Here is a 144,179-nt window from a genome sequence, read left to right as displayed (position 1 = left end):
CACCAGCTGCAAGTTTTAGCGTGAGACTTTTTCGTGTCTCTGTTACGTTGCAAACTTTAAAAACTTTGCCCCACCACGAAAAGTATAACGTTTCTCATTGGATAGACAGAATTTTTGTAGGCGGAGCTTAAGGTTAACATTAAAACCCTGATTGGTCAGATGAAAACACATCCAGATAGTTTTTTTAAACGAACTTCGGTAAATTGCAGTAAGGAGAAGTTAGGAGGGGAGTTGCTTCCGAGATAGCGAGGTGAGCGGAGCTGTGCTGCCCGCTGCCGCCCTGACGCTGCCTAAGCACCGACAAGGTAATGAACGCACGCGATGCCGCATTTTTGAGCGCATAAGGCTTCACTCAAAACTGCAGAAGTCTCATCTATTACACCCCTTTTTGCGTAATACTAGTGTCGATCGTTAATCAAAACTCATGGTGTTCACATTTGCCACTTGAAGTAAAAATCTGAAACGCAATGATTTTTCTCTTATATAGTTATTGAGAAGCCACATCTGCCACTGTAATTTACGACAAGTTAGATAAGTAATTAAAGATAATTGAGGGTCACTGTAGACCATTTTAATAGTTTTTTCTATTGTGAAACTTAATTTAAACCTAGATTATAGATGTGATATGGCATAGGTCATCCTTCGATCCATTGTAGAACTTGGAAACCCATTCAGGGAATATTCGTTCACATTTTTGTTGAACGCAGTTGGTTTTTACCATCCTGTATTAAAACACTTCCTTTTATCAATAGCGCAATTTATAAACAATGTTTTGTGAGTAGAATAAAATTTCCAATGGTAAAGTTAACTGCTTTTTCGATGTTATTTTACCAGCTAACTAAAAATAGGAAAGCCTTGAACCCCTTCCACTAAATTTAGTTAGTATTAAGATTCTCTTGCAGGGAGTGCAGTGGAGCTGACATCATTTAGTATTTGGTTATATCATCGCTAGTCTCACTTAACTCTTCTGAATTCTACATGTCGTGCGTGGTCTGGCGTCTCCTTACCAGCAACAGGTCCCAGGTTCAAGCTAGTCAATTCCCTAAAAAACACGCTCAGAGCGTCGTTGCGCGAAAGTGGTAGGGAAACACTATATAGAACAAACAGACACCACCATGAATTTTAGATGCTCATGATCCTAGGTTTGGCTACCTACACTGAGCTGACAAAACTCATGGCATAGCGATGTGCACATATACAGATGGCTGTAGTATCATGTAAACGAGTTATAAAAGGGCAATACGTTGGGGGAGCTGCCATTTTTACTCAAGTGACTCATGGGAAAAGGTTTCTGACATGATGATGGCAGCACAGTGGGACGTAACGGACTGTGGGCGCAGAACGGTAGTTGGAGCTAGATGGATGAGATGTCCCATTTCCGAAATCGTAAGAAAATTCAGTATTCCAAGATCCACAAAGTCAAAAGTGTGGCGAGAATACGAAATTTCAGGCGCTACCTCTCACCATGGTCAATGCAATGGCATACGGCCTTCATTTAACGACCGAAAGCAGCAGCTTTCGCGTAGAGCTGTCAGTGCTAACAGACAAGCAACGTTGCGTGAAATAACCACAGAAATCAGTGTGAGACGTACGATGAACGTGTCCGTTAGGACAGTGCGGCGAAATGTGGCGTTAAAGAGTTGTGGCAGCAAACGAGCTAACAGCGCGACATCGCCTGCAGTGCTTCTCCTGAGCTCGTGAGCATATTGGTTGGTCCCTAGATGACTGGGAAACCGTGGCCTTGTCAGCTGAGTCCCGATATCAGTTCGTAAGAGCTGAGGTTGGGTTCGAGTGCGCTGCAGACCCAGCTGAGGGCGCAAGTTGTCAACAAAGCAACGTGCAAGCTGGTAGTGGCTCCACAATGGAGTGGGCTGTGTGTACATGGAATGGACTAGGTTCAGGTGAGCCTCTTGGAGACTATTTGCAGCCATTCATGGACTTCATGTTGCCAAACAGTGATGGAATTTCTATGGATGGCAATGCTCCTTGTCACCGTGCCACAATTGTTCGTCATTGGTTTGAAGAACAAGTCGAGTGAATAATTTGTCTACCCATAACACCCGACATGAATCCCATTGAACATTTATGGCATATAATGACGAGGTCAGTTTGTGCACAAAATCCTGCACCAGCAATTATGGACGACTACACACGATGTTACAAAAAGGTACGGCCAAACTTTCAGGAAACATTCCCCACACACAAATAAAGAAAAGATGTTATGTGGACATACGTCCCGAAACGCCTAATTTCCATGTTAGAGCTCATTTTAGTTTCGTCAGTATGTACTGTACTTCCTCGATTCACCGCCAGTTGGCCCAATTGAAGGAAGGTAATGTTGACTTCGGTGCTTGTGTTGACATGCGACTCATTGTTCTACAGTACTAGCATCAAGCACATCAGTACGTAGCATCAACAGGTTAGTGTTCATCACGAACGTGGTTTTGCAGTCAGTGCAATGTTTACAAATGCGGAGTTGACAGATGCCCATTTGATATATGGATTAGCACGGGGCAATAGCCGTGGCGCTGTACGTTTGTATCGAGACAGATGTCCAGAACGAAGGTGTCCCGACAGGAAGACGTTCGAAGCAATTGATCGGCGTCTTAGGGAGCACTGAACATTCCAGCCTATGACTCGCGACTGGGGAAGACCTATAACGACGAGGACACCTGCAATGGACGAGGCAATTCTTCGTGCAGTTGACGATAACCCTAATGTCAGTGTCAGAGACGCTGCTGCTGTACAAGGTAACGTTGACCTCGTCACTGTATGGAGAGTGCTACGGGAGAACCAGTTGTTTCCGTACTATGTACAGCGTGTGCAGGCACTAACAGCAGCTGATTGGCCTCCACGGGTACACTTCTGCGAATGGTTCATCCAACAATGTGTCAATCCTCATTCAGTGCAAATGTTCTCTTTACGGATGAGCCTTCATTCCAACGTGATCAAATTGTAAATTTTCACAATCAACATGTGTGGGCTGACGTGAATCCGCACGCAATTGTGCAATCACGTCATCAACACAGATTTTCTGTGAACGTTTGGTCAGGCATTGTTGGTGATATCTTGATTGGGCCCCATGTTCTTCCACCTACGCTAAATGTAGCACGTTATCTTGATTTCATACGTGATACTCTACTTGTGCTGCTAGAACATGTGCCTTTACAAGTACGACACAACATGTGGTTCATGCACGATGGAGCTCCTGCACATTTCAGTCGAAGTGTTCGTACGCTTCTCAACAACAGATTCGGTGACCGATGGATTGGTAGAGGCGGACCAATTCCATGGCCTCCACGCTCTCCTGACATCAACCCTCTTGACTTTCATTTATGGGGGCATTTGAAAGCTCTTGTCTACGCATTCCCGGTGCCAATGTAGAGACTCTTCGTGCTCGTATTGTGGACGGCTGTGATACAATACGCCATTCTCCAGGGCTGCATCAGCGCATCAGGGATTCCATGCGTCGGAGGGTGGATGCATGTATCCTCGCTAGCGGAGGACATTTTGAAAATTTCCTGTAACAAAGTGTTTGAAGTCACGCTGGTACGTTCTGTTGCTGTGTGTTTCCATTCCATGATTAATGTGATTTGAAGAGAAGTAATAAAATGAGCTCTGACATGGAAAGTAAGCGTTTCCGGACACATGTCCACCTAACATATTTTCTTTCTTTGTGGGTGAGGAATGTTTCCTGAAAGTTTGGCCGTATCTTTTTGTAACACCCTGTAGAGGCAGCATGTTTCAATATTTCTGCACTTCCAAAAAATTATCGAGTCCATCCCACATCGAATTGCTCCACTATGCTGGGCAAAAGGAGGTCCGACACGATATTAGGAGGTATCCCATAACCTTTGTCACCTCTGTGTATACTGTTTTCTATATGTGCCCTATGACAATATAGTTTGATGTAATTATACTTGGGTGCTATGTATGATAGATGTCTTGCACTTGTAATGTAGATGGCTGCAGATGTGTAATTGATTGCATGTTACCTGGGTGCCAGTAGTGTCCTTCTCTTGTGTGGTAAGATGCAGATGCAGGTCTTGATCTGGAAGCAGTTTTATTCTTAGCTAGACATGGCATGTGGGTGTCTGAAATGGTCACTTGTGACGAATGGCATCAAAATATCTTATATGGATAAGTTTCTTTTCTCAGGCGTCTGTATGTTCGTTATCTTCCCATGTGCTGTGCACTTAAGTTGATTGAGCTAGTGTTCATACAGCAGCTCGTGCTTTTCATTTTGTGACGTTGATTATTAGTATCACCTCCAGCGGCGTGTAAAAGACACCAGAGCTAGTTTTTATTTTCGTGTTTATTGATTAAAGACGGGTAGGGACTGCACCTATTTTGTACGGACACATGGAGAATGGCTACTGACCATTAACAGCTGGATGCCGTGTTGGCCACTGCCGACTGGCTAAGGGCTGCTGCCTTGTGTTGCGGTGGCGTTGCAGCACCTCTGGAGAATGCTTGGGCGCCTCTGCACCTATAGCGTCGTCTGGGTTCCCTCATGCCGCTGCACATCTCGATTCACACGTTCTGGCCAGTCGACAGTCACCTGACAGTGACTGGTGAATAGTGACAGAATCGCGAATCTCTGGGTGGAAGGCTGAAGTGGGATCGGCCACAAGGCTGTCCCCCTAAATCTCGGAAACAGATCTGAGGCCCGCTGCTGAAAGAACATCCAATCCAGCACGGGATGCCTCTTCCATTGGGTGAGGCACCGACAAGTGCAGAGTGTGGTATCTGGGAGCTCCATTGTTGCTCGTGTGGTAGAGTACCTAAGGGAAATGGCGACCATGTCGGGAAAGAAGGCCAGTGTCCTCTCTGTTTGCCAGAGGAGTCTCGTCTGAGACATGTAGGACGTTCTGCTGGTAGCGATTGAGCACTCTGAGTGCACACGGCTGCAAATTGTGGCTCACGTAGGCACAAATGACGCCTGCTGCCTAGGTTCAGTGGCCGTCATCGTTTCCTACAAGCAGCAGGCTGGCCTGGTGAAGCGAGCTAATCTCATCAACAGGCTGGAAGCAGAGCTACCACGTTGTAGCAGTTGCCTGATTCGGAGTCAAATGGAGGGCTTAAACCAAATGCTCATACAATTCTGTGATGATCTTGGGTGCGACTTTCAGCTGTGGGGTGGACAAATGTAAGACCTCCCTCAATAGGTCAGACTTGCACTACATGCAGGAAGTAGCTAATACGGTAGCGAAGTACGTGTGACATGCACTTGTTGGGCGTTTCTAGGACATAGAAATCCCTCCGCAGGGCTAATAAGATGCCTTCTGAGTCCAAACAGAGTAGTATTCGTCAAAGAAAGTCTGAGAAACATAATGTTAATATAGTATCAGTGAACTTTAGGAGCGTCTGTGGATAGGTCCTGGAACTAATCTCGTTTGTAAATGGTAACAATGCCCATATAATACTAGGGACAGAAAGATGGCTGAAATCAAAGGTTGTTGTTGTTGTTGTGGTGTTCAGTCCAGAGACTGGTTTGATGCAGCTCTCCATGCTACTCTATCCTGTGCAAGCTTCATCATCTCCCAGTACCTACTGCAACAAACATCCCTCTGAATCTGTTTAGTGTATTCATCTCTTGGTCTCCCTCTACGATTTTTACCCTCCGTGCTGCCCTCCAATACTAAATTGGTGATCCCTTTATGTCTCAGAATATGGCCTACCAACCGTTCCCTTCTTCTAGTCAAGTTGTAGGTTAACAGCAATGAAATTCTAATCTTCGACTGGAAATAATTATGGCAAATATAGGTTGAACTCTCATAGTGTAGGGAAATTTGTAGCAGTAAGAAATACGATAATATCTAACGAGACTAGTACATATTCAGGATGTTAAATAACGCGGGTGAAGATAAGTGTTAAAGGTTGATCAAACATGTTCATAGGATGCTTTTATAGACCCCTTGCCACAGTAGCAGTAGCGGCGGAACGCCTTAGGGGAAAGTCGGCGAATATTTCGCGTAAATATCTTGGCCATGTTATAGTTCTAGGTGGAGATTTTAACTTACTAGCTATAGACTGGGAGACTCAAGCGATTATGACGAGTAGTAGGGACAGAGAATCATGTGAACTGTGCCTAATCCGAAAATTACCTTGAGCAGTTAATCAGAGCCGACTCGTGAAGATAATATTTAAGTCTACTGATGACAAGCAGACCCAAATTTTTCGATTCAGCATATAACAGAGAATCAATGGTGGTAACATCACAGAATCACTGAACGCAGCATCACTGAGTACAGCTGTAAATAGAAAAAAATACAAAAAAGGCAGAAAGGTCTGTCTGTAGAATTTTTGAACACGTTTTATGCTCGCGTATTATAACATTTCTGGAGAGCGAAAATCTCTGTGCCAGCCAACATGGGTGTGAAAACCAGCTCACTCTGTTATACAGGCATCCAGGCAGATGCTGCGCTCGTTGACTTCCGGAAGGCATTGGATACAATGCCGCACTGTCGCCTAATGAACAAAATACGAGCATACGGAATATCATACCAACTGTGTGACTGGACTGTAGAATTTCTAGCATTTATTCTGAACAGAGAGGAGACTTCAGAGGTAAAAGCAACTTAGGGAGTGCCCCAAGGGAGTTTTATAGACCATTACTTTTCGCCACACACACACACACACACACACACACACACACACACACACGCACATACACACACACGTGCACACACGCTGATAACACATTATGACCACTGCCCACCATGATGGTGGGCTCATGACGTGGTAACAAAACTATGTAAGCGGAGTAGACACGGACGGGGGATCGCCCTACGGAAGGTATGGCATGTAAATGGGAAACGCTGTTGAGATAAGCGACCTTGTTAAAGGACAGGCTATTACTAAGCGGAGGCTATGAACGAGTATTCCGAAACCGACGAAGCTGGTCGAATGTTCACGTGCTCCGGTTGTGAGCAACTACGGAAAGGGTTAGGACAGTGGACCACCCACTAGGCGCTAAATGGTTGGACGTCTACGACTATTCAAAGAACGTGGCGTTCAGAGGCTTGTCTTCTCTGAAAATTCGGATAGATGGTGATCTGTGGCGTCTCTGCCGAAAGGGGACAATGCTGGTGCATGCACAAGTGTTTCGGAGCACACCGTTCATCGTACTTTGTTGAACATGGAGCTCAGAAGCAGACCTCCCGTACGTGTTCACATGCTGGCCAACGACATCGTCTTTCACCAGTATAACTGTCCATGTCTCGGATCCACCAGAATCGTACAAGTGTGTTTTGAGGAGCATTATGGTGAACTCGCATTGATCTCCCAGAGATCAAATTTTCTTGACGTAAATCCTATGGAACCCATTTGGGTCGTTATAGGGCGCCATAATAGCTTACGAAAATCAGAGGCCCGTTATTTACGCGAATTACATGACTTGTGCGTAGATATCTAATGTCACATGCCTCCACAAACCTACCAACCAACTGTCAGATCCTGCTACGCAGAATCGGTGGTCTATTTCGTTCCAAGGATGGACAAACAAGCTGCTAAGCAGGTGATCATAATGCTGTGGTTCATCAGTATAAATAGCTTGGTGGGTAATGTCGGAGGTTCATGAGCCTTTTCGCGGACGATGCTGTTGTATGCAAAGAAATTGCGACTTTGGAAAATTATAGCGAAATGAAGGAAGGCATACAGAGAATCGACGCTTTGTGCAAGGAACGGTAATTGACTCTCAACAGCCGCGCGGGATTAGCCGAGCGGTCTGGGGCGCTGCAGTCATGGACTGTGCGGCTGGTCCCGGCGGAGGTTCGAGTCCTCCCTCGGGCATGGGTGTGTGTGTTTGTCCTTAAGATAATTTAGGTTAAATAGTGTGTAAGCTTAGGGACTGATGACCTTAGCAGTTAAGTCCCATAAGATTTCACACACATTTGAACATTTGATTTGACTTTCAACATAAACAAATGTAACATATTGCTAATACATGGGCAGAAGTCACTTTATTGTATAGATGAAATGTATTCGCATTTGCGAATACGGACAACCCTCGGCTGTATAATGGAATGACGACAATGAAAACTTGTACCCGACTGGGGCTCGAACCCAAATTTCCCACTAAGTCGCGAGCGGAGACTTACCATAAGAATATCTGAACACGACTCAAGGCCAGATCCAAACTTCCATACGTCGTCAACCATGTGTCTGCAATCTGTACATCCCTTATGCATATCCCCGTACGGGGGGGGGGGGGGGACATTTTACTTGAAACTCGCTTCCTCGGTGTCGGCGGATAAATACGATCTTGCAGTGCCTGTGTTGTACCGTAATACGATGCGATATTTTTTCAGACACGTATGCAAGTGCTAAACAACCATTGGAAGCTGTTACTTTCGTAAAATATATAGGAGGATGGGTACGGAGCGATCTGAAGTGGAACGACAATATAAAATTAATTGCTAGTAAGGCAAATGTGAGACTGAGATTCATTGGAAGATTCCTCAGAAAATCTAGTCCACTAACAAAGGAATACCTTACAAAACACTCGTTTGACCAATTCTTGGATATTGCTGTGTTGGATCTGTGCAACATCGGACCTACAGAAGAGTAGAGAGGACTCAAAGAAGAGCAGCAGGTTTCGTTTCAGGTTTATTTAGTAAGTGCAAATGCGGCAAAGAGATACTCTGCTAACTCCCGTGGTAGACGCTGCAAGAGAGGCGTTGAAGGTTAGGGAGTCTACATACCTAGAAGAGTCAACAAATTTATTGCTTCCTCCTATATATATCTATATCTATATATATATATATATATATATATATATATATATATATATATATATATAAGTCGCGAAAAGACCATCAAGATAAAATTAGAGAGAGTAAGCAAGCCTACACGGAGGCCTACATTAATGGTTCTTACCGCGAACCATACATGACTGCAACAGCAAAAGGGGGAAGTGACAGTGGTGTACAAAGCATCCTCAGCCACACACCTAAAGGTGGCATGTGGAGAATGTAGGGTGTTCGTAAATTCCCGTTACAGACATCTAGGACTTGTCGAGCTGCGTGAGTACATAATATTTTCAATAGGAATCCATATCCAGAAACATACCGCTTCTGTTCTAAGACGGTTTCAGTTCAAATGTTTAACTCATCCACTTCTGCTTGAGGAATTAAATTAGGCCTGACACAGTACGACTATTATGTAACAGTTCGAAAGGAAATATAATGAAACATCCATTTATCACTTAAACACATTTGTTTGTATTAACACTTGAACGTCACGTGTTAATACAAACTTTTATGTCTGCCTGGAGTGGCAAACATAAGTTGGAATTGGTAGCAGGGTGTGACCGGGGTGTGACGCAAGATCTGATGGCCGAGAAAACATTAGTTTCAAAGTAAGGCGCCAGCGATCAGGAAGATTACTTATCTTTATTCTCCACACTGAAGCAGGCACCGTCTATTGCTCTCATAGCAAGTAGCTACGTAACTAAGTTCACAATACAAGTCACACATCAACAGTGCAATCCAAATCGTAACTAAGTTCTAAGCCCAAGGTTGTCATATAAGATACATACAATAACACTTCGATGGTAACAGAGCTAGCGAGCAAGAGCTAGTGGCTCTGGCGTCAGGTCTGTGCTCCCATTATATCTTGTGGCCATAGAGGGAGCTGCAGGCAAGAACTATTGAATGGCGCGACGTCTTCAGCCGGAGATAACGCAGTGAACCTCCGGCGGCCGCGACGTGAAGCTGAGACAGACCACCGCGCATGTGCGGCCAGGCTGAGCGACGACAGGGCACGCGTGATTCGGTTAGGTCCGCGGACATAACACAAACATAGGTGCATAGGGGATGTTTCATTATGTTTCCTTTAGAATTTTTAGCTAATAATTGTTCTGCGTCAAGTCTAATTCAATTCCGCAAGCAGAAGTGAATGTGATAAACATCTGAATTGAAACAGTCGTAGAGCGGAGAGCATGCGTTCCCGGACATGGGTTCCTATTCAAAATATTATGTACTCACTACCCTCTACAAGTCCTACAAGTTTGTAACGGGAATTTCCGAAACGCACTGTAGATGCAAATGTAAATGTAGGTTTTATGTTGATTGCATATTCTCTCCTTATACACTACTGGCCATTAAAATTACTACGCCAAGAACAAATGGAGATGATAACAGGTATCCATTGCACAAACATATTATACTAGAACTGACATGTGATTACATTTTCACGCAATTTGGGTGCATAGATCCTGAGAAATCAGTACCCAGAACAACCACCTCTGGCCGTAATAACGGCCTTGATAAACCTGGGCAATGAGTCAAACACAGCTTGGACGGCGTGTACAGGTACAGCTGCCCATGCAGCTTCAACATGATACCACAGTTCATCAAGAGTAGTGACTGCCGTATTGTGACGAGCCAGTTGCTCGGCCACCATTGACCAGAAATTTTCAATTGTGTAAGAGATCTGGAGAATATGCTGGCCAGGGCAGCATTCAAACAATTTCTGTATTCAGCAAGACCCTACAGGACCTGCAACATGCGGTCGTGCATTATCCTGCTGAAATGTAGGGTTTCGCAGGGATCGAATGAAGGGTAGAGCCACGGGTCGTAACACATCTGAAATGTAACGTCCACTATTCAAAGTGCCGTCAGTGCGAACAAGTGGTGACCGAGACGTGTAACCAATGACACCCCACACTACCACGCCGGGTGATACGCCAGTATGGCGATCACGAATACACGCTTCCAATGTGCGTTCACTGCGATGTCGCCAAACACGGATTCGACCATCGTGATGCTGTAAAAAGAACCTGGATTCATCCCAAAAAAATGACGTTTTGCCATTCGTGCACCCAGGTTCGTCGTTGAGTACACCATCGCAGGCGCGCCTGTCTGTGATGCAGCGTCAAGGGTAACCGCGGCCATGGTCTCCGAGCTGATAGTCCATGCTGCTGCAAACGTCGTCGAACTCTTCGTGCAGATGGTTGTTGTCTTGCAAACGTCCCCATCTGTTGACTCAGGGATCGAGACGTGGCTGCACGATCCGTTACACCCATGTGGATAAGATGCCTGTCATCTCGACTGCCAGTGATACGAGGTCGTTGGGATCCAGCACGGCGTTCCGTATTACCCTCCTGAACCCACCTATTCCATGTTCTGCTAACAGTCATTGGAGCTCGACCAACCCGAGCAGCAATGTCACGATACGATAAACCGCAATCGCGATAGGCTACAATCCGACCTTAATCAAATTCGCAAACGTGTTGGTACGGATTTCTCCTCCTTACACGAGGCATCAAAACAACATTTGATCAGGCAACGCCAGTCAACTGCTGTTTGTGTATGAGAAATCGGATCGGTTGGAAACTTTCCTCATGTCAACACGTTGTAGGTGTCGACACCGGCGCCAAGCTTGGGTGAATGCTCTGAAAAGCTAATTATTTGCATATCACAACATATTCTTCCTGTCGGCTGAATTTCGCGTCTGTAACACGTCATCTTCATGGTGTAGCAATTTTAATGGCCAGTAGTGTACGTGATGTCTTATTTGTTTCTGTTTTTTTGTCTTTTATACGACCACAGCATGCTCTGAGATTATTTGTGTTTTCGTTATAAGCTGAAGGCACTCGTTTAAGTTGTTTTATGGTACCCTGTTACTACTGGTGTCACAGTTTAACATGTTATTGTGCGGATGTAATTCTTCACCCAGTTCACATTTTTTTCCTTTACTGGACGAAATGGGTGGAACGTCGTAGGGAATCAGATGCACGGCGGGCACTCAATAAGTAATGCAACATTTTTTTCTGAAAGCAGGGTAGTTTTATTCAGCAGTCCAGAACATCTTATTATTCCCCATTCTTTTGTCTACAAAACCCTATTTTTCAACAAAATCTCCGTTCAGTGCGACGGCCTTACCCCATCTTACTGTGAGGTTGCTAGGTCCCCTCGCTTCTAAACTGATATTACTCAGTTGCGAGACCGTTGACGGTGGTATATGTGATGTACAGTATAACTGGTCAGCATTTCCACTCGGAATTTGCGAGTGTAAGTCGGACCTTCCTTGATCCGCCTTGGTGGGTCGTGTCGTCGGATTTCCTCCTACCTGTGCGCGGTGCAGCTCTCGTAAATGTCGTCCCGTGCAGATTCTTCATTTGCGCATTGGATGTCTTTGTCTGTGGAAGCTAATTATCTGAAATTGCTGTCGATCAACTTTGGGGTATCTATTTACACGAAATTAACATTCAGAATGCCGTAATGTCACTTTTATTTCTATTAGATCAATAATGAAACACTCGTGTCACAAACTACTCGTAACCGAGAGCATGGCTACCATCGAACAAGACAGGAAGAGCTCTTAACGCCGACTGACTTTGGCGCGCAGTCCGTATCTCTTACTAGTTTCGTCACAGTTCGTGGATTTCCGATCAAGTTCGTACTTACTAAGATATGCATTTGTTAATGCATACATACAGGACCTTACAAGGTCCTATATGCCCGCATGGTACCATGCTACTAACCGACGTCGGGGCGACGTCTTGCTGCGTCAATGACCTCCTCATCATCCACGTACTGCTTCGCAAGGCGTACATCCTTCCTCAAGCCAAACAGATGCAAGTTGGAAGGTACGAGATACGAGCTGTTAGGGTGGATGAGAAAGAACAACCCAGTGGTTTTTTTTGAGCTTCTCTCGGGTGCACAGACTTGGGTGACGTCTTGCGTTTTCGTGGAGAAGGAGAAGTTCGTTTGCATTTTTTGTGGCGACGAACACAAATCAGAGTTCATTGTTGCACCACGGCGGAGGACATCAAACAGAATAAACCCTTCTGCGTGCCAGAAGATCGTCGCCATGGCTTTATCGGCTGAAGGTGCGGCATTGAACTTTTGTTTCGGAGGAGACGTTGTGCGGAGTCACACCACAGGCCGCCGTTTTGTTTTCGGTTCGAAGTGAGGAAGCCGCTGCCTGTGACGATGTTCGACAAAAAAAATGCCACGGTCAGCCTCCTAACGCGAGAGCAATTTCGCACAGATGGTTCTTGGTTGCTCTTTATGGTCTTTCGTTAGGCGGCATGGAACCCAGCGGACACACATTTGAGTACACCAAGTGGTGGAGGGGTGTGTCAAGACTTCCAAATGAGACGTCCCGATGCGCAGCGTGGTGTTTGATTGTGATAGTCGATCACCTCGAATGAGAGTATCCAGCCTTTCAAACTCTCCATGAGACACAGCTCTGTGCGGCCGGTTGCCACGCAGGAGATCCTACAGGTTTGCGCGACCCTGTTGCGATGATGACAAACGTCTCCCCTAATGATTCACCGTGCTTTTGTTCGCTGACAAGTCTCCGTAAACATTCTGCATCCGCCTACGAAATCTGCGATGATCTGATTTTCTGCAAGAGAAACTCAATGACCGCTCCCTGCTTGGAGCGCAGTTCTGTTACAGACGCCATTTTGAAGGCTATGTATACCGCCGCCACTTATCGGAACTTCGTGAAACTAGATGGGCTGAAGCACGAATATTCCACGATGTCCCACAAAAAAATCCCGCATTTTTCAACGTAATTGGCCGAGGAAAAAATTGTGTTGAACTACTTATTCGTGATCGCAATACTGGCGTATCACCCGGTGTGATGGTATGGGGTGCCATTGGTTACACATCTCGGTCACCTCTTGTTCGCATTGACGGCACTTTGAACAGTAGACATTACATTTCAGATGTGTTACGAGCCTTGGCTCTATCCTTCATTCGATCCCTGTGAAACCCTACATTTCAGCAGGATAATGCACGACTGCATGTTGCAGGTCCTGTACAGGCCTTTCTGGATACAGAAAATGTTCGACTGCTGCACTGGCCAGTTCATTCTCCAGATCTGTCACCAATTGAAAACGTCTGGTCAATGGAGGCCGAGCAACTGGCTCGTCACAATACGCCAGTCACTACTGTTGATGAACTGTGGTATCTTGTTGAAGCTGCATGGGCAGCTGTACCTGTACACGCCATCCAAGCTCTGTTTGACTCAATGCCCAGGCGTATCAAGGCCGTTATTACAGCCAGAGCTGGTTGTTCTGGATACTGATTTCTCAGTATCTATGAACCCAAATTGCGTGAAAATGTAATCACATGTCAGTTCTAGTATAATATGTCTGAGCTGGCCGTTGTGGCCTAGCGGTACTAGGCGCTTCAGTCTGGAACCGCGCGACTGCTACTGTCGCAGGTTCGAATCCTGCCTCGGGTATGGACGTGTGTGATGTCTTTACGTTAGTTAGGTTTAAGTAGTTCTAAGTTCTAGGGGACTGATGACCTCAGATGTTAAGTCCCTTAGTGATCAGAGCCGTTTGAGCCATATAATATATTTGTCCAATGAATACCCGTTTACCATCTGCATTTATTCTTAGTGTAGCAATTTTAATGGCCAGTAGTGTATTATTGCTACCCTACTGAGGATGCTTCTGCAGTGTGAATCAGTTTGTGTTACTGAGCTGTACTTGTATTACACACTTGTACCTTACTCACTAAGTGGACTAGGCTGCTCTTGCCGAGCAATACATCTATTGTTTTAACAATAAATATGAATGTTACAATCAAATAGCATTTATAATTTCGGTTCTTATATGATTTTAAGCATTTTTCTGCTAACATATCAGATGTAATTTCATCTGGTTCATGATAGTATTAACTAGCTTGAGTTTGTTTCATTATAGTTGCTATTGATATTATAACCTTGTATTTTGGATAGTTGATGACGGTGTTATATTTCGACTAAGTAGTAAGGTAAAGCAGGCACCAGTGCATTTCATGCCAAATTGATATCAATTTAATTAATTAATTACCAATTAATTCCCCCCTCCCCTGATGCGCGCGCGCCAGTAGACGTTCGAAACCGCTGTCGGGGGCCGCCCCCAGAGACACGCCCTGGACCTTTGCAGACTGGAAGCCGCGCTAAACCTCTGAACAAAAGCTTCAGCCAGACTCATTTCCTGTTTTGTTCCCAAACACACACCATCCACACCAGGTCACTGGAAGCAGCTGCTCTATGTGTTCGCCCTGTTATGCAGCTCCTCACTGAACTAGTTCACAATACCACCAGCTGAGGCCGCTGGGAGAAGCAACAACCACTCCTTCCGCCAATCCCCTCTACCCCTCTCACCATCGCTCCTCCGGTAATACTTCCTGTCGCGCAAAGCATCAAGTGATGACAACTCTTTGCTACTGATACCTCGGGAATTCCTGTTGAAACTTGAAATATGTGTCCTCTCTCTCTCTCTCTCTCTCTCTCTCTCTCTCTCTCTCTTTCTCTCTCTCTCCCTTGCTTCCCCTCTCTCTGGCTCTCAAGTGCCAATTCCTGACCAGCGAGAATCTATCACGTGGCACTGGAAAGGACACGAACTGCTCTTTTGTCCTGAACAAAGCAGCAGATACCGGGTAAGACCTCAGCTGTGGATGTCTTTGAAATAGTTCTATCGATTGACTAATTAACTAAGTCGATACCCTCTGCGTGGGACACTTTTTCTTTGTTTCCTATTGGTGAATACTAGGACAGGCATATATGGCGGGAAATTCTAGGGCTATCTGGGATTCGGTCCCGCACCTGCCCACTTTCCATACCCTATTCTTCCCCCTTCTAGAGTTTCCTTTTCTCCTATTGGTTGATAATGGCTCAGTTAGATCGTTTGGTAGGAAATCCATTATGTTGGAGATATCAGAAAATGCAGTGAGAATTTCAAATTTCAGCTCAGCTGCACAGTTTGCAGGCGACAGGCAGTTGTTTCACTTTGGGGTACTAGGGATACTACTACTGGAAACAATAAATTGATCAGTCAGGAGTTTGCCATCGTGATTGGAAGCGGTGCTGTATAAATTTGTAGTTGAATTTCAAATTCCGGCGGTAATTGGTGCCGTCGTGTTTGTGTAATTACCGACCACCTACAGGTCAGCTGAGCGTATTTTTTAAAGCACTGTAGAATTCCGAAGATGGTTTTCTCTGCTATAGCAGGAAGAAGAAGGAGGGAAAAGGGTCTTACCAAATGGTAGGATAGTAACAACAACAAATCCATATTTATTTAAACAAATACCACTCCACTTTTCCGCTGCAAGACAGAGCCCACTGGGATGTTTCGAGAAGCACTCAGTGCCACACACAGCAGCCATCAGCAAATGGACAGGGCACTTTTTAAACATGTACACATAAACCACGATCCATTCCGTGGTAGTTGCCTCAATTAGATGTCGGAGATAATGGAAGCTTCTGTAGGCCACTGTTGCTGGTCTTCGTCGCATACCCGTCTCGTGGCATCCACACAGAAGCCCAGAGACCAGACAGACTGCCGCCCTGACTGCTAAAACGGCATTCGATCAATTTACAAAGGGGGGGGGGGGGCTAATCGTCCAGCACAAACATTTGCCATATTGAATCTTCTCAAATTTCACCATAAAAATCGGAGAATAATCACAACACAAATGATTGCAAAGGCTGCCCAACATGTACTGAGTATTAGTTTGCTATTCACAGAGGGCGACATGGTTAAGTTAACAGCACATTAATATTCCGGCTGTCCAGTTCAGGAGGCTCAGCGGCGGCTCGTGCCTTAAGCAGAGATTGGCCAATCATCCTGGCCACCGGCTATTTCTACCACTCGCCTGGACGTCAAGCAGTGGCGTTCTAGGAAACCAACCGCCCACACATTTATCATTGCAATTGCAATTAAATATTATGATCACAGCACCATTCTGGTGACATTCGACAATAAGCGAAGTATCAGAAATACCTTCTCCTGCTGACTGCGGCTCTGGAAAAATCAAATACCCACGTAAATCTAGATCCTCCTTATGACTGAACATAATTTTTTATATAAAATTTCCATATTCATGCAGGTGCCCATGTTAGATCTATATTTCCCTTACTAATGGACATAGTCCCACCCACATCACTTTCTTTACAGAGATCAGAGCACTCACCACAACAACTTTATATTCCAGCACATACACATTTCAGGCAAGCAGTGCAATTGTAGAGTGGAAATCAATAAAGGACTAAGTAACAAAAAACTGATTCTGAGTTATTCCATTTTTTGTTTTGACAATAATATTTTAATGAATCAATCTGAAAAATATTTTTTATTTGTTGTGTGCAGTAAGAGTCATACAATTATTGCAAAAATGCTTTAAGTTCCCTTCATTTTATCAATGAAAATAAATATATTATTCCGATGAATTCAGAAGGTGCTAAATGCCATACAGTTATCAGCAAAAACGAGGTATGTGGCAATGAAAGAAATCTCAAGCATTTATCAGTTTTTTTAATAATAAATATTTTTCAGCTACTCTATTCCATGTTTTAACTCTATTTAATTTTACAGCGTACAAAAGCAATTTCAATTGGTCAACTGTTCGCTACTTTTAGATATGGTAGCACCTGTTGCAGATCCTTTTTCTTTTCAGCTGACTAGTTTTTTTACATTGTTGTGACGGTAAAATGAAGTTCTGCGTGATCCGTTTCTTGAAAATATTGTAGGTGCTCCATTCTTGAAGTTCGTTGAACGTTCTTGTCTTCACGATGCCAGGAGCATTTTTTTTCACTTGAGTCCAACTACATTTGGAAATATTTATTTTAGCTATGTCAATATGTGTATTGACTGCTTTTTTAAAATAAAAAAAAAATCCCTTGTGGCTGTAGCATAGTAACCACAAATGGATTGTTACGTGTCGCATTCACCATAAGTTTTACAAGGTCCTTACTTATTTGAGAGCCTTAAAGTCTCTTACGTTTTTCAATGTAGGAAAAATGCCTGTCACACGACATATGTGAATGGCCAGAGATCAAAATTTTGTGATTTATCTCACCATACATTCATAAAACCATCAGATAACTCGAAATAAAAAGCATTATTTTATTCTAATTCTGGCCATTGCAGATATCGGACCAGATGGAAAGCTTCCGTTTCCCACAACACACAGGTGTATTAAATGCTTTACGGAGGCGTGAATTTGATTGCCACGTTGGCCACTCATAACCTCATGCCACAAAAACATTAGCCCCTTATTGTTGCTGCCAACATGAACACACAGATCGTGGCATGAAAGCTGATGTGACTATTCCATCTGATCGTGGATTAGAGAAGGCGAAGATAACACTTGTTCAAGATCACTATTAGGGAGCTGAGAAGATATGTCTTCTTTTATTGCTTCTCTTGCTTTCTCAGCGTTTTTGTGGTGTATTTCTAAAGCGGCTTTTGTTTTTCTGTTGCCATGTTTTGCTGACAGCTGGACTGATAGAAAGTCACATTTAGAGCAAGTATCAATACATGGTCGATGGAATGAAATTTGCGGGAAAAGTTTTTTAAAGGTATTATAATAAAACACGTAATTTCGAAGTCTGAATATATATCCTTAAAGGCACGGTAAAGCCTGCTGACATTCAAATCTTACCTCAAAAACTCCTTGTTACTATTTCTTCTTCCATAGTGACTCTCATTCCTTGGAAATGAGTTGACATGCTTCAAAATAAGCTTCTCATCTACTTCTGTGAACTTACTTCTCTGTGCTTTATTACCCCGTTTTTATGTTAACATTGTTTCGCCATTCTTCTTTGCTGACACAGGAGTTTCGATTCTGCATTTTGTTATTGCGAAAACATGCATAAAAGTGTTCTTACCGATCTGTAAGATGTCACCCTTTCCATCTGGCAACAAGCTCTAAACATTCATGGTGGTTTCTGATTTTTCTACATCGTGTCTCCCTACCACTTTCGCGCAACGACGCTCTGAGCGTGTTTTTTAGGGAATTAACTAGTTTGAACCTGGGACCTGTTGCTGGTAAGGAGACGCCAGACCACACATGACATGTAGAATTCAGAAGAGTTCAGTGAGACTAGCGATGATATAACCAAATACTAAATGATCTCAGCGTCAGCTCCACTGCACTCCCTGTAAAAGAATCTTAATACTAACTAAATTTAGTGGGAAGGGTTCAAAGCTTTCCTATTTTTAGTTAGCTGGTAAAATAACGTCGAAAAAGCAGTTAAGTTTACCACTGGAAATTTTATTCTACTCACAAAACATCGTTTATAAATTGCACTATTGATAAAAGGAAATGTTTTAATACAGGATGGTAAAAACCAACTGCGTTCAACAAAAATGTGAACGATTGTTCCCTAAATAGGTTTCCAAGTTCTACAATCGATCGAAGGATGACCTATGCCATATCACATCTATAATCTAGGTTTAATTTAAGTTTCACAAAAGAGAAAACTATCAAAATGGTCTACAGTGACCCTCAGTTATCTTTAATAACTTATCTAACTTGTCGTAAATTACAGTGGCTGATGTGGCTTCTCAATAACTATATATAAGAAAAATCATCGCGTTTCAGATCTGTTCTTCAAGTGGCAAATGTGAACACCTTGAGTTTTAATTAACGATCACCATTAGTATTACGCAAAAAGGGGGTGTAACAGATGAGTCTTCTGCAGTTCTGAGTGAAGCCTTATGCGCTCAAAAATGCGGCATCGCGTGCGTTCATTACCTTGTCGGTGTTTAGGCAGCGTCAGGGCGACAGCGGCCGGCGCACCAGCCGTCCAGCTCGCCGTCTCGGAACCAACTCTCTAACTTCTCCTTACTACAATTTACCGAAGTTAGTTTAAAAAAACTATCTGGCTGTGTTTTCATCTGACCAATCAGGGTCTCAATGTTAACCTTTAGCTCCGCCTACAAAAATTCTGTCCATCCAATGGGAAACGTTATACTTTTCGTGGTGGGGCAATGTTTTTAAAGTTTGCAACGTAACAGAGATGCTAAAAAGTCTCACGCTAAAACCTGCAGCTAGTGTGGTCCTTTTAGCGTTATCGTGAGATCTATACTGCTCTTCTGGAGGGCTCTATCTTTTAACATGGGCTGGGGAGTGATCCTAATGTAACAGACACGCGAAAAAGTCTCACGCTAAAACTTGCGGGTGGTAGTGGCCCTTTTTGTGTTATCGTAAGATCTATACTGCTTTTCTGGAGGGCTCTAGCTTTTAACATGGGCTGGGGGTTGTCCTTGACATACCTGAGACGCGAAAAAGCCTGACGCTAAAACGTGCGGTTTGTATAGTTGTACAGGTAGGCTCGCGGCGTGGGTGCCCAGCCCCTACCTTTTCTAGCTTAACACGGTTCTGCTCTCGGCTTCTGTCCTCGTTTCTCCCCTCGGAACTGCGTCTGCCTCACGGTGGGAAGGTACAACATGCATTTAGGCATTCTTGTGTTAGTCTGTGGTATTCCATTTGCTCACTCGTTACTCGTATTACTTTGGTTAATTTAATGTCACGATTTATTCGGAGCTATGTGACATACTACTGGATTTGCTTATCATGTCAGGTGTTGGATTTGCCTGACACCTTACATATCACCACCCTTCTAACTTAATTTTTGCACTGAATTTAGGCAATGATTGAATCGTTGTCTAAGTCAGTCAAAAATTTTCTAATTTATCTCAATTTTGTTGCGCACTGTTCAGCCACATTATTCAGTTCTATGCTAGTTTGTATTACTAATTTATATTTTTATATTCTTCCACACTATAATTAAAAATGACAAGAGAATATATTTTTATACTATTATTAATTTTTAATTATTTTCTTTCTTTATTTAAGTGTGAAGTTTATTGTTTAAGAAGTTTGTTATCGAAAGTGAGGAGTCTTTCACATCGATTTTCTTAGAAATATTGTTTTTATAAATATAGTAATTGAGTAAAATCTATTCCTAACACATTTTCTAAATATCATGTGCAAGTAAAATGTTTTTGTTTCGAGACACTCATTTCAACATTGTTACACTAACAAATAAGAATTATTTCCTGGAATTGCTTTGACAAAGAAATATACATACACAAGTATTGAGATATTATCCTAACAAATTTTACAAATGCTAAAAAAAATTGCTTTGACAAAGAAATATACATACACACGTATTGAGATATTATCGTAACAAATGGTACAAATGTTAAAGAAAGGGAAAACATCCAACAAGATATATTTTTATTCTTTGTTTTTATAAGGAGAAAATAAGTAAAATATAGTTATTCTTTTATTTTTATGAGGAGAAAATAAGTGGCGTATTGTTTCTTTATATACTGTCCATTTCAGAACTAATGACTTATTTTTATCGACAGTCTATTTTTTACTTAAGTCCATAGTCAATGAATGTTATTTTTTTTAGTTTATTAGCTGTCTGGTGTGCTTAACTTATTTAGTTTTTCATACGTTTCTTTTTCACAATTCCTACATCACATAATTTGATTTCACACGTTCACACAATCCTATGAATGTTCAAGCATGAGGTTGGCAAATGTTTTTGCACGAAGGTGATGGACTTGAGCGTGGTGGATGTGGGCAAGCATTTGATTTACAGCTTCGTTCGTCGTTCCTGGTTGGCTTTGCAAGTGTGTGTTGCTGTTGTGGCGGTCCCATAATGGAATGGAGCTGTGAGTGCAGAATCTCGTGGTTTACTGGCTTTGTATGCGTGAAAATCATCGTTATGTGTCGCTGAATGCGGTCGTTTTTCGTTGTAATACTTCGCAGACGACTAGTTTACAATAGGATAGGGATTTGGGAAGGTATGTCGTCTATTCTTCACCCATCTTCTTTCTTCGTCTCAATCTTACGAATCTTCAACTTCTGTTCTTCCCGCTTTTTCTCTGCTTCTTACTTGCTTCTTGGTTCTTCTCTGGGCGGGATATGGAAATATTTATTAATAACTAGTCGCTTTGAAGTTCTCCTCCTAGTAACTGTTTGATAAATTGTTTGGGTGCGTCATTTTTACTTTGTGCAAGTTCTTCTTCAGTTTCGTGCATCAGCGTGCTCTTTAATAGCAGTAGTGTGACTTTTACGCAAATTTTTTGCCAGTGGTGGCTTGCCCAAGCGGTCTTCTCGTCCGGCCGTTTTTTGCTCGCTCCGTTCATTCGGGGCTCGGAGACCCTTCCTGCGTTCGCCGTCCCGCCGCGTCTCAGCAGGGGTCTGTCACTGTGCGGCTCGGCGTTCCATCCCAGCAGGATTCCTCCTAGCGGGCATATTTATTGCCCACTTTCGCTACAAGGGCCTTCTGTTGGTTCGCTGTCCGTTCCCTTCTCTCGACGCTCCTGCTATGTAGGAATCGTGTCTTGCTAATTACGTCTTTTTCTTTCTTGATATATCTCGCGTTGCAACTTGTGGGGCGTTGCATCTGGTCTTTGCTGGAGTTTTTACAATAGTTCTTACAAAAAGTTTTACTTACAATCATCTAACATATATCTACTATCTACTTGTTTTGCGCCTACTTAAAAAGCTTTACAAATTTCGGCGCCCTTTCCATGTTACAATTCTAAGATATTCGGAGTCTTAACGTCTACTCAAGAATCCTCAAATTCGTTTTTTATTTTTGTGTAGTGTCGTGGTGTATAGTATTTTAGTATTTCATGCTGTTAGACTATCTACGCTGTATCCCTTCACCTTAATCTATGGTACTATTGATGTTATTATTGAAACTACTTTCTTTTTCCCACCTTCCTCTCTCTTCATTCTTCTTTCACCTGACGATCTTATCTGCAACATAATCTTGAAAGATTGTGCTGATTATTTACGAGTAATAAAATTAATCTTCAAACTTCTACTGAAAGTGTTTAATACTGCCAGTCTTAGGTAAAAATACCTCTGCTTTATCTCGTAAAATACCTTCTAATTCTCTTTTACTGTGTTCCGAAATACCTTGAACTTCTTGTAATTTTTCGTCGATTTCTTTATGGACTTCTAACATGAGTTGAGGCGATTCCTTCTTTTGTGCATACCATTCTAATGCTTCATCCTCTTTATCTCGCGTCATTCTTAATTGTTTGTTTATAACTGGTATTTCTTCTAATTTTAGCTTTTGCTCAAAGAGAAGTGTGACATTCCCGAATGTTACGCTTCCTTTCCCCATATCTATTATCGCTCGTCTCTCATTTAAAAAATCTGCACCTATAATCAAATCTACGGTTAGTTTAGGTATAATCACGAAGTTGGCTTCGATCTTTTGACCTTGGCACGAAAGAGTTAACCTTGTTTGTCTCGTAACTTCCGCAGCATTGTTTCTAATAGGACCTCTTACTTTAATCTTACGTGTTTTCAGAACTGGTAATTCCTCATTGGCATTACACTGCATGAATAAATTTTCTGAGATCGCAGTCGGTTCACTTCCGCTATCAATTACAATATTGACTGGGATATTCTTTACCATGGCCTTCACAATTGGTTGAATTTGAAAGGGTTGGTTCTGTTCTTCTTCTTCTCGCATCAACGAATCCTCCACTGAATCATAGATGAGTCTTTTTAGGAATTTCCCTTGTGAATTCGAATTTTCTGTAGGATAAGCTTCGACTGCTACTTCTCTCTCTTTTATTTCCTCTTCTCTATTTCTTCCTTCATTTACGCTTTCTTCTACATCCTCTACTTTTTCCTCATCCTCGTCTATTTTCTCCTTCTCCGTCGCTACTTCCACATAATCGCATCTAAATGCTCTAATTATCGCTTCATAACTTCCTTCATTATATACGCTGGGTTGTGTGCCCACTCATAACTTATTTTCAACTTCTGTCGACTGCGCATTATCCTCATTGAATTCGCTTTCCCTGGTTTTCATCTCAAATAGCTCTGCAATACTCGTTACTTCGTCCTTTCCTCCTACATTCGTTGTGCATGCCTCTGGTAATTCATCTTCCTCGTCAGTATTCTCCCAATTAATTTCGTCCCAACACGATATTGTTATTTCACTGAAAAAATACGGCAACCAGCCACTTTTTAATGCGTTTTTTTTTTATTTACGCCAATATGCATTTCGGGTTTGCACCCATCTTCAGCTGGCAAATTACATGGATCTTCAGTTACTACAGTAGTACAATCTCGACAGCAGTTTGGATGCTGCAGCAGGCCTGTGCAAAAGCAACGACTCCAATCATTTACTTCAATTTCGCGAGTTTTAAGTCACACACTATCAGCTGTTCATTTTACTTACAACAGCTGATAGTGTGTGACTTAAAACTCGCGAAATTGAAGTAAATGATTGGAGTCGTTGCTTTTGCACAGGCCTGCTGCAGCATCCAAACTGCTGTCGAGATTGTACTACTGTAGTAACTGAAGATCCATGTAATTTGCCAGCTGAAGATGGGTGCAAACCCGAAATGCATATTGGCGTAAATAAAAAAAAACGCATTAAAAAGTGGCTGGTTGCCGTATTTTTTCAGTGAAATATCATTATCCACGGCCACGGAGCTCAACAGTCCAAATAAAATGGACAAATTGTTACGATATTGTTATTTTCTCTTCTTCGTTTTCATCTGGTCCCTGCGGATTTGTTTCTTCCTTCTTTTCTTCTCGTGGTAAGATTTTTACTTCTCTGTTCAAGGTGCTGCAATTGTCCTGGGTCGGTGCGTCATTCTCTTTGGCATGGGCGCTTAGCTGTCAATTCGAACGTTTATCGGGCTTTGGTGATCTTACCTCCACGTCTTCTGTCTGTGTTCGCTTTTCTTGTTCAGCTTGTTGATAGTGGTTTCTTTGTTGATAATTTGTCGGTCTATTGGTTCTCCAGTACCCGTTCGGGTTGTCGTTATTCCCTCTGTAATAGTTGTTGCCGTTCCTGGGTGAATTAGAGATATTGCCATATTCTCTTCTAAATCCATAACCGGTTCTTTGCTGAAATCTATTGTCGTTTCTTAGTGCGAAGTTATCACGTGGTTCGTAATTATTGTTTCTTCGTACTGTGTCTTGTGGATTCCACTGCTTTTTGCTTTCGTTTTCACGTGCGCTTCGTCTTTTTCTTGCGTCATCTTCCGAAAATATGAACTCCAGTTCCCTTAGAATACCTTTAAATGCTTCGACGTCATTGCGTCCGCGACCTACTAATGATTGCTGGTATTTCAATGGTAGCTTCATCGCGCATAATTTAATCAACTCTCCGTCACTGTATGGTACATCTAAGCATTGATTTTTGTTTGCCATTACTTCGAAAAATTTCACGGGACTCTTCTCTCCTGAATTTTCAAAATATGGTTTCTGTAATAATCCGTACTTCACTCTGTTCTGTGCTTCGCTGGACCAATACCGTGAGAGAAACTTCTCTCTGAAATCTTCGTACGATCGGCATGTCGCTGCAACATTTTGCATGATTTCTGTGACTGTTCCTGACATGTGTGCACATATTAAGTCTAATTTGTGTGCTAGCGGCCAGTGTTCTGGTAATCCTACTCGGAATTGATCAATAAAAGTTCGTGGATGTAATGAGTTTCCTTCTCGAAAGTGTTGAAATTTTCTGACTGTGAGGAAATGATCGTTGTCGTACTTCGTCATAGTTCCATATGAAATTCGCGATTCTTCGCCACTTTTGTTTCTGATCATTTCTCCCGTCGTTCTTTCCGGTTGTGGTAGACCCATTGGATATTGTCCACTGTAACTTTCGCGTACCCACGGTGCTGTCTGTCTGATTTCACGTATGTTACTTTCCGCCTGTGATTGGAATCGCAAATACATAATATCTTCGTTAATTGCTTGTTTTTCCGGAGCTGTTACAGATACGGATGTGGTTGCAGACTCTGTGCTTGTTCGATCCTGTTCACTACGCTCTTCAATGGTTTGCAACAACTCTGTTCGCAATTTCTGAAATTGTCGCTTCGTTTGCGCTTCTATTTTGACTATGTGGTTATCATATCTTTTCAGCGCAGCTTTTGTGCTACGTTTGTGTAAAACATCGTTTTCAGCAATTTCACGCGCTGTACCTGCTGCTTGTCTAGTAATTACGTTTATCTGTTTCTTTAGTTTTTTGACTTCTCCCTGGGTGTTGTTACGTAATGTTTTGATCTCGTCCTGAATGTCATTACGCAATGTTTGTACGTCCGCTTGTACCTTGTCAATGTCTGTTCTCAATTGATTGTGACCTATTATTAAGTTTCCTATCACTTCTCGAGATTCTTTTGCCTCGTCTTCAATACGACTTAGGTGTAACTGAATTTTTTTGTTTTGTTCTTTAATCTCACGCATTTGTCTCGTGGTTTCTGCATTCTGAATTTGAATTTGGTTCGCAATTTCTTTATTTTGCCTTGTCATGGTCTCCGTAATTTGTTGTAATAATTCTGCCAGATTGGTGGGTCCTATTGCCTTTTCTTCCGACATCCTACGCTCTGTGTTTTCGCCCAAGTGTTGTTTTGCAACCGATTGCATTGAACTGTGCTGTGACACGTTTCTGCTCGCATTCCTTGTACTCTTTGCTGAGGGAGCTGTCATTACTTGCATTATAGGTTCTACGTATTCAAGACGCAAGTTAGAATCCTCATCGACTGTCTCTCTCCTGCTCCTCTGTCGTATGCTGACCTAGGTTTTCTATGCCTCGACGTACATTATCCTCGTTACGCTGCGTTATCTGTTCTATTTCTCGCGATACTGCATCGTCTGTTGTTCTGTCCTCTATTCTCTGTCCATTCTCATGTTGGGTCTCTACCTCAATTCGGTCAAGGTCTCGATCTGCCATTGCTAATCTTTCCGAATCCCTTATTTTCTGTTTTAAAAGCAATTCACACGCCCTACTTCGCGACAACTTGCACTCATACGATCTCACACGTTTCATAAACTTTTTGTTCACACAATTTGACACTACCAAGACTGACAATCCATTCACTTACTTGTTGGGACAGAACCAACTTGTCAACGATGTATCCGCCACCTGCGCGCTTGCATTGGAGAGAAAACTTAATTCTAACAATTTTCAAAATTCATAACTTAATTATGCTATTGTATCTGATACACTAATTTCTGTTTAATACTTTTACTATCTATCGATGCAGCTACTGTTTTTGACTATGTATAATTAGAGAGAAAAAAAAAATTTTTTTCAACGAATTTATTATATTTTTTTTTAGCATGATATTTTTCTGACCTAATTAGGCATGTGGTCGACCTTCAATTATGGTATTTTACCATCCTGGCAGGGTCGCCATTTTCTAAACACTCATGGTGGTTTCTGATTGTTCTACATCGTGTCTCCCTACCACTTTCGCGCAACGACGCTCTGAGCGTATTTTTTAGGGAATTAACTAGTTTGAACCTGGGACCTGTTGCTGGTAAGGATACGCCAGACCACACATGACATGTAGAATTCAGAAGAGTTCAGTGAGACTAGCGATGATATAACCAAATACTAAATGATCTCAGCGTCAGCTCCACTGCACTCCCTGTAAAAGAATCTTAATACTAACTAAATTTAGTGGGAAGGGTTCAAAGCTTTCCTATTTTTAGTTAGCTGGTAAAATAACGTCGAAAAAGCAGTTAAGTTTACCACTGGAAATTTTATTCTACTCACAAAACATCGTTTATAAATTGCACTATTGATAAAAGGAAATGTTTTAATACAGGATGGTAAAAACCAACTGCGTTCAACAAAAATGTGAACGATTATTCCCTAAATAGGTTTCCAAGTTCTACAATCGATCGAAGGATGACCTATGCCATATCACATCTATAATCTAGGTTTAATTTAAGTTTCACAAAAGAGAAAACTATCAAAATGGTCTACAGTGACCCTCAATTATCTTTAATAACTTATCTAACTTGTCGTAAATTACAGTGGCTGATGTGGCTTCTCAATAACTATATAAAAGAAAAATCATCGCGTTTCAGATATGTTCTTCAAGTGGCAAATGTGAACACCTTGAGTTTTAATTAACGATCACCATTAGTATTACGCAAAAAGGGGGTGTAACAGATGAGTCTTCTGCAGTTCTGAGTGAAGCCTTATGCGCTCAAAAATGCGGCATCGCGTGCGTTCATTACCTTGTCGGTGTTTAGGCAGCGTCAGGGCGACAGCGGCCGGCGCACCAGCCGTCCAGCTCGCCGTCTCGGAACCAACCCTCTAACTTCTCCTTACTACAATTTATCGAAGTTAGTTTAAAAAAACTATCTGACTGTGTTTTCATCTGACCAATCAGGGTCTCAATGTTAACCTTTAGCTCCGCCTACAAAAATTCTGTCCATCCAATGGGAAACGTTATACTTTTCGTGGTGGGGCAATGTTTTTAAAGTTTGCAACGTAACAGAGATGCTAAAAAGTCTCACGCTAAAACCTGCAGCTAGTGTGGTCCTTTTAGCGTTATCGTGAGATCTATACTGCTCTTCTGGAGGGCTCTATCTTTTAACATGGGCTGGGGAGTGATCCTAATGTAACAGACACGCGAAAAAGTCTCACGCTAAAACTTGCGGGTGGTAGTGGCCCTTTTTGTGTTATCGTAAGATCTATACTGCTTTTCTGGAGGGCTCTAGCTTTTAACATGGGCTGGGGGTTGTCCTTGACATACCTGAGACGCGAAAAAGCCTGACGCTAAAACGTGCGGTTTGTATAGTTGTACAGGTAGGCTCGCGGCGTGGGTGCCCAGCCCCTACCTTTTCTAGCTTAACACGGTTCTGCTCTCGGCTTCTGTCCTCGTTTCTCCCCTCGGAACTGCGTCTGCCTCACGGTGGGAAGGTACGACATGCATTTAGGCATTCTTGTGTTAGTCTGTGGTATTCCATTTGCTCACTCGTTACTCGTATTACTTTGGTTAATTTAATGTCACGATTTATTCGGAGCTATGTGACATACTACTGGATTTGCTTATCATGTCAGGGTTTTCATGTAAGGTGTTGGATTTGCCTGACACCTTACAAAGCAACAAACCGTAGGTTGCAGTCTCCTGTCATTGGGGTCGTCATACTGCTCATGACGCCTTCCTTTCACACTTTTAATGATCATCAACCCATCAGATACAAGTTTTGTTTCACATAATCTCTGAGGGCATTAAAAGTCTTAGAGCATAACTTTTCTTCATTTATATTAGACACGAGCACACGAATGCTTGCACTAGCAGCTGAACTGTAATAAGACAGGATACAGATTTATTTAATCATCATGCAAGCTAGTAACCTAACTGTAAGTCATTCCTTTGTAAGCCGGCCGCGGTGGGCGATCGGTTCTAGGCGCTTCAGTCCGGAACCGCGCGACTTCTACGGTCGCAGGTTCGAATCCTGCCTCGGTCATGGATGTGTGTGATGTTCTTAGGTTTAAGTAGTTCTAAGTTCTAGGGGACTGATGATCTCGGATGTCAAGTCCTATAGCGCTCAGAGCCATTTGAACAATTTTTTTCATTCCTTTGTAAAAATTCCACATAAACAACCAAATGTTACGTAATAACATTACATATTAGTAATGAATATATAATACACACCTCTTCTGTAGGCTCAGTTTTTGCTTCTACCAACGGGCTCTTACTGTTCAAGGAAGATTTTCCGTCACTTCTTAAAAGCTTTCTTTCACAGTGAGTTGATTCTCCCTTCTTCCTTTTTCTGCATGTATCACTGTGTAAATATATCGTTTTCACAAAGTACTTTCGTGACTTTAACAATCAAAACAAACTAACGGAGGGTGACTGCACAGCACTGTCGCAGACAATACTCGCAAACAATGGCAAACCTTTGTGGCACTTAGTCCACTTTAGCCTCTCATGTGAGTCGGCACGTACAGCTAATGCGAAGTGTCGGTCCTTAAACGCACTATTAGAAATGATCGTTGCGATTAGCCCGATTTCCAGGTAGTTGGCAATGCCTCTTAACACGTTTTCTTGGGTCTAACAGAAAAAAAGGCACTTAGCCCGTTATTGATTTCCACTCTACATTATCGTTTATATGTGAAGAGCGTCCGAAAAAATTACTCTCTTTTGGTAGCGATGAATTCTAGATGTTATACTTCTGAATTTCTTTGTGCAGTCCACATATACTCTATAAGGTTGTGAATTGCCTAATGTTGTTATTATGCTATTTGTCTAGTTGTAATAGCTCTCTACCCAGTCAGTGACAGATGGAGGACTAGACAGCCTTCTAACTATGGAACAGTGCTGTCGGAGTTGATGACATTTCGAGAGAATTAGGTGAGACGCAGCACTTCCTGGCAGTATTGACTGAAAATAACTGCAGTATTCTCGAATTTGATTGGCTGGAAGACTTAAATGTCAAATAATTTCCTGGAGTGGAGGAGAATCGAGACAGCTAGCCAGTGTGAGTGCAAGCATACCATCATTTTTATGGACGCTATATACATATAAACGATAATTGCACTGCTTGTCTGAAAGGTGTATGTGTTGGAGTTACTGTGGTCAGTGTTCTGACACGTGTAAAAAAATGATGTGGGTGGGGCTACGCCCTATTAATAAGGGAGGTATAGATCTGATATGGGAAACTGCAGTTTCAGTGCATCGTTAGTCATCAGTGGTATGGAAGATTTCATGTGGAAAATTATGTATGCTCATAAGGAGAATATAGATTTACCTGGGAATTTGTTATTTCCGGAGCCACAGTCGTCATGAGAAGGTATTTTCGATACTTCGTTCATTGTCAAATGTTACCAGATTGGTGCAGCGATCGTAATATTTAATAATATCTGCCCCATGAACCATTTGAAGATGGATGTACGGAAATTCCGTTATCTTGGATTCTACTGCACATGTGCCCCAAGGTCCTGTCTCTCCGCCACTTCTGAATGCAATGGCCTCTATTAGCTTGCAGAAACCACATCATACCGTACACATCTTCTCGTATGTCGATGACGTTGCCTTCCTAGCCCTACAACACTTTTGAATTTCTAATGATACCTTCAACTCTTTGTCGATCAGTTTATCTCTTGGTGGAATCCAGGTAATAATTACTGTGCACACTTCCTCCATCTTCCCCCTTCACTGCTTCTATATCATCTTTTACAACCATTCTGTCCATTTAACTGACACATTAAAATATAAGTTTCCTTTAATTTACGTCTATGGTCACAAACTTTTTGTTAACAGATTACCGGTTTCCATAACCATCATCAGATCTGTTTTATAAAAACAATGTCCTAATGTACTGCAGCAAAGATCTGATGATGGTCATTACAGACCGAAACCGCTAATCTGTTAACAGAAAGTTTATGACCATAGACGTAAATTAAAGGAAACTTATTGTTTATACGGGTGACTGTTTTATTCGCGACAATGTCGCAGCTTGTGACATTAAAATGTCTTGTACTAATCTCTGAACTAACGTCAAACACTAACAGCAGCTTAAAGACTTCATGTTATTTAACAATTGTTTAAAGGCTTTTCTTTTTATAAAATTGTAAATTTCTCTGTCTCAAAAACAGATGTTTACACTGAGGTGAAAAAAGTCATTCGATACCTCCTAATATCGTGTTGGACCTCCTTTTGCCTGACTTGCAGCAGGTCGACGTGGTATGTACTCAATAAGAGGTTGGAAGACCTCTGCAGAAACATTGAGCCATGCTGCCTCTAAAGCCGTGCACAGTTGCGAAAGTCTTCCCGGTGTAGGATTCTGTGCACGAATTGACCTCTCGATCACGCCCCATAAATTTTCGGTCGGATTCATTGCGGGCGAGCCGGTTGGCCAAATCATTTACTAGAATTGTCCAGAACGTTCTTCAAACCAATCGCGAACAAATGTAGCCTGGTGACATGTTGTAAGTAGGCTGTTTATGTTTTCTTATTGGTAACGTCACATAGCGCTCTGTATGAAAAATCAGTGGCTGTGCTGTGTGCAGTCTGTGGCTAGTTTGAATTGTTGTCTGCCATTGTAGTGTCGGGCAGCGGCAACTGGATGCTAACAGCGCGTAGCGTTGCGCAGTTGGAGGTGACCCGCCAGCAGTGGTGGACGTGGGGAGAGAGATGGAGGATTTTTGAAATTTGTAAGAATTGGTGTCATGAACTGATATATATATTATGACTATAAAGGTAAATACATTGTTTGTTCTCTATTAAAATCTTTCATTTGCTAACTGTGCCTATCAGTAGTTAGTGACTTCCGTAGTTTGAATCTTTTAGTTAGCTGGCCGTAGTGGCGCTCGCTGTATTGCAGTAGTTCGAGTAACGAAGATTTTTGTGAGGTAAGTGATATGTGAAAGGTATAGGTTAATGTTAGTCAGGGCCATTCCTTTGTAGGGAATTTTGAAAGTCAGATTGCGTTGCGCTAAAAATATTGTGTTTCAGTTTAAGCACAGTCTTGTACAATTTTTCTAAGGGGACGTTTCATAATGTTTGGAAACATTATGTCCATGATTGACTGCCATTGGACTCCAAGTAGCTGAACATAACCATTTGCAACCAGTTATTGGTTCAGTTGGACCAGAGGACTCAGTCCATTCCAAGTACACACAGCCCACACCATTATGGAGCCACCACCACGCTTCACAGGGCCTTGCTGACATCGTCGGTCCATGGCTTCGTCGGGTCTGCGCCACACTCGAATCCTACCATCAGCTCTTACTAGCTGAAATCGAGACTCATCTGATGAGGCCACAATTTTCCAGTCGTCGTAGGTCCAACCAATATGGCCACGAGTCCAGGAGAGACACAGCAGGCGGCGTCAAGCTGTTAGCAAAGACACTCGCGCCGGTCATCAGCTACAATATCCCATTAAGGCCAAATTTCGCCGCACTGCCTTAACGGGTACATTCCTTTTACTTCTCGCATTGATTTCTAAGGTTGTATCACCCATTGTTGCTTGCTGGTAGCAATGACAACTCTACGCAGACACCGCTGCTCTCTGTCGTTAAGTTACGACCGTATTTCGTCTATTACTGTGTTGATCGTGTTTCGGTTTCCGAAATTGAATGTCCTATGCGTCTAGCGCCAATTAACATTCCGCGTTCAGAGTCTGTTAATACCTGTCGCAAAGCCATAATCACGTCGGAAATCTTTTCACGTGAGTCACCTGAGTACAAATAACAGCTCCGCAAATGCGCTGCTCCATAAGGGCGGCAGGTAAACTACCAGCGTACACTGAGATGATAAAACTCATGGGACAGCGGTATGCTTATACAGGGTGTAAATTTTAAGTTAACAAACCAGAATAACTCGAAAAGTAAGCTTCACACGAAAAAATGTGTAGAATCCAAAGTTGATTATTTTCGAGGGGGACATCTACTGGTGCTAAAATTAGCTCCCCACCCCAGCCTCCTGGGGAGGGAGACAACTTTAAAATTTAAAATGGGAACCCACATTTTTTATTGCGGAATCAGATTCTACATAAGAAACTACATACATTTTGTCTTAAACATTTGGTTTGATTCTTGGTAGTCCGCGCTGTAATTTAAGAAAATCCATGTTCCCATTTTTTCTTGGAAAATGTTTAGAGATAAACAAAAACTATTTATTTACTTCGTAAATTTTGATTCTGTAAAACTAAAACCCTCCCCCTCCCCCCCGTAGGGTGGGGTCTGAGAGAGACGAATTAGAATTTTACAAATGTTGATCCAGATTCGGAAAAGTTTTGTTTGTTTCATGATCATGAGGCCACACAACTTTTAATTATCAAACAAATCGTCTGACTAGCTAACTAACTAAGCAAACATCCTACTTACTACGAGTGAACTCATTAAATCACAGAATAAACAAAGTAAAAGGTTAACTGAGGAAAAGACTAACCCACTCGCTAATTAAAGATGAACGTATTCTCCTTCAAGATTTGGTGGTTCTAAAAAGGAACGACTGGTTTCGTTTTATTGTTGATTATTTGAAATTACTTGCAAATAAATGAATTTCAGGGTGTTTGTTTCGAGTGAGTCCCCCCGCTCTCAATTTCGGCCTGCTTGTTTTCCGTAAATTCCTTGCATCTCACCGTTTTATGAAATCAAATGTTCAAAGTGATAACCTCCAACTTCGATGCATTTATTGACTCGTGCTGTAAATCCCTGCACACATCTTGATAACATGTCTGGTGAAATTGCAGCGTAAGCATCTCTAATCCTTTGCATCATGTTTTCGAGACTGGTAGGCGTTTCCTGATAAACGATATCTTTCAGATAACCCCATTTTAAAAAATCTCGTGAGGTAAGGTTAGGCACTCTAGCTGGCCAATTCACAGGACCTGCACTGCCGATCCAGCGACCACGGTAAAGTCGATCTACTACGTCGTGTGCTACTAATGAATAATGCGCTGGACAACCATCATGTTAAAATCACATATTTTGTCGAAGTTCGATGCTCAGGTCAGCAAGTAGATGGTTCAAATGGCTCTGAGCACTATGGGACTTAACATCTGAGGTCATCAGTCCCCTAGAACTTAGAACTACTTAAACCTAAGTAACCTAAGGACATCACACACATCCATGCCCGAGGCAGGATTCGAATCTGCGCCCGTAGCAGTCGCGCGGTTCCAGACTGAAGCGCCTAGAACCGCTCGCTAACACCGGCCGGCTTCAAGTAGATCTGGCAGTTCATTTTCAAGTAGGTTTCAATATTTGTTGTCATTCAAATTACCGTCGATAAAATATGGACCGATGGTTGACTTCTCGAATCCATTGTGGGTTCTGTTCACTCCAGTAATGCATGTTATGGAGATTAACTTCCCTATGGCTTGTGAATGTTGCCTCATCGGAGAAAAGTACTCTGGCAAAAAAGTTTTGGTTTGTTTGCATCCGCTGAATTGCCCAGTGACAAAACGTTAGACGATTTTGGAAGTCATCGCCATGTAGTTCCTGATGCATGGATACATGGTGTGGATGAAATTTGTGGAGCTTCAGAATTTTACAAACACTCGTGTGTGAAATTTCTGATTGCCTTCATATTTCTCTTGTGCTCGCATGAGGATTATGAGCCACAGCAGCTAGGACTGCCACTTGATTGTTTTCTCCACAAACAGCAGCTACACGGGTTCTTTTTTCTGGTTCACACTGCCTTCCGCAATAAAATGTTTAATAACTCGAACAAAAGAGGGCCGTGATCGTACTTGGCCAGGAAAACGCTGTGCATAAAGTGCGACTGCATCGTCAAAATTTTTCCCAGTTTCTCCATAAATGTACACCATCTCAATTTTTTCTTCCTCAGAATGATAATTCGTAATGATATATGCCACCTATTAATCTCAAGAGAGGAAAGATAAGTGGAATCGAGAAAGGCAGGGTTAGAATTTCTGTGAGCGAGAAGCGGCCCGCACGGCGTAATTCCGCCTAGCAATACAAACTCCGCGTCAAACGCGACAGGTAGCGAGAAAAGCGGCGAACGTCACAGTGTCACACAAGGTAATCAAACATAAGTCGCCAAAAGAAATCGTTATTAACGATGTATTGCTGTGTGAATGCTCAGATGGGTATAAGATACAGTGCATTTTTTTTCGTTATTGTTATTTTTATCACCTTATACAAGGCGGGCTGTCAGCAGCAGAGTACGCCGCTCTTCAGCCTTGAGTTTGACAAAAAGTAGTACGTATAGGAGGCACAGAGAAAAACAATCAAAACGGTGGGCAAAAATAGTAGACACTAAAAAACAAAAAACATGGAGCCGTTCATGCTGGACGAGAAATATCACTAATACTAGTTGACACGGGGCACATAACATGGATGACGGCGACGGCACACACACACGTGACACTGAAGGCGATGATCTCCGGCGCGCGAATGTTCACTGAGCGTGTGCGAGTCCGGGGACCTGCCAAGAGAGGAGGAGGAGGAAAGGGAACGGGAGATGGAGAGGGGGGCAGATGCCATGGGCAGGGGGGATAGGGGGAGGGGTGGAATGGGGTAGCCTGGGTGAAGAGGGGCGGAGGAAGGGGGATGGGGAAAAGGAAAGAAAAGGGAGGGAGGGTGCCGAAAGGAAGAGGACACAGGAAGTGGGGGCAGAAAGGATCAAAGTTGATAGGAGGGATAGATGGAGGGCAGGAGGACATCATCAGGGAGGGGAAGCTGGCAGAAGCCACCTTGGGAGAGGGTAAAGAGGGTGGAGATATGGAGACTGGGTGGGACGTGGGAATACAGGCGCGGCACCGGGCAGGGGTGGGAGAGGATGGGCGAGACAAGCGGGTGAGGAGGGTCAAGTTTGCAGGAGGTGTACAGGATCCGTATCCTTTCAAGGAAAAGGAGGAGGTGGGGGAAAGGAATGAGATCGTACAGGATCCACGTGGGGGAGGGGAGACGGATGCGATAGGCAAGGCGGAGAGCATGACGTTCAAGGATTTGAAGGGATTTATAAAAGGTAGCGGGGGGGGGGGGGGGGTGGAGATCCAGACCGGATGGGCGTAGCAAAGGATAGGGCGGATGAGGGATTTGTAGGTGTGGAGGATGGTGGAGGGGTCCAGACCCCACGTACGGCCCGAAAGGAGCTTGAGGAGACGGAGTCGGGAGTATGCCTTGGCTTGGATTGTCCGGAGATGGGGGGTCCAGGAGAGGTGACGGTCGAGGGTGACGCCAAGGTACTTGAGGGTGGGAGTGAGGGCGATAGGACGGCCATAGATGGTGAGATAGAAATCAAGGAGGCGGAAGGAAGGGTTGGTTTTCCCTACAATGATCTCCTGGGTTTTGGAGGGATTGACCTTGAGCAACCACTGGTTGCAACAGGCGGTGAACCAGTCAAGATGGGATTGGAGAAGTTGTTGGAAGCGTGCAGGGTGGGGGCAAGGGCAAGAAAGGCGGTGTCATCGGCAAACTGGAGAAGGTGGACAGGGGGTGACGGCGGCGGCATGTCTGCCGTATACAAAAGGTACAGAAGGGGGGAGAGGACGGAGCCTTGGGGCACACCGGCGGAGGGAAAAAAGGTGTAGGAATCTATGTTATGGATGGTGACGTAGGAAGGATGGTGGGAGAGAAAGGAGCCGATCAGATGGACGTAGTTAATTGGAAGGACGAAGGTTTGGAGCTTGAAGAGGAGACTGGAATGCCATATGCGGTCATAAGCTCGTTCGAGGTCCAGGGAGAGGAAGATAGTGGAGCGACAGGAATTAAGCTCGTCAGAAAGGAGATGAGTGAGGTGAAGGAGAAGGTCGTCGGAAGAGAAGGACTGCCGAAAGCCACACTGGGTAACGGGAAGGAGGCGTTGCTGGCAGAGATGCTGGTGAATGCGTCGGGTGAGGATAGATTCCAGGACCATGCTGAAGACCGAGGTAAGGCTGATGGGACGGTAGGAAGAGATGGGTAGTGTCTGACATCACAATGGAGGAGTCTGAATTCAGCTTCCATCATGACCTTTAAAGCAAATAAGCTCTCCGTATGAACACTTATCCAAACCGTGAGGCTACTATCTATATCTTTAGATACTTAATCTTATTAAATAATCGAAGCCAAAAAGAGGCGTATTACTGTTAATAATATAATTCTTCTACAATCACTGACGGAGTCCTGAATAAAAAAAAATGTACCTGAAGAGTCCCATAGAAACATACAACTGCAAACCACACCTAGCAGTAAATATCTGCTCCCTCTTCCTTGTAAAGCCAACCAGTTTGTAATAAACATCCAATAACAACTCTCTTTCTATGAATGACACTCATAACTTGCCTAATCCTGTTTCATCCTCAAAGTAACAATCACGCTTCCTACTAATTATTACACACTGAAGAGACAAAGAAGCTAGTATACCTGCCTAATATCTTGCAGGACACCCGCAAGCAAGCAGAGTTCCGCAACATGACGTAGCATGGTCTCGATTCATGTCTGAAGTAGTGGTGGAGCGAACTGATGCCATGAATCCTGCAAGGCTGACCGTAAATCCGTAAGAGTACGAGGGTGTGGAAATCCCTTCTGAACAGCACGTTGCAAGGAATCCCAGGTATGCTCAATAATGTTCGTGTCTGGGGAGTTTGGGGGCAAGTGGAACTACACTCCTGGAAATGGAAAAAAGAACACATTGACACCGGTGTGTCAGACCCACCATACTTGCTCCGGACACTGCGAGAGGGCTGTACAAGCAATGATCACACGCACGGCACAGCGGACACACCAGGATCCGTGGTGTTGGCCGTCGAATGGCGCTAGCTGCGCTGCATTTGTGCACCGCCGCCGTCAGTGTCAGCCAGTTTGCCGTGGCATACGGAGCTCCATCGCAGTCTTTAACACTGGTAGCATGCCAAGACAGCGTGGACGTGAAACGTATGTGCAGTTGACGGACTTTGAGCGATGGCGTATAGTGGGCATGCGGGAGGCCGGGTGGACGTACCGCCGAATTGCTCAACACGTGGGGCGTGAGGTCTCCACAGTACATCGATGTTGTCGCCAGTGGTCGGCGGAAGGTGCACGTGCCCGTCGACCTGGGACCGGACCGCAGCGACGCACGGATGCACGCCAAGACCGTAGGATCCTACGCAGTGCCGTAGGGGACCGCACCGCCACTTCCCAGCAAATTAGGGACACTGTTGCTCCTGGGGTATCGGCGAGTACCATTCGACACCGTCTCCATGAAGCTGGGCTACGGTCCCGCACACCGTTAGGCCGTCTTCCGCTCACGCCCCAACATCGTGCAGCCCGCCTCCAGTGGTGTCGCGACAGGCGTGAATGGAGGGACGAATGGAGACGTGTCGTCTTCAGCTATGAGAGTCGCTTCTGCCTTGGTGCCAATGATGGTCGTATGCGTGTTTGGCGCCGTGCAGGTGAGCGCCACAATCAGGACTGCATACGACCGAGGCACACAGGGCCAACACCCGGCATCATGAAGTGGGGAGCGATCTCCTACACTGGCCGTACACCTCTGGTGATCGTCGAGGGGACACTGAATAGTGCACGTTACATCCAAACCGTCATCGAACCCAGCGTTCTACCATTCCTAGACCGGCAAGGGAACTTGCTGTTCCAACAGGACAATGCACGTCCGCATGTGTCCCGTGCCACCCAACGTGCTCTAGAAAGTGTAAGTCAACTACCCTGGCCAGCAAGATCTCCGGATCTGTCCCCCATTGAGCATGTTTGGGACTGGATGAAACGTCGTCTCACACGGTCGGCACGTCCAGCACGAACGCTGGTCCAACTGAGGCGCCAGGTGGAAATGGCATGGCAAGCCGTTTCACAGGACTACATCCAGCATCTCTACGATCGTCTCCATGGGAGAATAGCAGCCTGCATTGCTGCGAAAGGTGGATATACACTGTACTAGTGCCGACATTGTGCATGCTCTGTTGCCTGTGTCTATGTGCCTGTGGTTCTGTCAGTGTGATCATGTGATGTATCAGACCCCAGGAATGTGTCAATAAAGTTTCCCCTTCCTGGGACAATGAATTCACGGTGTTCTTATTTCAATTTCCAGGAGTGTTGGTTCAAATGGCTCTGAGCACTATGGGACTCAACTGCTGTGGTCATCAGTCCCCTAGAACTTAGAACTACTTAAACCTAACTAACCTAAGGACATCACACACATCCATGCCCGAGGCAGGATTCGAACCTGCGACCGTAGCAGTCGCACGGTTCCGGACTGCGCGCCTAGAACCGCGAGACCACCGCGGCCGGCTTTCCAGGAGTGTATTTAAACTCAGAAGAGAGTTCCTGATGCCACTCTGCAGCAATTCTGGTCGTGTGAGATGTAGCATTGTCCTCCAGGAATGGTCGAAATCCGCCGGAAAGGACAACGGACATGAATGGATGCCGGTAATCAGACAGATGCTTACGTTCGTGTCACCTGTCAGAGCCGTATCTAGACGTATCGGGCGTCTGATGTTGTTATAACTGCAAACGTCCCTCACCATTACAGAACCTCCACGAGCTTGAACACTCCCGTGATGACATGCAGGGTCCATGTTCAAATGTGTGTGAAATCTTATGGGACTTAACTAATGGTTCAAATGGCTCTGAGCACTATGCGACTTAACTTCTGAGGTCATCAGTCTCCTAGAACTTAGAACTAATTAAACCTAACTAACCTAAGGACATCACACAATCCATGCCTGAGGCAGGATTCGAACCTGCTCGGCCCCAGACTGCAGCGCCTAGAACCACACGGCCACTCCGGCCGGCTGGGACTTAACTGCTAAGGTCATCAGTCCCTAAACTTTCACTCTACTTAACCTAAATTATCCTAAGGACAAACACACACACCCATGCCCGAGGGAGGACTCGAACCTCCACCGGGACCAGCCTCACAGTCCATGACTGCAGCGCCTAAGACCGCTCGGCTAATCCCGCGCGGCCAGGGCCCATGTATTCGTGAGGTTGTCTCAAACCCATACACGTCCATCCGCTCCATACAATTTGAAACAGGACTCGGTCGACTAGGCAACATTTTTCATGCATCAGCAGTCCAATGTCGGTGTTGACGGGCCCAGGTGAGGCGTACAGCTTTGTGTCATGTAGTTATCGAGGATACACGAGTGGGCTTCGGCTCAGAAAGCCCATATGATGTTTCGTTTCACTGTTTCGCACACTGACTTTTGTTGGTGTCCCAACATTGAGATCTGCAACAATTTACGGTACGGTTGCACTTCTGTCACGTTGAAGAATTCTCTTTCGTCGTCGATGGTCCCGTTCTTGCAGGATCTTTTCCCGGCCGCAGTGATGTCGGAGAATTGATGATTTATCAGATTCCGGATACTCACGGTACACTCGTGGGATGGTCGTACGTCCAATCCCCACTGACTGAGTCAGAAATGCTGTGTCCCATCGCTCGTCCGACTATAACACCACGTTCAGACTCACTTAAATCTTGATAACCTGGCATTGTAGCAGCTGTAACCGAGCTAACAACTGCACCAGACACTTATTGTGCTACATAGGCGTTTCCCACCGCAGCGCCATATTCTGCCTGTTTACATATCTCTGTTGTTGAATACGCATGTCTATACCAGTTTCTGTGGCGCTTGAGTGTATGATCTCTAATTTACATCTCTTTTGTTCTTAAAGTGTAACCACATTTCTTCCCTAGCATCTAGCATTCATTACTAAGACAGTTCATCACGGACTCCCCATACAGAACATGACTAATACGCAGCGTAGATGATCCAGGTTACATTTCCAGTTTCCCAGCGGCTTATGGTCCAACTTCTCTTCTGACAGCCTATTGCAACCAATCCGGTAACTTTAAATTGCCTGTCTAGGGGTCGCTTGACCTGAAGGGAAAAAAAAAACTGCAACCCTGTCTGGCATTCCAATCTCCAAAGTCGAGAACTACGAATTTACAAACTCTTGAGGATAACATTTGACTATAAATGCGTTTATTATATTCACTTCTGCACTGTCACCTTTTGAGCCATTTTCAACTGTAATAAATCGTGTAATACATCATGTCTCAACATGTCATCCTTCTTATTTAACTGGCCTCCAATCCAACTGCAGGGGTGCTCGAAAGCTCTGTGCCCTTTACCCTCCCACGTACCCACTACGCTGTCAAGATGCCTAAACGCACATCTCTTTTTACATTCTCAACTACACCAATGATTCTACATTCCTAGGACTGTGTCCTATCCTCTAGAAATGCCAACGTTCCCTCTATCTCCACCTCTTTGCGCAACCAAAGTCTTAGACACATTACCCATATGATATATAAAGATTTTTTAGTCATTAACGTTATTATGGTATTTTCTCACAGATCCTTCTAAACCAAAAGCATATTGGTGTCCATGTCACTGGTACTTACGTCCTACGCACCAAGGATTGTGGCCTAATGGTTATCACATTGAACTCGAATTTGGATGATCGGAGTTCAAATTCCTGTTCAGCAACGCAATTGGATATCGACTATGTTCGTGAATCGCATAACACAAGTTATGGTATGGTTCTGCTGGAAAAGACTTAGTTGCTCTCTTCCTCATCATTCTTCAGTCTGCACTTACTTTACGTCTCCAATGACTTCATCATTGATGGGGCTTTAAGCCCTAATCTTTCTTTCCTTCTCCGTCCTCCGAATTCACATCCGTCCCTTTCCTACTGCGAGATTCAAAATCCTCCTCCCTCCTAGACACTTCTCCACTTTAAATCTTCATCACCCATTTTTTTTCATCAGACCGACACCTACTCTACACCCCATCCTTAAACTCCATGAAATTCCACTTCTCTTTCATCCTTAATCCCTTAGAGTTTCAATCACCGCCAAAAACAATCTCTGTACAGGGCGATTCACGAAGATATGCAAACACCGTTAATATATTATTCAAGTAAAATTAAAAAAGTGTTCATATAAACATAGGTCCGCAAATGTTTAGTTACAGAGTTACGGCTAATAAAAGATTTTGTCTGAAGTTTAGCAACTTCGCTAATATTAGACCATCGCAAAACTGTACGAGGTTAAAGTAAAGCACGATTTCCATTTATTTTCTTGTTACTGGTCTGGTGAATCTAATAAAACATGCCCCAGACGCGTACCTGCAGTAGTTTTCCAGACCATCCAGAGACGCAAAGAAGTAATTTCGTAAAATTTTTAATTTATTAACTACTAGGCAAAATTTGTTTTTTAAATTTCAGACAATTGCACAAAGTTTGCAACAAAAGTTGTAGAGAATTTGGTTTTGGAAAAAACGACGGTAATAACGTTAACTGAAACTGTATGAACGTGTCAGATAATCTGTTTTTATTAATTCCATAGCACATGTGAATTCATGTTAAAACAGAAAAAAAACAAAGCTCAGTGTTAAGGAAGTTGCACAGTGCACACACAATTTCACAATACGTTCACAATAAATGTTCAAAAATGCATTTAGCTGCAAGTGTATGAACGGATTTTGTTGCTTGTTTCAGTTTCACAGTGGTTTCGCTTAAATACACTGTTGTTATTATGTTCTTTCACTGAACAATACAGAAAACTAACTCGTTTCAAGGTTAGAAAACGACTGAAACAAGTCACTAAGGTTGCCAACAATGACAAAAACGTTTCTGCATTCTTAATGGAAAGTAAACACATTTACTTCTATAATAATCTTTTGCTTCTCAGGATGTTCTGGAAAACTACTACAGATACACGTCTGGGACATGTTTTATTAGATTCACCAGATCAATAACAACAAAATTAATAGAAATCGTGCTTTACTTCAAGCTCGTACAGTTTTGCGATGGCTTGATATTACCGAAGTTGCTAAATTTCAGGCAAAATGTTTTATTAGCCGTAACTAAACATTTGCGGTCCTATGTTTATATGAAAATTTTCTTTAGTTTTACTTGTAGAATAACTTATTAAAATATTCGCATCGTGAATCACCCTATATGTAAAAGGCAGTGTCACGACTGACTGATTCATCACCGTCCAGCCCAAACCCCTAAGGATAGAAACTTGAAATTTGGAGAAAGAATGGATCTCATACTGTAGGCATCGTTGAAAAAGCGATTGTACGAAATTCCACTCCTAAGGGGGTGAAACAGGGGATTTCTAGAAATTCCAGCGTAAGGGGGTGAAATAGGGATGAAGGTATTTTTTTTAAATGTCACTATTAAGGCAATTTTGAAGCAAGACCTAAGAAAATTGGTATTTGGTTTCTCGGTTAGAAATAAAGAAATACGTGTTTCAGCATTTTCGAAAATTCAACTCTATGAGGGTGAAATAGAGCGAGAAAGTTTTTTTGGAAATATATCATTAGTAAAGAACTACTGAAGTATTTTTAAAGTTACGTCTGTGAACATTGGTATTCGACTTCTCGGTTACAAACAAAAAAATTTGTGCTTCGGTGTTTTTGGAAACTGAGTCCCTAAGAGGGTGAAATAGGGGCCGAGATTTTATATGAAAATATTTTATTATAAAAGCATTCTTAAAGCTCAGTCTATGAACATTTAAAATGGCTTCTAAGTTAGAACTAAAAAAATACATGTTTCACGTTTTTGGAAATTCAGCTTCTATGGGAGTGAAATGGGGATGAGAGTTAATATGGAAATATTTCATTGTGCAAGGCTTTTTGAAACAAAGTCTACGAAAGTTTGTATTTGGCTTTTCTGCTGGAAATGAGACATACACATGTCACCGTTTTTGGAAAATCAACCTCTATGGGGGTAAAACGTTTTATGAAAGTATTTCATTGCGAAAGCATTTTAGAGCTAAATCCTTAAAAATTGGTGTTTGGCTTCTCCGTTAGAGATTAAAAAACACGTGTTTCACTGTTTCTGGAAAGTCAGCTTCTAGTCAGACTGATTCACTCACTCATCGTCGTCCAGCCCAAACCGCTAAGGATAGAAACTTGAAATTTGGAGAGGGCGTGGATCTTAAACGCAGGCATCGTTTAATAAGGAATTGTCCGAAATTCCAATCCTAAGGGGTTGAAATGCGGATGAAAGAATTTTCTTTGAAAGTATGTCGCTGTTAAGGGAATTTTGAAGAATTACGAATACAATTGATATGTGACTTCCCGATCAGAAATAAAACAAAATATGTGTTTTAGTTTTTCTGGAAATCAACCCCTACGGGAACGCAACAGGATGAAAATTTAAAAAAAAAACATTTCGTTACATTTAAAAAAAATTAAAGCTAATTTAATGAAAACGGTATTCCACTTCTCGGTTAGATATAAAGAAATATTTGTTAGGGAATGATAGTTGCTATGGAAATATATCCACAAGAACGCAAAAGGCATGATTACAAAAACTTTGGGCTCCAGCTACCAGAAACGCGTTTTGGTCAGACGTACATTCGGAAAGGACCACGTTTATATGGACTTAAGTAGCCTGTAAAACTTAGGTGTTGCAATTTGTGAATAAGCTAGTGAATATATAGGGAATGACGAATTTTGTTACAGTTATACAGTGTGTTTGGAAATTCCCGTTACAAACTTCTAGGAATTGTAGAAGGGAGTAAGTAAATAACATTTTGAATAGGAACCCAAGTCCAGGAAAGCACCGTTTCCGTTCTACGACAGTTTCAATGTAGATGTTTAACTCATCCACTTCTGCTGAAGGTATTAAATTACGTGTAACACTGAATAATTATTAGATAACCATTAGAAAGGAAATATAACGAAACATCCACTTACCGCTTAACTCAATTGTCTTTTTGAAGAGACACCAGCTGGGCTGGAGCGTGTGTCGGAACATGCTTCGTAGATACAATGTGTGTAACAGCGCTGGTGATCACCACATCGAGCCGCTGTTGTAATGCATCAGTACTGTTCTGTACGAACAGTATGCAGTGTTCTTTTTTGTTTTGGAATAATGTAAACATGTAAATGTTTAAGTTTTAATACAGACAAATGTGCTTATGCGATAAGTGGTCGAATTGTTACCTAATGGTTGTACTGCGTCACGTCTAATTCAATTTCTCAAGCAGAAATGGATGAGTTAAACATCTGAACTGAATCCGTTGTTGAACGGAAATGGTACGTTTCCGGACATGGGTTCCTATTCAAAATATTATGTACTCATTCTCCTATACAAGCCCTAGAAGTTTTTTAATGGTAATTTCCGAACACCCTGTAGATTTCGTAAGGAATCCCCAAACTGGGTTTTTCATCAAACGCTCAAATGTACCAATTACTTATTACTTATAAAACACGTGTTCTAATGCCATATAAGAAATTTTACATGTCCCAGATTTCTTTGTTATTTCTCGTAGCGCACCCCAGTCTGTGTGGCGTGAAGAGCATAGAACAACAACAAAGGACAAAGAACCATAACCATGAATATGAAATATTAAAGACGTTCGAAAGGACCGCAGTGAACAGAAAGGAATGACTGATAACATTCAGAGAAACAAATAAACTAAAATAGCGGTCTTATGAGCAGTAAAATTAGAACTATTTTGATGATACTTCAATGAATAAGAATCCGGTCTCTGCTTACCCATGCACAGTCGAGTCCTGACTACGCTGTGTGGGTACTAACAGTCTTGTCAACGAAATCATTAACAACTAAGCCATGTGACGTAAAGAACGAATTTAGGGAGTAATGATATGAATCGTGACGAGGCAAATAAAAATTACTTTTTTTTCCCCTAAGGATACCTTTGAATCAACACAACAAGTATAAAATATAATTAATGAGAAATACATTTGTGCATCGAAAGATAGTACAACAATTCCACAAAAAACACTGAGGTAACAAAGGCCTTGGGACAGCGATATCCACATATGCAGATGGCGGTACTATCGCGTACGAAGGTAGAAAAGGGCGATAAGCTGTCGGAGCAGTCATTTGTACTTCAAGCGATTTCTCTAAAAAGTTTACCACTGTGATTATGGCCACACGACGGGAATGAAGAGACTTTGAACATGGAATAATTGCATTTTATTGTATGTTAACCGGTGACCTAGAAACGACGGGGAGGCTCAGCCCCCCCCCCCCCCTCCACCACACCCCCTCCCGGGGAACGTCTCACACCAGATGAGCGTAACCCCTATGTTTGCGTGGTAGCCCCCCCCCCCCCCCTCCACCACACCCCCTCCCGGGGAACGTCTCACACCAGATGAGCGTAACCCCTATGTTTGCGTGGTAGAGTAATCGTGGTGTACGCGTACGTGGAGAACTTGTTTGCGCAGCAATCGCCGACATAGTGTACCTGATGCGGAATAAGGGGAACCTGGCCACATTCGCTGAGGCAGATGGAAAACCGCCTAAAAACCATCCACAGTCTGGCCGTCTCAACGGACCTCGACACAAGTCCGCCGGGCGGATTCGTGCCGGGGACTAGGTGCTCCTTACCAATCGGGAAAGCCGTGCGTTAGACCGCACAGCTAACTGGACAAGTAACATGGAATGATAATCGCAGCATGAGCATTCCATTTCAGAAATCGTTAGGGAGTTCAATACTACAAGATCCACAGTGTCAAGAGGGTGCCGAGAATACTAAATTTCAGACATTAGCGCTAATCATGGACAACGCGGTGACCGACGGCCTTCACTTAACGACCGAGAGCAGTGGTTTTTTTAGTAGAGTTGTCACTGCCGACAGACAAGCAACACTGCCTGGAATAACGACAGAAATCAATGTCGGACTTACGACGAAAATATCCCTTAGGACGTTGCGACGAAAATTGGCTTTAATGGGCTATCGTAGCAGATCACTGACGCTAGTGCCTTTTTTAACAGCATGACATAGCCAGCAGCATCTCTACTGGGCTTGAGTCCATATCTATTGGACGCTAGATGACCGGAAAACCGTGGCCTGGTCAGATGAGTCATGATATCGGTTGATAAGAGCTGATGGTAGGGTTCGAATTTGGCGAACATCCCGCAAAGCCATGGAACCAATTTGTCAACAAGGCACTGTGCAAGCTGGTGGTGGCTCCATAATGGTATGGGCTGTGTTTACATGGAATGGGCTGGGTTTTCTGGTCCAACTGAATCGATCACTGACTGGAAATGATCCTGTGTGGCTACTTGGAGATCATTTGTAGTCATTCATGGAGTTCATGTCCTCAAACCACGATGGAATTTTTATGGATGGCAAAGAGCCAAGTCTCTGGGCCACAGCTGTTCGCGATTGGCTTGAAGAGCATTCTGCACAGCTGGAGCGAATTATCTGGCCACCCATCGAACAGTTATGGGGCGTAATCGAGAGGCCAGTTCGCACACAAAATTCTGCACTGGCAATGACGACTATAGATGCAGCATGGCTCAATATTTCTGCTGGGGACTTTCAGAGAGTTGTCGAGTCCATGCCACGTCGAGTTGCTGTCCTACGCCGGTCAAAAGAAGGTCCGACACGGTATTAGAAGGTTTCTTATGACATTTTTCACTTAGTATATCCACATACTCAGAACCTGGCAAAATAAACCAGGCAAGCAAACAGGGATCCACTAACTATTAATGTATTATTGCTTAAGTACATGAAAACGGAGCTACAAAAATCCAATAGCGTCATGTTGTTTTACTTTGATGCGTGTTATAGGTACGCCAAAAGTTGAGACTTAGGGGAGATTTAGTTCCATGAAATATATTTTGGCCAGTTTGCTCAATAATTTTGCTGCTAAAACTCGAAGTGTCACTAATCTTGTCGCCTTTCAGTCTAACTAGCTCTTGACACATCAGATTGTTTTTTTTGGAATTGTGTCAAGATTTTCGTTATTCATTACATTGTGAGAGTCCAGGCACATAAGATAAACTAACTGTACAAATAGTTAAATCAATGTTCTTTGCCTCTTTGTGTCTGAAATATCTAGATTTTTGGCTCCTGGACATCGGTATTACCGAGCGTGATCAAATGGGCGTTCCTGCCGCGTTTTTATGAAATAAAGTTATACCGCTGCTTAACTACAAGTGCGGTTATTTACTGTGAATGCCTTAGATGATGATCGTTCGTTATCCATAAATCAAGATTCCCGTTACGTGTTCTATTAGATGAAGTAGCAAAGATAACAACAAGTGGTAATCATTTCAGATAATCATTATATAAACAAGGTCAGCCGCTCACAAGTTATTGTAGTTGAGGCGTATATATTAACCACAGCAGGCTGCGCAGACCACAGCACGTCTTCTCGAGATGCTTAGACAGACACTTCTCGTTTTGGCCCTCGTTGCCTGTGTGCTGGGTGAGTACTCGCCGTTGAACGGCACATTGTATACTAACTTTATCAAGTCGGCCGGCCGCGGTGACCGTGCGGTTCTAGGCGCTTCAGTCTGGAACCGCGCGACTGCTACGGTCGCAGGTTCGAATCCTGCCTCGGTCATGGATGTGTGTGATGTCCTTAGGTTAGTTAGGTTTAAGTAGTTCTAAGTTCTAGGGGACTGATGACCTCAGATGTTAAGTCTCATAGTGCTCAGAGCCATTTGAACCATTTTTGTATTAAGTAGAGCACTAGCTGCGCTGAACTTTCGTGACAACTTGAAACGGACTGATTAATCTGGTACAGAGTATTGTAAGTTGCATTTTGCGAGTAGTGTTCTCATGATGAAATGTACAGTGTGTAAGCTTTTAGATGGCAGACCTCTCCCTAGTCCTGAATCGGTAGAAGTCGGTAAACGTCGGGAGGCTTCGGTAGGCACGTAGTTTCGACTGCTACCAACATTACGTAGCTGACTGTGTTGTACCAGGTAGCCATTGTTGTCTGCTTCGTTATCGTTTTGCGCTGTAATGTTCTGCGTGTTTTTATTGTGCAGTTGTGCTAAACATTATCAAAATGAGTGAAGAAGCAGTTGCTGGCCCATCTCGGGAGTCGCCAACAACCCCTACCGGTAGGCCTACGAAGGACAACTCACCAAAGTTTCTTTGCAATCGGATGAGTGGTTTGTGAGCGCATAGTAGACAAATATATTGTACATGACGATTTCAGTTTCGTTTACGAACAACATTTAAAGCGAGTTTTACTTCTAAGCCTTTCGTCTGCTTTCGTGTAAACATGACGCGTAATTTGTAGTGCCAGCACTGCAACTGATAGGCGTGCCTTGCCCCCCCCCCCCCCCCCCTCAACGGCTCATCATCCCTCGCCAGCCAATGCTTGCTTCCTCCTCTCCCCGCACTCCCTACACAACTCTGTCGTCTTGATTGACTGATCTGGCCTTGTAACAATAACCAAAACGGCCTTGCTGTGCTGGTACTGCGAGCGGCTGAAAGCAAGGGGAAACTACAGCCGTAATTTTTCCCGAGAGCATGCAGCTTTACTGTATGATTAAATGATGATGACGTCCTCTTGGGTAAAACATTCCGGAGGTAAAATAGTCCCCCATTCGGATCTCCGAGCGGGGACTACTCAAGAGGATGTCGTTATCAGGAGAAAGAAAACTGGCGTTCTACGAATCGGAGCGTGGAATGTCAGATCCCTTAATCGGGCAGGTAGGTTAGAAAATTTAAAAAGGGAAATGGATAGGTTAAAGTTAGATATAGTGGGAATTAGTGAAGTTCGGTGGCAGGAGGAACAAGACTTTTGGTCAGGTGACTACAGGGTTATAAACACTAAATCAAATAGGGGTAATGCAGGAATAGGTTTAATAATGAATAAAAAAATAAGAGTGTGGGAAAGCTACTACAAACAGCATAGTGAACGCATTATTGTGGCCAAGATAGATACGAAGCCCACACCTACTACAGTAGTACAAGTTTATATGACAACTAGCTCTGCAGATGACGAAGAAATTGAAGAAATGTATGATCAAATAAAAGAAATTATTAAGATAGTGAAGGGTGACGAAAATTTAATAGTCATGGGTGACTGGAATTCGAGTGTAGGAAAAGGGAGAGAAGTAAACGTAGTAGGCGGATATGGATTGGGGCTAAGAAATGAAAAAGGAAGCCGCCTGGTAGAATTTTGCACAGAGCACAACTTAATCATACCTAACACTTGGTTCAAGAATCATAAAAGAAGGCTGTATACATGGAAGAAGCCTGGAGATACTGACAGGTTTCAGATAGATTATATAATGGTAAGACAGAGATTTAGGAACCAGGTTTTAAATTGTAAGACATTTCCAGGGGCAGATGTGGACTCTGACCACAATCTATTGGTATGACCTGTAGATTAAAACTAAAGAAACTGCAAAAAGGTGGGAATTTAAGGAGATGGAACCTGGATAAACTAAAAAAAAACCAGAGGTTGTACAGAGTTTTAGGGAGTGCATAAGGGAGCAATTGACAGGAATGGGGGAAAGAAATACGGTAGAAGAAGAATGGGTAGCTTTGAGGGGTGAAGTAGTGAAGGCAGCAGAGGATCAAGTAGGTAAAAAGACGAGGGCTAATAGAAATCCTTGGGTAACAGAAGAAATATTGAATTTAATTGATGAAAGGAGAAAATATAAAAATGCAGTAAATGAAGCAGGCAAAAAGGAATACAAATGTCTCAAAAATGAGATCGACAGGAAGTGCAAAATGGCTAAGCAGGGATGGCCACAGGACAAATGTAAGGATGTAGAGGCACACCTCACTAGGGGTGAGATAGATACTGCCACAGGAAAATTAAAGAGACCTTTGGAGATAAGAGAACCACTTGTATAAACATCAAGAGCTCAGATGGAAACCCAATCCTAAGCAAAGAAGGGAAAGCAGAAAGGTGGAAGGAGCATATAGAGGGTCTATACAAGGGCGATGTACTTGAGGACAATATTATGGAAATGGAAGAGGATGTAGATTAAAATGAAATGGGAGATACGATAGTGCGTGAAGAGTTTGACAGAACACTGAAAGACCTGAGTCGAACAAGGCCCCCGGGGTAGACAACATTCCATTGGAACTACTGACGGCCTTGGGAGGGCCAGTCCTGACAAAACTCTACCATCTGGTGAGCAAGATGTATGAGACAGGCGAAATACTCTCACACTTCAAGAAGAATATAATAATTCCAATCCCAAAGAAAGCCGGTGCTGACAGATATGAAAATAATCGAACTATCAGTTTAATAAGTCACAGTTGCAAATACTAACGCGAATTCTTTAGAGACGAATGGAAAAACTGGTAGAAGCCGACCTCGGGAAAGATCAGTTTGCATTCCGTGGAAATGTTGGAACACCTGAGGCAATACTGACCTTATGACTTATCTTGGAAGCTAGATTAAGGAAAGGCAAACCTACGTTTCTAGCATTTGTAGACTCAGAGAAAGCTTTTGACAATGTTAACTGGAATACTCTCTTTCAAATTCTGAAGGTGGCAGGGGTAAAATACAGGGAGCGAAAGGTTATTTACAATTTGTACAGAAACCAGATGGCAGTTATAAGGGTCGAGGGGCATGAAAGGGAAGCAGTGGTCGGGAAGGGAGTGATACAGGGTTGTACCCTCTCCCCGATGTCATTCAATCTGTATATTGAGCAAGCAGTAAATGAAACAAAAGAAAAATTCGGAGTAACTATTAAAATCCATGGAGAAGAAACAAAAACTTTGAGGTTTGCCGATGACATTGTAATTCTGTCAAAGACAGCAAAGAACCTGGAAGAGCAGTTGAACGGAATGGACAGTGTCATGAAAGTAGGGTATAAGATGAACATCAACAAAAGCAAAACTAGGATAATGGAATGTAGTCGAGTTAAGTCGGGTGACGCTGAGGGAATTAGATTAGGAAATGAGACACTTAAAGTAGTAAAGGAGTTTTGCTATTCGGGGAGCAAAATAACTGACGATGGTCGAAGTAGAGAGGATATAAAATGTAGAGTGGCAATGGCAAGGAAAGCGTTTCTGAAGAAGAGAAATTTGTTAACATCGAGTATAGATTTAAGTGTCAGGAAGTCATTTCTAAAAGTATTTGTATGGAGTGTAGCCATGTATGGAAGTGAAACATGGACGATAAATAGTTTAGACAAGAAGAGAATAGAAGTTTTCGAAATGAGGTGCTACAGAAGAATGCTGAAGATTAGATGGGTAGATCAGATAACTAATGAAGAGGTATTGAATAGGATTGGGGAGAAGAGAAGTTTGTGGCACAACTTGACCAGAAGAAGGGATCGGTTGGTAGGACATGTTCTGAGGCATCAAGGGATCACCAATTTAGTATTGGAGGGCAGCGTGGAGGGTAAAAATCGTAGAGGGAGACCAAGAGATGACTACACTAAGCAGATTCAGAAGGATGTAGGTTACAGTAGGTACTGGGAGATGAAGAAGCTTGCATTAGATAGAGTAGCATGGAGAGCTGCATCCAACCAGTCTCAGGACTAAAGAACACAACAACAACAGATCTTTTCATTCTATCCTACGATACTGTTATCATGCCCCATGAGAGAACATCTGCACAGGTTAGGAGGTTAGGTGGCGATGCGAGAAATGAACGGCGAACTGATCTGTTTTCTTGATTTCTTAAAATGGGTATGGATAGTTAGGTTATGAGAACACTGCTTGCGATAGGAGGTTTCCAGGTCATGCTTCCAATTTATGACAAATACTCCGCCATGGTTGGCTGAACGTCTGGATGTTTCTTGTACAGGTTCGGCACTGCCAGTGCGTCGACTGCCGCACACCGGACCAGCTCGGCATTTGGCTCTGTCCAGGGGACGCATCGTCGGGGGACATGACGCCAGCAGAGGTAAGGCTCCATCTCTTAAGGTCAGTTTTTTTTATTATTTCGTTTGGCATCAAGGATACATTACTTGAATTGAACAGCAATGATATTACTGGTAACACAATATGCATATGCTACAAATAAAATAGAATACATTCATTTATGGTAATAAAAGTCTTAGATTAGATCGATAAATCAATAATATACATGTGGATAAAAACTAGGATGAGTTACATGTAAAAGAGAAAATGTGGTTTTTATAAACAGTAATATTGACAAACAGAGCTTCAAGTTGTAATAAAAACTATAGTTTAATATCTAAAGTATCCAGCCAGGAGATTGCTTCCTCAGAGACCTCATGTATGCTGGTCAGAGTTCCAGCATATTTCCGTAGGGGACACTCTATGATTATGTGGTGTATTGTTTGTCGTTGGTGTCCGCAGCGGTCACTTTCAGCGGTTCCCCACTTATGCTTCAAGTCCTGGCATCTTCCGTGCTTGGTGCGTATGCGATTCAGGGTGGTCCACGACCTCCTAGGTAAGTGGAATCCAGAAGGGACTCGTGTAGGATCAGCAATGAGACCTGCAGAATCGGGATTGGCTGCAAACCATTCTTCCCGCCATGCTGTTACTAGTTGGAATCCTTCAGAAGTAAGCCTTTTTCCAAGTCTCCAGGAGTGTTTCCTGGACTTAAGACGTTGCCTTTGAGTGGCATCACAGTCCTGGTGTAGCGGTAACTCGGGATTCTTGGAGCATTTCTCCCATTCCCTTTTCAACGCTGCTTGACGTCGTAACTTCGGTGGTGCAATATTAGACAGAACAGGTACCCATTCTGTGGGTGTGGATTTTATTGTCCCGGATACGCTTCTAATGGCTACATTCAGGTGCGTGTCTACCATGGCTGTATGAGCTCTGTTCAGCCATACTGGGCTACAATATTCCCCAACAGAGTACAAAAGTGAGAGGGCAGTTGTTTTGAGTACTGATGCCTTAGCTCCCCAGCTTGTTCCGGAGAGTTTGTGTAGTATATTGTTTCTGGTTCTCATTTTTAAAGCTGTTTCAGTTAGGTGTTTTCTATATGTTAGCAAACGATCCAAGGTCACGCCGAGATATTTTTGGAATAGGTTATATAACAGCAACTGATTTTTTAAGGAAATTTGCGGTTTATAGCGAGCGTGCCTATTACTCAGATGGAAGGTGGAGGATTCAGTTTTATTTCTGTATACTTTGAGTCGCCATCCATTAAAAAATTCATCTAGAATTCGCAGATCCTGAGTGAGAGTCATTTCTGAAGTTGTAAAATCGTTAGCCTGCGTCACCAAGGCTATGTCATCAGCGTAGATAAATGTTCTTGCTTTCGTTTCTGGCAAGGTAACGGTGTACCTGCCAAGTGAGATCCAAGTGTACCGATCTGTGTGAGCACCTTCTAACATGCTAAACGATCTCTGGATTAAAAAAAAAATGAATCAGTAGAATTTGACTTGTTGGTTAGCAGGCAGTATGCCAGTTTAATTGATTAAATGTCCGCCCCCGGTAGGTAAGTGGTCAGCGCGACAGACTGTCAATCCTAAGGGCCCGGCCGGCACGGTAGCTCAGCGTGTTCGGTCAGCGGGTTAGCTGCCCTCTGTAATAAAAAAAACTGAGTTACTCGATCAACAAAGAACTTAAAAAATGGATGTCTTAAGATGTCCACCCCGAGCAGATACAACGAACAAAATGAGATTAAAAAAAAAAAAAAAAGTGGTCAGCGCGACAGACTGTCAATCCTAAGGACCCGGGTTCGATTCCTGGCTCGGTCGGAGATTTTCCCCGCTCAGGGACCGGTCGTTGTGTTGTCCTACACATCATCATTTCATCCCCGTCGACGCGAAAGTCGCCGGAGTGGCGTCAAATCGAAAGACTTGCACCAGACGAGCGGTCTACCCGACTGGAGGCCCTCGTCACACGCCATTTTTATTTTAATTGATTAAATCCTAATTTCAAATATGTTCATTATTTCAACTAAATGCAATTTTACATATACACTGATGGAAAAAAATCACAACACGAAGAAAGAGTTGTACGACATAAAAGAAAGTTGATACGCGTGTTCCTACATCTGAAAAATGACTTTTGTTTGAATTTCGTGGCCAGTTGCATATGAAGATCAGCTTTGTTTTAAATGCACGCTGTAAAGGTCATTGACATTAGTTGCCTTTGACGTTGGGCATGGTGAGATGATGTTAGTCAAGTATGCCTTTAAGGCGACAAAGACGCCATTACCAACAGTTCACTGAGTTCGGAAGAGGTCGTGTAGTAGGGCTACGAAAAACTGTATGTTCCTTCGGCGGTACTTCAGGAAAACTTGGGAGGTATGTAGTCGCTGTACGTGACTGCTGGTAGCATTGGTCACGAGAATGCGGGGTCGCAGGAAGACTGGACTTCATCGGCCACTTGGTACTACAGAAAGGGAAGACCATCATGTTTGACTCATGGTTCTGGCGCATCGTACTGCATCTGCAACAGCAATTTAAGCAGTAGATTGCACCACAGTGATACAAATCAGTTACTTCAAGGAAAGCTCCGAGCCAAACGCCCTGTACCGTGTGTTCCACTGACACCAAACCAACGCCGTTTGGGACTTCAGTGGCGTCAAGCGAGAGCTTATTGGTGGTCGGGGTAGAGGTCTGTTATGTTTTATGATGAAAGCAGGATATGACGCGGTGACAGTGATGACCATGTGTTGGTTAGGAGGAGACCAGATGAGCGCCTGCAATAAAATCGTCTGCGACCTGTACACACTGAACCTACACTTGGGATTATGGCATGGGGTGCGATTTCGTATGAGAGCAGGAGCACTCTCGTTGTTATCCCATGCACCCTGGTTGCAAATCTGTACGTCAATGTGATGTGTCGACCTGTTCTGCTGCTATTAATGAACAGCTTTCCACGGGAGTTTTACACCAGGATAACGCTCGCCCACATACTACTGCTGTAGCCCAAAGTGCTCTGCAGTGTGTCGACGTGTTGCCTTGGCTTGCTGGATCACCAGATCCGTCTCCAATCGAGCACATATGGGACATCATCGCACGATAATTGCGGTATTATCCACAAAGGACATTAATCGTCTGTGTATTGACCACCAAGTGCAACAGGCATGGAACTCCATCTCTCAAACTTACATCCAGCACTTATACAACACAATGCATGCACATTTGCGTGCTTACATGCAATATTCTAGCGGTTACACCCGTTAGTAATCTACAATCATTTGACATTTGCCAATGGCTTATCTAGCGCTTACATTGACCTGTGGTCTTGCAATGTTAATCGTTTAAATATGTTACCTAGACAAATGTATTCCTGAAATTTCATTACTTTCCATTAATTATTGTTTTGGTATTGCGCTTTTTCCGTTCTAAACGTACTGTGTATTTTATTAGCCTAATTAACAATTTTTACGTAGATATCAGAACCTAACTCCTACAGTAATACAATTTTGTTGTCAACTTTTTATTTGAGGTATGCAAAAGACACGATAATTAGTGTCCACTGAAATTTATGGTTATGACAGTTTAGAAGAATTGCATTCGTCTCCCCTAACAGTCTTTCCAAAAGCTGGGTAGATAGACTAAAAAAAATTGTGAGTGCTTAACACTCTGAACTTAGCCATCCAAAACTGATGACACATGCCTGGTCTAAATGTGGGTAATCCTCTCCAGTGTGAACTTTGTCCACTCACCCAAAATTTCGCTCAGAGCTTCAGCACAAGCAGTGCGTGCTAGTGCATGCCCTCTATGGGAGAAGGAACGATGCCAAAAGACTTCAAAATCGTCTGTTGTTAGACACTTCTGTATTCACGTGCAAATCGATAAGCATTTGTCTTTCTCGAAGCCGGCCGTGGTGGTCGAGTGGTTCTAGGCTCTTCAGTCTGGAACCGCGCGACCGCTACGGTCGCAGGATCGAATCCTGCCTCGGGCATGGATGTGTGTGATGTCCTTATGTTAGTTAGGTTTAAGTAGTTCTAAGCTCTAGGGAACTGATGACCTCAGATGTTAAGGCCCATAGCGCTCAGAGCCATTTGAACCATTTCTTTCTCAAAGAACCTACACCCATTTATCTGTTTGCTAGGGTAGCTTATCACTGGGTGGAAACTGTAAGGCTTGTCTCAGCAATTTGACTAAACTTTGAGGTGAGCCAACCAATACTAAGACTTGGCGACAGGGTCGGTTTGCTGGCTCGGATGGTTAGTGGAGAATAGGGCTCTCTAGTCTACTCTGTACTTTCGCCTGGTGCCGTGAGGTTGTGCTGATCTGTTACAGCATAGACGCCTGGTTTTGTGGTAGTGAAATGATGAATTTGAAACGACTTCATTCTGAATTTTGGTGAGATTGCTGCCGGCTGGCTTGCTTGACTGCATTTGCGTAATTATATAAGGGACAGTCCCGGACTCTTCCGGATCTGAAGGACAGCCCACGAAGACATATCATTCCAATTTCGCTGGATATATTGTGAGCAACAGTCGACCATGCCGTTTTAAGGATGCAGCATATTGCGGAGTTGAGAGACCATATTTAACACACGTTGTAATTTATAACCATATCGTAATGATAGTTCCAGAACCACCATAATCACTTGTTCGGTCGTTCTTCCTCTTTTCCTGCATCCATATCACATTCTGACTTTTTGCGGTGCCGTATTTTCACCTGCTGATTGAAAGTACAACTATTACTTATTTTAAACATAATCCACGGCTGCACTGATGCACTGTTTCAGCGTCCTGCGTTGTATACAACCCGCACTGTACAATTCGGAACGTGTCACTTTGATTAAAACCACCCACATATTTATCCCACTGCGAGACAACACGGCCAGTGCGGGCAGGACCAGATATTACCAAGACTTCATACAGTCTCTTTCTCTCCCCATGTCATTTCCACATTTTTGGTGCTCTTAAGAAAGACATTAATGGCCATCGTTTTGCTTTGGACGAAGAGGTATAACCATGCTTCCCTAGAAAACCACAAACTTTTTCCATGGAGGCACTGACAGTTTCGTCTCACAGTGGGAAAAGTGTGCTTACAGTTAGAATTGTGTTAACAGTTACGGCAACTACTTTCGAAACAGTAAACTGTTTACTCACTTTTTTTTACATCTGACTCGTTTTCACTTGTGCTTTACGGAATATGATGTTAGTTTGCGTGAAATACTTAGAATCGTATTTTTAACTTGGCCAACGTTAGGTCTTTGTTCGAGTACACCACTTTGTTAGAACACGTGGTGATCAATATCCAATTTTTATTCAGTCATCTGAGTTTTTTCACTCATCTGATAGTATTATGAACGTTATTAGTAATATATAGGACGATTTTCTTTGTCTTTTGTACATGGATGGTCATCTGAAGACACGTAGTCCATTACATGGCATTAATATGTGAAACATGAGATTTCGTATTCAATATTTGAATAATAGATTAAGCATCCTTCAGTTTGGGATTCTCAAGAACTTATTTTACTCTCTTTCGTTCTTTAACCCATATCTCCACATGTGATCACACTAGAACAGCGTTCTCGAACGCAGCACTTAATATTTTCGCTTTAACTGTATTTAAAGCCGAGAAAGATCGAAGTGTCTCCAGCACTCACAAAATCTTTATTTTAAACGAAATTTTCAGCTCGCCAATTCGTACTTGTTTGGGACTTATACATCGTGCTCGAGGAGAAGGAGGCTTTAAAATTCTGCTATATTACTGGTTCAAAGCTTTCCAGTTTATTAGGTTAGGTTAGTTCAAAAAATATTTGCGTCACACGAATTACCCTAAGAGGTGTAATTCAAACACACATATATCTGGAGGAGAGTTAATGGACTTTCCTCCCGCCAGCAGCTGGAAGGTGCTACGCCATGGTTGGACCGTTAGGTTCTCCGACTGTTGTATATCTTCCCTAGTTTCCAGCTACTTATCCAAGTAACGATTTGCGTAATCCTACAAGGGAGTTTGCAGTAACTTGGGTGACTTTAAAAAGAGTTACTGTAATCCATGCACAGGACACCTTGTATCACCAAAATGAGTGCCTGATTTTCTTCAAGCTCTGGACACCAGCAGATTATCATCTACGAGGTGTGCGAGAAAATTAATGAGACTGATTTTTTATCTACCCAAGTTTTTATTATTTCAAACAACAATGTTGTCCCCTTCGGCAGCTATACACCGGAGGAGTCGTTATTCTGGGTCTTGGTAGCAGCGCTAAAAGGCTTCAACTGGTAGTGCCTTTAACATGTCGGTAACAATCTTTTGGGTATTCTCCAGAGCCCGAAAATGACGTCCTTTTGAGATATTTGTCAATTTCGGGAAAAGAAAAAAGACACAAGGACTCAGATCAGGTGAATAAGAGCCTGTGGAACGACAGGAATGCCTTTTGAGGTCAAAAATTCCGTGATGGAAGTAATCGTGTGACATGGGGCGTTGTCGTGATGCAGCATCCAGTTGTCTGCAGTCTCCAGCCTCACTCGATTCATCCTTTTCCTGAGCCTTTCAACGACTTCTTTGTAAAGCACTCGGTTGACAGTTTGTTCTGGTGGAACGAATTCTTTATGCACGATGCTCCTACTCTTAAAAACGCAAATCAACATTGTCTTGAGCTTTGATTTGCTCATTCGAGCTTTCTTTGGTCGAGGAGATGTCTCAATGTGCCACTCCTCACTTTGTCGCAGGATGGTACTTAAAAATCCAGAACTCGTCATCTGTGATCACACGGCTGAACCATTTGTGGTCATTGGCAGTCCTCTCAAGAAGATCAGTGGACACGTTTATTCGATTATTTTTCTGCTCAGTTGTGAGCTTTTTCTGCACCTTTTTGGCGCAAACCCATCGCGTGTTCAAATATTCGGTCAAAGTCTGATATACGGTGAAAATGTTTAACGGGTCACTCGTCATCCCTAGTGTTAAACGTCGGTGTGATGTCACAAGAGCGCGAACACGTTCGATGTTTTCGTTGGTTTTTGAACCTGAAGTTCTCCCTGAGCGAGATAAATCTTCAACGTATTCTCGGCCTTCCAAAAATGATTCGTGCTAGCGAAAAACGTGCTCTTGATAAGGAATACTCCCCATAGACGTGTTTCAACTTTTCGAAGGTCACTCGCTCGCAGTATTGTCAATATTCGGTCAAAGTCTGATGTACGGTGAAAATGTTTAACGGGCCACCCGTCATCCCTAGTGTTAAGCGTTGGTGTGATGTCACAAGAGCGCGAACACGTTCGATGTTTTCGTCGGTTTTTGAAGTTCTCCCTGAGTGAGATTCATCTTCAACGTATTCTCGGCCTTCCAGGAATGATTTTTGCCAGCGAAAAACGTGCTCTTGATAAGGAATACTCCCTATAGACGTGTTTCAACTTTTCGAAGGTCACTCGCTCGCGGTATTGTCAGTCTCATTACTTTTCTCACACTCCTCGAGTACCGCTACATGTCACAGCTCATCATTCACTCAGTTGACTGATTCAGTATGCGAGGAAATTTATCGCTATCACTGCAGTGGAGTTTTACATTTGTAATTACTGCAACAGAATGACAGGAGAGTGGAAGTGTTTGTCGATTAAGCAGGTTATTCTTAACAACTTTTATTAAAAGAAAAGCAGAACACAGTTAATCGCCGCCGCCCCCCCCCCCCTCCCAATCTTAAAACTGAATTTAACGAGAAGCAATTTCAATTCAACAGTGAGATGATGATTAGGTCCAATGGTCATCTTACCAAATATTTTAAAATCTTGGTTGAGATAATCTGGATGACTCCAGACTCGTGACGGCCGTTTTACCAGAAAAACTAAAATTTTTAAATTTGTATTTAACTAAGCAGGCACACCAGGCACAAAGAGATAAGTGGTATAATACCTAACACGGACAATCTGAATCCTCATAGGTTGAATTTTAGTTTATACAATTCCAAACACAGAGGTTTCCTTCAGCATCTGTTTGAAAGGAAAAAAAGTGTGGTCTTCTTCAGATTCCTTGTGGTTTGCTGACAGATGCTTTCCGAAGAGTTTGAAGTTTATAATATCAAGAGTTTTTGTTGTGTTTTCACCGTTTGTTGATAGTGTAATAGCGATGGTGAATTACTGTTGTTGCCACGGATACAAAGAAAAATATGTGAAAGGAGGGATAGTAACTTTTCATGGGTACTATGTTTAACAATTTCGAGACGCATTATAATTAAGGCTTGACTCTGTAAACCTATTTTTCTACGATTTTATGACTATATAATAGATATTACGGCTCGTACAAAAGCTTACAAACACTCACTTCCTCTCGTAAATTTGCTAGTGGAACAGGAAAGGGAATAGTTAGTTGTTTCAGCAAATACTATCCTCCATGCATTTATCAGTGACTTGTAGATTATGTATATAGATTTTAAAGACGAGAGACAGATATATTCAATAGAGTGGGAGACTGTAACTGTCTTCGTATAATATGTGTGTCCAAACCTTTTTGTTTACTATAAAGTTACAGTGGCAGACCATGTTAAGTGTGTCTAGGACATGGAGAAAGATTATGTGTGATTTATATTTTAGTTTCCGAAAGGATGAACAACGAGTAAAGATGTGGCTCCAGAAAATAGGAGGAGTAATTTTGTCCCCATAAAATACTCCAAAGAATGTTCAAAACACTTTGAAGAGGAATGTTTAGACAGAGAAAAATTTGGACGTGAGTGGCTGAAGATAGATGCTATACCAACTATTTTTAATTTTCCACAGCGCCTGCTACCAATTTCTACATTCACCTTAAATACATTTTCTGCACAAATCAAATAAAAAACACAATAGTGTAGCTAAACAAAGTACACATTCATCTTCTTTGGTGTATTTTGCCTTCAATTTTATTTTCTTCACAATTTTATTAAGAAGCCCAAAATATTAGAAACATGTCCCCAAACTCTTTCATTTGTATCACTTTCCACTTCCCTTAATCGTGTTATCCCATTGACTGTTACCATGTCCAACTGTATTTGCTATACAGTAGATTTATTCTCCGATCGCCTTTTCTCCCCTTCTTACTCAGTCTACTATTTATTTAATAAACTGGGAGCAAGTACTAAAATGCGTTAAATTAACACTTCAAAGTGTCACCAGTAAGAAAAATTGTGCTTTTGGTTGCAAAAAATGAGAAAATAAATACGCAGAAATAACAGAAAAAAAGGACGAATTAGCAGGGATATAATCGCTGATGTGTGGCAAATTCGGTGCTTTTCGGACACTTGCAAAAGTACCAGCGTACTGTCAAGCCGTTTTGCAAGACTGTCACTGCAAAAATATACGTCAGGCTCTGTAATATTATAAAGTGCCGTATCATACCGAAAACTACCAAAAATTGAGTGCATCTGACCTGTGACACCTATCGCAAAGAAGCAAAATGCAATATCAGTTGCCCTTAAAAGTTACGTAACTGGTTTATTCCCGGCATCAAATGGATACTTTTAAAATGTCTGCGCAACAAGTATAAATAATCCACGACACGTACAAAAAGAATCCGTCTGTACTAGGGGTGCAGTGACAAACACACGACGTCTCGAGAACACGTTACCAGGCCGGCAATGTATGTTGACAACACAAAGTCTGTTCTGCGCATGTGAATGCTCACTCCAGAGATATTTACTCTATGGTAGGACCCTGCCATACTCGGTAAGATTTCCAACTGTTAGCGGAGGTGAAGCCGTCGTTCTCTGCCAGCATCGATCGCGGTGGGCCGCCAACAGACGTTCTGCCCTCAAATACATCGCTGCGGAACATTGCGCGGCCGTTGCTCGCACTCTAGCGCCGAGACGGCAGAAAGGTGCTGTGCCCAGCACGGCACATGCAACGGTCCTTTCCCTTTTCTCGTCTCTGCTGTACTGCCCTATTGACTACCGACTCTACCGTTTACGTTTACTGCACAATTTTCTAAAGAACAATTTTCTAATGAGATCACTGTGCTGTTTAACTGCAAATCTCTCTAGTAAAGTTAACAAAGCGGTCGCCTTGTTAGTATTCATTTACACAGTCCACTATAGTATGTAGGATACAAAGGCTCTGAGCACCATGGGACTTAACTGCTGAGGTTAACTAACCCAAGGACATCACACACATCCATGCCCGAGGCAGGATTCGAACCTGCGACCGTAGTGGTCGCGCGGTTCCAGGCTGTAGCACCTAGAACCGCTCGGCCACCCCGGCCGGCGAAACGTTGTTGTTATGCCTCGTGTAAGGAGGAGAAATGCGTACCATCACGTTTCCAACTTTGATGAAGGTCTGATTGTAGCCTATCGCGATTGCGGTTTATCGTATCGCGATATTGCTGCTCGCGTTGTTCGAGATCCAATGGCTGTTAGCAGAATATGGAATCGGTGGGTTCAGGAGGGTAATACTGAACGCCGTGCTGGATCCCAACGACCTCGTATCAGTAGCAGTCGAGATGACAGACATCCGCATGGCTGTAATGGATCGTGCAGCCACGTCTCGATCCCTGACTCAACAGATGGGGACGTTTGCAAGACAACAATCATCTGCACGAACAGTTCGACGACGTCTGCAGCAGCATGGACTATCAGCTCGGAGACCGTGGTTGCGGTTACCCTTAACGCTGCATCACAGATAGGAGCGCCTGCGATAGTGTACTCAACAACGAACCTGGGTGCACGAATGGCAAAACGTCATTTTTCGGATGAATCCAGGTTCTGTTTACAGTATCATGATGGTCGCATCCGTGTTTGGCGACATCGCGGTGAAAGCAGATTGGAAGCGTGTATTCGTCATCGCCATACTCGCTTACCACCCAGCGTGATGGTATGGGGTGCCATTGGTTACACGTCTCGGTCGCCTCTTGTTCGCTTTGACAGCACTTTGAACAGCCGGCTACAAAAGAAAAGGCCCAGAAGTTTTGTTGTTTAGTCCCTGAATAATGACAATAATGAGATTTCATGTAAGAATACACGCAGTTGCTAATCAAGTAATAAATGAAGAACTAAAATGCGTCTTGATCGTGACCTGTCTAACAAAGAGGCCATGCACTGTGCACAACGACCTTTGTAATTTCACACTAATATCACTTTCTATATGCTCATTAATTCCTTCTTCAAAGCTCCACTTTACTGGGACAGTGTAACAACAGCTTACGCAGGAACTGTTACCATAAGTTTTTCCACCTAGAAACCTAAAACTCCTAGGCTTTCTAAATGTGGTTTTCAATCAGAAAGTTTTGCAGTATCTGAATCTACAATGAAGCGCCAAATAAACTAGTATAGGCATGCATGCTCAAATACAGAGATATGTAAATGGCAGAATACGGCGCTGCGGTCGGCAACCCTTATAAGGCAACAAATGTCTGGCGCAGTTGTTAGATCGGTTACTGCTGCTACAATGGCAGTTTATCAATATTTAAGTGAGTTTGAAGGTAGTGTTGTAGTCGGCACACGAGCCAAGGGGCCCAGAATCTCTCAGGTAGCGATGAAGTGACGATTTTCCCGTACGATCATTTCCGAGTGTACCGTGAATATCAGAAATCCCCTAAAACATCAAATATCCGACATCATTGCGGCCGGAAAAAGATTCAGCAAGAACGGGACGTACGACGACTGAAGAGAATCGTTCAACGTGACAGAAGTGCAATGCTTCCGCAAATTGCTGCGGATTTCAATGATGTGCCATCAACAAGTGTCAGCGTGCGAACCATTCAACGAAACACCATCGATATGGACTTTCGGAGCCGAAGGCCCATTCGTGTACTCATGAGAACTGCACGACACAAAGCTTTACGACTCGCCCGGTCCCGTCAAAAGCGTCATTTGACTGTTGATGACTGGAAACATGTTGCCTGGTCGGACGAGTCTCGTTTCAAATTGTATCGAGTAGATGGACGTTTACGGGTAAGGAGACAACCTCATGAATCCATGGACCCTGCATGTCAGCAGGAGACTGTTCAAACTGGTGGAGGCTCTGTCGTGGTGTGGGGCGTGTGCAGTTGGAGCGATATGGGACCCTTGATACGGCTAGATACGACTCTGACAGGTGACACGTACGTAAGCACACATGCACCCATTCATGTCCATTGCGCTTTCCGACGAACTTGGGCAGCTCCATCAGGACAATGCGACACCCCACACGGCCAGAATTGCTACAGGTTGACTCCAGGAACACTCGTCTGAATTTCAACTCTTGCGCTGGACACTTAACTCTCCAGACATACATATTATTGAGCATATCTGAGATGCCTTGTAACGTGCTGTTCAGAAGAGATCTCCACCGCCCCCGTCACCCCGCGCGTCTTACGGATTTATGGACAACCTTGCAGTATTCACGGTATCAGTTCCCTCCAGCACCACTTCAGACAGTGGTTGACTCCACACCACATCTTGTTGCGGCCCGTCTGCTTGGTCGCAGGGACTCTACACGATATTAGACAGGTGCACCAGTTTCTTTGGCTCTTCAGTGTAGCGTTACTGTTTAAGTTCTTTAACAGAAACAGTACATTGTTGTACAAAACAAGCATTAACTCAGAGGCTTAAGAGAAGTCTTACATGTACTAAAAAAATTCAGTCGTGAGATCAGGAAACTAACCTTCCTTTAATAATTTCTAACATATTTAACTATCACTTATTAACCGCAGCGAAACATGAGGAAAGTAAGGCTCATTAAATATGGCCATTAATTTATTACAACTAGGTGACCACAACTTATTTGACCCAATTTGTATAGTTCCAGCCACTATTAATGAAGTTAAAAATCTATTCAAAGCCCTAAAAAATAAAAATATTACAGAGATTGTTTCTTATCTTCATCAACGACCTCCCACTATGTACAAAGCCTGAGAGCAAATTTCCTGTTTTCGCTGATGACACTACTATTCTGCTTGAAAGCCTAACAACCAGTGAACTAGAAAATAGGTGTAATGGTGCACTCATATGTAATTTTTCCTCCTATCTATGTAGTTCTCAATCAGTTCAAGCAATCAATCATTCATTATAGGAAACACAGTCATAGCTCAGTCATTCAAAATTATTCAGAAATTTTACTTGTTAGAATGAAATCAGGCGATGATTCTTGTTCTCTGCAGGCTCGTGCTTTGCGGCAGTCTGCTAATCTGTACAAATAAAATGCCTCGTAATTTTGGGAGCGTTGTATAATCAGTCGGGAAACCTCAAATCAAGCGGATATTTGGCTTTGATTCAGTTTAACCTTCCAAAGAAGTAAAGGAGCTCTTGGATTATTAAATGCAGGTTTGTATCCAGTCTTTCGGAAGTTCCCTTCTGATTAACAACTACGCAATATATCGATGAATATAATTAATTATCAAATGTTAAATACACACCTTTTGTGTGAAGGAGCAATATATATATATATACATATATATATATATATATATATATATATATATATATATGTGTGTGTGTGTGTGTATATATATATTTCCCTTTGAATAGTACAATTTCGTATCAGTTATCTTCCGTCATAAATCTCAATAATCAGATTACAGTTCTTCAAACAAAGCTGAGGGTAATTGGCATGAAGACAATCTCGGAAGCTTTTTTCTTCTAACAACCCCCAGAAAGAGTACTACAAAGAATAATTATGCGCTCATGGCATAGCTATTGTATGAAACTATTTTGCTCATGGATTCTGCGAGTATGAAGATAGAAATTTTGTAAACGTCATTCAAGTGTAGAATTGTATCAGAATAATTCATCGAAAATAAAGAGATATTACAATTGCCCCTCTCAGCCATCAAAGTTAATGAAGATAAACTTTGCGAGCTAACAGAAAAAATTTGTTGGGTTGTTTATTCAAAAGAGGAATATTTTGAATTAATATAATTTTACTATAGAGAGTATGGGTATCATGTTAAGACAGTAAGTTACGAGAATACCTAAGCTGTAGCTTTTACATGTACCGGGGTATACCCGCATCCCGAGTAGATAACCAGGGAAGATGTAGATTGGTGTAATTAGGAAAAAGGTCTCCCCATTTGGGAACTGGCCTTCACAGGGAAACCCTGGAAAACCCGGAAGAATAGACCCCAGCTTAGGTATTAAAGAAGATAGGAAAGCCTAAATCCTGTAATTTTGAAATATATAGAAGCTCGATAGATTGAAGGAAAAGTGCCTCATAGCCAAAAAAATTTTTACAATAGTGCTCCAAAAAATTTTCAAAATTCTTCTTTCGACGATGTAGCCGGCGATCTCGTTGTGAAGTCGATGGAACAGGAACACTGGGTACGGACAGCGGATAGGCGACGTACAGCGTTTGGTGGAGGCATCACGGAGGACAGGCGATGGCTTAAGGTACATGACAGAAGCTGGTAACAGCAAGATGATCTCAGGAACAGATGGTCAGGGACGTGAACATGGAACAGGTTAAAAGTGGAATAAGAAAACTGAATAAATCCCTGGAAGAGAGTAGATTAAGGCAACGAAGTCCATATTTCATCGTTGAACTCAAAATCGGAGTGGATTCTTATATTCTTCCATCTGTTCTAGACTGGAACATCCATCAGTCCTGACAATCGCGATTTTTTTTTAGTACTCAATACCAAAGTTGTTTTGCATTACTACTGCTGATTGTCCACAACATGTCCAAATAGACTGTGGGCATTTAAATTTTGTTGTAGCTCATATCGAAAGTATTCCTCTCAATTTTTTTTCTTCGTTTTGTTATAGTGCATGTGGAAGTAGAGCATTGAATCTGTCCGAGGTTTGCTTTCAATTACGAAATTATGGATAAAATTTAAGTTTACACCTGATGAAAAATTTTGATCATAGGCATATGACACTGACTCCACTAAAGGGAATAATTTCTAGAAAATAAATTTCTGAAAAATTTTCATTATTCTTATATTTAATTGGTTTATAGATCCACCTGCAAATAAATATCATTAATGATGACATATGTTCATTTAACAAATCAGCCACTCGCAGAATCTTCTTCATTTTCTCATGAACATTTATGGAAATATATTTCAACAACTAAGTCCCTAATATGAAACACACAAACTGCTATTCTTAAAATTAAAATTCTTAAATTAATTTTTCTGGTAGAGAAGGCATAAAAAAATCTAAAAATTATTATAATTTTCTCTCGCGCAACCAGAGAGTTTATTCAATTGTTTGCAGCAGTGACATTATCGACTGTTGCTCCATTTCACAGTTCATTTGTTTTCTCGCGCGAACAGCGCAAATCATACACACCGTATTTACCTACATATCCTGCACTGTTCAAGTTTCACACACAATTCTCACATAAGTGCCGTGTCTTGAGGAAATGTAGATGCACTTTCATTGTATATCACTATGGTTTCTGCTCATAGTTCACACTTAAAACACTAGTATTTAACAATTTCTTTTATCTATCTTAATATTTTGTGCTAAACTATCACAGGAGTAATCTCACTGTCTCTTAACCTATCACAGGAGCAATCTCACTGTCTCTTACCCTCTAGACAACATAAACTTCTTGATATTTATATACACATTCGGCTCATAGTCAAATTCCACTCTAAATTCTTCACCATATTTGGTATCACAGATCTATGACCCTTCAAAAAATTTCTTAATATCATTATGCGGGAATAATCCCTTTATTCTTTTCGATTCGGGATATGCCAACAAGTATGATCCAGGATTTGGTATATTTACAATAACATATGGTCCGGTATAAATAAGATTCCATTTCTTTATGTTTTTCCTCAGTTTCGAGGAATAGATGTGTCGCCTCAATAAAACCTTTTCTCCAAGGTTAAACGTCTGAATCCGGTGAATCCGTTTATCAAATGTCAATTTAGGTTGTATTGCCTTTTTAGTTAAATTGACAAGTGCAAGTCGAATCTTTTCCTCCCTTTTTAAATTCTGGTCTTCATACTTTTCTTATGTTGCGTCCAGATTTGGAACGACTAAGAGCGGAGAACAATATGGACTACTTGATCGCTCAATCAAGTTCCATTCTAACATTCTATTTATCTCCCGTTGAACAGATTGTTTTAAATGCCAAGGGATCGGATAGTGCGTGTTACAGTAAGTCTGATGTGGCTTCACTTGTAGGTGACAAATATACCCTTTAATAATTCCTGGTTTCTCATCAAAAATCTCTTCATATGCCCCTAACAAATAATGCAGCTGCTGCCTTTGTTCTCCGGTAAGCTCATTTGATTCACTAGCTTTTATCATTGTTGTTTGGTTAAAGTCCTCCTGTTGTACCAAATCCTTTGAAAGCTCCTTCCAACGACCGTTTGTAGTGTCAATTGATTGAATTATGGCACCGCGACAATATTTCTCATGCACCGTTTCCTTTCTATTTAAATCCAGTGCTATTTCTTCTCCATTGAACCTAAATTTAACTATTCCTTCCAAAAAATCAATCTGACAATCGTACTCCAGCATACTCCCAATACCAAGAATACAGTCTACTAATAACTTCTCCACTAGCAGAAACGTGCATTTTATTGCTACATTTCCCATTTTCATCTCTAATTGTGTTTGTATTTTGACATTGGGAGAGCGTGCTCCAACAGCTCCGATGATTTTGCAGTTCTGTACTGGCAAAATTGGTACCTTATTCTTCCTAAAAATTCTCCTAAAAAGAGCGCCTGAGGTGACATTAGCGGAAGCGGCGGTGTGTAATATGACATTCGTTGGAACTTCCTCTATTTCAACAAATACTTTCGATACCGGAACACTCGATCTGTCATTATGACACATTATTAAATCCTTTGTTAACTCTTCAGTCAACAGCTCACCATCATTATATCTTAACAATTGTAATTTTACTGTTTCGCCCCTAACAGATCCACTGACTGCTCCTCCGGGGCACGATGCGGTCATGTTTAGTTTGACTGATTGTTGGTCCAATTGGTATTTGTCTCTTCAGCTACTTCAGTGATTATCGGTTGTTGTGGTGAATTCGGTCTATATTGTCTTGCTTGATTCGTGTAATTATTGTTGTTGTTCTGCTGGTGTTGGTAGAACTGTCCTGTGTTGCCATACATTGGATTATATCGATTAAAATTCCTATTGTTCCTAAAATAGCCCCTCGCTGCACCAATAGTAAAGTTTCCATTATGGTAACAATTATTGTTTGCATTTTGTCCATTTCTAAGTCTCCTCGGAGAGTGTAGTTGGTTATGATTATTGTTACTGCTACCATTCCTGCCATTCCCATTCGAGTTGCAGCTCGGATTCGCTTCTATTACCCTTCTTTGATATGACATTTCTCTTGCCCTTTTATTGTCCTCTTCAATTATATCAGTATGATCAAGCGTAGTCATAAATGAGTCTATATACTTATCATTTATATATAACAGCTGATTCCTTATACTGGTGGGTAGTCTGGACTTGAGTATCCTAAGTATATCCGGCAAAGGAATTGGTACATCCCAATACAAAGATTTATTAATGTACTTCTCAAAATATCTCTTTAGAGATCCTCTAGAAAATGAGAAAGGTTCAGGATAATACTTCCTGCCTAAGTCTTTCTTGTATTCCAGCAGACCCATTTTTTGCTAGAAAAGCCTGCTCAAATTCTTTGTAACATTTACAAGAAGATGTTTGCTCGGATGCCCACAATGCTCCTGATCCTTGTATATATCCAGATACAAAACTAATCTTTTGCCATTCTGTCCAAGATCGTGGAAATAGACCTCTGAAACTTCGAATAAAGACTACAGGATGAATATTCTATTTGTCAGGGTTAAAGATCTGAAATAGTCTCTGTTTAATCATCTTTTCCTCAACGGTACTACGATTCCAAAAATCATCCTGCTCGTACTTTTCCCTGTGGCTATCCTTTATATCGAATCTAACTTGTGACGTACCAGTTCTGTCTACATTGGACCTTGACGTGGACTGAATTTCACGCGCAGATTGAGAGTTTTGTTTCCTACTTCTCGCTGTTTCTAAATCCTCCTGTGAGAGATTTAATGATCTTTCGATATTTCCTTTCCAACTCGAGAATTCTTCGCCAAATTGTTCACGAACTTCCTTTAACCCTTTGTTGCAAAAGTTCTCCTCGGAACTCTCCGAAACTGTCTGTAAAGCTACTTTCACAGTTTCCGCTATCGTATTCGAAGGAAAATTTTGCCACTCTAATGTCATTTCTGAAAACTTTCCCGCAAGTACATTCATTCTACGTTCCACTGTCTCCTGTTTTTCCTTCACTTCGTCAAATTGCTTCTTTAGATTATCTTGGGATTCTATAATTTCTGGTATCGTAGCTACAGAACATTGTATGTCCTCTTGAGCTTGTATTACTTGAGGAAACAGCTCTACTTGTTTTTGTATCGTGTCAATTTTGATGGATACATATTCGGTTAATTCCGCTTTTAATTTACTATTGTTTTCTTGGCATTGTTGGTGGGCCTGCTCAATTTGAGCAATAAGATTCTGTTCGGTCCTTTCTGCCTGTTCTTTTATTTCCTGTGTCTGGATATTTAATCTCTGATCTAATTCGGTAAAGGTTGCTCTTAATTGGTTTTGTAATTCTGTTTGATTTTCGGCTAATTGATTTTGGAGTTCATTTTGTATAACGGATAAGTGTCGTTTTACCTCCGCTTGGCCTTCGGCTAATAGAGACAACTGTTGCATAATAGCAACTAATGTGTCAACAATCCTCTGATCAGCTGTTGTATGAATGTTTTCTGAACCAGCGGGATTATTTATATTGCTACCGCTAGCCACAACAGTCTCAGAATTTCTATCCGTGGCCACTGGTTCTATGCAAAAACAGCTGAAGGCTGTTGCACGTCTCGTTGCTGATTCAATGACATTTTAAATGCCGCTCTAGACAATAACATTAAAGAACTGTCAACATCAGGTTCTAGTCACTAAATACAGTTTCAAATTTACTGTCGTAGACACACTTAACTTTCAAATTACTTCATAGAAGGTATACAGTTCAATGTCCAGATACGAAAATCACACAATATACAGTTCTACAATCTAACTACTGTCTGGAAAAAAGTTCTTTCTAAATTGATTTCAAACTATTTTAACTACAGGATAAAAAAAAAAGATTTCTCTGGCCTTGTTCTGTAGTCTCGGTGTTGTCCAATAGTTGAAATCGTTTCTTGATATTCGCAATCTTTTCCTATGGGCACCGAACCTCTCTTCGGATTAGTTACCTCTCATTCTCGTTGGTTTTCATGAAACAAAAAAATACATATATTATATAACAATCCAAGAGAGTCCTGTCACTCTAGCGCCACTGTAATCTTTCCTCTTATATATGTAGTTCTCAATTCGTTCGAGCAATCAATCATTCATTATAGGAAACACAGTCATAGCTCAGTCATTCAAAATGATTCAGAAATTTTACTTGTTAGAATGAAATCAGGCAATGATTCTTGTTCTCTGCAGGCTCATGCTTTGCGGGAGTCTGCTAATCTGTACAAATAAAATGCCTCGTAATTTTGGAAGCGTTGTATAATCAGTCGGGAAACCTCAGATCAAACAGATATTTGGCTTTGATGCAGTTTAACCTTCCGAAGAAATAATGGAGCTCTTGGATTATTAAATGAAGGTTCGTATCCAGTCTTTCAGAAGTTCCCTTCTGATTAACAACTACGCAATATTTCGATGAATATCATTAATTATCAAATGTTAAATACACACCTTTTGTGTGAAGGAACAATATATATATATATATATATATATATATATATATATATATATATATATATATATTTCCCTTTTAATCGTACAATTTCGTATCAGTTATCTTCCGTCATAAATCTCAATAATCAGATTACAGTTCTTCAAACAAAGCTGAGGGTAATCAGCACAAAGACAATCTCGGAAGCTTTTTTCTTCTAACAACCCCCAGAGAGAGTACTACAAAGAATAATTATGCGCTCATGGCATAGCTATTGTATGAAACAATTTTGCTCATGGATTCTGCGAGTATGAAGATAGAAATTTTGTAAACGTCATTCAAGGGTAGAATTGTATCAGAGTAATTCATCGAAAATAAAGAGACATTACACATAGACATTTTGCACTGGTTTAAGTCGAACTGATGAACTCTAAATATTCATAAAACTAAATATATGCAATTTCATGCATTTTGTGATAACCGAAATATATTACTTTCTGAATCAACAAAGTTTGTAGGCATTGATTGCAAGTTAAATAGATTCGGGCATATTCTACACCTTCAAAAAAGGCTCAGTGCAGTGACTTATGCCCTACATACAATTAGCCCTGTCGGTGATATGAATGCTATCAAATCTGCTTATTTTGGTTATTTTCAGTCTATCATGTCATGTGGTATAATTTCTTGTGGTAATAAATCTTTAACAAAAAACATCTTTATTGTACAAAAGACAGCAATTAGAATCATGAGTGGTATTCATCCAAGATATTATTGCAGAAAGCTGTGCCATAAATTCCATATATTATAACCACTTCACAATACGTATTTTCTCTGATGGTTTTGGTCTGTAAAAACCATTCTCTCTTTACATTTAATGATGCATACCATGACCACTATACAAGGTTTTAAAACGGTTTACATAGGGATCTAAAACATCTAAGTCATGCAGAAAAAGGTGTTCCCTATTTTGCCAAAAAAGATTTCAATTTTCTTCCATCTGATATTAAAGTCCACATTAATGATCCACCTGCATTTAAATATAAATTAAGAAAATATCTTATGGATAAGTCATTTTACTCTCTTGATGAATACATGAAGATTAACCAGAGATATTTTTGTTAACTAATATTGTCATTTGTATTTATGTTTTGAGACTTTCAATTTCTAATGCACTAGCCACTATTTGTCTTCCAGGTATATGATGGTCAATGTATAAATACACTTTTCTTTTTATACCTTAAGATATTCTCTGTAATGTACATTATTTTATTATACACTGTTTACTGTTTCTGTATGATAATGGAAACCTGACTTATTCCACATCCTTGTGATTCAACACAACATTGATCTGTTGAATTCAAAATAATTAAGTAAATAAATATTTACTGCAGAATCTGCTTACTTTACTTCATAGTGACTAGATGTTAGCTACCTTGCTATTGGTTTATTTCTGCTGTTATGACTGCTAGATATAAACTATTCACAATATGCATTTAAGTAGTGCTATAGGTGCATACATTGACTTTATGAAATTCTGATACTAAATATTGAGCTGGTAGAAATGTATGTTATTTTAGCAATGTTCTGAGCAAACTGCAGTATGTTACTAAAGTTATGAACTAAAATCATATCATGGAAACCTTGAATTAATTGGTATAATTATTCATTTATTGACATGTCTGTTTCTTTCAAATGTAATAGATTTTTATCTGGCAAATCTAGAAGCTGCTATTTGCCTGCCATTCAGTAATAGCAGTTAACTGTGGGGTCAGAAATTAATGTAGTTTTACTCATGAAACATCTCCGTAAACAATCTGTGTGATTCACAGTACATTTTTATCGTCTGATGCACTATAGTCGACACAACTGGCTCGTTCTCCCTTATCCAAAGTTTATATTTCATTGCTTAAATATTTCAGCAGATAATAATGCTAATTTTGCCAAGAAACCTTTACATACTTAATAGTGATTCTAACTAAGGTAGCTACTAAATAACAAAAAATGTGACCTTTTACTTTATATTTTCCAAAGAACAACTATTATCAATAGAAAATACACCTTCATAGATAAATAAAAGTTAAAGTTCTTGCCTTCGTTGCTGACATGGTGTTTGACTTTTCATTTTTGCAGTGCTCATACACGGTTGTTTAGAGCTGCTAGATGTGAAAGCTGCAAATGTTTTGCTCATTTCCCTCTCAATGTACCAGCTTTACCATTTACATTTCTTTTGAAGTATTCTTATGCAAATATCCATTTGCAGCTGGCAGTTATTATTTATAAAGAAATGATGCTGATGCCTTCACCATTTCCTTGCCCTCTTGTTGCATAGTCTTCCATGTGTACTAAAACACGCTTTTACATAGCTACTCTTCATGCAACTTCTAGCACTAAATTTCATTTCACAGTTAAAACAATTTCTTTTATCACTGTTCAGATACATACTGAGTCTCTCCAAGCAGTTTTTAGCACTTTCAGACTGGTCTTACAACACTGTTCTGTATAAATTATGGACATACAGTGTAACGATATAAATTTAACCACAACATATTAGATTAGCAACATGTATATGTTCACCTTTCTTCTTGCTGTGGTAGTGCCCACTTCTCATCTTTCACATCTCCATGTCTGTGCTACGCTAATACCAACGCTATTATTACTACTAAGGGGATTTGTCGATTTGTATAATTTGTTTGTATATCATATATATTTTGCTGTAGGAGGGTAAGTCAATTATTATCTGCGAAGTAGTTATAAAATTTTATTTTAATCAAATAGGAAACTTACAAGAACGTCATTTTTCGACATAGTCACCTTGCGTTTCAATGCACTTGGTCCATCGTTGTACAAACTTTCTGATGTCCTCATAAAAGAAGGTTCTCAGTTGAGCTGTGAGTCAAGAAGGCACCGCTTCTTTCACTGCTTCGTCCGAGGCAGATCGACGGCCCCTTAATGCCTGCATGGACCTAATAAGTGACAGTCAGAAGGGGCAAGATCGGGACAATATGGAAGATGAACCAGTGTTTGAAATTTGAGTTTCTGGAGCGTTTTAGCAAAGTGGCCAGCAGTATGCGGACGGATATTGTCGTGCAACAACACAACACCTTTTGACAGCAATCCTCGGCGTTTGCTTCGAATTGCAAGCTTCAGGCTGGCAGTAAGCATCTCACTGTAACGTACACTGTTTATTGTTGTGTCCCTTTCTCTGTAATGTTCCAGTACTGGACCTTGTGCATAAAAAAAAACCGTAAGCATCAGTTTTGGATCTTGAACTTTTTCTTGCATGGCGAATTTGGATGTTTTCATTCCATACTGAGCTGCTTACTCTCTGGCTCGTAATGATGGATCCGTGTTTCGTCCCTAGTAATGATTCTTTCTAAGAAGTTGTCCCCTTCATTACCATAGTGATCCAAATGTTTTTTGCAGATGTCCAAGTGCATTTGCTTATGTAATTATGTAAGTTGTTTTGAGACCCACCTTGCATAAACATTATGAAACCCAAGTCTTTTGTGGATGATTTCATAGGCAGAACCATGACTAATTTGTAGAAGATGTGTCACTTCATCAATATTTAATCGTCTGTCTAAGAGAATCATTTCACATGAATGCTCAATGGTTTCTTAATTTGTGGTGGTAAAGGGTCGTTCGGCTCCTTCATCATGTGTAACACTTGTACAACCATTTCGAAATTTTTCAATCCATTCATAGACATTCCGTTGTGGCAAAACACTGTTCCTGTAGTGTAGCGAAAGTCTTCGTTGATATGCCTTCTGACCACAAAAAACAGATCACTGAATGTTGCTCTTCTTTGATGCAAATAGACAGCGGAGCAGCCATGACTAACAGCACGGCAGCGATAACAAAACTAACCTAGCAGGTTGACAAATGCAAAGATATAACAACAAATAAACAAAGCATGTGTCATCAACATAAAACGACAGTACTGCCAAAATAAACAATAATATAACTAAATTGCTGATATAATTGACTTACCCTCGTATACAGACACACACACACACGTTTGGTAGATATATTTACAGCAATGCACACACAAAATTACAATTATTGTAACTTCATAAAACTACATAAAACATTTTTGAAGAAACTGCTTGCCCTATTAGTTAAAAAAAGTACAAAACTTTGTTGGCATCTGATGTAGGAAAATTTCATATTACCATTACACACAAGTACAAGTAATCATCTTCGACTACTTCAGTTATGCTGTCACATCAGCCTAAATTACACAAAAAGTATATGTCAGGAGAATAATAATAAATACAAGAATATAACATATCATCACAGTATGCAGTTAAAAAGTCACAGCAGTTGATAACTTGTTATTCAGCTTCATCGCTGTGTCATATTTTCCACACAATTTTCTAAATTTTAAAATCCTTTCCATGATCAGCCTAATGGCGGAAGGGTATCTACATCTACACAACTATCCCATGTCTGACAGAGGGCTCTTCGAACCAAGTTCCACACTGTAGCAATGCATAGGATAATTGTTGTTGTTGTTGTTGTTGTTGTTGTCTTCGTTCCTGAGACTGGTTTGATGCAGCTCTCCCTGCTACTCTACCCTCTGCAAGCTTCTTCATCTCCCAGTACTTACTAAGACCTACCTCCTTCTGAATCTGCTTAGTGTATTCATCTCTTGATCTCCCTCTACGATTTTTACCCTCCACGCTGCCCTCCAATGCTAAATTTGTGATCCCTTGATGCCTCAGAAGATGTCCTATCAACCGGTCCCTTCTTCTTGTCAAGTTGTGCCACAAACTCCTCTTCTCCCCAATTCTATTCAATACCTCCTCATTAGTTATGTGATCTACCCACCTAATCTTCAGCATTATTCTGTAGCACCACATTTCGAAAGCTTCTATTCTCTTCTTGTCCAAACTATTTATCGTCCATGTTCCACTTCCATACATGGCTACACTCCATACAAATACTTTCAGAAACGGCTTCCTGACACTTAAATCTATACTCGATGTTAACAAATTTCTCTTCTTCAGAAACGCTTTCCTTGCCATTGCCACTCTACATTTTATATCCTCTCTACTTCGACCATTGTCAGTTATTTTGCTCCCCGAATAGCAAAACTCCTTTACTACTTTAAGCGTCTCATTTCCTAGTCTAATTCCCTCAGCATCACCCGACTTAATTCGACTACATTCCATTATCCTCGTTTTGCTTTTGTTGATGTTCATCTTATATCATCCTTTCAAGACACACTGTCCATTCCGTTCAACTGCTCTTCCAAGTCCTTTGCTGCCTCTGACAGAATTACAATGTCATTGGCGAACCTCAACGTTTTTATTTCTTCTCCATGGATTTAATACCTACTCCGAATTTTTCTTTTGTTTCCTTTACTGCTTGCTCAATATACAGATTGAATAACAAGGGGACACGCTACAAACCTGTCTCACTCCCTTCCCAACTGCAGCTTCCCCTTCATGACCCTCATAGGATAAATGAACACTAAATCTTTCCACAGTAGCTCTGATTTTTCTTATTTTATTATGATGGTCATTTCTCTTCACGACACTGCTGGTGGTAATCCGCTTGCTGAGTGGAGATTTAAATTTCAGCACCCACTGTGGTGCTATTCGAGAGAAGTAAGCTACTGTGAGACACTATCTCCTCTCTCATTTATATATTTTAGCATTATATGTAATAATAAAAAACATTGCTCACAGATTCACATTGACAAAATGAAATTTTCCAAACCCAGAGCTGAGCTGGCAACACATGTTGTGGATCTTCTTCGCAGGTGAGTTTCCTTACCAGGTGTCACTGCAGCTGGTCTTCTCAGGTACCCGTGTACACGATTGTGGTGCCTCCATCCTCACCAGCAATGCTGTCCTCACCGCCGCACATTGTGCTACCGACTCTGGATCCTTAATTGTAAGTATACCTACTGAAATGTATTACAGTACACTTACGTTAATTCCCTCCCCCCCCCCCCCAGAAATTTTGATCAATTTGAAGGTTTCAACCTGAAACATTTATAATCCATGCATACCGTAATAATGGATGTACACTGAAATGAAAAGAGTCATGGGATAGTGATATGCACATATACAGATGGCGGTAGTACCACATACAAAAGCTATAAAAGGGCATTGTATTGGCAGATCTGTCATTTGTACTAATGTGATTTATGTGAAAAGGTTTCTGATGTGATTTTGGCTGCACAACAAGATATACGGACTTTGAACACGAAATAGTAATTGGAGATAGATGCATCAAACGTTCTACTTCGGAAACCTTAGGGAATTATCAGTATTCTGAGATCTACAGCATTAAGTTTATGCCAAGAATACTGAATTTCAGGCATTACTTCTCACCATGAACAATACACTGACACATGGCAATCATTTAACGATGGAAAGCAGCGCTGTTTGCACAGAGTTGTTAATGCTAATAGGTAAGCAACATTAAGTGAAATAACTGCAGAAAGCGATATGGGATGTCCGTTAGAGAAGCGCAACGAAATTTGACGTTAATGGGCTATGGTAGCAGATGACTGATGTGTGTGCCTTTACTAACAGCATGATATTGCCTGCAGCGCCTCTACTGGGCTTGAGATCATATCAGTTGGACTCTAGACGACTGGAAAACCACTGTCTGGTCAGATGAATCATGGTTTCAGTTGGTAAGAACAAATGGTACGTTTCCAGTATGGGGCACACCCCACAAAGCCAACACGGAAATGTGCATGGTGGTGGTAGCTCCATAATGTTATGCGCTTGTTCACCTAGAATGGACTGGGTCCTCTGTCCAACTGAACCTATCACTGACTGGCAGTGGTTATATTCAGTTACTTGGAGGCCATTTGCAGCCATTCATGGACTTCATCTTCCTAAACACCCACGGAATTTATGGGAGACAATGTGCCATGTCAGAACATTCTGGAGGGTTCCTGTGATTCATTTTGCCCCCCCACATCACCCGTCATGAATCCCATCAAATATTTATGGGACATAATCTAGAGATCAGTTTATGCACAAAATACTGCACCGATAACTCTTCCACAAGTATGGATGTAGCGGCAAATGGCTCAGTATTTCTCATGGGACTTCCAATGACTTGTTCAGTCCATGCCACATCAAATTGCTGCACTATGACAGGCAAAATGAGATTCAAGACCATATTGTGAGGTTTCCATGAGTTTTGCTCCCTCAGTGCACGAATGTGTGTATGTTCCACATTTCCTTCTAAACCAGTGGACCGATTTCAACCAAACTTGGTAGACTTATCGCTTATTGGCAGGCGACAATCGCTGTGGGTGTGAGAATCATATACCAATCGTAGTTCAGGAGATAAAACTCACAAACAATCAGATGCGTGAAAAACTGCCGCATTGTGCATGACATTTAAAGTTATTACTTCTGTACTACTAATTTCTTGCAATGAATTCCACAGATGGTATCCAGGTATGCTGCTAAATGCAGCTACAAAATTATGTCACAGGATGACCAGGTATCCCAGTTTTACCAGGACAGTGCTAATTTTCACATAAACGTCTTGCTGCCCCGAGAAAATCATTCAGAACACATAATTGTCTCGGTTTTTAATCGAGAAACAAAATGTGTGCAATAATATTTCCCATTTAATTAAATATTTGTGAAAAAGAAAGTTTCCTAGGAGTAGAAAATTGTAGAAATATATAATTTCGCAATTCCCCCATAGACTCTCCGCATTTTGTTTAACTGGTCTTAATACGGACAGAAACAGAAAAGATATGTTGAAAAGAAAAGCAGGTCTTACCCAATGCCACTTCTAACTAGCCTACTTTATGGCGCTTGAGACAAGTAAAACCAGAACCAAAGTAGATACAAAGGAGCATCAAACACCATTTCTCCTAACAGGTCTACAGCCATATGTAAGTTAATTTTGTGAAGGATGTGAGCGATTTTTATCGGATATTGTGCGGCATGATTGCACACTTGCCCAAACAGTCTGCAGTCAAACGGGACGCTAAACTGTAGTATGAAATGTACAATCTGTACCTGATTACTGATTAGTAATATAACATAGTTTTTAGGACTATTACAAAGTTTTTAGGATTATCATCAATTTGTACCTAAGTCTAGTAAATGTCTGAACATTGTAGAACATATATAAAGGTTATTCCGATAAAAAAGTATGTATCAATCCTTTTTATTTCTGAAAAAATAATTTTATTTATCTGTAATTCATTAAATGTTCCTTTCTAGTTCACAAAATGAAGATACATTCTTGCTATGAGTTTTTTCAGTTGCTGCATCGTCATAGGCATATTATCAATATCAAAATATCATGATAACTGATGAGAAAGGTAAGCTTAAGTCTAATAATGACGTTGGGTATAAAATACACACATAAAAAAGTTTTGCATCAGGCCAGTTCCCAGAACTCCTGAAGATAGACGTTGACTGTGGATTTGTATCACAGACACAGTCCTTTTGACTGTTCAGAGATGTCATTGAATACGCCCAAAGATGTAAACAACTAAGCATAGATGGAAGGTGCCCGACAGCCTCTGAGTTCCAATAATTCAACCAGGAAGGAGGTACACGGCTTTTATAGTCAGTATTTCAACCATGCCTAGACGGCCAACACTGCTGTTCGGCCACATCTGCATTATTACTTTCTGCAAGGAAGGGCTCTGAACAAGGGAAGCGTCCAGGCGTCTCTGAGTGAACAAAGCGATGTTGTTCGGACATGGAGGAGATACAGAGAGACGGGAACTGTGGATGACAAGCCAAGCTTAGGCCGCCCAAGGGCTCCTACTGCAGTGGATGACTGCTACCTACGGATTATGGCTCGGAGGAACCCTGACAACAACGCCAACATATTGAATAACGCTTTTCGTGCAGCTGCAGGACGTCGTGTGTTGCACAACTTCACTCCCGACGTCCAATGAGTAGGTCTTTGCAACCACGACATCATACATAGCGGTACAGATGAGCCCAACAACATGCCGAATGTACCGCTCAGGATTGGCGTCACGTTCTCTTCACTGAGGCGTGTCGCTCATGCCTTCAACCAGACAATCGTCGAAGACGTGTTTGGAGGCAACCCGGTCAGGTTGAATGCTTCAGACACACTGTCCAGCGAATGCAGCAAGATTTAGGTTCCCAGTTGTTTTGGGGTGGCATTATGTGAGACCGACGTACGCCACTGGTGGTCATTGAAGGCATCGTAACAGCTGTGTGACACATGAATGCCGTCCTCCGATCAATAGTGCAACCATATCAGCAGCATGTTGGCGAGGAACTTTTCTTCATGGATGACAATTCGTGCCCTCATCATGCACATCTTTTGAATGACTTCCTTCAGGATAACGACATTGCTTGACTACAGGACCAGCATGTTCTCCAGACATGAACCCTATTGAACATGCCTGGGATAGATTGAAAAGGGCTGTTTATGGACGACGTGATCCAGCAACCACTTTGAGGGATCTACACCGAATCGCTGCTGAGTGCGACAATCTGGACCAACAGTGCCTTGATGAACTTGTGGATAGTACGCCACGACGAATACAGGCAGCATCAACGCAAGAGGACGTGCTACTGAGTACTAGAGGTACCGGTATGTACAGCAGTCTGGACCTACACCTCTGAAGGTCTGACAGTATGCAATGTATGGGTTTCATGAGCAATAAAAAGGGCGGAAATGGTGTTTATGTTTATCTCTATTCCAATTTTATGTACAGGTTCCGGAGCTCTCAGAACCGAGGTGATGCAAACCTTTTTCTGACGTGGGTTTCATGAGCAATAAAAAGGGCGGAAATGGTGTTTATGTACATCTCTATTCCAGTTTTCTGTACAGGTTCCGGAGCTCTCGGAACCGAGGTGATGCAAAACTTTTTTTGATGTATGTATAAAAACAAATGTCCTGGTTCATTTTCTCTTTGAAATCTGGTCAGCCTAATCATGTTACCAAAAACCTCGCCGGCCTCGTTTCAGCAGATATGACGTCATAAACACTCAGATGAGTGAAAAATTGCCGCATTCTAAAGGACGTTAAAATGTATTGCTTATTTGCTACTAACTATATTCGCAATACATTTTTTAAACATTATGCACACATACTTCTGAATGTTCCTATGACACGTATGTCAGGAGATACGATGTGATAAACACTGAGATGCATGAGAAACTGCCAATTCATGTAGGACGTTGAAATTTATTAATTCTTTACTACTAATTCTATTTGCAACATATTTCACCGACAGTATCCACACACGCTGCTGGACATAGACCATAGATAACATGGACCGCACACGCATCATATAGCTGAAATCAAGCATACATTTTAACAACAAACTGACTTGTCGAATTCCTATTATACGTTGCGTACTAGTACAGTCAACATATTTTTCCGAAATTCCTAATATTAATGCTATGTTATCGTTATTACATGTGACCATTTTAAAAACATACAGTTCCTTTCACGAAGAACATAATTACATTTATTTGGTCAATGCTTATTTTTGCTGCACTGTCAGTCTTAATTCATCGCATCCACAGGAATAGAAGACGAACTATCAATTTGGCAGGCTGTATTAGTTTCTGACGATTCTTCAACGATATATAAAAAGTTTTACTACGCTTTTGTAGGAAATAAAATCTGTTTGTGTCCATAATGTCCGTTTTTCGCATAATAAGCGATTATATTTTATGACTTTTACTTAATCCAGTACATATGCCAAAACAATGGATATAACATATTTGAAAATATTATTGAGAATTCCAGTAGTGAGTTAGATATTACAGTTCTGTCATTTTACAAAGTTAGTCTTTCATTGAGTTTTACACTTAAGGGCCAACATATATTCTAACTTTCAACTCAAGGAACTATATCTGCAAGCATTACACTAAAGTAGTTCACTTTCAAAACAGAGATTTTCATCAGATTACCTAATGTGCAGGATACAAAAAACACTTATCAGAGACATATGTGATGGCATTACTTTTGCTTCCAGTAAAAAGCACACATTTAATCTGTAACAAAAAATGTCATAAATTGTGCACTATAAATGTGTAGTGACATACTCATTACCCAGCTTCGAGCCTCGAGTCATGAGACTTAGATGTTGGTTTCAGTAATATGTGGAGTCTATGATGCCTATGGTCCATGCTGCTGAAGGTACCTACACAAATATATCACTGTACGCATAGGCCATATATATGGTCTATGATTGTACGCCATATAATTCAAGAGATATGACGTCTTAAAACATCGTGATGTGTGAAAAAAACAATGCCACATCATGCATGAAGTTTTAATACAATTATTCTTTCCAGCTAAGATACTCCCACAGTCTTGTCAGCTTAAGGAACTCTGACACCTTGCAGCGCTTTTGACAGCTTTCAATTGAGAAACGTAAATGGCTGTAGGCGAAAATAGTAGCCACCTATAGAGCTGCTATCTTATCACCCACTGCTTCGCTTCAGCAGACTGTATGGTCTGCACGGATTTTTTTTTTCTTTAACTGAATTTTTGTACTGTTCACAAATTGCATGCCTACCAACCTCTTCACGGTCATTAAGGCCATGGAAGCATGGTGTTTTCCGAATGTACTTCTGACCAAATATCGATTCGGGTACCTGGAGTCAAAAGTTTTTCGTTAATCATGCCTTTTGTGTTCTTACGCTGAAATTTTCATAGGAACTTTCACTCCTAACATATATTTCTTTATATCTAACGAAGAAGTGAATTACTATATTTCATAGATTTAGCTTTAAAATTTTTTAATAAAACGAATTATTTTCTTAAAAACTTTCATCCCCTCAACAAGTTTGTTTATGTGGCCATCCTCCACAGCAAGCATATAAATACTTGTTTTGTAAATAAAACTGTCTTTTCCTGCTGCTAGTTACTTTATTTATCCCATATGCGTTTCGCCTTCTCCTGTTCCAAGGCATCATCAGTGGGATCTACAACGGATGCAGTTATAGATGTGAGGAAACGAAGATCAGCAAATCGTAAGTAATCACTTTTTTTACAAAAAATCGCGAAGTGAACTGTTTAATATTCTGAAACTAGCAAAACTGTATCGTTATAGATCTCACTGATGATGTGTAAGAACAGGAGAAGGCGAAACACGTAAGGGATAAATGAAGTAACTAGCAGCAGGAAAAGGCAGTTTTATTTACAAAACAAGTATTTTCATCCCTTGTTTCACCTCCTTAGGGGCTGAATTTCCAAAAACCGTGAAACATGTATGTTTTTGTTTTTAACTGAGAAGTCAAATGCTATTTTCATAGAAGTAGCTTTAAAAATGCTGTAATAGTTCTTTAATAATGCTTTATTTTTCAGAATAGTTTTCAATCACTATTACACCCCCATAGGGCTTAAATTTTCAGAAGTGCTGAAACATTTATTATTTTCTTTATTTCTCATCAAGAAATCGAATACCAGGCTTCAAAACTGCCTTAATAGCGGCATATTTCCAAAAAACCTTCCATCCCCTATCCGTTTTTAAAGAATGCCTACACTGTAAGATCAACAGGCTCTCCAAACGTCAAGTTTCTGTCTATAGCTGTTGCAGCTGGGCAATGATGTCAGTCAGTCAGGATGTTGTCTTTTGTACACAGAGAAGAGGCATTGCCGTAGTCTTCTACAAAATTGCACTGCAGTCATGCGAAGTAGCTGCACCTAGATGGCTGAACATGTGACTAGAAGTTCTGAGTTAAATTAACATGACAGAGAATTTTTATTTTCCTCAGGTGGAAATGAATTTGTTAAAAATATTTCACTACAAGCACAGTTCATTCTTTAAACAGGTTTTAATGTTGCTAAGCAATAGCCATGCAATAAGTTTTAAATGAACACACGGTAATTTGACTGTACTGTCGAAATGGAGGGAGGGAGGTCGTAAAGTTTGTAGCCTAACAAATAAAGAATGACAGAAAATTCATAATACCATTTTTTTCAATGTAATACCCATGTACACTAATACACTTGCGCGTACACTCAGATAACTTCTGCAAATCATTCAAATAAAAGGTCTTCAATTTCGAGCCCAACCAAGCGCTCACAGCATCAATCACTGCATCATCACTGTCATTCCGTCGTCTTTTAGGCTTGGGAAAAGAAAAACGTGTGTGATGGAGCCAAATCTGGAGAATATGGCGGATGACATAACTATTCAAACCTGCAGTCACGCAGTTTCCAGTGTTGCGAGGGCTCTGTGCCCATTTCTTTTTTCTGATGCAAAAGAACTCTGTGCACCAATTTCCTGCACGTTATTTTTCTTTATATCTTCTCTAAAATGGTGCAGGAGGGTGTAACAGTACGATGCATTAATACTTACGCCGTTTCGCAAGATATCCACCATAATTACCCCTTCTGCATCCCCGAAGACCGATGCCATCACCTTATCAACTGATTTTTGCACCCGGAATTTTTTTGGGGTAGCAGATGAAGGATATTTCTAATGTTGTGGCTGTTGTTTTGTCTGAGGATCAAAGTGGTGAACCCCCATTTCGCCCCATGTCTCACACCTTGCAAGAAAGCCGTCTTCATCCGCTTCAAATTTGTGGACTATTTCTACAGAATACTGCACATGGTCCCGTCTCTGTTCTGCATTCAAGTCTTTCGGCACCCATCGAGATGAAACTTTCAGCATTCACAAAATATCCAGAACAATGTCATGAGCAAACCCATGGGAGATGCCAAATGTGGTTTAAATGTGCTGCAACGTTGTTCGACGATCCTGCAAAATTGTATAGTGAATTGCAGTCACTGTTTCATCAGTGGTGACAGTACAGTCCTTCCGCTCCTTGGCACATCTTCCATGTTTGAAGTCAGACAACCAGTTTTTCACTGTTGCATAAGACGGAACACTGTCCTTAAGTGTATTCCCCGTGTCCTGCACAATTTCCTTGGCGTCATTCCCTTCAAATAAAGATATTCAATCACAGCACGATTCTTGATTCTCTCAATATTTGCCATATTGCTTAAGCTACGGTATACAACGCTTTTCTCATAGTGGTAAAACTAACGAAGCTGGAGCCGCGAAATTTGACTTGCATACCCACAAAGGGTCAACATAAAAGTAGTTGTTTGTGCGAGACATTACAGTAACTATTTTGGGCTAGAAACCTTTTCGACCTTGTGTGTTGAAACTTTACCCAATGCATTACATTTGTTGAAATATAATGGAGATCATCTTCTGTTATTGCAGAATATTTTCCTTAGTTATTCTGAGTAAACATGACTCGGGATGCAAAAAGTCAAATTGCTGTTACTTTCAAGTTTACTGTGCAACATGTGTCTTGTAAGTTACATTAATTTGGAAGAACCAATGACTGCATTTTATAGGCAGAACAGTTACAAAATATACCAGGTATACCAAAGAGATTGCTTACACTATGCTTGTCTGTCCTCTTCTGGTGTATCGCTGTGCAGTATGGGATCCGCCTCGGATAGGATTGACGGAGGACATAGAAAAAGTTCAAAGAAGGGGAGCACATTTTGTATTGTCTCGATATAGGGGACTAAGTGCCGCAGATATGAAACAATAGAGAAGTAGCTTAAAGGTGGTGCGACGAACCATCTGCCAGGCACTAACTAAATTGTGAACTGCAGAGTAATTGTGCATATGCAGATGTAGATGTAGAGGATGTCCACCAGTACCACAGCATTTTATATAACACTACAGTAAAAGCAACTTTAGTCTCTCTACATCTGAGAAGGGAACAATATCATTTGTCATCAGTATGAAATAGATTTCCAGAACGAGATTTTCACTCTGCAGCGGAGTGTGCGCTGATATGAAACTTCCTGGCAGATTAAAACTGTGTGCCCAACCGAGACTCGAACTTGGGACCTTTGCCTTTCGCGGACAAGTGCTTTACCGTCAGAGCTACCGAAGCACGAGGAGGAGACGAGGTACTGGCAGAAGTAAAGCTGTGAGGACCGGGCGTGAGTCGTGCTTCGGTAGCTCAGATGGTAGAGCATTTGCCCGCGAAAGGCAAAGGTCCCGAGATCGAGTCTCGGTCAGGCACACAGTTTTAATCTGCCAGGAAGTTTCATGAAATAGATTTATTTGATGCTAAGAGCACATGAAAATAATGATTTCTCCATGACACATCCTGTTATTAAGTCAGTAGCTTATCTGGGTGTCATTACCAAAAGAATGTCAAGAGCCACATGGCATATTTTTTTAAAGAAAACAATTCATTATTAACGACATGTTGAGAACATTCATGTAAAATCCAGCCCAACTCTTGCAAAGAATTTTGTAACTTATGATAGTTCAAATGTATGAGGGCTAATCCGAAAGTACGGTCTGATCGGTCGCGAAATGAAAACCACTGTGAGAATTAAAAATGTTTTATTTGTAACAGTTTCCAAGTATTTCTAGGCATCGCTCCGACTCAGACGTCTGTCGTAGCGTTGTAGCAACCCCCTTCTCATAGAAGGCAGCTGCCTATGCTTCCTAACAATTGTCTACGCTGGCCTACAGCTCGTTGTCTGTGCCAAATGTTGTCTTCAGAGCCCGTGGTTCACGTGAGCAGAGATGAAACTCAGGGGAAGCCAGTTATGGATTGTATTGTGGGTAATCAAACATTTCCCGTCAAAAACGCTGCAGGAGAGTCTTTATTCTCCCTATAAAGTGCAGCCTAGAACTGTCAAGAAGGAGGAAACACGTGACACTCATGTGGGCTGTATGACATCATGCGTAATCTTTCGCCAGGCCCTCATACTTGATGGGAGACACTATTTTCTAGCATCTTTGCGTGTTCACTGCGTACTCAGAACTGAAAAGAGCGAAATGACGCAGTCAACGGCCGCACTAGAGACATTGGGCAACGCATCTGCGAAAAGCGTCATTGGATTTTGACTTTGGATTTCATTTCGTACCTGATCAGACCTTGCTTTCTGAATAGCCCTCATAATATTGGATACTTTATTTCAACTATGGCACAACCAATTTTAATGAACAATACAATGTAATGACTATGCTTTTGAAGTCTTCACATAATTATGAAAAATTTACATTGAGTATACTGAAAAGAGTATCAATTAATCAAATAGCAATAGAAAAGCCTATTGGCTCCTCTTCGGCACGCTGAAAAGTGGACTAAATCATTGAAACAACCATATCAACTTGGTTTTACTTGTATGGTCAACTCTAGTTAGGGTGTTCACTTCTTGGCTGTGGAAGTGGGTAACCCACATAATAACGGCGTCTGAAACATTTCTAGCGAAGTTCTGACAGTACTAACTTGGGAAAAAGGTGACAGATAATACTCGCAAACTGTTAACTTTCTCACAAAGCATACCTCAAACTGCCTCACATGATCAAAAACTAATTACTCTCAACTCCGAAGGAAAAATAATGTTGTTGATGATGTAGTGATTCGTTGACAGGCTGTGGCTGGAGAATACGACTTATCCAGCAATGATGGGAGTGAGCAGGAGATACAAGTCGCAGATCAGATTGTGCATCCCGACTATACTGGGTGAGTACGCACTCTGGGAATTCTCGGCGCAATGCTTTGAATAAAACTACGACATTTTCAGGTTCCGTAACACGTCGTGAGTCACGAGTTACCGGTACTGATATTCCACTCTGTTGCGGTAACCGTCACATCCATTAGTTACAGATTTATTGTAACTGAAATGTTAATTTAACTAACGAGACCACATATGTCAGAGTCTAAATTTTTACCTGTAGTTTAGTCATAAGAATATTTAAATGTAATAAACCACGCTGACTGCATAACTGCACTGTAAGAGTAAAATTAATACCTACTTGCATGTCTAGATGAACAGATATGAAATACCATTGACAGCCCTCTGAAATAAATTCTCTGTAAGAGACTATGATATAGAGATGTAGAGTGACATGTGAACCAGGAAGCACCCAGGGTTAGCCAAAGTGGTTAAGGCAGTGGTCGTCGAACTGTGACCCGCATCAAGTATTCATGTGGTCCTTGCTTCTTAGGTATATTTTATAATAGTATGCATCTGCCAACTAAGTACTGAATCCTGAAACGTCCACCAATGTCAAGAGCATCTTAAGAGAACGTTTGTCCTGCTTAGTTACAAACAAAAATATTTACGAGAGTATTAAAATTTTAAAATTTTCTTAATTTTAATTGATGTTGGTGAATTTGGCAGTCAGATATGAAAACTTGGCCACTTACCTTGGGGGCAGATGCGTAAGTAGCCTGGCCACTGCAGCCAGTGCTGATAACTCACAGGAATGCTCGACTCACAGCGATCAACTGCTGTAGTAAAATTTTGACATACTGTAGATGTAAGACAGATTCTTGAATTTGCATTACAGAGATGGTCATTTTAAAATGCAGTACTTGTGTGTCACATGAGCGTTAAATTAATTATGGCAGTTGTGGTAAAACACAATGAGTAGAAGGAAACTGACATTCAAAATATTTAGTAATCACTTGTTTACATATTCCACAATGCATTTCAGTATCTGTACAGTTACTGTTATTAATCAGTTCATCATCCACTCATGCAGAAAACACAACACCACTTCATCAGGCAATTACACAACTGCCATGCATCTGGATTTCCGTGCATTTGTCCTAGTTTTGTGAGCGTCTGGGGGCATCCTGGGGGAGGGGACTGAGTGTTTATATAATTGTCTGGGGTAGACCAGGAACTTTTTTGTGTCTAGAAAAATTCAGTTAATTCAAATAAACAAAGATCAATAAATCTTAGTTAAAGTCACTAAATGAAGTTGGTGCACAGGTAGATTAATTTGTTTAAATTGTAAAATACGCTTAATCGTTCTCCTATACACATACTGGAAAGTAATATGCCCAATAATTTGAACCATTTCAACAGAGAATAAGGTGGCAATCTGCGGACTTATCATTGACAGACTGTATGTATCGATTCTGATCCAAACATCTATGGTTCTCTGCGGGCAGCAATTTAAGTGATTTCAAGCCTAGGTAATTACAGTGTCACAATTTTGGTCTCGTTTAGAGTGGTAGCAATGGTTTGGTTTGATTTGATTTATTATGTGGTCCTGTTGATTACATATTATACAAAGGGTGTACTAGTAATATAGCACAAGTCAAGTGAAATAATACAAAATCATGTGTGCAATTTATATATCATACAAATACTTATTTTCTATGAACGAGTGGCTGCAGACAATATTACAACCTGCATTTTACTGGTATATCTTCAAGTGAATGCTTAAAATAGCAGAATGAATAGGAATACTAATTTTTATCCAATTGCCACAAATAAATAGTGAAATTTATATTTTGTCACTGTGAAGTAAATTAAAATACAAAATTTTTATCATCATCACATTAGTAAGTTCAAGCGGATACTTAACAGTGTAGAATAAATGGTAGCTCACATTTTAACCTATGATATAAATAAATTTATGACTATAATTTTTGAAACTTCCTGGCAGATTAAATCTGTGTACTGGACCAAGACTCGAACTTGGAACCTTTGCCTTTCATGGGCAATTGCTCTACCATCTGAGCTACCCAAGCATGTCTCAGGTCCCACCCTCACAGCCTTACTTCTGCCAGTAACTTGTCTACTACCTTCCAAACTTCACAGAAGATATCCTGCGTTCCTTACAGAACTAGCACTCCTGGAAGAAAGGATATTGCAGAGACATAGCTTAGACACAGCCTGGTGGATGAATCCAGAATGAGATTTTCACTCTGCAGCAGGGTGTGCACTGATATGAAACTTCCTGGCAGATTAAAACTGTGTGCTAGACCTAGACTTGAACTCAGGACCTATCCAAGCACAACTCACGCCCTGTCCTCACAGCCTTACTTCTTCCAGTATCCCGTCTCCTACCTTCCAAACTTCACAGAAGCCCTCTTATATATATATATATATATATATATATATATATATATATATATATATATATATATATATACTCCTAGAAATGGAAAAAAGAACACATTGACACCGGTGTGTCAGACCCACCATACTTGCTCCGGACACTGCGAGAGGGCTGTACAAGCAATGATCACACGCACGGCACAGCGGACACACCAGGAACCGCGGTGTTGGCCGTCGAATGGCGCTAGCTGCGCAGCATTTGTGCACCGCCGCCGTCAGTGTCAGCCAGTTTGCTGTGGCATATGGAGCTCCATCGCAGTCTTGAACACTGGTAGCGTGCCGCGACAGCGACAGCGACAGCGTGGACGTGAACCGTATGTGCAGTCGACGGACTTTGAGCGACGGCGTATAGTGGGCATGCGGGAGGCCGGGTGGACGTACCGCCGAATTGCTCAACACGTGGGGCGTGAGGTCTCCACAGTACATCGATGTTGTCGCCAGTGGTCGACCTGGGACCGGACCGCAGCGACGCACGGATGCACGCCAAGAGCGTAGGATCCTACGCAGTGCCGTAGGGGACCGCGCCGCCACTTCCCAGCAAATTAGGGACACTGTTGCTCCTGGGGTATCGGCGAGGACCATTCGCAACCATCTCCATGAAGCTGGGCTACGGTCCCGCACACCATTAGGCCGTCTTATGCTCACGCCCCAACATCGTGCAGCCCGCCTCCAGTGGTGTCACGACAGGCGTGAATGGAGGGACGAATGGAGACGTGTCGTCTTCAGCGATGAGAGTCGCTTCTGCCTTGGTGCCAATGATGGTCGTATGCGTGTTTGGCACCGTGCAGGTGAGCGCCACAATCAGGACTGCATACGACCGAGGCACACAGGGCCAACACCCGGCATCATGGTGTGGGGAGCGAACTCCTACACTGGCGGTACACCTCTGGTGATTGTCGAGGAGACAATGAATAGTGCACGGTACATCCAAACCGTCATCGAAGCCATCGTTCTACCATTCCTAGACCGGCAAGGGAACTTGCTGTTCCAACAGGACAATGCACGTCCGCATGTATCCCGTGCCACCCAACGTGCTCTAGATGGTGTAAGTCAACTACCCTGGCCAGCAAGATCTCTGGATCTGTCCCCCATTGAGCATGTTTGGGACTGGATGAAGCGTCGTCTTACGCAGTCTGCACGTCCAACACGAACGCTGGTCCAACTGAGGCGCCAGGTGGAAATGGCATGGCAAGCCGTTCCACAGGACTACATCCAGCATCTCTACGATCATCTCCATGGGAGAATAGCACCCTGCATTGCTGCGAAAGGTGGATATACACTGTACTAGTGCCGACATTGTGCATGCTCTGTTGCCTGTGTCTATGTGCCTGTGGTTCTGTCAGTGTGATCATGTGATGTATCTGACCCCAGGAATGTGTCAATAAACTTTCCCCTTCCTGGGCCAATGAATTCACGGTGTTCTTATTTCAATTTCCAGGAGTATATATATATATATATATATATATATATATATATATATATATATATATATATATATATATATATATATAACAGTGAATCAGTGAATGTCCTGAGAATCTTAAAGAGACCTCTGCAGGATGTTCTGTTAGACACACCACATATTAACCTTGGTACTCATTTTTGTAGTTTGATGACTCTTTCAACTCCTTTAGCATTTTCCCAGAAGAAAATACCACTGGATAGTACAGAATGGAAATATTCAAAATATGAAAAAAGGAATATTTCTCTATTAACAAGGTGAGAAATAGCTCTCAGGGCAAAACACGCTATGCTAAGTTTTTTGACCATCTTATCACTTTCCTCTGTCCATCTTCGCTAGCTGTCTTCCTGATGCATAGGAATTTTGTGTGTGTGATTTCATAAATATTTTGGTTATTGATCTCCATTTAAGGAACCTGGAGTTTTTTATTTACTATCTGAAACTGTGTAATGTTAGTTTTTGAAAAACTCAGGGTTAGACTATTTGCTGTTAACCATTTGTGTAACTGGTTAGTGACTGTCAGGGGTGTATCTGGCATTGGGAAGAATACACGTATCATCCACAAACATGACCATTTCTGCTCTGTCATTAAGTGTAACTGGTAGATCATTAACTTAGATCAGGAAAATCAGTGGCCCAAAGACTGAGGCCTGGGGGACTCCATATTTTACATTTACCCTGTCTGAGTTTATTGTTACACTTGCCTCCATTAAGATAACTTTTTACTTCCTGATGTGTAGACAAGATTCTAGCCATGGCAAAAGTTTGTCTTTGATGCCATAGTCTGGAAGTTTTGTTTAGCAATGTGTTATGATCTACACAGATGCAAGCTGTAGCAAAGTCACAAAAGATCCCCATTGGATACCTCCTGAGATGTAATGCATCTAGAGTTTCATCTGTTAGGCTAAATGTTGTTGTTGTTGTTGTGTTGGGGCTCATGGCACTCAACATAGAGGCCATCAGCGCCCTGACACACATTAAAAGGAACGAATGTGGACAGACCTAATAAAACTGAAGCACACACGCAAAGAAAGCAGGAAAAGAGGGAAAATGCTACATAAGAAAATAAAACCTAAGGAAAGGGAAAACATAGCAACAAGAATGCCACAGGAAATTGTCATTGGCTGGCCACTTACATAAAATATGGGCGACCTTGCCACACAGTGAGCAAATTAAAATTCTCTCCCTAAAATCTTTGTAAAAACATTTGACATGACACAGAACTTTAAAACTTTAATCACATCCCTCCGAGTGTTGCCTAAAAGAGATGGCAGGCCCGCTGGCAAGTTAGCTGCGGCCCGCTGGTCAGAAAATTAAACGCAATCCAATAAAAGGTGGCGCACAGTGACCTGGACGCCGCAAGCACCACACATTGGAGGGTCCTCTCGCCGGAACAGGAAGCCATGCGTCCTAGGGCTGTGGCCTATTCGAAGCCGAGTGAGGAGAACCTCGCCGGCCGCGGTGGTCTCGCGGTTCTAGGCGCTTCAGTCCGGAACCGTACGACTGCTACGGTCGCAGGTTCGAATCCTGCCTCGGGCATGGATGTGTGTGATGTCCTTAGGTTAGTTAGGTTTAAGTAGTTCTAAGTTCTAGGGGACTAATGACCACAGCAGTTGAGTCCCATAGTGCTCAGAGCCATTTGAACCATTTTTGAGGAGAACCACGTACCGGCGATGGGGCTGAAAGGAAGTACACCACACACGCGTTGTGGGCTTGACTATACGGAGCTTATTGTCAGCCACGCATCCTCCCACCGACGCATGACTCGTGAGCTCAACAGCGAGGTGAGTGCGTGTAAGGGGATAGCACACTGAGATACTTGTGGATCGAGACATGCCTCCTTGGCTGCGAGATCTGTCCTTTCATTCCTAGCAATGCCGACATGCCCCGGAACCCAGCAGAAAGCTACAACCTTCCCCAGTCGCTGTAGTCGGAGGAGGGCATCCTGGATGGTCTACACTATTTTGTCTGCTGGATACAAACGTTGCAATGAGTGAAGGGCACTGAGTGAATCGCAACAGACAAGAAAATTAGGAGAGGAAGAACGTCTCATCTGCTCCAGTGCCTGAAAGATCGCAGACAATTCTGCATCAAAGACAGTAAAAGTCTGAGGCAGTCGGACCTTGAGGACACAATCCGGAAAAACAACTGAGCAACCAACGGAATCCCCTTGTTTCGACCCATCTGTAAAAACAGCAACATAGTCGTGGCGCTCAGATAAAATGGCAGAAAATGCTGCATTAAAAACGGTGGCAGGAGTGCAATCTCTCTTGTTCTGCAATAAATCTAAAATCACTCTGGGCCTCTTCAGTAACCAGGGTGGCAGGCGATTAAACCCTGGATTTGGGGTTGTACAGACTCCATACCGAGGGACTCTAGCACACGTTGCACATGGATCCCAAATGGCAACATAGCCCGGGGACGGCGGGGAAAAAGGAGGTCCAGAGGTGGATGGGCAACAAGATGGTGAGCACGCGAGCTGGGAGCTGCAAGAAACTTACAAGCCTGGCACACCAGCAGGAGCTGCCGCCAGATGGTAAGTGGTGGTTCGCCAGCATCAGCACAGAGGCTGGGTATGGGACTGGTCCGATAAGCACCCGTGGCCAGTCGAATCCCAGCATGGTGAGCAAGGATCTGTAAATAAGATGGCCTTGCTGACCCATATACTGTGCACCCATAGTCCAGCCGTGAACGCACAAAAGCTCGATAAAACTGAAGGAGACGTGCCCTGTCCGCTCCCGAAGACCTGTGGCTGAGGCACTTGAGGATGTTCAGTGCCTTCAGGGTTCTGGCTTACAAGTCACGTAGGTGTGGCAGCCATGACAACCTGGAGTCGAAAATTAGGCCCAGAAACCGCACTGCGTCTCTAAAATGTAGGACAGTATCCCCCATACGCAAGCCAGGCAAAGTAAAAAGACGATGAGAACGACTAAAATGAACACAAACACATTCATTGGCAGAAAACCGAAAACCCGTTTTTGCAGCCCACCCCTCTAACCGCCGCACTGTTAGCTGCAATTGACCGCTCACGGTTGCAACACTGGAGGAGGAACAGAAAACAGCAAAGTCGTCCACAAACAAGGAGCACTGTACTGGACTCCTCACTGTAGACGTTATACTGTTGATGGCTATGGCAAAGAGGGTAACGCTTAAAACACTGCCCTGGGGGACACCGTTCTCTTGCTCAAAGCAATCAGACGGAGTGTTACCAACGCGGATACCAAAAAGAATGCTGAGACAGGAAAGACCGAATGAAAATGGGGAGGCGGCCACGAAAACCCCATTGATGCAGTTGTGCAAGAATACAGTGTCTCCAAGTAGTATCATATGCCTTTCTGATATCAAAGAAGATACCGATACAGTGATGCTGACGGAGGAAAGCCTACTGAATAGCCGCTTCTAGGAGGGTCAGGTTGTCGACCGTGGACCGAAATTTTCGGAATCCACACTGAAAGCGGCTAAGGAGCTGTCTGGTCTCTAGCAGCCAGACCAGACGACAGTTAACCATCCATTCCAGGGTCTTTCCGACATAGCTTGTCAAGGCGATACTACGATAACTACAGGGACATGTGCTGTCCTTTCCTGGTTTGAGGAGAGGGATGAGGATTGCCTCCCTCCACGAGGTGGGGAACACTCCTGTCTGCCACATGAGATTAAAACATTTGAGGAGGATTTCCTTTGACGCCGCTGGCAGATGTCAAAGCATGGAGCACCAGATGTGGTCGTAACCTGGTGCAGTGTCAGAAGTCTCAGTAAGTGCCGATTCAAGTTCCCACATGGAGAAAGGGGAGTTGTAGGCCTCAGAACTGTTCAACCGAAAGTCCAAGTTTGCTCTTTCGACAGTCGCACGGTAGCAACTAAACGCTGCATCCTGTTTTGCAGTGGCAGTACTTCGTGCAAAATGCTCTGCCAGCGTCTGAGCAATGGCTCTGGGTGTCGTTTGGAGGCACCCATGGTTCAGGACTGCAGCTATTGGTAAACAGCTGCGTTTACCGGAAATCCTCCGGATGGCTTCCCATACTTTTGTGGAACAAGTGCAACGGTTGATGGAGTCCAGGAACTCCTGCCATGACCTTCTCTTGCTCTCTTTGATGACACGGCGTGCCCTGGATTTCGCGATTCGAAAGGCGGTAAGATTGACTGCTGTTGGGCGGCATTTAAATAGGCGAAGAGCCGCATGCCTGTCCCTGGTATCTGAACGGCACTCTACTGTCCACCAAGCCACAAGCCGCCGCTTACGAGTGCCAGAAGACTGTGGTATGGACAGGTCAGCAGCATGATGGATCACAAGTGTGATGTGATCCACCTTCCTGTACGCTGTTGTGGCATTCAAAGACAGCCAACCGAGTGAACAGTGGCCAGTTAGCCCTGCCCATCACCCACGATGGTGGCTGCTGCTCCAGCAATACACCATCCAGGGGATGAATGCGGATGGGGAAGTGATCGCTGGAATGAAGGTCGTCAATGACCTCCCAGTGAACAGAGTCGGTGAGGGTTGGAGAGCAGAAAGATAGGTCAATGGCTGAGAATGACTCTATAGCAGTAAAGAAATGAGTCGGAGTACCTGTGTTGAGGATGCACAACACTTGAGATGTTAGGAGGTTCTCCAAAATTCGACCTTGAGCGCAAAGAGAAGTGGAACCCCACAGGACATGATGGGCATTGAAGTCTCCCAGGAGGAGAAATGGGCTGGGGAGTTGGTCGATAAGATCTGTGAGAGTGTTTAAGGTCATTGCATACAGAGGGACATAAAAGGAGCAAACAGTAAGCCTTCAATGTGAATGAATTTCAACTGCAACTGCTTTCAGGTCACTATCCAGGGGGAGAGCAGAGGAGTGGTGGTCATTATTGACAAACACGGCGACTCCGCCTTTGGCCCTTTCTCCAGTCAGGTCATCTTTGCGATATGATGTATAGCCCCTTAGTACAGGAGCATCAGATGGTTTTAAATGCGTTTCCTGCAAACACAAGCACAGGGGGCATTGCCGTGCTAGGAGGTTGAGTTCCTCCACATGTGCCCGGCGTCCATTCATGTTCCACTGTATAATGGGAGCCAACTATCAGGGTGGGAGTACCTTCATTCTCACTTTCTGTCAGGGAGGAGAGCCCACAACAGGTGGAGGCTCAGTTTTGGGGTGAGATGATTGCCCCAGTCTAACATCAACCTCCATCGCCTCTGAAGAGGAGTCGAGAGAGACGTCTGAGAGAATGACATCCACATCAGCAGACTGTATAACTTCAGTCTCCTTTAGTGGGAGAGTCTTCACCTTTGTCTTTGGCTTCAATTTTCTGGCCTGAGGTGGCATTGGAGCCAAAACCTCAGAAGCAGTAAGGGGTGTAGCAGCACTGGGCAGTGCACAAGACTGGACCCGGGAAGGGGCAGGAAGTTCCATGATGTCAGCTACCACGGCCTGGTCAGAAGGCCGGAGGGGGGGGGGGGGGGGGGAGCAGCAGGCTTCACAGGGACAGCAGCAGCACACCTATATTGACAAACGCAGGTGCTAGTGCTGACAGTAGCAACCTCCGTTTGTGTAGCGGCATCGGTTTTCAAGACTGGCTGTTTGAGAACGGAAGAAAAGGAAGCAGTGAACATGGGCGGCTGCATGGACTTGTAAATTTTCTTTGCCTCATCATACAGGATGCGTTTTGTAGTTTTAAGTTCCTGGGTCTTCCGTCCCTCAAGGAAAACTCTGCATTCCCTACTCCACACAGGGTGATCCCCAGAGAAGTTGACACACTTGGGAGGAGAGGAGCAACCAACTTCCTCACGGGCGGCTTTACCACAATTCCCGCAAGTGGCTTCCCCTCTACAGTTAAGAGTAGTGTGTCCAAAGTGTAGGCATTTAAAACACCGCATGGGGTTGGAGTAATAAGGCCGTACACTGAGACATAGGAAACCTGCCTTCACATGCTCTGGCAATTTGGTGCTGTTAAATGTAAGGATAAAGGAGTCAGTCTTTATGAGAGTACCATCCACCCGTTTCATAACGTGTTGCACGTCGACAATTCCCTCCCTGGACCAATCAGCCTTCAGTTTGTCTTGGGGAATGTCAATGAGATCTCTGCAAGTCACAACCCCTTTGCTCTGGTTCAAGGTGTTGTGAAATTCAGTCTCTATTGCAAACTCCCCAAGAAATTGTGCTTTCTGAAGTTTCTGGACTTGCTGGAAACTAGATGTTTCAACCAACAAGGTTCCATTTCGCAAGCTCTTGACAGATTTTAAGGTGCCAACAATGCCTTCTAAGCCTTTCTGTATATAAAATGGTGAAACTTTATCAAAACTCCATTCCTTTCTTTTAATTATGAAAAATACATTCTGCGAAGCAGTTTGCAATCTGTTACTAGTAACTGAATCAGGAGTACTGGTTACACGAGCCCTCTTGTTGGATTGGGTGTTAGAACCCACCAGCGGCCCACCCTTTCCACTGGCTCAGTCTCATGAGCAGCTAGGGAACTAGAAGTCCACCTAGACAGAGCCCCGCGTGCCTAGGTAAGCCTTATACAACTGAGGTGCGGCAGGTTCCCCAGAGATTGCCCGCTAATGACTGTTCCACCTCAATAGCCATGCATCTCATCGGTGTGCAGCACACCTTGAGATCGAGGGGTTGTTTATAGAGGTTTATTCCATCTTCGCAATCTGGCCAGTCAAGCCAAGATCCCCTCTCCCTGAGACACACAACATTCCACCGCCGCGCCGTACGGTGGTCGTTGAAGCATGTTCAGAGCTGATGGTGACAGAGGACTGATGGCGGTTACCAGTCCCCAGTTCAAGAACCCCAGGGTCGCAAAGCCCGTACCCAGCAAATGAATGCCGAGCCCCTGGGGGCTGTTAGGCTAAATATAGCTCTCTGTAGAGAATCCCTTATGAAAGCCGAACTGTGTAGATGTCAGTAATCCATGTTGTGTCATATGGCCATGAATCCTATCATAAACTACTCTCTCAAACACCAGTGAGAACACTGGCAGTAAAGAGATGGGCTGATAATGGATAGTACATTCCTTCCCCACTTTTGTTGATGGGCAGCAGTATTAAATGTTTCAGTATGTCTGGAAATGTCCTAGTTTAGAGTGAGTGGTTACATAAATAGCATAATATGTGACTGATTAAGTCTGCAAATGATTTTAGAATCCTATTTGATTCCATCATATCCAGAAGAACCAGAGCTTTTAAGTAATTTTATGATTTTTTTCAATTTCTTTGGGAGTTGTGCTTTTGAAGTGAAGTGCTGTATTTTTTGTAATTTGCATGTGATTTAGTAGCTTTATGGCTTCTGTAGGAAACATAGAACAGTCAGTATGATGAATTCTGGATGGTGCTGACTTTTAACAATTAGAACTTAGGGACAGGAGGTCAACTTATCATGTCCTTACTGTATCTAGTCTGTTGGTCACTCATAACTAATTTACCTAGGTTACCAATTAATTATAAGATCGGTTCGTATGTGGCCCATGGTTCTACCCCACAGTGTCAGTATTGGCTCTTGAACTAAAATGTTTGATACAACAGCTCAGAATAAGCAGGGAAGCTGGGTTAAATACCCAGTCCGGCACAGATTTTCATTGGTCATTAATAGGTAGTACATCAATACCCAACAGAGCTGATGCTCAGATATTTGCATTTAGTGGATTTTATTTGAAATAGTGAAATTAATGTTTTCATTGCCACAAAGAAATTCAGTTCACTAGAGTGTATTTTCTTGTATTAGCGACTCACATACTAATAAGATAGTGTTCATTGTGATTCAGCAGTTATGACTGTCTTTATAAAGTAGCTAACTTAACACAGTGCTTACAGGAAACAATTTTTTTTCCTTCAGAGACGTAGCTCCACACGATATTGCTGTCTTCACCCTGCAGTCCTCACTGTCTCTGGGCACGTACGTGCAGACTATCAGTTTGCCCACTGCTGGTTCAATCCCTGCAGGTAGGCCAGTTCAGAACTGTAGCTGTTAATTCACTAATAGAACATAGGCTGTTAACCCAAATGTCCAAAATACACTCTAAGACAAAAGATAAAGTAAAAAGACATGCCATGAAGGAATTATCCAAGTGGGACAGAAATCAGTAGATGTGGTGTATATTTACAGACAGACAGACAAATGATTACAATTTCAGAAGACCTGGATAATTTTTTAAAAGAACGAGGTTCACAAATTGAGCTAGTCAGTAATGTGTTGGCCCACCTCTGGCCATTAAGCAAGCAGTTACTCAGTTTGGCATCGACTGATAGAATTGTTGGATGTACTCCTGAGGGATACCTTGTCAAAATATGTTCAATTGATGTGTTAGATCATCAAAATCCCTAGCTGGTAGGAGGGTCCTATCCATAGTGCTCCAAAGTTTCTCAATTGGGGAGAAACCCAGCGACCTTGCTGGTCGAGGTAAGGTTCGATGACAAGCAGTAGAAAATCTCTCTGTGTGCAATGCAGTGGTATGTCGACGACATTCTAAGTACCCTTCTGTTGCCCTTGATGGTAAGCCATCTGGGACTTACGTTTCAGCAAGACAATGCCCACCTGCACATAGGAGAGTTTCTACTGCTTGTCTTCATGCTTGTCAAACCCTACCCTGGCCAGCATGATAGCCAGATCATTCCATAACATAGCCGGATCTCTCCCCAACTGAGAATGTTTGCAGCGTTATGTGCAGGGCCCCACAATCAGCTTGGGATTTTAAAAATCTAACATACCAGTTGGACACAACTAGACATTATATCCCCCAAGAGGTCATCCAACAACTCTGTCAATCAGTGCTAAGATGAATAACTGCTTGCATATGAGCCAGAGGTGAATCAACATATAATTGATTTGTTCAATTTATGAAATTTGTTCTCTTGAAAAATCATACAATTTTTTGAAATCGGAATCAGTTCTTTGTCTGTACATGTGCATAATATCTAGTGACTTCCATAACATTCAGGTAATTCCTCCATTTTATTTCTTTTCTTTAAGGGTCTATTTAGTAATCCTTTCCTCACAACTGTTGTTATATTAAACCAAAACCAAGTGTGCAAATTTTTCATAAGCTGAGCGAGAGAGCAATGGGAAGGGATTCTTCTGTTATTAAAGAACTTATAAGTGTTAAGTTCTGTGGGTACAGCAGAAGATTAATTATGATTTCGAGTAATGCAGCATCATACATAATTGCTTTAGTGCAGTCTACAAAGTATCATTATGTTGTAGTCACTTTGCAGACATTATAATTTCCATATGTAAAATCACTTTTGTAGACAGACAATTGAAATGTGTATATGAGCACAATACCATATCAGTGCATTCAAAGCTTCTGGAAAAGTGATGTGCGAAGATCTAGGAACACAACTCATTATACATACAGGGGTTCAGCAGAGGTGTGGAAAAGCTATGAGAGATGCATGCTTGAACATAAATATGAATTCCAGCCAAGCCTGGTGGTTGTGCTGTTTTATTTGACCATGAATGGCAGTTGGGCAACGTCCTCAATATGTTACAAGTGTCAGTCATGGTCAGAACAATGTTATGTGTAACTCTGAGTGCATCATGTGTGCCAAGTGAATTCGAATGTGGGAAAATTGTTGATACTAATAAGGTGGGTGCAAAATGTTTAGTCCTTCAAGAGTCATCATATCAAGGGTTTATATCACATACAGGGAAAGCAGTGAAACATCATCCAGTAATCACAATACAGATGATAACGTGTGTTGAGCGATTGTGATGGGGGTCATCAAAGAGGGATGTCACAAAAAATAAAGAGGATAACAGCTGCAAAAGTCATTGGAGAGGTAAATATCACACTTTTGAACCCTGTCAATGTCAAAACATCACAAGTGGAATTCCATAAGCAAGGAATTTCAGGACGAGCTGGAATTCCAAAACCACGAGTGATGCAAATGCCCACAACAGGAAAACATGGTGTCAAAGCCATAAAACCTGGGTTATGGAACAATAGAAAAAATCATTTGGTCAAACGAGTCTGACTGCATGCTGTTTCCAACTACGGGTGAAGTTTACATCCCAAGAGTGAAACATGGTGGTAGTTCAATGATAATTTTGGCATATATAATGTGGTATTCAATGGGTCCAGTGGTTACTCTACGAGGTTGCATTAATATCAAGGATTATATGATCATTTTGGTTGATCAGCTCCATTCCAATAGTGACGCTGTATTTCGAGACTACAGAGCCCCTGTTCACACTGCTTGCATCATCCATGACAGGTTTTGTGAGTATGCAGATGAACTGTCGCATCTCTCCCAGCCCCATAGTTACCATATATCAATATCATTGAGTCTCTATGGTCCTCATTGGAGGGAAGGGTGTGCGATTGCTACCCACCTTCATCATTGTTACCTGGACTTGTTACTATTTTGCAGGAGGAATGCTACAAGATTCCCTTGAAAACCAAACAGGACCTGCTCTGGTCCACTTCGAGGTGAATGGAAACTGTCATGAATGTGAATGATTTTTATGCACCATATCAGGCATGTAATGTGTTGTGTTTGTGGTGTTTCCATAGTTTTGACCATCCCCTGCATGTTTGTTGCCAGAGCCATGTGATGTCTTTGAGAAGAAATACATAGCAAATGCAGTACATTCTTTTGCATACGTGAAGGGCTTGCAGTACATTACAAGAATTTGAAGTCGGTGTGTATTGTAGGATATACACATGTGATGATGATGTAATCAGAGACTGAGTGCAAGCTATGATTCTGGAAGGATGTGGAAGGAAATAGGATATTTATTTTCTGCGGGAACGATCCTGATATTATTACCTTAAGTGTTTTACAGAAATGATGGGAAATCTAAATCAGTATTGGTGGATGGGAGCATTGAAATAGGCTTTGATTGTAAAGTCAGTTGTATGTTAAACAGAGAGATCTGTGATATCAGGCCTCGCATGACTAACCAGAGCACAACTGACAGTGTGTCCTTAGATGACTTTGCCTGCTATAACCTGCATTTCATTGTTACATCAGGTGGATCTACAGCTGTCTTATCTGGCTGGGGAGCAGCGGACGATCCAATGGAGACTGTTCTACAGACAGTTGATGTCACAGTCATCGACTATGAAACTTGCAGACAAAATATTGATGACATATATTCGGGGCCGAACCCACTTACAGAGACTATGGTCTGCACAGGACCCATCTATGATGGCATCTCTGTCTGCTTTGTAAGTAACAGTTTCCAGTACTTTCATTTGACTAAACAAGGATGTTACTTATTTTTAGGTTAATTTGTTAATTATGATGCAGTTATCCTAGACTTTCTGTGAACTTTGTGTTCATCTAGATTAAATATATTTGGCTGACAATACGTTTAGGGCCATAGAAACTGTCTTTGTTCATCTACCTCAATCTGTCTTCATTCTTTTTCCTCTGAAGCAGTCCTTCTGATCAGAAATATATTATTTCTTTAAATGTTCAAAGCACTTTATTGCATTATTACAACAAATGGGTTATCTCAGTTATTCCAAACCTGTGGCAACACTAAACATAATTTATGCAACTGCTGCTGTTATGTACTAAGACTGAAAAACAGTCACACTTTGGATTGATATTACTAACCTAAGACTTTTTGATGGAATGTAGCACCTTGCAGAAATGTAAGCATGTATCAAATTTTGAGGAGAAAATCTACAGTAACTCCATAGCTTATTTATTCTAGAAGCACTGATATTTATTCTAGAAGCACTTCTTCATATCCTGTTTACGGTGTGTGCAGGGTGATTCCGGAGGACCCCTGGCGCAGAACGGTGAGCTCATCGGTGTTGTGTCCTGGGGAATGATGCCGTGTGGTACTCAAGGTGCTCCATCTGTCTTCACCAGAGTGTCTGCATACCTGGACTTTATCAATCAAAATATATGAAGGGCCACAGATCATCTCACATGGCACAACATATGCAAATTTACTAAATTATTTCCACAAGCAGCATTTCAGTTCAACTCTACATTACTATTGTACTCTTGTGCTAACTGGACCTCAATTTTAAACACTGATTATAGTAAAAGTACCATTCCAAAACCATATTTATCTTTTTTATTGTTACCTAATAGTGTGATAATGTAACAGTTCATGCATTCACATGAAATGAATATCATGTAATGAATTTACTTGAATAATATAGAAGCTCTCTCTCTCTCTCTCTCTCTCTCTCTCTCTCTCTCTCTCTCTCTCTCTCTCTCTCTCTCTCTCTCTCTCTCTCTCTCTCTCCCTGTCTCTCTCTCTCTCTCTCCTGTGTGTGTGTGTGTGTGTGTGTGTGTGTGTGTGTGTGTGTGAGAGAGAGAGAGAGAGAGAGAGAGAGAGAGAGAGAGAGAGAGAGAGAGAGAGAGAAACTGATAATACCACAAAAAATTAATGACATAGTACCCGACTTATATCCATAAACCAAAACAACAATTTTTAAACATATTAGAGAAATTTGCCTCTGTTTCGCATATTGAACAACAATCTCCAAGCAAATTTAACCACTACTGAAGACAAGAATGGCAAACTTCTGGAATGGACATTCACCTGACTGAATACAAAAATTGGTATCTAGTGCATGTGAATGTGGCAGCTAGAAAGTTTAAAATAAGGTAGAGATTAGCATGCCCGCAGATGGAAGTGTGATAACAATGATTCTGTATTTGTCCCACATATAGCACTGGTATACCTAATCTGCACTGCCAGAAAAAAATGCAACTCTTCAAGCACTGTTCTCAGTGGCACCAGGATGTAATATGTGCATACTGAGGGGTTGTAATGCTAGTAATTCAATTGTCACAGTCAATAGTGGTCAGATGGTATTCAAGAGGCCTGTCTGTGCACCCTCTATTTTGACTGTGTGAGCAGAGTGTGCCAAGTTTATGGGTGAATAATGTTTGCAACATTCATTCTAGGGTACAACTATGCTCCATCAATGAGTATATTACTCCTGATGAACAACCTGTGATCACATTAGGTGTTTGTGCAGGGTGAAGTAACAGTAACATTGCACAAGCTGTTATCTCTGTGCTACTGCCATTTCTTTGACAGGGAGGAATGCACTTTTTAGCAGGCAATGTACATCCAAATATGGCTGCTGTGACATGACAAGCTATTTAATTTGGGTTAGCAGTTTTGCTGAATTTTTTAAATGACAACTTGCACATCATGGACAGCACAATTTATTATAATTTACATTAGTGCAGTTTCCACTTTAAAGTCATGTTCAAGGGTTTAAGGTGCTGAAAACATAGAAGCTGTCAGAATTAGTGAAATGGATGTCTGCTTATATAGGTCATGTCAACACTTGTTACATACACCATCAGCATCTAATCGATTAGCCCAGGAAAATTAGAATAAAAAAAAAAACTGCACTGGTCAATAAATATGCACAAGCTGGAAATAATTTTAATCAACATTATATAATCCAAATAAAAATTCAGTGAGTTTGCATTGGTTTCTGGTTTATGCAAAACTTTTGAGGGCCAAAACACCATTATAAAACGAAAATGATACACCTCACAGAAAAATTTTCAAAATGCCAAAGTGAAACAGCATAAAAATTTGTGTAGAATGAAGTACTAAAAAATTAAAACTGGTTCAGCCATTTAGCCACACTGGATCGTCATAAATCAGCAATTTTTATCATCTTGGTGGAAAAGTGATTTATCTCATATTACAATGCCTGTAACTTAAAAATAGCTACTTTAAATTGAAACTGTTGTTATTGTTTGTTGTGGTCTTCAGTCCTGAGACTGATTTGATGCAGCTCTCCATGCTACTCTGTCCTGTGCAAGCTTCTACATCTCCCAGTACCTACTGGAGCCTACATCTTTCTGAATCTGCTTAGTGTATTCATCTCTTGGTCTCCCTCTACGATTTTTACCCTCCACGCTGCATCCAATGCTAAATTTGTGATCCCTTGATGCCTCAGAACATGTCCTACCAACCGGTCCTTTCTTCTCATCAAGTTGTGTCACAAACTCCTCTTTTCCCTAATTCCATTCAATACCTCCTCATTAGTTATGTGATCTACCAATCTAATCTTCAGCATTCTTCTGTAGCACCACATTTCAGAAGCTTCTATTCTCTTCTTGTCCACACTAGTTATCGTCCATGTTTTACTTCCATACATGGCTACACTCCATACAAATACTTTGAGAAACGACTTCCTGACACTTAAATCAATGCTCGATGTTAACAAATTTCTCTTCTTCAGAAACGCTTTCCTTGTCATTGCCAGTCTATATTTTATATCCTCTCTACTTCGACCATCATCAGTTATTTTGCTCCCCAAATAGCAAAACTCCTTTACTACTTTAAGTGTCTCATTTCCTGATCTAATTCCCTCAGCATCACCCGACTTATTTCGACTACATTCCATTATCCTCATTATGCTTTTGTTGATGTTCATCTTATACCCTCCTTTCAAGACACTGTCCATTCCGTTCAACTGCTCTTCCAAGTCCTTTGCTGTCTCTGACAGAATTACAATGTCACTGGCAAACCTCAAATTTTTACTTCTTCTCCATGGATTTTAATACCTACTCCAAATTTTCTTTTGTTTCCTTTACTGCTTGCTCAATATACAAATTGAATAACATTGGGGAGAGGCTACAAGCCTGTCTCACTCCCTTCCCAACCATTGCTTCCCTTTCATGCCACTCAACTCTTATAACTGCCATCTGGTGTCTATACAAATTGTAAATAGCCTTTCGCCCCCTGTATTTTACCCCTGCCACCTTTAGAATTTGAAAGAGAGTATTCCAGTCAACAATGTCAAAAGCTTTCTCTAAGTCTATAAATGCTAGAAATGTTGGTTTGCCTTTCCTTAATCCTGCTTCTAAGATAAGGCGTAAGGTCAGTATTGCCTCTCGTTTTCCAACATTTTTAAGGAATCCAAACTGATCTTCCCAGAGGTCGACTTCTACCAGTTTTTCCATTCGTCTGTAAAGAATTAGTATTAGAATTTTGCAGCTGTGACTTATTAAACTGATAGTTCAGTAATTTTCACATCTGTCAACACCTGCTTTCTTTGGGATTAGAATTATTATATTCTTCTTGAAGTCTGAGGGAATTTCGCCTGTCTCATACATCTTGCTCACCAGATGGCAGAGTTTTGTCAGGACTGGCTCTCCCAAAGCTGTCAGTAGTTCTAATGGAATGTTGTCTACTCCCGGGGTCTTGTTTCGACTTAGGTCTTTCAGTGCTCTCTCAAACTCTTCACGCAGTATCATATCTCCCATTTCATCTTCATCTACATTCTCTTCCATTTCCAAAATATTGTCCTCAAGAACATCACCCCTATATGGACCCTCTATTACTCTTCCACCTTTCTGCTTTCCCCTCTTTGCTTAGAACTGGGTTTCCATCTGAGCTCCTGATATTCATGCAAGTGGTTCTCTTTTCTGCAAAGGACTCTTTAATTGTCCTCTAGGCAGTATCTATCTTACCCCTAGTGAGATAAGCTTCTACATCCTTACATTTGTCCCCTAGTCATCTCTGCATAGCCATTTTGCAGTTCCTGTCAATCTCAGTTTTGAGATGTTTGTATTCCTTATTGCCTGCTTCACTTATTGCATTTTTGTATTTTCTCCTTTCATCAATTAAATTCAGTATCTCTTCTTTTACCCAAGGATTTCTACTAGCCCTCATCTTTTTACCTACTTGATCCTTTGCTGCCATCACTATTTAATTCCTCAAAGCTACCCATACTGCTTCTACTGTATTCCTTTCCCCCATTCCTGTCAGTTGTTCCCTTATGCTCTCCCTGAAACTCTGTACAACCTCTGGTTCTTTCAGTTTATCCAGGTCCCATCTCCTTAAAATCCCACCTTTATGCAGTTTCTTCAGTTTTAATCTAACCAATTGATTGTGGTCAGAGTCCACATCTGCCCCTGGAAATGTCTTACAATTTAAAACCTGGTTCCTAAATCTCTGTCTTACCATTATATAATCTATCTGATATCTTTTAGTATCTCCGGGATTCTTCCATGTATACAATCTTCTTTTATGATTCTTGAACCAAGTGTTAGGTATGATTAAGTTATGCTCTGTGCAAAACTCTACCAGGCGGCTTCCTCTTTCATTTCTTAGCCTCAATCCATATTCACCTACTACGTTTCCTTCTCTGTAAATTATGACAATTGTGAAGAATCAAATTCTGCATACAAAGAGCTCTTAAATTTTCAGATACATTCACTCTTTTGCAAAGATACAAATAAAAAAGTGAAAGTATGAGTAGGGCACAATTCCTGCTGAGACTTTTAAGTGAAATCCAGCTACTTTTCAACGCCAAATCATCCACATTCATCCAAGTATTTATTTTTAAGGGCAGTTTAGTTAGCTACATATCTACCTAGGTAGTTAATTCTATTTATTAATTTAAGTAGGCCAGTAGGTAATTTACAGCATTTTAGGTTAAATACATTTCTTTGTGGTAATCCCACAAAGAAGTAGGGCTATCTAAGAAAAGGGAAAAAAGCATGGGAAATATTGAAGAAAAAAACCTAAAGGATTTGCAGTTCCTGAGCCCCTGATAAGGTTGCTGATGCAACAGTGAATTTCATTGTATGTTTGTACATGTATGTCAGCTTCATACTTTTGAATTGAATTCATTGGCAACTGTTCTAGAGAGTTTTATTGAAAAACAAAAAAAAAAAAAAAAACCTTCAGTTTGGCATGTTTGTCTCCAATGAAGCTGCCACTTGCCAGCACTCCATCAGTGTCTACTTGCTGCTTCAGATCAGGAGGAACACTCAGTGGGATTCATTGAAAGGGGGATGGTTAACCTCAAAAAATTGTCTGATCCCCATTACAACCACCTAACCAGCAGTGTCCCAGTATCCTTCAAGTGTAAGAAGGAATGCAGCTTCTTCCTGCAAGAAAGCTTCTATAAAGTGTTCAGCTATATGCAGTGAAGGCAAGTGGCTTTCATGCCTTAACTCTTTAACAGAAGAGGACAGTTTACTTGATTCAATGTAAATTGATGATGAGATTGACATCATCCAAGAGGAAATCAATTTAGATCCCATCCCAGAGATGATGAAGAATTGGATGACGATGTTTCCTCCTGGGGAACATCTCCCTCGAAATGCAAAAAGTGTCAAAAAATAAACAATAAATGAATGTAAATACAGAGAACAATTGCTTAAAGAATGTTAGCACACAGGACTCACATTCAGGAGGATGACAATTCAGATCAATGTCTGGCCATCCTGATTTCCTTAAATACATGATTTCCTTAAATTGCTTAAGGCAAATGGTGGGATAGCTCCTTTGAGAGGGCATAGCCGATGTCCTTCCCCATCCTTACATAATCTGAGCTTTCATTCCATCTTTAATGACCTATCAAGGGAATGTTAAAAACTAATCTGATTCCCTTAAAACTGTTTGTAAAGAGCTTATCCCTCATATGGCTGCTTTTACAGGTGAGTCTTCCACAGGAATATGATCCCTGAGGCAAGGGGTTGGGATTGGGTGTGGCATAGGGATAGACTAGAATGTTGTGGAGGTTGGGTGGGTGATGGAACACCACTTTAAGAGGGGTGGGAAGAACCTTGGGCAGGAAGACCCTCATTTCAGGGCATGATGATAGATAATCAAAGTGCTGACAAAGGATGTGGTTCAGTTGTTCCAGTTCAGGGTGGCAAAGGATGACAAATGGGGATGTTCTCCTCTGTAGCTGGTTCTTGGGGGTGGTGGGAGGATTTGAGGTGTGTGGGGATATGGAATAGAAAATCTGTTAATGCATTATATCTGGGAGAGAGGGGGGGCAGTGCCTGCCTGTGAAGCTCTTTGTGAGACCTTAAGCATATTGGGCAAGGGATCTGCCTTCACTGTATACATGCCGTCCCCGGGTGGCAAAGCTGTATGGGAGGGAGATTTTGGTGTGGAAGAGTTGGTTACTATAAACATGCAGATGCTGTAGGTGATTGGTGGGCTTAAACTGGATAGGGGTGTGGATGGAGCCCTCAGGGAGGAGCAGGATGATGTCCAGTTAGGTGGCATGCTGGGTTCAGAAGGACCAAGTGAAGTGGATGGGAGAGAAGGTGTTGAGGTTGTAAAGGAATGAGGATTGTGTCCTGGTCCTGAGTCCAGCTCATGAAGATATCATCAATGAACCTGAAGCGGATCAGGGGTTTGAGGTTTCAGGAGGCTAGGAAAGTTTCCTCTAAATGACCCATAAACAGGTTGGCATAGGAGGGTGCTATGTGGGTGCCGTTGCTGTGCCACAGAGTTGTTTGTAAAGCTTCCCTTCAAAGGAGAATTAGTTGTGTATTAGGATACAGTTAGTGGATTTGGAGTCTGAAGGACGTTAAGAGAGGTGTTCATTAGCAGCATGACCATGGGCATGAGGGATATAGGTGTATATGGAAGCAGCATCAACAGTGACAAATACAAATCCAGGAGGTAAAAGGGTGGGGATAGTGGAGAGTTGGCGATGGAAGGGGTTGGTGTCTATGACATGGGAGGCTAGATTCTGGGCAATTGGTTGGAGGTGTTTGTCAATGAGGGCTAAAATTCTTTCAGGGGGTACAATAATCAGTTACAATGTTGCAACCAGGATTGTTAGGTTTGTGGATTTTGGCATGCATGTTGAAGATGGGTGTGTGGCATGTTGTAGGAGTGAAGAGGGAAATGGATTCAGTGAAGAGATTCTGGGAAGGGCCTAAGGCCTTAAGCAGTGATTGGACTTCTTTTGCATGAAATCCTAATTCCAGTGGTAATCCAAGGCTTGTTGGTGGATTTTTTAGTGTGGGTTTTATATATTCTTTTTGGGAAGGTACTTTCAAATATTAGAGCCACTTCATTACTGAAAAGGTTATATTTGGAATTGGCATTTTCTACATTATATACTGGACCCCAGTCTACATTTTGGAGGCTTGATTTAAAGATCTCAATAGTTTCAACAGTAGATTTCCTAGTAAGTTTCCAGTTGGGACCACTATTAACTTCACAAATACTTGAATTGTTAATGGTGACTTTTTGTCCATCATGGCCAGAGAGACCATTCAGGACTTGCTGACAGCTATAGTATCAATCTTAGTTATGTCAATAAATACATTATCAGTTGATGATTTTGTTTGTGAAGTTATTCTGGTGGGAAAATTTACAACAGAAGCAAGATTATATGATGACATCAAGTTCTCAAGATCTATTCTGTCTCTGGAGTTTGTTACGAAATTTTCATTGAAGTTTCCAACAACTATGACATCTCTACTGAATTTGAGTATGTATATTAAGAGTGCATCTAACTGTTTCAAAGAAATGCTAAAGTTACCTGAAGGTACCCTGTATAAAGCTACACTACTGGCCATTAAAATTGCTACACCATGAAGATGACGTGCTACAGACGCGAAATTTAACCGACAGGAAGAAGATGCTGTGATATGCAAATGATTAGCTTTTCAGAGCATTCACACAAGGTTGGCGCCAATGGCAACACCTACAATGTGCCTACATGAGGCAAGTTACCAACCGATTTCTCATACACAAACAGCAGTTGACTGGCGTTGCCTGGTGAAACGTTGTTGTGATGGTTCATGTAAGGAGGAGAAATGCATACCATCACGTTTGCGACTTTGATAAAGAAGGGATTGTAGCCTATCGTGATTGCAGAATATCATATCGCGACATTACTGCTCGCGTTGGTCGAGATCCAATGACTGTTAGCAGAATATGGAATTGGTGGGTTCAGGAGGGTAATACGAAATGCCGTGCTATATCCCCATGACCTCGTATCACTAGCAGTCGAGATGACAGGCATCTTATCCGCATGGCTGTAATGGATCATGCAGCCATGTCTCGATTCATGAGCCAACAGATGGGGACGTTTGCAAGACAACACCCATGTGCACGATCAGTTCGACGATGTTTGCAGCAGCATGGACTATCAGCTCAGAGACCATGGCTGTGGTTACCCTTGACGCTACATCACAGACAGGGGTGCCTGCGATGGTGTACTCAACAATGAAGCTGGGTGCATGAATGGCAAAACGTCATTTTTTCGGATGAATCCAGGTTCTGTTTACAGCAGCATGATGGTCGCACCAGTGTTTGGCGAAATCACGGTGAATGCACATTGGAAGCATGTATTTGTCATCGCCATACTGGTGTATCATCCGGCGTGATGGTATGGCGTGCCATTGGTTACACATCTCGGTCACGTCTTGTTCGTATTGACGGCACTTTGAATAGTGGACGTTACATTTCAGATGTTTTATGACCTGTGGCTCTACCCTTCATTCGATCCCTGCGAAACCCTACATTTCAGCAGGATAATGCACGACCGCATGTTGCAGGTCCTGTATGGGGCTTTCTGGATACAGAAAATATTCGACTGCTGCCATGGCCATCTCATTCTCCAGATCTCTCACCAATTGAAAACGTCTTGTCAATGGTGGCCGAGCAACTGGCTTGTCACAATATGCCAGTCACTACTCTTAATTAACTGTGGTATCGTGTTGAAGCCTCATGGGCAGCTGTACCTGTACATACCATCCAAGCTCTGTTTGACTCAGTGCCCAGGCGTATCAAGGCCATTATTACAGCCAAAGGAGGTTGTTCTGGGTACTGATTTCTCAGGATCTATGCACCCAAATTTCGTGAATATGTAATCATATGTCAGTTCTAGTATAATATACTTGTTCAATGAATACCAGTTTATCATATGCATTTTTTCTTGGTGTAGCAATTTTAATGGCCAGTAGTGTACAACTGCTATATAAGAATTATTTAAAGCCAGCTCTATGGCACGCACTTCAAACTGTTGATGTATACAAAAATTCTACACATTAATTACACTACATGTGATACTGTTTCTGACATAGATCACTAGTCCACCTTTTTCTATGAATTTTCTGCAATAAGATGTTGCTAAGCAGTAATTATCTGTAGCAAGTTTTTCAATATCTGACATAACATGGTGCTCACTAAAGCACAGAACATGGGCACAATCTATACCTTGTGGCTCTTGGATATTAAATAATAGTTCATTAATCTTGTTGCTTGGGCTACATATGTTTTGATGGTAAATAGTCGGATTTTAATTTCCAGAACCATTTACACATTTATCCCTAAAAAATAAATATCAGTTGATAGATTGGGTTTGGTATTTTTCACTATCCATTTATTCACATTGGTCTGTTTCCGTGTACTGGGAGACTGGGAAGAATCATCTTTACCTGGTGTTTTCAGCAGCCATTTGTCCAATGTCGTCTGTCTGTACCCATTCCTACAGCCTTCTTGTGTTGTGGAGCACTCAATCTTCGAATGTGTGTGTTTTGAGTAAACGTTGTTCCTAGCATTTATGATATGATCCTGGGTGGGAGATTTTCACACTCTCAGAATGTCCTACATAAAGTAATTGCCATTTTTTATTCTTCCTCATTAGTAGTGATGAACAAGGGTGTGCTCTCATTAATACTTTATCTCCTACCTAGAACTGCTGCATCCTCATCCTTTTCCTTTCATAATTTATGTTCCTCTTCCTAGCATTTTTTGTTAGGTTGACAAGGGTGGTTCACACTCATTTCTCCCACAAATTGTTTTATCTAGGTACTTTGGAATCTGGTTTATCCAATCATTTCTTTGTGGCTGCTGATACATCTTGGCTAGGGTGAAGTGAGTTGACATGTGGGGTAAGTGTTTCATAATTTTTTCCAAATTTCTCTTTGTTTTTGACCCTACTGGTTTTCTAATTGTGGCAATATGTCCTCACAAAACTGTTTAACTCCTGCACAGGATTTCCTTCAGGACAGTGATGTTAGGATCTGTGTGATGTTGGTTATTGTTAAAGCAGTCCTCCAATTAAAACAAGTAAAATTCACCATGACATCATAAAGAATAGCTTCACATTTGCCCACTATAGGTATGTAATCATTGAACAGATGTTTAATAGTCTGTGAGCCAGTGGCTGTCTTGATAGGATAAATATTAGCATACTTTACAAAAATATTCAAAAATACTGCAGTGTATTTGAAATTTCCCTGTGATCTTGGCAATGAGCCACAGACATCGATGTATATTATGGCTAGTGGCTTTTCAAGTATCACTGACTGAAGGAACACTTTGCTGCCTCTACTATTTGGCTTAGTCTTCTGACAAATACCACATGTCTTCAGTATCTGTTGCATATCACACCAAAGATTTGGGTAATAACAGTATTCTGCTATTTTATGGGCCCATTTGAGAATGCTGAAATGGCTCCATGCATAGTGCATGACCATTTTAATTTTTCTTCATATTTGGAAGGTATGTAAATGCACCAGTTCTGAGTTTATGCATTTCTTCTATGAAGATACATATCATTCACAAGTTCATAATAGATTTGCAGTGTTAAATTATTCTGCTGGAATAACCTTTGCTGTATCAAATATGATCAATGGTCTAGCAGTTGCAATTGGCATATAGATCTAAACAGCTCTAAGTAATATCTTTGATGAACCTTGTCTTTCACTAACAGAATTGAAAACTCTTCAGATTGTTCTTCAGATACTTTCTCCTGATGCCAAACCTCCAGCAAGTGGGACAAAGCATCTGCAATAATATTCTCCGTACTACTAATGTATATAATACACAAGTCATATTGTTGCAAGGTCAGAATCCAACAGACTAATCTTTCATGTAGTAATTTATAAGTCAGCAAGAAACTTGATGGTCACAATAAATGTTTGTTCTTGTACCATACAAATAATAATTAAGTTTTCGAAAATCCCGAATCACCATTAATGCTTCTAGCTCTGTGGTAGTATATGACTTCTAGCAACTGGATAATGTCCTGCTAGCAAACACAATAGGACAAAATGTTACTTCAATATCAATGATCCTTCTCTGGAAAAGACATGCTCTCAAACCAACAGATGGCAAATCAGTCACTATCCCATTTCAAGTGACATACTGGGATGATATAATACCTTTGCTTGAACAAGTATGCACTTTATATCAGTGAATGCGATTCGGCAGTCACCTGTCCATCACCAGGGCACATTTTCACACAGCAAACTCAATAGCACTTCCAAAACCATTGATAAATCTTCAATGCACTGCCAGGAAAATGATGCTAATCACAAAAATCCTTTGAGCTGCCTTTTAATCCTGGCTACAGGAAAATGTTTAATTATACTGATCTTATCTGTGTCTGGCAGGATTCTCTTTGTGATTAAAAGGTGATCAAGGAAGTTGATCTTTTATAGTACAAAGTGTGATTTTCGTAAGTTAGCTGTTGCTTCACCACTCCTTTCCAGCAGCCCTGAAAGGCTGGTTATATGTTGCTCCCATGCGTCTGTCACAAGCAGTAATTCATCGACATTTCAAGGTGAGTTGACTCTTTAGTGTGGGCCGAAGTACAGTATCCAATGCTGAAATAAAAACACCTGAGGTAATATTGAACCAAACAGAAGAACCTTGAAAGTTAGCTTTGTCCTGCATAGATAAATGCTTATATATTCTGGAAGATTTGCCAATCTTGAACTGACAGAATGAAGATTGCATATCAGTGCTCATAAAAGACCTGATTTGGAGGAATTTCTATATTATTTCATCTATGTTCTTAGGATGTGTACAGACTGGTACCATAATTGTGTTTATCACTCATGCATCTAAGACAAGTTGGACCTTTCCTCCAAGTTTAGGAATTACAAGCAGTGGGCTACAGTATGGGTGGTGCTATTAGGTCCATTAATCATTTGTTAGCTCTCCTCTTCCACTGCCTGCTTCATTCTCCAAGGAATTGAATAAAAACTATGGCAGTACATCTGATGTGGAAAGACTTCAACAGAGGGGCAGCATTCTTTACAAATAATTCTATAATTCCACATTCCTACATATTCCTACATGTAACAAAGTTTCAAAAATGGCTGTCACTTGGTGATGTGGCCTGCAAGGAACATGACATGCTTAAGCTACAAATAAATGTTAGGTGGAACATCATGCTGCAGATTTTATTTTAGCTGAGAAAACTAAGACATTACATGTGTAGGGCTCATACTTCAGCATTTGCAGTTGATTAAACAATGTGCACAAAATTTCAATTAGGTGTGAGCATAAATTTATGGTAAATTATGAACACCACCCATTATATACTAAAGAAGATGAAACAACCTGTGGAATTTTTAGAAAACTGCATTTAATCAGTGGCATCGGCAACTCAATTGTCTGGATGCAGAAAGGTGTAATAAGAAAAGGATTTATTAAAATGCCTAGAGTTCTATCAATACCTAAGACAACTGGCAGAATTATCCCATTTCTAATTCCTGTGCTGGTGAATCTTTCAGCACTTGGCTCTTTAGCCAAAGAGGTGGCAGCCACTGCTCAGACAATGAAAAATGTGAAAATCACCCAGGAACAGCTTGATGAAGTGAAAAGGCATGATATAGTGGTGGAATCTGTGCCTACTGGAAAAGGATTTTATTTAAAACTGTACAGGAAATGCTTGGACTATTAAAAAAAAAGGGGGGGGGGGGGGGGGGACAACAAGGCAAGGCTTGTGCTTTAGCGACTTTTAACAAAAACAATGAAATCAGGATTCTTGTCCAGTGCCAGAATGCTTTAAACTTAACATGCAAGAGCCACCTATATCTGGACAGGAAATTTTGGGAAAAGGATGGAAGCACTACAGGGGCATTGAAACTTACACATAATGCTTTAGCATTCTTATTTCAAGAAATAAGATATGACCAGAACAGGATTGACCACAAATGCAATGTAAGCATGACATCAACCCTTAAAACATACATTTCTGCATTGATCTCGGATTTGAATGGTTTAGAAAAAAAAAGGATAGTTGTAAGATCCCCCTTCCCCAACCACCACCACCTCCATTATTTTAATAATTTTATTTACTTTTCCCAAGGAAAAGCTGTCTTATTTTAGGTTAGCCAGTTGGACTAAAGTTCAATATGATAGTTGAAAGTGGGATCTTATGCCCAATAACATCTGCCTGACTAATTACCCCTGAATGTGTACCTAGTGGCACATGGTCTTTCACTTCTTTGCACTTCCATAACAATAATACTTAGTGCCTTCCAAGTGATTATCATTAATGTGAAAGGGTAGCTAACATAAAGAGTGAATATTGAAATATGATCTTTTTATTATTCAAGCAAACAATATCACAGTTATCTGCTCCAGATGTTTCATATGAACAAGCACTTTCACACAAGCCATCTATTTATTTCACAGAGGTATACACATCAAGATTATTCAAGGTAAGTGATCAAACACAAACTAAACTGATCATTTTTTTTTTTTTGAGGTGCAAAGTGAGATAAACTGATGTTTTTTTTTTTTTTTTAAAAAAAAGATGCAAAGTGAGAAATCATTTACATTAATATTATCAACAGTATTTTATATTTTACAAGATTTTCTATTTTGTAATGTTTGTCTTTTAAATCAGTATGCTGAAAAATAAAAGGAGACATAGTAAACACACAGACAGTATCATTGTTTTCTAATCAATTATTTACTGCATTTCACCCAGGGATCAATACTACTAAAAGATTAGGGAAAGGATTATGCGCACACATCACTCCATTACATCACCCGGTTGTCTCGTATGCACCTGGCTTGAAAGCTGCACTACAAAGGGTATCAGCTGCTCCAGTCTCCCAGATGACTGGCACCATTGGCTGAAATTTGCTCGCAATGAACATTGACCCCATACATGGCCGAGAGTCTCGACCAACTGCCAATCACTGCTATTAGGTGACTCTCCTACTGCCTTGCCTTGCCTCCACACATGAGTATATCAACTCTGCAGCTCGTCCCAATGACTCGCTGTATTGTAGTATTTTTTTCTCTACAAAGCATAACTGGAAGCTTACATAAGAATAGTTCTGTTGTTGATGTCCCTGGAATTCTGTATGTTGAGATTATTATAACATTTGCTAGTGAGTCCACTATTTCAACACAACAGCTCTCAAACACACATTATTCATTTAAATAATTAAAACAGTTTCTGGTCTCTTAATTTATATCACTATGTAGAAGTGTACATGAGCCTCCACATGACTTGTTTCTTCTGCAAAAGCTAACCTACTAATCTGAAGTTCCCTATTTTGTTTAGAATTTTAATTGTGTCCTCACTAAACCAGTGCTCATTTAGACAAACAACTCTAATATTTGCGCATTCTGACAGAATGATTTCCAATTCACCTATTTTGGAGCATTTATTGTTTGAAGCATCAGTGTTTAAACCATATATATTCCACTGGACATACCTACTTCGACTATTAGTTATGGGCTTTAGCACATTTCTTGCCGGATAATGGTTTGGTTTTGTCTTTCTTAATGCTACACAAGTTTTTTCACCCCCATCACTACTTATCAGTTTCCCTTATTTTTTATGACCTGGCAAGTATCTATGAACATCTTACTGAATATTTTTGAGCCCAGCCTATTCAAATGTAGACCATCTTTGGCAAGACACTTTGTACTTAGAAATATGTTGGGATCCTTGAAAATGACTCCTAGTTTATTGCACTGTTCATTAATATTGCCATTTATTCTATGCACATAGCTGTCACACTTATCTCCTATGCACAGTGCCACTTATTATCATTCTGGAATTCGAGTAGAGTTCGGATGATGTTCCTTGCGTGGTTTACAATTTCTTCCTCGCTGTTGTTTCATAGTGAATTTGTTCCCACATGGAAAAACAAACTTTTGGATTTCTGCTATGCTTACCACATCTGCTGTGTTCTCTCTTGAGTTTAAGACGTTTAGGTGTGTATGCAATTGATTTCGGAGTTTGGAATGACTATGTTGTTTCACTATTACAGCATTTACATTTAGAAACAGACAAAAGCAATTCTGAAAGCTTGCTCTTACTAATTAAAATATGATCATTATTTTCACTGTTTACAACACCAACATCTTATTCATTTTCAGTAAGATGTCCCAACTTGCATTTTGAAGCACCACCATGTGAACTTTTAGACTTAATCTCGCTTTGCTGAGACGCAACAATTTCTTCAGTTTTATGATTTACAACAACACACTTGTCTTGATTACCATAAAATTTACAACTGCAATTAAACATCTTCATTTATGGCATTTTATGATTTAGAGTGGTTGAAATACACAGCCACAGTTTACAACAAGAACACACGTGAAAAACATAAGAAAACTGAAGTAGGCATAATCTGCTTGTACTGACAGAATGGTTGATTGTAATAACTCTCTACTCATAGTACAGTTGATATGTTCTTCAAGGATATTACAAAAATGAGTAGCTGTGAAACAGATGTGTTTGACATAAGTGTGACAGCAAGACATTCACAAGCTGCATCTACTTTAGAAAGGAATTTAAACATGAAAATGATGAGGCATTATGCAAAAAGTATATATTTTTAGAATCGTAAAGAACTGCCGAATTTTATCAAATAAAAATTTTCCATTTTTTGGGCCCTCATGACGTCTAGGTCCCTTTAAGGTGCTAATGGGATTCTTTGGAGACATGCACTGAATTATTATGAATGCTAAGCAGGAACTTATTCAAAAAATTCCCCACATCAATGTAACAGATACGGCATGCTTGAAACTTTTGAGGACTCTGAATGATGGTATTCATCTACCATTAACTTTCTGTTCATGGCAGCTTTTTGAATATCCTTCGCTACTGACCACATCCAAGCAAATGCGGGCTATTCTAACTTCTGTACAACTAATAACACCAAGATTCATTACACTAGCATTTCAGACCAATACGAAGGAAAACCTGGGTAATGATTCTGCTAATTCTGGACTCTACACGAATTCAGAATTCTGCCATTATGATAACTTACAAGTGGACTGGAATCAAAACATCTATAGTTCAACGTTTAATATGGACTCAAGGTTTCACCCTTATCACTATGTAGATGTTAAATAAGAATGATGCCTGCTCACCCTAAATCTAAGGAGTTGGTGGCAATCAACATGATAGATTCTTGAAAACAGAATCAAATAATTAAGCCTGGACTGATGGACAAGCATACACAATTATTCAAATCTTCAGCAATTTTCCCATCAGTCACTGCAGTGAATGCTTTAGTACTGCATGACAGTGTAATTGACTATTTACCATTTACTGGAATTTTGCAACAAGCTGTATAAATGAAAAAGGTATTGTGTTACATATAAAGCATTTCACCTCTGAGAAGCCAAGTGGAATGTTCAGTATGAGTCACTGGCTTTGGTCTGTGATGTAATGTTAATGAATGCTGTCATGTCACCATTTGGTACATATATTGTCAGTTTTATTGTTAGATGGCAAAGCCAATGAATTTGAAAGCAAAAATAAATAAATAAATAAACTAAAACTGACTGCGGAGACACTCTGATCTGTAGCTGAGCCTGAGGTATAGGTTAGGCTGGAAGGTAACCGTTTGGTTATGACATGGTGAAGCTTATGAATGTTATAGTACAAAAACATGATTGTGGTAACAGACTGATCTGTATATTAGCCTGTCAGAAAAATCGCCAGTAACGTCACATTATAGTCACCATATTGTTTATGGCATTTGTCACGTTTCCTGCTTCACTGGTCAACTTGTATCAAACGACCCTCTATTTATCCTCAGAGTACTAACATCATTGTACACACTCAATGCTTCTATGGCGAATGTGGAGAGTTTGCATCTAAGGATATTGCATCTATTGCATTCACAAATGTTGGATATGTAATAATGACGTTTCCTGGAAATATCGCTTCAGCAAAGTTTTTCAGAGATGTGAAATGCACCAAAACATGATGAATTGTGTTATGGGTAACACATTTTTACCATTGCGAACACTGTGACAGCTAAGGGCAATCTCGTGAATTGTGTAAGTACACAAAGGTTTGGCTGATACGATGTACATCAGGGCAGGTGATCATTGCAGGGTGTGAAATTAGAAATGCCAAAGTTTACTATTGGAACTGAGTCACAGGATGGTTTATTGCCTATCCTTAAGGGATACAGAAATGAAGTTTGAAGGTGTGGGTCTCATGGCTGTGGAAAGTGGAAGGTAGGTCTGAACAGTCCGAGAGCTGGCTGAGGAAGAGGGAGCCTGAACTACACTTGCTCATGGTCTCAGATCACCCCCCCCCCCCCCCCCCCCCCCACACACACACACACACCAAGGCTACAGTTCCTGTGACTGGCTTCACACTGTACAGTTCGTTGTCTGACAGTGTCAGTGGTGCTTGGTTGTGGCATCACTCGTCAGCACAAGTTCACACTTCCATCGTATGGACACAGCGTGAAGTGGCTGGCTGCAACTTCATGAGTTACCCATGAATGAAAATTTAAAGAAATACATCAGTTTGTTGTGTATCATGCCTGCCCATCTTGTACCCCTTTCAGAGAATCAGAGTATTTGCTCCAAAACATTACAGAGTTATTATTTTTGAAATCTTAAGTGCTCCTTTGGACAGGTAATACCTAATGGGGCATTGTTTGGTAAGGATTTTACAAGTAAGTAGAAATCTCATTGGTCGTAACAGAAGCAATTCAGAGTTAAAACGTTAGTAAACATGGCAATAATCATGTAGAGGATGGCCGCAGCTGTAGCTCAGGTTGAGCTTGCAATGGCAGCCCTGTAGTAAGGGCATGGTGATGATGCAGCAGTGCAGTGGCTTAGTGAGAACGCTGGGCACAGTGCCGAAGTACTGGCTGTGTCAGTGACAGTGCAAGGTGGTGGGCATGACAGCCAGGGCTTGCAGTTCCTCGAGAAGCAGAACTGTAACACTCCATCAAAGGGGTGCATGGACTGAGGCTCAGGGTTATATTTCAGCAGTGGAGTGGGAATTAAAACAGTTCAACAATGTTTTTATATGGTCGCTGGCTTTCCAGTAACTAATTTCATTTACGGCCTAACAATAAAATAGTGCCACAACAAGATGTAAAAGTGTTAGAGAACATTAACATAATTACTTTTCTCTGAAAAGATATCATCATAAATCTTACTTCATCTACACATTATTGTGGACAATGTCAGTAGTATCAGTGGGGTATTGAACTACCCAATGTTTATTACAAATCAGTTTTAAGAAAAATGTTGCCTTGAATCACAATGAAGTTACAATGGAGAGGGTGGGAATAAGTGCCATATTTCTAAGACTTATATTAAAGAAGGGGCCATGCATATACAATGACATGTTTTTATAATTATCTCAACATAATTTAGGTATGATATTCGCTGGGTGGACAATGCTTGGGGATGACAGGAAGGGGCATCTTTAGTCATTTACATTCTTTGTTAATATGCAAACGATGTGGCTAATTCCAGTAGAAACAAGGTGGTATAACCGTGTCATTTACACATTGTTTCAATGCCACTCAGAAATATGGGAGGTAGAACTATCAATAGTAATCTGGCCCTTCTCAAGAGCTTATTAGCCTTTTAATTGATTAAATCAGACAGCTGTTCAAGTGACTAGGCAGAGAGGACCAGCTGTCAGGTGACTTTAATACAATAGTTAGTTCTTGTACATACAGTAAGAATGATTTAATACTTGCATTTTGCACATATGGTAAATGAGCTAACAATTTGACACTAGGCATTATTACCTCACAGTAGTAACTATTGTACAAGAGTCCACTGCCTGTGAATTTCACTAGATAAGTCTGACATACAAAGACAGAAACATAAGCAGAGGAGAGCTATTGCAGTTGGATGTGGTACACAGTACAAGTGGCTTTTGCCAATGGCCACAAACACAGGGTCTTGCACCATTACGACTGTCCGAGCACAAGTGGTGTTCTGGTTTCCATTAGAAAGAAGCCCCATTTCACACTCAGGGACAACACTTCGTTATTCTAGAGATAAGCACAAATAAACATTCACATGTGTAAATGATTGTAGTTCTCTTAACTGCATAGCTGAGAAAGACTGACGATATTTACTAACAACTAAAATCTCTCCTGTTTGCCACGTGATATGATTGTGTGCGCCAGTCCAGTGGAGGTGACAGCACTGAAATTCACAATTATCAGAGGTCACTAATAAATAAATTTGTGCATTTATAGTGTTGAACGGTCGAGATATCTGTACCTCAGTTGCAGTGTGATTGTATTGTAAAGTGGTGTCTTTTCTATGGTAAACAGTTTGCATGGATATAGGCAAATGAAGCGAAATATTTGTTATGACACCCAAGAAGAACTCAGCTGGTAGCAGATTGAGGCTAAGTTTTTGCTGAGCCCCTGGTTGTACGATGGAGTGTAGCATTCTGAGTTGTAATTGCATTGTGAGGGTGTTATAAACAAAATTTGCAATGCCTTTGTCATTTCTACAGTAGCAGTCTACTTAGTTATTTGTTTATGAACAACCACAGTATTAGGCTGTACCAGTTTTCTAACCTTCTCTCATACTGTTGTGTTAGCTCGAAAGATACACTACGTATCTGCTGGGTGGTAGTGAGGAGGGTGTCTTCTATGAGCACAAGTCTCACGTGTTGATGAATGAAGATGTCAGGATTTTCGATAGGAGATGAGGCACCATATCTGTATGAACAGAGAGGAGATGAAATTTATGCCCTGATTAGTAATGATACCATTCAGAGTGTCAAATGATAAGACCAAATGAGTAACAAATGCTCGACCTACAGTTTCTGCTGTCATATAGCCAGATGTACCAAAATTAAATATCTGGAAAAATAATCAATGATGGACAAAATCTACTTATTATCTCATGTACTTTGTGGAAGAGGCCTTATGATGTCAAGGGCTATGGTTTGAAATGCTGATGTTGCTTGTGGGAGAGGTTGCACAGGAACCCAGATTCCTGGGAATTGTGCTCCTCCTGCACAAGGCAAATGGTTACAGATATATTTCTGCATATTGCCCTGTCTACCTTTCCACCAAAACCATGCGGTGGTCCTGGTATTTGTCGCTCTTTATTCACAGTGACATGCTTGTAAACTGTCATGGTACTCACCTATTGTACATAAAATAAGTATTAGTGTCAGTGGTGTTGAAAAACAGCTGAAATCGTTAAAATTGAACAATACTTCAGGCCCTGATGGAATCTCTGTCAGATTCGGTACTGAATTTGTGGCTAAGTTAGCCTCTCTTCTCACTATAACCTATCATAGATCCCTCAAACAAAAAACTGAGCCCAGTTCTTGGAAAAGGGCACAGATGTCACTGCCTACAAGAAGGTGATCCACAGAACTACTGTCCAGTATCCTTATCATCGATTCATTGTAGAGTCTTAGAACATATTCTGAGCTCAATCATAATGAGGTATCTTGAACAGTATGACTTCCTCAATGCCAACCAGCATGGTTTTCAAAAACATTGATCATGTGAAACCCAACTCGCACTTTTCCCACATGACATTCTGAAAGCTTTGGATCAAGACAACCAGGTAAGTGCAGTGTTCCTTGATTTCTGAAAAGCATTTTACTCAGTACCACACTTATACATATGTTCATTGTCAAAAGTATGATCATATGGGGCATCAAATGAATTTTGTGACTGGATTGAGGACTTTTTGGTAAGGAGGACACAGCATACCATTTTCTATGGAGAGTCATTGTTAGATGTAGAAGTAGTTTTGGGTAAGCCCTGGGGAGGTGTGTTGGGACCCTTTCTGTCCATGTTGTAATTAATGACCTTGCAGACAATATTAGTAGTAAAATCAGGCTTTTTGCAGATGATGCAGTTATTTAAAAATGAAATGCTACCAAAGAGAAGCTGCATAAATATTCAGTCAGATCTTGATAAGATTTCAACATGGTGCTGACATTGGCAGCTTGCTCTTAATGTTTGGAAATGTAAAACTATGCACTTCACAAAACAAAAAATGTAGTGTCCTATGATTAAAATATCAATGAGTCACTGTTGGAATCAGCCAACCCATACAAAAAACTGGGTGCAACACTTGGGAGGGATATGAAATGGAATGATCACATATGTTCAGTCATGGGTAAACATCAGTTTATTGGCAGAATATTGGGGAATTGTAATCAACCTACAAAAGGGATTGCTTACAAATCACTTGTGTCACTTGTCCTAGAATATTGCTCAAGTGTATGGGACCCATACCGGATAGGACTACCGGGGGATATTGAATGTATACTGAGAAGGGCAACATGAATGGTCACAGGTTTGTTTAATCCACAGGGCAATTGTCACAGAGATGATGAAGGAACTGAAATGGCAGAGTCTTGAATACAGACCTTAAATAACCCACAAACACTTAACAAAGTTTCAAGAAATATACTATAACTCATATATATTGCTTTCATATGGATTGTGAGGATAAGATCTGATTAATTACTGCACACACAGAGGCTATCATTCTTCCCATGCTACTTACGTGAATCGAACATGAAGAAACCTTAATAACTTGTACAATGGGATGTACCCTCTGCCATGGACCTAATGGTGATTGTAGAGTATAGATGTAGATGTAGACTACAACTCTTTAGGAATTATCATTCTGTTGCCAAGGGGAAGAGGAAGGGGTGGGGGAATCTTATGATATGTAATACCATCCTGTGTAATGAAATCCAGATGGGAGGCATACTGGTGACTTTCAACGTCTCTCTTCTGTGCTGCTTCTATTAAAACATAATGTGTCTGGACCACCATGAGTATCTGCATTCTGGTGCAAATGGCCCAGCTAGTGATGCGCATCATAGTCATAATCCAATAACTTTTAATGCCCAATGGGTCGGACAATTAGTTGGGTCCTTGAAACTTAACACCCACAAAAGGACATCACAGTCTGTGACCAAAGTAAATTTTATTCCATATAAGTAACAATTAAAATAGTTTACTCCAAACACAAGGGCCAGTCATTCCTTTTCTGTTGTACTGTACTCAGTTTCTGCCTGATTGAGCTGTTGTGAAGCATAGTCAGTAGGCCTTTCATCCCCATTGTATTCTTGATTAAGAACTGCCCTTACAGCAAAATCTGAGGTGTTGATGCAAGGGATAAATGGTTTTGAGAAATATGGGTAAATTAACAGGGTTGAGCTAGTCAACACCTCTTTAGCTTATTTCATACCTAAATTGCATTCTTCTGTCCATTCAAAAACTGCACCCTTCTTCAATAACCTTGTTAACAGCTTTGTAATCATGGCATAGTCTCTCATTAGATGATGATAATAGTTCACTAAACTGAGAAAAGACAGTAATTCTTTTATATTTGAAGGCACCGGAAAACTCTTTACTACACCTGTTAAATGCTGATGTGGCTTCACTTAAGATGAACTTATGACATGCAAGAGGTACTGGACCTGCGCTCTGAAAAAAAACATTTTTCTATCTTTAAATTTAGGTTCATATTTTGCAACCTTGACAATACATTCCTCAGTCTGTCCACATGTTCCTCAATAGTCCTTGAAAACATGATTACATTGTCCAGATAGAGAAGACACATTGTAGACTTCAATCCTCTCAACAGTAAAACAGAAAATCTTTCGAAGGTAGCTGGCACATGTCGTAGACCGAAAGGCAAGTGTAAAAATATGTGCAAATGAGATGGTACTGCAAAGGTGGTTTTTGGCTGGACCTGTGGTGCAATCAGAATTTGCTGCTACCCAGAATACATATCAACGGTGCAAAATATCTACAACTTCCTAATCTGTTAAGTGTTTCATCAATAACGTGAAGAGAGTAAGTATCTGGAGTTGTCACTCTGTTTGCTGCTCTCATACCGACAAACAGAAAATACGACCCCCCTCCCTGCCCACTGATTGACGTCTTTGGATCAGAGTGATTGGTGAATACCAGATGCTAACTAAAGGCTGACAGATTCCATCTTGTAGCTGCTATTGGATAGTATCCTCCACAACTGATTGGAAATGAAAAGGTAGTCTGTATAGTTTTAGTGCAATTAGTCCAGCACCTCCAGTTGGAATTTCATGCTATTATCAGGTCAGTTGCTGGCTGACAGTGCTGTTCCTCAAACAACCAAGAATACTCTTCCAGACCAGGTTACAACAAGTTTCTTTCTGACACAGGTAAATGCTCTAACTTTCCCCCTAACTGTTTGCTGAGAAGGGGTGACATGACACACACTTGCTTCACAGATAATTACCTCATTTTCTTACTTTTTAATGGCTTATTACACTGTAATTCTTCCTCATCTACATCTTGCCGACATACAAGTACAGTTGTACAGGGTATCTCTACCTCTCAGCATTTTTCAGAGTTGTAGCTTTCTTACTAATTTACTCAGTTGAATCTAGATGGCATAAGTGTGAATTACATTGATATACTGATAGTGCGTTGTTAATACAATATATAGATTAAGTTCTATGATGTCTTTGCCACATGTTAATGTATATCTTGACTTCTTCCACATCCCTAAAGGTTCTGCTTATCAATGGGATCTACAGACCATGATGAATGAATGAATGTAATTCCAATCTTTTCTCTCTCATATCCTCATACAGTCATCGATAAGCAAAACATAAATACAGCTGCACTCCACTTGCCAGACATCAGTTCCCAAATTGCACAAGGTTGGCCCCATCTCCCTACTGCTAAAAATTAATCACAATATTAGCTTAACATTTGTTTGTGGAGAAAGAGGATCTGTGACAGATTCCTGTTAATTTTACATGAAAAAGGTGTTGTAGTAGACTGGAGAACACAATCATACCATACTGCTGATGTGTACATCTGTATGTCTGTGAAGCCAAACACATTTATCAAAATGAGAAGACCAAAGTGGGAAATTACGAGGGTAAGTCATTTATTATCTGCAAAGTAGTTATAAAATTTTATTGTAATCAAATAGGAAACTTACAAGAACATCATTTTTTGACATAGTCTTCTTGTGTTTCAACGCACTTTGTCCATCATTGTACAAAATTCCTGATGCCCTAATAAAACAAGGTTCTTGGTTGAGTTGCGAGCCAGGAATGCACCGCTTCTTTCACTGCTTTGTCCGAGGCAAATCGATGGTCCCTTAATGACTATTTGAATGGATCAAACAAATGATAGTGAGAAGGGGGCAAGATCGGGACTATGTGGAGGATGATCCAGTACTTCAGTTTTGAGTTTCTGGAGCGTTTGAGCAGTGTGGGCAGAAGTAGGTTACAGTACGCTTGTTTGCCCAATGCTTGAATACTGCTCAGCAGTGTGGGATCCGCACCAGGTAGGGTTGATAGAAGAGATAGAGAAGATCCAACGGAGAGCAGCGCGCTTCGTTACAGGATCATTTAGTAATTGCGAAAGCGTTACGGAGATGATAGATAAACTCCAGTAGAAGACTCTGCAGGAGAGATGCTCAGTAGCTCGGTACGGGCTTTTGTTAAAGTTTCGAGAACATACCTTCACCGAAGAGTCAAGCAGTATATTGCTCCCTCCTACGTATATCTCGCGAAGAGACCATGAGGATAAAATCAGAGAGATTAGAGCCCACACAGAAGCATACCGACAATCCTTCTTTCCACGTACAATACGAGACTGGAATAGAAGGGAGAACCGATAGAGGTACTCAGGGTACCCTCCACCACACACCGTCAGGTGGCTTGCGGAGTACGGATGTAGATGTAGATGTAGATGTATGTGGACGAGCATTGTCGTACAACAACACAGCACCTTTAGACAGCAATCCTTGGCATTTGCTTTGAATTGCAGGCTTTAGCCTGGCAGTAAGCATCTCACTGTAATGTAAACTATTTATTGTTGTGCCCCTTTCTCATAATGTTCCAATACTGGACCTTGTGCATCCCAAAAAACTGTAAGCATCAGTTTTCCTTTGGGCAGTTGGGTCTTGAACTTTTTTTGCATGGCGAATCTGGATGTTTCCATTCCATACTCTGCCATTTACTCTCCTGCTCGTAATGACGGTTCCATGTTTCATCACCAGTAATGATCCTGTCTAAGATTTGTCCCCTTCATTACCACAGCGTTCCAAATATTTTTTCCCGATGTCCAAGCGTGTTTGTTTATGCAATTGTGTGTGTTGTTTAGGGACCCATCTTGCACAAACTTTATGAAACCCAAGTCTGTTGTGGATGATTTCGTAGGCAGAACCGTGACTAATTTTCAGACGATGTGTCAATAGTTAATCATCCGTCTAAGATAATTTTTTTCATGTGAACTCTCAATGGTTTCTTCATTTGTGGTGATAAACAGTCATCCGGTTCCTTCATCATGCCTAACACTTGTGCGACAATTTTGGAAGTTTTCAATCCATTCATAGACACTCCATTGTGGTGAAACACTGTTCCCATACTGTACCGTAAGTCTTCAATGAATTTCGGCCCCTGATACGCCTTCCGACCACGCAGAACGGATCACTGAACATTGCTCTTCTTTGGTGCAAATAGACAGCGGAGCAACCATGATTATCAGCATGGCAGTGATAACTAAACTAACATAGCAGCTTGAAAATTGCAAAGATATAACAACAAATAAACAAAGCATGTGTCACCAACATAAAATGACAGTACTACCAAAAGATGCAAAAATATAACTAAATTGTGGATAATAATTGACTTACCCTCGTATAATATTGAAAAGATGTACCATCCAGAAATTGGGACCTACTCATAATTCACAGGGTGTAAAACAGCGTAAGATGCAGTCACATTTACAAATTCAGCAACACCGATGGTGTGGCTGCACAAGCTTCATTGTCTGCTCCACTAGAAGGTGATTTGTGCAAAACTGTTTGATGAATATTTTGTCAGCACATCTGTGCTTTCATAATCTGAAGAGGAAATAACATTAGATGTGCTGTCTGTGTTTTCTTCTGATGATGTCTTAACTATTTATAATTATCAATAACTCCCAAAAAATTATATTAAGATTTGGGCATAATTTATTCTCAGAGCATTAACAATATTCTGAAATTTTGATAGGTATGTTCTTTTGTCCTGGATCTGATGATTAGTGATGATACAGTAGATACATATTCAAGTTCATAATGTATCACTGAGGTGTTGTTTAATGCCACAGTGATATAGATATTATGAAAAATTTGGAAGGAACATTCCCTTAGCCTTTTTTAATCTGGACGATCTATTTTTGAGTTTATGCCCCTACAAATTTTAACCTCAGGATACTAGAAAGCACTCAGTTACTATCCATTTAATTTAATAGTCCTCTTGATACATATCAGGGTATTCTACTTGAAATACACATGAATAGTTGAGGTACATGGTATGAGTTTCCCTCTTTTTCTTGAACAATACGTTAGAACAGTCAACTTTTGTTCCTTGTTTTTGGAATTTAACCACTTGCATAGACACAGAAATTGATTAAAACCTGGAATAAGCTTATGGCAACTAAACACTTACATAATGCAAAATAAAATGTAGCCTTCACTTACATTCTAGTAACCACATATTGTTGAAAGCTGCTCCACTTCCCCTAAAGACAGGGCTGAAAAATGACAACTATGTTATTTTATGGAAGAATGTGCTGCATTTGGCCAAGTTTTGGGGATCTTTTTATAGAGTACTATTAAAATACATTCACAGTCAGTTTTATGGTTCCCTTCAGGATTAAAATGTAGAATGAGGAAAAAATAAAAAAAAAGCAATGTTTCTTTATTGTTAATTTCATCATATGACAAAAATGGCAGTGTTATTTTCCATGTTTGTATCCTATAATTTCTTCAGAACACTATATGTCGTAAGTACCAGTACAGAAAAGTATTATACAAGGTTTGCCTCACAACTTGTATGGTGACCAACACAATAGTATGCTATCAGAGGTACATACTTACACACTTTTAGTTTGTTTATCATGAGATTTTTTCTCACAAATCAATATAATTACTGCCAATGATCTTACATACAAACACAAGTAATCAATACTCACTTCAGTACAGTTATTTTATTTTTATATAAAAGATAAATAAAACATTTAATAATAAAATTGAGAGATATTTTAATACAAAATCTAACAAATACAAACTTTTTACAATCAAGCAACTTCATGTGCTTGGATTTTCTGGGATGCAAAATCTTCAATATGCATTTCTGAAGTATCTGCAAACAGAAAAACATTCATGTTAACTTCAAACATACATTAAAAACCATAATTACAAAAAGGAATTAACTATTGCATAAAAGCTTGCTGTACCCATATGTGTTGGTTCAACAAAAACAGATGCCACAGTCGTTGAACTGTTCTCATGCAGGAAGCTTCGAAAATCATGATCCTGACTGTGCTGTGTTGTTGTGATGAAAGCACATCCACCCTAAACAGCACACAGCACATACATTAACATCCTGAGATTACTAATATTCATTATTTTTACAGAATGAATGAATGATAAAATCTTTTAACAGCATTATCATATATAGAATTATAAATTATGGAAATATATACAGAGAGTAAAAAATCCTGACAAATTTTAGGGACAGGTTCATTACACCATAACAAGAAAAAAATTTTTGGTAAACATGTGCTATGAACTGCATATGGTAAGAAATATGAGCACTTCTTCATTTTTGATATTATCAAATACATCTCTTCTACTTCAAGCTATTTGCCTCCTATAGTTTGGAAGGCAACAGTAAGGATTAAAACAAGGAAAAAAGGTCTAGTAAACATGGGATCTAAAATGCATACCTTAAGAGCTATGAGCACTCGTTCAGTAGAAGAGATGTGTTCCACACTAGTGAAGATGAAAAAGTGCTCATAGCTATTACAGGGTGCATTTTAGTGCCCTTCTTTACTAGACTTTTTTTCTTGTTTTGATGTAAGGAACCTATCCCGAAAGCTTATCAGTGTTACTATGACACACACACACACACACACACACACACACACACACACATATATATATATATATATATATATATATATATATATATTAAAAACAAAGATTCCAAGGCTTACCAAGCGGGAAAGCGCCGGCAGACAGGCACATGAACAAAACACACAAATACACACACAGAATTGCTAGCTTTCGCAACCGATGGTTGCTTCTTCAGGAAGGAGAGGGAAAGACGAAAGGATGTGGGTTTTAAGGGAGAGGGTAAGGAGTCATTCCAATCCCGGGAGCGGAAAGACTTCCCTTAGGGGGAAAAAAGGATATCCTTTTTTCCCCCCCTAATGTAAGTCTTTCCGCTCCCGGGATTGGAATGACTCCTTACCCTCTCCCTTAAAACCTACATCCTTTCATCTTTCCTTATCCTTCCCTCTTTCCTGACGAAGCAGCCGCCGGTTGCGAAAGCTCGAAATTCTGTGTGTGTGTTTGTGCGTTTTATTTATTGTGCCTATCTACCGGCGCTTTCCCGCTTGGTAAGTCTTGGAATCTTTGTTTTTAATATATTTTTCCCATGTGGAAGTTTCTTTCATATATATATATATATATATATATATATATATATATATATATATATATATATATATATATATACCCAGAAGGTGTACACGATCAAAGGCAGAGCCATGTGTGAAATCACCCACATGATTTACCAACTGACCTGCCTACACTGTGAAGCTTTCTATGTCGGAATGACCAGCAACAAACTGTCCATTCGCATGAATGGACACAGGCAGACAGTGTTTGTTGGTAATGAGGATCACCCTGTGGCTAAACATGCCTTGGTGCACGGCCAGCACATCTTGGCACAGTGTTACACCGTCTGGGTTATCTGGATACTTCCCACTAACACCAACCTGTCAGAACTCCAGAGATGGCAACTTGCCCTTCAGTATATCCTCTCTTCTCGTTATCTGCCAGGCCTCAACCTCCGCTAATTTCAATTTGCCGCCGCTCATACCTCACGTGTCTTTCAACAACAACTTTGCCTCTGTACTTCCGCCTCGACTGACATCTCCGCCCAAACTCTTTGCCTTTACAAAAATGTCTGCTTATGTCTGTGTATGTGCGGATGGATATGTGTGAAGTGTTTCCGCTCCCGGGACTGGAATGACTCCTTCCCCTCTCCCTTAAAACCCACATCATTTCGTCTTTCCCTCTCCTTCCCTCTTTCCTGAAGAAGCAACCGTTGGTTGCGAAAGCTTGAATTTTGTGCGTATGTTTGTGTATTTATCGACCTGCCAGCGCTTTTGTTTGGTAAGTCACATCAACTTCTCTCTCTCTCTCTCTCTCTCTCTCTCTCTCTCTCTCTCTCTCTCTCTCTCTCTATATATATATATATATATATATATATATATATATATACTCCTGGAAATTGAAATAAGAACACCGTGAATTCATTGTCCTAGGAAGGGGAAACTTTATTGACACATTCCTGGGGTCAGATACATCACATGATCACACTGACAGAACCACAGGCACATAGACACAGGCAACAGAGCATGCACAATGTTGGCACTAGTACAGTGTATATCCACCTTTTGCAGCAATGCAGGCTGCTATTCTCCCATGGAGACGATCGTAGAGATGCTGGATGTAGTCCTGTGGAACGGCTTGCCATGCCATTTCCACCTGGCGCCTCAGTTGGACCAGCGTTCGTGCTGGATGTGCAGACCGCGTGAGATGACGCTTCATCAAGTCCCAAACATGCTCAATGGGGGACAGATTCGGAGATCTTGCTGGCTAGGGTAGTTGACTTACACCTTCTAGAGCACGTTGGGTGGCATGGGATACATGCGGACGTGCATTGTCCTGTTGGAACAGCAAGTTCCCTTGCCGGTCTAGGAATGGTAGAACGATGGGTTCGATGACAGTTTGGATGTACCGTGCACTATTCAGTGTCCCCTCAACGATCACCAGAGGTGTACGGCCAGTGTAGGAGATCGCTCCCCACACCATGATGCCGGGTGTTGGCCCTGTGTGCCTCGGTCGTATGTAGTCCTGATTGTGGCGCTCACCTGCACGGCGCCAAACACGCATACGACCATCATTGGCACCAAGGCAGAAGCGACTCTCATCGCAGATGAAGACACGTCTCCATTCGTCCCTCCATTCACGCCTGTCGCGACACCACTGGAGGCGGGCTGCACGATGTTGGGGCGTGAGCGGAAGATGGCCTAACTGGGAAGTGGCGGTGCCGTCCCCTACTGCACTGTGTAGGATCCTACGGTCTTGGCGTGCATCCGTGCGTCGCTGTGGTCCGGTCCCAGGTTGACGGGCACGTGCACCTTCCGCCGACCACTGGCCACAACATCGATGTACTGTGGAGACCTCACGCCCCACGTGTTGAGCAATTCGGCGGTACATCCACCTGGCCTCCCGCATGCCCACTATACGCCCTCGCTCAAAGTCCGTCAACTGCACATACAGTTCACGTCCACACTGTCGTGGCATGCTACCAGTGTTAAAGACTGCAATGGAGCTCCATATGCCACGGCAAACTGGCTGACACTGACGGCGGCGGTGCACAAATGCTGCGCAGCTAGCGCCATTCGATGGCCAACACCGCGGTTCCTGGTGTGTCCGCTGTGCCGTGCGTGTGATCATTGCTTGTACAGCCCTCTCGCAGTGTCCAGAGCAAGTATGGTGGGTCTGACACACCGTTGTCAATGAGTTCCACATGGGAAAAATATATTAAAAACAAAGATTCCAAGACTTACCAGGCGGGAAAGCGCCGGCAGACAGGCACATGAACAAAACACACAAAAACACACACGTGTGTATGTTTGTGTGTTTTGTTCATGTGCCTGTCTGCCGGCGCTTTCCCGCCTGGTAAGTCTTGGAATCATATATATATATGAAAGAAACTTCCACATGGGAAAAATATATTAAAAACAAAGATTCCAAGACTTACCAAGCGGGGAAGTGCCGGTAGATAGGCACAATGAATAAAACACACAAACACACACACAGAATTTCGAGCTTTCGCAACCGGTGGCTGCTTCGTCAGGAAAGAGGGAAGGAAAAGGAAAGATGAAATAATGTGGGTTTTAAGGGAGAGGGTAAGGAGTCATTCCAATCCCGGGTGCGGAAAGACTTACCTTAGGGGGAAAAAGGATAGGTATATACTCGCGCGCGCGTGCACACACACACACACACACACACACACACACACACACACACACACACACACACACACACATATATATCCATCCATACATACACAGACACAAGTAAACATATTTAAAGGCAAAGAGTATGGGCAGAGATGTAAGTCAAGGCGGAAGTGTGGAGGCAAAGATGATGTTGAATGACAGGTGAGGTATGAGTGGCGGCAACTTGAAATTAGCGGAGATTGGGGCCTGGTGGATAACGAGAAGAGAGGATATACTGAAGGGCAAGTTCCCATCTCCGGAGTTCGGATAGTTTGGTGTTGGTGGGAAGTATCCAGATAGCTCGGACAGTGTAACACTGTGCCAAGATGTGCTGGCTGTGCACCAAGCCATGCTTAGCCACAGGGTGATCCTCATTACCAACAAACACTGTCTGCCTGTGTCCATTCATGAGAATGGACAGTTTGTTGCTGGTCATTCCCACATAGAAAGCGTCACAGTGTAGGCAGGTCAGTTGGTAAATCACATGGGTGCTTTCACACGTGGCTCTGCCTTTGATCGTGTACACCTTCCGGGCTACAGGACTGGAGTAAGTGGTGGTGGGAAGGTGCATAGGACAGGTTTTACACTGGGAGCGGTTGCAAGGGTAGGAGCCAGAAGGTAGGGAAGGTGCTTTGGGGATTTCATAGGGATGAACCAAGAGGTTACGACGGTTAGGTGGACGGCGGAAAGACACTCTTGGTGGAGTGGGGAGGATTTCATGAAGGATGGATCTCATTTCGGGGCAGGATTTTAGGAAGTCGTATCCCTGCTGGAGAGCCACATTCAGAGTCTGATCCAGTCCCGGGAAGTATCTTGTCACAAGTGGCACACTTTTAGGGTTCTTCTGTGAGAGGTTCTGGGTTTGAGGGGATGAGGAAGTGGCTCTGGTTATTTGCTTCTGTACCAGGTCGGGAGGGTAGTTGCGGGATGCGAAATCTGTTTTCAGGTTTTTGGTGTAATGGTTCACAGGACTGGAGCAGATTCGTTTGCCACAAAGGCCTAGGCTATAGGAAAGGGACCGTTTGATATGGAATGGGTGGCAGCTGTCATAATGGAGGTACTGTTGCTTGTTGGTGGGTTTGATGTGGGCGGATGTGTGAAGCTGGCCATTGGACAGATGGAGGTCAATGTCATGGAAAGTGGCATGGGATTTGGAGTAGGACCAGGTGAATCTGATGGAACCAAAGGAGTTGAGGTTGGAGAGGAAATTCTGGAGTTGTTCTTCACTGTGAGTCCAGATCATGACTTACCAAACAAAAGTGCTAGCAGGTCGATAGACACACAAACAAACACTAACATACACACAAAATTCAAGCTTTCGCAACCAACGGTTGCTTCTTGAGGAAAGAGGGAAGGAGAGGGAAAGAGGAAAGGATGTGGGTTTTAAGGGAGAGGGTAAGGAGTCATTCCAACAATCCCAGGAGCGGAAAGACTTACCTTAGGGGGAAAAAAGGACAGGTGTACACACACACACACACACACACACACACACACACACACACACACACACACACACACACACACATATTCATCCGTACATACACAGACACAAGCAGACGTTTGTAAAGGCCTTGGGGTCATGTTACGATCTGAATTACTACCACCACGTACTTTCTTTGGCACTCACAATGGCTCCTGTGAGATATTCCTATGCTCGAGTATTTACGACTTTAGTTATTGTTTACAGTATGAGCTACGTCACAGTTCTGTTTAGCATTGTGTGCAGTAAACATACACAATAAAGATGTGTCTCCACAAACCACAACAAGAAAGTTGAAGGGGTGTGATGTACTATTTGCTGGAAGTTGTACGCATAGCTTTGCAATTCAAAATTGTTGTAGTGTCTGGCAAGCAAATCACACTATATCCTAAAAAGATGGCATATGAAGTCCCAGGGTCATGTAAACTCAGTCTGTTTCCAAATGAGAAATCCACATATGAGTGTCATTGGGAAGTGATTACATAGAGGGGAGGGGGGGGGGGGAGGGTTGGGGTATGCAGAATAGTGACAACAAATACTTTAAAAATGTAGTCTCACATAGGTTATATTCAGTGGCACAATAGTAATTGTCATCTGAATGCTAGGACCAAGGTTGGTTCAGTCAAACACAATAATTAGAGCCACAACGACAAAGAATAATAATGATCATTGGCACCCTTTGTGACATGTTCAGTCCCTCTTTTCAGCTACATTCCATCATCACCAGGGCCATGTACTCAACCACAGCCAATTCCTTACTCTACCTCTGTAATTTTCCCTTCAAAATTCTTCCTGGAGAGAACCTAATCTACCTGATCACTACCTTGGACTAAACCCTTCTTGCTGTCAAATGCTATATACGCAGAATGGTTGGATTTCAATGGAGTAACTATTTGGGCATATACGAGGTCCGTTCAGAAAATTTCAGGACTTTTGTAATTTTGTGCCCTTTGTGTGTTGGAGCAAAATGCAGTTGGTGTCCCTGTACATGCCTGTGTTTAAAGTGTAACAGCCGCCAGTTTCATTGTTGTATGTCTGTTAGTTACTGTTCGGTGCTGTGTTGCGTAGAATGTTGTGTTGCACAGTTTCTGAATTTTGCGATGGCAGAATTAGAGGAGCCACATGTCTGCTTTAAATTTTCTGTGAAACTCAAGAAAACCTTTACAGAGACACACCAAATAATGCAGGCAGCGCACAGTGATGAGTGCTTAAGCCATACTCGGCATTATGTCTGGTTCACATGTTTAAAAATTCCTAGATGGAAGTTAAATGAACCTTCTTCAGGATGCCCTTCGAGGTGTACCAACGACGCTCACATCAGGAATGTCAATGAAACTGGGCATGCCAACCAAAGACTGACTCACCAAGGGATTGCAGAAGAATGTAACATTTCAGCTGGATCATGTCATGAAATCGTGACACAACATCTTTGAATGCATTGTGTTGCCGCCAAATTCGTCCCACAGCTCATGAGATAAGACCGGGAAGACCTTTGCCTCACAATCTGTGAAGAGATTCTGGATTGCACAAATGAGAGCGAGATGTCCCTTAAGAGGATCGTAACTGGTGATGAGAAGTGGGTCTATGGTTATGATGTTGAGACCAAGGTTCAATCTTCACACTGGGTTGGGAAGGGTTCTCCAAAACCAAAAAGAGCTTCTCAGGTCATATCAAATGTCACAGCCAGGCTGATAGTTTTCATTGACTCTGAAGGACTAGTTCATCATGAATTTGTGCCACAAGGTCACATTGTTATTTAATGGTGCTGTTGGCACATGATGTAATGCCTTTGAGAAAATGCGAGAAGGAAATTACCTGAAATGTGGCAACACAACTCATCCCTGCTGGTGCATGACTATTGCACAAAAACAAAATCACTGTGCTGCCTCATCCTCTGTACTTTTCAGATTTGGCCCCTGTGGACTTATTTTTATCTCCAAAGTTGAAAACCCCATTGAAAGAATGAAGATTTACAATGATAGATGAGATAAAAGAAAAGTTGCCAATCAATACCATAAAACAAACATCAGCGCAAACTAATCATAATCATGTCGGTAACCTCCATGTCAGTCACATTCATAATTTTGCTCATGATAGACACATGTTTCATGTTATCTCAAGCACATCATGCCCCTACCCATTTTACACCTACAGGTAGTTTCAGCCCCAGTGAGGAAAAAGCTTAGCAAAAGGACTCCCTAACATAGTGTGGCCCAAAGACTAACACAATGTGTCGAAGATGGACTGTGAAAAATTAACTAATTCAGGTACAGCAGCAAGGTCAAATTCTTTCAAGAGCAGAAGAGTGTCAACATGAGCCCATGCAAGAGGGCTCCTTGCCACATGCATCCACTTGCCACTATATGCTGGCAAGGCATTATACGACAGTGTGCACCTCGGCACTGCAGACCACCTGTTGGTTGATGAAAGATGGTTACTGGAACCAAGGATGTTCCAGAATGTGGCATTGGTGTAACATTTCACTCTGGCAGACTGACATGTACCTCTATGTCTACCTACCCAACGAATGATTGTCGCAATAGTTGAACCCATATAACAGTTTATTAGTTAAGAATAGAAAGCTGTTTGTGAGATTTTGTCTTTTGTTTTATAAGTACATTTGTACGGGAATGATACCATATGTTTTCAAGATAGGAGAGCAATCACAGTTTTTCCAGGAGGTGTGCTACCCATGTGGGGTTTGTGTAGTCTCTGTGTATCGGTGTTCAGATTTTGAGTAGAATGTTATGCCACAGGTTAAGAAATGGACCATGAAAATGCAGTATGATGTCATGGCAAGACAAAATAAGACTAGAACTGAATGTATGATTTCAAGCTCTAAATGTGAATGATGTTTCCCTATTGCTTGATGAAAAACAGTAAGTGGTTGTACACTGACAAGCAATACCATCATTTCTTAAAAGTAGTAGTATGTTGTATTTCTTCATAGTAAGTTGAAATTGCCAAAGATTTCAGCACAAGAATCAAGGTAGCAGTAAAGAAGTAAAAAATCTGCATCTGCAGATGTTGGTGTCCTGGCAACAGGACCCAAATAAAGGAAAGGCAACTGCTCACCCAAAGCAGATTGAAGCTTGGAGCATAGAAACACATAACAGAAAACAGCATTCACACTTCCTTTTAGCAAGTGAGGTGGAGCAGTGGTTAGCACACTGGACTCATATTTGGGAGGATGAGGGTCCAAACCTGCCTCCAGCCATCCTGATTTAGGTTTTCCGTGATTTCCCTAAATCATTTTTGACAAATGCCATTGAAAGGGCATGGACAGCTTCCTTCCGCATCCTTACCTAATCAGGTTGAAGCAGTAGTACACACATTCACACACACAACCACACAGAGACTCAAACATACACTACAATGGCCACAGCAGCATTACTTATCGATACTCGATTACTGAAAGTAGTTGCCTGAGTTAACGGAAGTGGGGTGGGAGTGAGGAAGAATGCAGGAAGGATATAGTGGGAATGAGGCAGTTCTTTGGACAAATGACTCCATGGCTGCACAACAAGACAGAAAGAGTACAAAAGATATACACATGAAAGAAAGTTTTGCCTCACCCCAGTTCCCAGAACTCCTGAAGATAGACATTGACTGTGGCTATTGTATCCCAGGCACAGTCCCTCTGACTGTTCAGACATGTCACTAAACCCGCCCAAAGATGTAAACAACCTCGCCTGAGCAGCGCCTTTTAGACGGAGGGGGTCCAACAGCCGATCAGTTCCAGTCACTGCACCAGGAAGGAGGTACACGGCTCATGTTGTCTGTAGTTCAACAATGCCTAGACGGTTAATACTGCGGTTCAATCATGTCCACATTGTTACTTTGTGCCAGAAAGGGCTCTCAACAAGGGAAGTGTCCAGCCATCTCAGAGTGGACCAAAGCAATTTTTTTCGGAGATAAAGAGAGACAGGATCTGTCGAGGACATGCCTCGCTCATACTGCCCTAGGGCTACTACTGTGGTGGATGACCACTACCTATGAATTATGCTTTGGAGGAACCCTGACTACAATGCCACCATGTTGAATAATGATTTTTGTGCAGCCACAGACTGATGCGTTATGACTCAAAATGTGTGCAATACGCTGCATGAAACCCTACTTCACTCCTGACATCCACGGCAAGGACCATCTTTGCAATCGGAGAGGCATCTGAGAAGTGCAAATTGATATCTAGGAAGGCGGATTGATGAGTTGAGAAGGACCAGGTGAAGCAGATATGGAAATAGATGTTGAGGTTATATAGGAAAGAGCAAAGGTTGTCCTTGTCATAAGTCCAGATCGTGGAAATGTCATCAATGAATCTGAACCAGACAAGGAGCTTTAGGTGTTGACTGGATACGAAGGATCCCTTCAGATTACCCTTAAATAAGTTGGCATAGGAGGGTGCCATTTGAGTACCCATGGCAGTGCCACAGATTTGTTTCTAGATTTGTCCCTCGAAAGTGAAATAATTATGGGCCAGGATGTGATGTTGCTTAGGAGGATTAAGAAATAAGTGGTGGGTTTGGTATCTGGAGGATGTTGGGAAAGGGCATGGGCATGGGGGATATTGGTATACAAAGACGTTGCACCCTCAGTGACCAACAAGGATGTTGATTGTAACACGACAGGAACTGTGGAGCGGCATGAAGGAAGAGAGCAGTGTCTTAAATGTAGGATGAGAGGTTACGGGCAGTAGTTTTGAGTCCTGAAAGCAGGCATATTATATATCAGCTATGCTGCAATTACTGTGCAGCATTCTATGTGGGTATGACAAATAATGTGACAAACCATAAACTTGACAATCCAGTGCTCAACATGCTGCACACCACAATATAAATGACTTCTACAGCTGCTTCACTACAATACTTCTATTTGCACAAATGGCCACCACCAAACAGCGATTCTGTCCTTTTCTTCCTGTCCTCTTTTTTCCTCTTCAGTTACTCCCCCCTCTCCTGACATCTCTTTTCATTGTAACCTCTGTACTCTTTTCATCTTATTGTGTGGCTGCAGAATCATCTGTCCAAAGACTTGCTTCTTTCCTACCCCCCTTCTTGTGTCATTCCCTACTCCCTTACCACCTACATCAGCTCAGGCAACTGCTTTCAGTAATAAAGTATCAATAATTAGTCTTGCTGTGGCACGAGACTTTGTGTTTGGGTCTCTCTCTCTCTCTCTCTCTCTCTCTCTCTCTCTCTCTCTCTCTCTCTCTCTCTCTCTCTCTGTGTGTGTGTGTGTGTGTGTGTGTGTGTGTGTGTGTGTGTATGTAGTGTTGCTGAAAAAAGAGCTAGTGCTTAAAAGCTAGTGTGAATGTGCTGTTTCTCATTGTGTGTATCTATGCTCCAAGCATTAACCTGCTATAGGCGAGTGGTTACCTTTCCTTTATTTTACGAAGAATTTGATATTTTAACTGAAGATTTATTGACAATTAGTGCTGTTGTCATTAGCAGTGAAGTTAACAGAAGAACATTATGACAAAATAAATAAGCTGTTAGATGTAAGGAGATAATGTAATTTGAGAAAAAATAATTCATCAATGAACGATAACTAAATTAATTGACAACAATTATATTACAGAAGAATGAACATCTATGACTTGGAAGATTGGTGGCCAAGACTACAAGGAACTACAAATGTTTCATCAATTTCAAAACTGCCACAACATCATGAAGTGTCATTGTCAGCTGTGCACATATGAACAGTAGCATCATCATTGCGATGCTGTGATCCATGCCAGCAACTATGGTGTCCTGTGTTGAAGCCAAATTAAATGTAGTTTTTTTTGTGTGGTGTTTATTTTGGAGTGATAAAGGTGTATTTGCATGTAGAAGATTATTTTTTGCAGGAGTTACCTTTCTCACAGTAACCGTCATTAGTAAGAAAAGGTTTGTGTTAAACTCAATATCATTTAACTGCATGCCTGTAATCTTCTGAAAGCTGGAGGAAATGGTGAAAACTATAACTGAACTAGATGCTAAAACAGGATAATTAAATACTGATTTGTAAGCAGAAACAGAGGCTCAAGGTGTTAAGATTTGAAAAGGCTCTTGTGGAGATAGAGGAACAGACAATCATCGAACTCAAAAAGAAACTAGATATCACTACTGCTGATTTAAGTGAGAATACATCCCAATAATAGGTTAGATGAGTATGTGGAGGAATCCCATCAAGGAGACAAAGAAATAAGCAGAAATTTTTCAGAATTAGAATCTAAAATCTTAAATGTAAAAGGTGAGTTATATTTTTGCTTATCTGTATAGTCTGGGTTAGTCATAAATCCATTACGTACATGTTTTGGCAAACTGAATACTGAATCTAAATAAACTTCAGTCAGAAGTGTTAGTCTGAATAATTAAAAACAGAATACAGATTTAAGTGGCTTAAATGTACCTCATTACATTGCAATTTTGGAAGTATGTAGTAGTGATTTATTGGAGCAAAATGTTCACCCAAATATTACTGTATCAGTCAACACACCTATTTTGTCAGATGCCATCTGCAGTCAATCTATCCAGGAAAGATCATTTAATTTTAATGCACAGTAGTGGTACAACATATAACAGAATTTTATCAACAATGTAGAAATGGTTACTTGAATTTTTGTAGTCCAGTGGCATTTGATGTCTATTATCCTGATGTGTCTAATGTTTACAAATAAATGTGTGCTAGTAACTATATATTAACATTAAGTAAGGAGATTATTTACAATAAGAACAAGCTGAGGTTTAGCTCTACTCTTAAACAGTATGCTTCATTAAATGATGACTTTAAATTTCTGTGGAAAATAAAAAAGAAATGGAAAGGTAGAGCTAAGGTGGAATGCTGATGGTCATGTCCCTATATTAAACAAACTGAGGTACATGGGTGGCATAACAAGAAATACATCTCGGGATGCACTTCTCAATGCCACTGGTATGAAGTGCTTGTAAGTTACATGCTCTGTCAACTCAGAGAAGTCACAATCTCTGTGAATTTTGTAGAGGGACTTCTACAAGGCCTGAGTTGATCATTATATTCCTTCATCTTTTGCAACCTATCTAATTAAATTTATATTTACTTTGGCTACTCCCATCTATTATGCTAAAGCAGTGAGACACTATGAGGCGCTTCAGTTACAATGGAGAGACTGCTCTTCTCTCACAGGTTCTACCACTATTATTCAATGCAAATAATAAAGTGAGTGCTGCCATATTTTATATTTTTTTGTAAGAATCTCTCACATCCTCACAATGATATTAGTTACATGCCAGTAGGAGTTTGCACTAAGACATGATATAAGCTTTTAGAAGATTGAGGTGAATTTGACTGGCATACATTCTCCATGATCACCATTATCAAGGCTAAGTTACTTTAGAATAATACAAGAGGTGATCTTACTACAGATGCAAAGAAGTACTTTACCTATATACTGTATTCTATAATACATATCTACAGGGTGATCAGAAACAATCTGAAAAGCTTGTAAGGGTGTTGCAG

At 41.5% G+C, this 144,179-nt stretch overlaps 2 protein-coding genes across 7 annotated transcripts in view; one reads left to right on the top strand and one right to left on the bottom strand.

Annotated features, from left to right (window-relative positions):
* Positions 1-48,050: 48,050 nt before the first annotated feature.
* On the top strand, positions 48,051-104,432 carry LOC126336815 (trypsin-1-like). Its single transcript, XM_050000873.1, has 7 exons — positions 48,051-48,134; positions 52,443-52,541; positions 77,860-77,993; positions 88,464-88,555; positions 100,230-100,336; positions 103,367-103,563; positions 104,115-104,432. Exons 1-7 carry the CDS (start codon positions 48,086-48,088, stop codon positions 104,256-104,258), a joined length of 822 nt encoding a protein of 273 aa, XP_049856830.1. The 5' UTR covers positions 48,051-48,085; the 3' UTR covers positions 104,259-104,432.
* Positions 104,433-130,822: 26,390 nt separating this feature from the next.
* LOC126336812 (BRCA2-interacting transcriptional repressor EMSY) overlaps positions 130,823-144,179 on the bottom strand; it is a 286,258-nt gene continuing 272,901 nt past the window's right edge. For 4 of the 6 annotated variants that reach the window (XM_050000859.1, XM_050000861.1, XM_050000858.1 and 1 more), the window contains exons 17-18: positions 131,378-131,495; positions 130,823-131,283 (exon numbers count right to left, since the gene is read on the bottom strand). In XM_050000859.1, coding sequence (XP_049856816.1) covers positions 131,219-131,283; positions 131,378-131,495 — 183 coding nt within the window. In that variant the 3' untranslated portion in view covers positions 130,823-131,218. The remainder of the gene's footprint in view (positions 131,284-131,377; positions 131,496-144,179) is intronic. The other 2 variants (XM_050000862.1, XM_050000860.1) reach the window with 1 other exon arrangement.

The sequence above is a fragment of the Schistocerca gregaria genome, chromosome 2 (genome assembly GCF_023897955.1).
Source record: "Schistocerca gregaria isolate iqSchGreg1 chromosome 2, iqSchGreg1.2, whole genome shotgun sequence".
Taxonomy (NCBI): Eukaryota; Metazoa; Arthropoda; class Insecta; order Orthoptera; family Acrididae; genus Schistocerca; species Schistocerca gregaria.
The sequence above is the reverse complement of the archived record's forward strand: the minus strand, read 5'-3'. Positions and strand labels throughout refer to the sequence as shown.

What these genes read in the sequence shown, in the direction of transcription:
- LOC126336815 (XM_050000873.1), top strand. Translation starts at nt 48,086, where the DNA reads ATGCTTAGACAGACACTTCTCGTTTTGGCCCTCGTTGCCTGTGTGCTG. An exon ending in GTGCATCCCGACTATACTGG is followed by an intron (nt 88,556 to 100,229) that starts GTGAGTACGCAC and finishes TTTTTCCTTCAG; the next exon opens with AGACGTAGCTCCACACGATA. An exon ending in ATGGCATCTCTGTCTGCTTT is followed by an intron (nt 103,564 to 104,114) that starts GTAAGTAACAGT and finishes CGGTGTGTGCAG; the next exon opens with GGTGATTCCGGAGGACCCCT.